The sequence below is a fragment of the Molossus molossus genome, unplaced genomic scaffold (genome assembly GCF_014108415.1).
Source record: "Molossus molossus isolate mMolMol1 unplaced genomic scaffold, mMolMol1.p scaffold_m16_p_14, whole genome shotgun sequence".
In the NCBI taxonomy this organism is placed as follows: Eukaryota; Metazoa; Chordata; class Mammalia; order Chiroptera; family Molossidae; genus Molossus; species Molossus molossus.
In genome coordinates, this window is record NW_023425349.1 from 25,459,933 (window position 1) to 25,593,028 (window position 133,096).

The 133,096-nt window shown below is 40.4% G+C and overlaps 3 protein-coding genes across 5 annotated transcripts; 1 reads left to right on the plus strand and 2 right to left on the minus strand.

The window, feature by feature from the left end:
* Nucleotides 1–13,682: 13,682 nt before the first annotated feature.
* On the minus strand, nt 13,683–81,056 carry TMEM38B (transmembrane protein 38B). Of its 2 annotated transcripts, none has more exons than XM_036262102.1 (6): nt 80,838–81,056; nt 46,271–46,427; nt 40,103–40,287; nt 39,194–39,281; nt 33,912–34,029; nt 13,683–14,127 (listed from the first exon to the last, which is right to left on the minus strand). In XM_036262102.1, the coding sequence occupies exons 1-6, from the start codon at nt 80,947–80,949 to the stop codon at nt 13,912–13,914; spliced, it is 876 nt and encodes a 291-aa protein (XP_036117995.1). In that variant the 5' UTR covers nt 80,950–81,056; the 3' UTR covers nt 13,683–13,911. The 2 variants fall into 2 exon arrangements, with proteins under 2 accessions (XP_036117995.1, XP_036117996.1); XM_036262103.1 differs by lacking the exon at nt 80,838–81,056 and adding an exon at nt 51,698–51,721.
* Nucleotides 73,909–74,271, plus strand: LOC118630276 (60S ribosomal protein L36-like). Its single transcript, XM_036262104.1, has one exon. It carries the CDS (start codon nt 73,954–73,956, stop codon nt 74,269–74,271), a length of 318 nt encoding a protein of 105 aa, XP_036117997.1. The 5' UTR covers nt 73,909–73,953.
* Nucleotides 81,057–102,307: 21,251 nt separating the features above from the next.
* TAL2 (TAL bHLH transcription factor 2) lies at nt 102,308–118,070 on the minus strand. 2 transcript variants are annotated; one of them, XM_036262095.1, is made up of 3 exons: nt 118,053–118,070; nt 114,702–114,760; nt 102,308–102,668 (listed from the first exon to the last, which is right to left on the minus strand). In XM_036262095.1, the coding sequence occupies exon 3, from the start codon at nt 102,633–102,635 to the stop codon at nt 102,318–102,320; it is 318 nt and encodes a 105-aa protein (XP_036117988.1). In that variant the 5' UTR covers nt 102,636–102,668; nt 114,702–114,760; nt 118,053–118,070; the 3' UTR covers nt 102,308–102,317. The 2 variants fall into 2 exon arrangements, with proteins under 2 accessions (XP_036117988.1, XP_036117989.1); XM_036262096.1 differs by lacking the exons at nt 114,702–114,760; nt 118,053–118,070 and adding an exon at nt 110,812–110,823 and having other exon boundaries at nt 102,318–102,645.
* Nucleotides 118,071–133,096: the final 15,026 nt, after the last annotated feature.

Here is a 133,096-nt window from a genome sequence, read left to right on the forward strand (position 1 = left end):
AAAGGTCAGAAACAGCAGCATTGTGGCCCTCGCGGTCATCCAGGAGCCTGAATGAAGGTAGTGTTACTGTAGTGGACACTTCAACGAGCTGAGGAGTGTGCACAGGGCAGCCTGAGAGCCACAGGAACCCGGACACCTCTCTCCGGGGGAGATCAGGCTCTCTGATGGGCATAGGTGAGTACCCTTCTAGAAAAGGCAGTGCTACAGAAAATTTCAGGAGGAAGACCATCCCAAAACTATCCCAGAGCCATGTCTGGCCCAAAGAATCCCAGGCCCCCCAGTGGAGGAATCTGGAATGAAGTCTTGCCGTCACAGGCAGAAAATCTCCAAGGCAAGCCCTCCCGTGTAAGCCTTCTCCCGAATCTCTGTCCATTTTACTGGCCTTCAGTCACACCACGAGAGCCTGGACCTGTGTCCCAGAGTCCTGCCCTACTTGATTCTTGGGGCCCAGGCTCTGGGCACTAGCATGTAGAACACTCTCACCACCAAAACCATCTCCACACCTGCAGCGGGCTAACGTCTTGCTCCATGTTGGGCTGGCTAACGTCTTGCTCCATGTTGGACAGTCCAAACTGAGTGCCGCCTCCTGTCCGCATTCCAGCAAAGCCTGGCTTTACCTCCTGCCGCCTGCTCCATCACCCCATCACTGCCCCTCGGCTACAGGTGCTGTCCGGCTCTGCTAGTCCTCACTACATTCATTCCCGCTTCTCCTGGGCTTTCGCCCAGTCTCTCTTGCAGTTTGATGTGGTCCTGTGATTCACTTTTACCAAAAGCAAAGAGTAGTCTTCCAGGTCCTACCCATGAAAACGCGCACGTGCCTCTCTCCCCTTCCAGTGGCTAGGTATTGGTTTCCGGGCAACGATGAAAGCCACGTATTACAGGTGGCAGAGCCTACCTGCCTGGGTCCCTGAATGCCTGTGCAGGGCACAGTTCCCATCAACTGGAAATGTCTTGGACTGTTCATGCAAGTGAAAATAAAGTTGAATGTATTTGAGCCATTATATAACCTGGAGACTTTGGTTACTGCAGTTGACCTATCCTACTAATACCGATAACCAAGTCCCAGTCTACTAATGCCTTTCAGCGAATCCTCCACACAGACCCTCCTTTTGACAAGTTCACCTCCCTGTACTCAGTCCCAGCTTGCTGGTTTTTCTACTAGGCATGGCTGAGATCCGAGCATCTTACCTGCCAATCCCATCTAAATGAGTGTGGCCCTCGCGGTCATCCTGACGCCCTGGGCAGCACGCAATGGGCTCGGGGCTGGGAAAGCTGGATTTATGGCAGGCGATGAGGAACCACACCTCACTGCCCGGAGCCTGCTCCTCCCGGTCGGCCCATCCACAGGCGGCTCAGCTGGCATCCCTCTGCGAGGGCCGTGCAAGTCTGCAACGCCAGTGTCACTCTGCGGAGAGATGACAGGGTGCAGAAAAAGAATGCGGATACTTCCTCCCCTTACTTTTCCAGAGCAGGTTTCTAAAAATGGGTTCTTGTGACAGGAGGGATGGAAAGTGCCAGTGTAGAAACGAGTATGGTGAATTTTCAAAAAAATTAAGACTAGAATTACCCTAGGATCCAGCAATTCCACTTTAGGATGTTTACCCCCAAAAACTGAAAGCAGGATTGCAAGGAGATACGTGTACACCCATGTTCACAGCACGTTGTTCACAACAGCAAAACGTGCAAGTAACCCAAGCGTCCCCTGGCAGACGAATACATTCATAAGCAAAACGTCTTATACATACACGCGGCGGAACATTATGCAGCCTTAAAAAGGAAGGAAATTCTGACATATGCTTCAACATGGATGAACATTGACATTATGCTAAGTAAAATAAGTCAGGCACAAACACATAAATACTGTATGATTCCACTTATATAAGGTTCTTAGTCAAAATCCTAGAGGCAGGATGTAGAAGGGTTGCTAAGGGCTGGGGAATGGGGGGGGAATAGGGAGTTACTGTTTAATGGATAGTTTCAGTTTTATAAGAAGAAACAATTATGCAAATGGATGGTGGTGATAGCCGCACAACATTATGAATGTATTTAATACTGTGAATTGTACCATTAAAAATGGGTATATACATTGTTTCTAACAATTAGGGGGGAAAAGAGGATTTCCATTTCCAGTTGTATATGTATAAGGAGCTTGTAAGTCGCCACATGGTCCTAAGAGATTGAAAAATCAACAACTCCCCTTGGGTTCACAAGGAAGGGGAGAACATGGCAAACCATCCCCAGGATTGCGGACAGAAGTAGGGGGCGTGGCGGTTTACAAAGCAGACTCAGCAGCAGAAGCAGCCGGCGGAAGCAGGGCCACATAGGAAGAGCTGAACTGCAACTGACACACAGCTGAAGGCTCAGTGTGGACAACTCTTGAGAGTTAAAAACTGCAGGGGGACCCGGCACCAGCGGGCCTCACAATATTGTGAGATTTACTTGCAAGAGGTAGAGTCTCAAGGTAAATTTCAGAGAAAAATCCCTTCGGCTTCCAGGAAGAGGGGTCAGGGGAAGGAACCATTTTGAACTAAGTCAGAGAGCACTGTTCTTTTTTAATTTTAAAAATTATTTCAACTACTGTTCTTAACAAGGCCTGCCCTAAGGGGAATCTAACTAACTGTAGCTTAAACTGCTGTGGTTTTAGCAGAGCCTAACTGACCTGGGGGAGGGAAATGCCCATTCCAGCCCACTCTCGCCATCCTGTCCCACCTGAGGGGTTAGAAGCACTGAGGACACTTGTGAAGTGCACGGTCCAGAGGCACTGAAAACTGAGACCTGGTCATCAGACTAGAAAACACATCCCCTCTCCCCATGTTTCCCTGTACATGCTGCCTGGGTAGCAAGAAAAAATTAGAAGGCATACCAAAAGTCAAAAAACACAACTGGAAGGGACCGATCAAGCATTGGAACCAGATATGGCAGGGATGTCGAAATTATACAACAAGAATTTAAATAACAGCCCTGGCCGGTTTGGCTCAGCGGTTAGAGCGTCGGCCTGCGGTCTGGAGAGACCCGGGTTTGGTTCCCGCTAGGGGCATGTACCTCGGTTGCAGTTTGTCCCTGGCCCTGGTTGGTCGTGCTGGTGGCAGCCACTCGATGTGTCCCTTTCACATCGATGTTTCTCTCTCTCTCTCTCTCTCTTCCTCTCTCTCCCTCCCACTCTATCTGTACAAAAAATGGAAAAATGTCCTCGGGTAAGAATTAAAAAAAAAAAAAGAATTTAAATAACAATGATTAATGTGCTAAGGGCTATAACGGAGCAGGTAGACAACATGCAAGAACATATGGGCAAGCAGTGTAAGCCGAAAAATGGAAATCCTATAAAACAACCAAAAATAAATGCTAGCAATAAAAAAAAAAAAAAAAAAAAAAAACTACCAGAAATGAAGAATGCCTCTGATGAGCTTATGTAGATGAGAATGGCTGGGGAAAGAAAACCTGAGCTGGAGAATATACAAATAGACCCTCAAAAAACAAAAAGCAAAGAGAGTAAAGACTGAAAAACAGAAACAAAATATCCAAGGACCGTGGGAAAACTACAAAAAGTATAAAATACATGTAATGGAAATACCAGAAGAAAAAAAAAAAAAATAAGAGAAAGAAAACTAAAAAATATTTGAGGTAATAATGACTGAAAATCTTCCCAAATTAATGTCAGATACCAAACACAGATCCAAGAAACTCTGAACACCAAGCAGGATAAATGCCAACGGTTTTGGAAAACTCTTTGAAACTATTTACAAAAGCTGAATATATTCATACCCCATAACCCAGCACCTACACTGTCACTGCTAAGACTATAGAAAACAAGAATAAACATAACAGCCTTGGCCAGTGTTGCTCTGTGGTTAGAGCACCAGCCTGTGCACAGAGGGTCTCAGGTTTGATTCCTGGTCAAGGACACGTACCTGGGTTGCAGGTTTGATCCCAGGCCCCGGTTTGGGCGTGTGCGGGAGGCACCCCAATCAATGTGTCTCTTACATCAATGTTTCTCTCTTCTCTCTCTCTCTCTCTCTCTCTCTCTCTCTCTCCCCCCCCCCCATTCCCTCTCTTCCACTCTCTCTAAAATTCAATGAAAAAAAGATCCTCAGGTGAGGATTAACAAAAAAATTAAATTTTTTTTTAATTTTTAAAAAAGAAGAAACAAAACAACACGTGCACCAAAAGATATGCAAAATAATGTTTATAGCAGCAATATTTGCAATAGCCCCAAATGAAAAACAATCTAAAATTTCCCTCAACACGATGGACCAGAGACACAAATTGAGGTGTAGTTGTACAATGCAATACCAGCAATGAAAATAAGTGAACTACAAGCTACACAAAGTAACTTCTATGAATTTCACAAAATAAGTCAGACACGCCAGGATTAACACATGGGTATGCTCTTTTTGTGATCAGTTAATACGACAAACACAATCAGTGCACTTTTCGGAATCTATATACATCAATCAAAAATTTTCCATGTAAATCTAAAGAATGTTCTTTTTTTTTTTGTGGTATGTGCCCCTAGCAGGAACCGAACCTGGGACTCTTTGGTCCATAGGCCAATGCTCAACCACTGAGCCAAACCGGCCAGGGTAAGAATGTTCTTTTGAGGAAGTGTTAGTGTTTCTAACGGAGGTCCCTTGCCTTATCCGCTTCCTCACACCCTTGCCTGAACTGAACGTATCTGTTTCCTTTAGGTAGGGGGTGCCTTCTGAGGGCAGGGCCTTGCCAGTTTAAATAGGTATTTTCATTTCTCTTCCACAGTGAGTTGTCAGCTGCATTTTGAATAGTCAAGGACTAAAACTTACCTTGAAGCAGGTCTTTCTTTTTCTGCAAAGAATCTCGAATTTCTGTCCCTGGATAGAGACTTATTAGCAAAACTTGTAACAGCGTTCTGAGGGGCTTTACGTAGGATCCTTTGTGGAGACGGTCACCAAGGAGGAAGGAGGATGAAGGGCTCTAGGCTTGTGTGCTGGGAGTAGTGTTCAGTGACAGAGTGGACTGTGAAGAGGCCAATTAGGACATTAAAGCATCTTCACTGGCACATGACCCAGGATGCCGTCTTTCTTCGAACAGCAGCTGCGGAAGAATTTCCCCTTGGCAGCTGCAGCCGAATTAGCCTCAGTCACCTCCCTTCAGACTTGGTATTTTGGGGTAACTGTGCCAGCACAGACAGCTCTTGTCCTCCCTGGAGACTTTCTTAGGCGTCTCATCTCTTCCTAGAAAACTCTCAGCCTTGTTCCTGCAGCCCACACCTTCTGCCTCAACATTTCTCAACGGCTTCACTCCACCACCTATTGGTTCAAATTTTTACCACCTCTCAGGAGTGACCAGAAACTCAATTTGTGCCATTTCTACCACCTGAGGGTGGCCTAGTATTCCATGGATTTGGTTCAATGAGGGAGTGGAAATTAAAGATTCTGGACAGTTTGGCTGAAAAGCCTCCTTCGCTAAGAGTTCATAAACAACACTGCTCAAGATAAGGAGGCAGGACCAAATCTGAAGCCCCTCCAACACACCACATTGGAAGGAAAGAGAAGGGTCTTTTTTCTTTTTTTAATATCATGTTCACATGGATTTAATTACCCCAAAAGTTGTCATAATACATAGTCTGCCATCATAAGGAAGAATAATAGGAGCTTCGAGGACTTGTAGCCAACTGAGAACATGAAAGACCAGACACAGATTGTGAATGATAACTGCATCGCAGCACAGTGGTAGAAATGAGAGAATTATTTAAATGCAGGAGTCCGAAGGCCACACACAGTGACTCGGCTCCTCCATAATAACACCATCACACCATCATAACAACAATAATAAAACACAGTAACAGCGTAAGGAGGAGAATAGACTTCTGAACTTCCTGTCTTACTGGCTTGTGGGATTCATGTACTGCACCTGGCGCACAGAATTTGTGCTCCAAACCGTGTAGAACTCTGATTTTACTTATAAATTAACTAGACTCTTCTCTGTGAAATAATGTTTTAGAAACACTTTAACATATATTATTTTCGAAACAGTCCTTTAAGATCACCTGTCATAGCGAAGACTGTTATTTGTCCTCTCACATGAATTACTCTCTCCTTCTGAGTCACATAAACCCCCCCCCCAAAATGTCAAACTGCTCAAAATAAAGACCATAACATGCTGATGTTTCACTGATTTTTGTTATTCAAAGTTTATTACAAAATGCATGCATATGTCCTTAGTCTTGAGCCTCATGTAATTCTTCCCAGGTGTATACTTACATTTTTTAAAGCTGAATCATTTTTTCAATCATATTATTAATCCTTTAAATTTTTCCTGTCATCACAAGCTTTCATAACACCTAACGTCCTTTGCAAATGTAATCAAGATGCTGTGTAGTTCCTCTCACAGCTTATTAAGGTGTCGAGGTAACAATGCTGCCTATCAGCTACTGTCGCAGCTTCCCTTGACTTCACATTCCCCTCAAGGGGGGCTTTGGTCTGTCTATTTTTATTGATAGTGGGCTAAATTTTTAAGTCAAACGGCATGATCACACAAAGTATTTATAAAAACACATATATCCATGATCAGCTTTATTCTCTTTTAAAAATACTACAAGTCTACGGAGGTAATGATAACCTTGTCTGGAAGTCTTTTCTCTCTCCTCCACCTAAACCTTTGTTTGCTGATAATAATCCCACCATATAAATTGCTTAATTTTTCTTGATTCTCAGTTAAATCTTAATTCTCTTTAGGAAGTGTGGAAGAAAGTAATAGTTCTCCTCCTCAGTTACGTGTGCCACATAACTTTGCACTGTCATGAATGTTCGGACATGTAAATTAGTCTAAGGTCTACTGATTTTGTTATCAGATCATCGGTCCACACTGTGTCACCAGAAATATGCACTGATGGATTATATAGTTCAATACGGACCACCACCTTTCCAACCAGTCCCATCGCTGCACTGAGCTTAGAGAATTTATTTCATTTTTAAAATATTTTCTATAACCACATTCTTATTCACCATCCCTTTAAATATCAGAGTTGTGACAAGCCAAGGTCAAGCCTGCCTAAAAAAAGTCCCTAAATAGACATATACAGAAAAGTCATAATTTCCTTTAGTGGATAATATGTAACACAAGCTCAGAAGGTTATCAATATATAAGGTGTACAATGATTTTCAAAAAGCGAAATCAAAAATTAGACATAAGTGACTTGCTGAGCAACAGGATTATTAATTTACACATAACAGTACAGTATTTCTCTTTCAAGTGTTTCTCAGAAGAAAAGCTAAAAGCCAGGTGCTCCTTTATTTCAGATTCCTCCAATGGACAAACAGCGTCATGATTTGGAGGTAGAAAAAAGTTTCTTAAGACACAGAAAATAGTAACAAAAACAGAATACTGGGAAATTAGATGTCTTCAAAATTAAAATCTGTGCTCATTAAAAGACATCATTATAAAAATGAATGGGTAAGTCACATACCTATTCCTGTTTGTGCAAAATATCTGTTTGACAAAGGATCAGTAGCCAAGATATATAAAGAACTCCGCCCAGCCAGTATGGCTCAGTGATTGAGCATCGATCGACCCATGCACCAAGAGTCGCCAGTTCAATTCCAGGTCAGGGCACATGCCCAGGTTGTGGGCCAGATCCCCAGTGGGAGGCATGCAGGAGGCAGCCAATGTTTTCTCTCATTGATGTTTCTATCTCTCTCTCCTTCTCCCTCTAAAATCAATAAAGAAAAAATAAAATAAAATATTTTTAAAAAGAACTTCTACAACTTAGTAATAAAAAGACAAATCCAATACAATATGGGCAAAAGATCTGAAGACACACTTCACAGAGGGAGGAAAACAAATGGCCAATAAGTACACACAAAAAAGTGCTCTACATCATTAATCATCAGGAAAATTAAAGCCATTAAAATCACAACCACCCGTTGAAAATGGACAAAGTTAAAACGTTCGACAACACTAACCCTTTGTAAGGATGTGGAGCAACTGGACCTCTCATACATTGTTGTGGAGTAGAAAATGGCACAACCATTTTGGAAAAAAGGCCAAGTAGTTTTTTTATAAAACTAAATGCAATATCCAGGTATTTGCATGAAAGAAATAAAAATGTATTTTCACCTAAAGTAAGGTTTGTACAGAAATGTTCATAGTAGCTCATTCAGAACAACCCAAACTAGAAAGAGTGCTGATATACATCAATAGGATAAGCAAACTGTGGCATATTCATAATAGTGGAATGCTACCAAGCAATAATAAAAAAAAATGAACTAGTCCTGGCAGTGTAGCTCAGTGGGGTGAGCATCCACCTGTGCAGAAAAAAGTTGCCAGATCAATCCCCGGTCAGGGGACATACCTAGATTGCAGGTTTGATACCCAGTCAGGGTGGCAATAGACCAATGTCTCTGTCTCTCTGTTTCTCTCTCTCTCAAATCAGTAATACATATCCTCAGGTAAAGATTAAAAGTATTTTTTTTAAAGTAATGTAGTACTGATAAACACAACAAAATGAATAAATGAATTTCAAAAACATTATGCTGAGTTTGAAAAGTTATGCAAAAGAGAATATATTGCATGATTCCAATTATATTTAGTTGGGGGGGTGGTAACTGGAAAGAAGCTTCCTGGGGCGCTAGTAATACTTTAATATCTTTTTTTGTTAACCTTTATTGTTGAATGTAGAATGTATTACAGATGTTCCTCATTTTTCCCCCATTGACCCCCTCCTCCCCACTCCTGTCCCCCTCCTGCCTTTTCCCACACTATTGTCTGTGTCCATTGGTTATGCATATAAGTTCTTTGGTTTATTTCTTTCCACCCCCCCAACCCCTTTCCCTTTGAGGTTTGTCAGTCTAGCAATGAATTTGTACTCCTTAAACCCTTCACCTTTTTCACCCATTCCTCCAATCCCCCTCCCATCTGGCAACCAACAAAATGTTCTCTGTATCTATGAGAATGTTTGTTATGCCTGTTATTTTTGTTTGTAGATTTCATTGTCGATAGATATGTATTCATTGCCATTTTGTTTGTTCCTATATTTTATCTTTTTCTTCAAAAAAACCCTTCATCATTTCATATAATAACGGTTTGGTGGTGATGAACTCCTTTAACTTTTTCTTGTCTGGTAAAGTCTTTATATGGCCATCGATTCTAAATGACAGCTTTGCAGGATAGAGTAATCTTGGTTGTAGGTTCTTGCTTTTCATCACTCTGAATATTTCTTGCCACTCCCTTCTGGCCTGCAGTTTCTTTTGAGAAATCAGCTGACAGCCTTATGGGAACTCCCTTGTAGGTAACTAACTGCTTTTCTCTTGCTGCTTTTAAGATTTTCTCTTTGTCTTGAACCTTTTGCATTTTGATGATGATGTGTCTTGGTGTGGGCCTCTTGGGGTTCATCTTGTTTGGGACTCTCTGTGCTTCCTGGACTTGTATGTCTGTTTCCTTCACCAAGTTAGGAAAATTTTCTGCCATTATTGTTTCAAACAGGTTTTCGATTTCTTGTTCTCGCTCTTCTCCTTCTGGCACCCCCAAGATGCGAATGTTGGCACGCTTTAGGTTGTCCCAGAGGCTCCTTACTCTCCCTCATTTTTTTGGATTTTTTCTTTTTGCAGTTCTGATTGGGCGTTTTTTGCTTCCTTATATCCCAAATCGATGGTTTTCTTCTTGGCTTTACCTACTCTGCTATTGAATCTGTGTAAATTATTCTTTATTTCAGTTAATGCCTCCTTCATTTCTGATTGTGCATCCATCATTTCTGACTGGTCCATTTTTACGCTCTTGAGGCCCTCACTAAGTTTGCTGAGGTTCTAAGTTCATTGAGCATCCTTATAAGCAGTATTTTGAACTCAGCATCTGTTAGGTTGCTTATCTCCATTTCACTTAGTTCTTTTCTTGGGGTTTTGTTCTGTTCTTTCATTTGGGACCTGTTTCTTTGTCTCCTCATTTTGGCTGCCTCCCTGTGTTTGTTTCTGTGTATTACTTAACGAGAGGTATGGGGCTAGCTCAGACCAGATGCTGCTTGTTTGAAAGAATTTAGGAACACCTGAAGCAGGATCCAAGACAGGCCAATCCTATGGTTAAGCAACTGGCAACAACTTGGGTGGGCCTGAAAGTTGGGTGGGGCGGGGCCTCAGGGAGTCACCAGGGCGGGGCTACCAGTGTGAACCAGGTTGCTGGAGTCCCAGATATGGCTTCTGTCTGCTGCCCCAGGGAAGGGCTCACCAAAGGAACAAAGGCCTCTGACAGCATGTTTGTCCCCGAGAAAGCCCCCTCTCCAGCCCTCGCTCCAGTGCCAAACAGCTCAGTTCTTCCCTGTATGTCTCTGGCTCCCCTCGAGCTGCCTCCCCTCCAAGCTTAGAGGGAGAGAGTCCGATAAGTCCGTGCGCGGGCCCTTTAAGGAGCTGCCTGGGGCTCCAGCCGCCTCAGCCTCCCTGAGCCTCAGTTCCCGCTGGATTTTCCAGCCAGAAGTTATGGGGATTCTCTTCCTGGCACTGAACCCTGAGCGGGGCACCTGGTGTGGGAGGGGACCCCTCAGTCCTCAGGAAGGACCTTCCCAGCCAAGGTGTCCTCCTGATTTTTATCCGCCACACGTGGGTGTGGGACCAGCCCGTCCCCTCCGCCCCGTCCCCTCCGCCCTCCTACCAGTCTGGATGTGGCTGCTGCTTTAATTCCGTAGTTGTAGGACTTCCATTCAGCTGGATTTCAGGCGGTTTTGAATGGTGGTTGTTCTGTAGTTTAGTTGTAACTTTGATGTGGTTGTGGGAGGACGCGATACCGTGTTTACCTACCCGCCATCTTGACCGGATGTCATACTTTAATATCTTGATAGTTTAGAATATATAGTTGTATACATGTCAAAACTCTTTAAATGTACACTTACAATTCATGCATTTCATTGTATGCACATTTTACCTGAAGAGAAAAAAATGTAAAAACAATAAATTCTAGTGAAGAAATGTCTGTTAAAAACTGTAAGGGTGGCCTAAAAAGAAAAATCAAAAAGAAAACTTAAGAAGAAAAATAAATTTAGTAATTTTGGGGAAAAAATTATAAGCTAACTCAAGTTTATGAAGAAACAGAATGACTCTTGCACGTAGCCACGTCTCTGGCTTGCTCCTTTCTAGTCTCATGAAATGCACTTTTGAGAGAAAGACCTTCTCCGGCAATCCTATTTTAACAAATGCCCCCAACTCCCTCACTTTCTATCCTTGTGTCCTGCTTAATGTTTCTGCATGACCTTTAGTATCACCACATGAACACATGTATTTATTATGTCTCTACACCAGTGTAATAAAAACTCCAAGAGTGGTGGGGGAAGGAGGGTATTCTTGAACACATTATTTCATTTCCAATGTATCACTCAATTGTAATCAATGTGTGATTTGAAGTAGATTTTAATGAAATGGTGTTAGGCCTTAAAGGAGTAAACAAAAATTATACTAAAAAAGATGTTTTCATTCTCTCACTCTCTACCTTTTGGTCTCTGCCTATAGGGAAGCTGGAATTTCCACTGAAACATACCCATTGCACAGATTTGGCCCCTCTCCAGCCTTCACCCTCAGCAAGGAAGAGTGACTCATCTAGTAAGTCAGAATTTGATATTAATTTGGCCACTTTTTTTTAGAGCGTGAGATCACTGAGTTAAGCCAGCCCATGTGCTTGTCAGCTTGTCTCCTTTTATGTAAGGAGACCTATCAGGTCTTGACTTTCTCGGGGCTACTAATAATTGGCTGTGTTAAGCTCGTCAACAGGCCTCATTTGTGCTACATGCTGGGTAAGGAGTCTACAATCCGCTTAGAAAATCTAGTGTAGTCTCTAGGTAGCACGGGCAGACTCTGGGTGGTAGGTTTCAGCTGAGCCATGTTCTCCAGCACAGTTTTCTCCTAAGAATCTTGAATTTAAGGTTTTAGGAAGCTTGCATAGATTTTAAAAGCTTGTATCAATGTCCCATTTGGACAATAATCATTCAGTATATACTCTATCAGTCAAAATACCAAATGCATTCTGAATGCCTAACTCAAGAAAAAAAATAGACAAATAGATTTTAAATATGTTTTTATTGACTTTTTTAGAGAGAGAAATATCGATGTAAGAGAGAAACATTCATCAGCTGTCCCCCGCATGCCACCTACCAGGAATTGAGCCCGAAACCTGGGCATGTGCCCTGACTGGGATCGAACTGGGACGTGTCTCAGTCCATGGGACGACGCTCAATTGACTGAGCCACACCGTCAGGGAAAGGAAAATATATTTTTTAAATTATAAAAATAACGTAATACTCCATTGGTGCAAAAATAACTTATTTTAATAAATTTGTCTTTAACACAAGTGTAAAACAATATTCCTGCCATTTCAACTACAGTCAAACCCAAACTTCAAAACTAAGTCAACAATTAGTAACATGTTAACTGTAAAAAGTTCTTAACTACAAGAGTATTAAATATAACAAAGAATTCTTTAATATTTAATGCATTCTGTCACAATATTAAAAATAAACTTCTTAGTATCCAAAAGCTATTAAAGGTCCAAACCCACCCCCAAAAAAAATTTTTAGCAAGTAAAAGTATAGTCCCTACTGATGTTTGTTTTGTTAAAAATGTTTAAAACAAAAACTTATAATTTGAGTACTTCTTAGCTATCCAAAAGTACTGGATACATACTAATTCTTTGCAGGTAGACAGGTTCACAGTCTGGATACAAGAAATGTCAGTCACAGAGTTTTAAAGTTACAAATGCACTCTTAAGCTAGAAAATAAAGCAAGAAAATCTAAAAGAAATCAGATCTAATGTCATCACTCTTCACTCAGATGGACTACTATATAAGATTTTAGTTTGTTTCTTCTTGGTTAGCTGGTTACTGACAAAGGCCCAAGGACAATTCTCATTAGAGTGGAGCATTTTCACATAAGGGTAATTATTTTTAATTTAAAATAAAATTAATAATATATGTACATATAAATGAAATATAACATAAATATATGCAAACTAGTCAAAGATAGTTCATCCAGAAAACTGAAGTTTCCATTAAAAAAGAGACATAAAAGGAAACTTTTTAAATTGAAATACTTTTTGTTGAATATTAAGATGATACTACCATCAATGTATTCAAACCAACTACGATCAGAAAGAAGATGATGTGAAATGCTGAGAATAATTTCTCCTACTGTTAAGAACAAATGTGTTTTAAAGAGAGAGAAAAACATATAAGCCCCTCATATAAAACTTACAAAACAAAACATAGGATTAGTAATTTATTAAAAATTACACTCCTGATTTTCTTTTGAGAAGAAACAACATAAACAAGGGCATGAAACAGACTTCAAGACTCATACTAATACTCTGTTCTCACTGAAAAAAACCTACTAGAAAAATACTAATAAAATTTCAGATATTTCCATTTAACGTGGACAAAATATACAATGTTTATATCTGAAATATAAACTAGTAATTTATTTTCATTTGTAATATAAAGTGATTTAGGTAAAGTTTACTCTTCCAAGTGTTCAAAATTAAACAGAAATTGTTTTCTATATCTGGAAATTATAATGTTAATGTGAAAAAGTTTAATTTTGCTGAAGTGAAGCTCAAATAGATTTTAAAATATATAAATAAAAAGGATTTAATTTTTGTAATTTTACAATGATAGGTTTACTTTCTCTAACATTAAAAAAAACTAGCCTGCTTTTATCAATATAAAACTATAAAATCACAATAGAATATTTTTATATAACTTATAAAAACAATTTCACATGATACACTCATAACACTCAAGAATTACAATCCAAAAAGGAATAGTATCTCTGAGATAGAAAGAAGCTCTTTCTTTTTGTCACCTCCATTCCTTATATATAATCTTTATTTCACATCATTTACAATAGAAATATTTATCACAATCTGACAGGTAGATAAGAAATTTTTTGGCCTTCTAAAACTCAAGTAAATTTACTCAGTCTTCTTAGTGTCTTTCTTTTTAACTTTATCTGAATTACCAGCTATAGATTTTGAGGTTGATGAATCAGTACTTCTGAAAGGCGATTTTATTTCATTTTTCTTTTCATGTGGAGAGATCTGCTGTTGCCAGCCAAACAATATCCGACTCACTGCATCCTCAAAAGGAGCAGAAGACACGGTGGCAGTCTCTGTAATCATCATGACTATCTGGAAAAAAAAAGTTCAATTTTGAATTTAAATACAAATGTTTGCTTTCTGAAAATTGAGAGGGGAAAAGTAATAAATGAAGAAAAAAATTCAAACTGTGTTCTTTTTTTTTATTTAGGTATAATTGACATATAACATGATGTTAGTTTCAGGTGTACAACATAATTCCATATATGTACATACTGCAAAATGATCGCAATTAGTCTAGTTAACATCCATCATCATAATTACAAATTTTTTCTTGTGATGAAAATTTTTAAGATCTACTTACTCTCTTAGCAACTTGCAAATATGCAATACAGTATTATTAACTACAGTCACCATGCCCAATGAGTTAATTAATTTATAATTGGAAGTTTGTACCTTTTGACCCCCCTTCACCTATTTGGCCCACCACTACATCCTGTCTCTGGCAACCCCAATCTCTCTTCTCTGTATCTATGAATTTGGGTGTGTGTGTTTTTTTAATTTTTAGATTCTATATAAGTGAGATCATACTATATTTGTCTTTCATTGCTGACTTATTTCACTTAGCATAATGCCCTGAAGGTCCATGCATGTTGTCACAAATGGCAAGATTTCATTCCTTTTTATGGCTGAATAATATTTCATTTATACATATACACTATATAGTTTTTATTCATTCATCCACTGATGGACACTTAGATTGTTTCTGGCTATTGTGAATAATGCTGCAATGAACATGGGTTGGCATGTATCTTTTTTACTTCAGCGCTTTTGTTTTCTTCAGATAAATACCCAGAAGTAGAATGTTAAATCATATGGTAGTTCTATATGGTAGTTTTAATTTTCTAAGGAACTCCCACACTGTTTTCCATAGTAGCTATAACATTCCCACCTACAATAAACAGGGTTCCTTTTTCTCCATATCCTCACCAAGACTTATTATTTTGTCTTTTTTTATAATAGACATTCTAACAGATGTGAGGTGATACCTCATTATGATTTTGATTTGTATTTCCCTGATAACTAGTGATGTTGAGCGCCTTTTCATGTACCTGTTGGCCATTTGTATGTCTTTTTGATAAAGAAAATATCTATTCAGGTCCTTTGCCCATTTTTTAATTGGGCTATTTGGTATTTTTTTTCCTGAGTTGCATAAATTCTTTATTTTATTTTACTTTTTTTTTTTTTTAATTTTAAGCCTTTATCAAATATATGATATGCAAATATTTTCTCCCATTCAATAGATTGTCTTTTCATTGTGTTGATGGCTTCCTTTGCTGTGCAGACGCTTTTCAGCTAGATATAGTCCCACTTGTTTATTTTTGCTTTTGCTGCCTTTGTTGTTGGTGTCAGATTTTAAAAAATCATAACCAAGACCAATGTCAAGAAGCTTATTGCCTATGTTTTCTTCTAGAAGCTGTGTTTTCTGTTCCTTCACTCAAGTTTTTAATCAATTTTGAGTTGATTTTTGTGTATAGTGTGATATAAGGATCCAGTTTCATTTTTTCATATGTGACTGTCCAGTTTTCCCAATACCATTTATTAGAGACTATCCTTTTTCCATTGTATATTCTAGGCTCCTTTGGTTTAAATTAATTGATCATTATGTGTGGGGGTTTATTTCTGGGCTCTCAATCTGTTCCACTGTTCTGTGTGTTTATCTTTATGCCAATACCAAACTGTTTTGATTATTATTGTTTTGTAATATAGTTTGATATCAGGGAGTGTCATGACTCCAGTTATGTTTTTCTTTCTCAAGAATGCTTGGCCATTTGGGGTCTTTTGGGGTCCACACACATTTTATGGTTGTTTATTCTATTTCTGTGAAAATGCCATTGGAATTTTGTTAGGGATTGGATCAAATCTGTAGATTGTTTTCAGTAGTATGACAGTACACCAATGTTAATTCTTCCAATCCATGAATATAAAATATTTTTCCATTTATGAGTCTTCTTCAATATTTTTTATTAATGTTTTCAGTATAAAGGTCTTTCACCTCCTTAGTTAAATTCCTAGGCATTTTATTCCTTTTTATATAAATGGCATTATTTTCTTAATTTCTCATTTTGATAGTTATCCATGTGTAGAAATCAAATTTTTATATATTGATTTTGTATCCTGCAACTTTACTGAATGTTTTTGGTGAAGTCTTTAGGGTTTTCTGTATATAATATCATGTCATCTGAAAATACAGCCAGTTTTACTTCTTCCTTTCCAATATGGGCACCTTTTATTTCTTTTTCTTGCCTAATTGCTCTTTCCAGGACTTCCAATACTATGTTGAATAAAAGTGGGCATTCTTGTCTTGTTCCTGATCTTCACACTTTCAGCTTTTCAACTCTGATTATGATGTTAGCTGTGGGCTTGTCATATATGGCCTTTATTATGTTGAGGCACATTTCCCTACACTAACTTTGTTGAGAGTTTTTATCATAAATGGATGTTGAATTTTGTCAAATGTTTTTTCTCCATCTACTGAGATAATCATATTATCTTTTTCTTTTTCACTTTGTTAATGTGGTACATCACAGTGATTGATTTGCTGATCTTGAACCATTCTTACATCCCTTGCCATAAATCCCACTTTATCATGTTCTATCATCCTATTTTTTAATCCTCACTCAAGAACATTTTTGCATTTATCTTCAGATAGAGAGGGAAGAGGGACAGAGAAACATCAATGTAAGAGAGACAACATAGAGTGGTTGCCACCCACACGACCCCAAACAGGCTGGGGACAAACTACAACTGAGGTACATGCCCTTAGCAGGAACAGAACCCAGGACTCTCTGGTCCGCGGGCTGACGCTCTAACCATTGAACAAACCGGCCAGGGCCTATAATCCTTTTAATGTATTATTGAATTCAGTTTGCTAATATTTTATTGAGGTTTTCTGCAATTATATTCACCAGGGATATTGGCCTGTAATTATTTTCTTGAGGCAACCTTGTCTGGTTTGGTATCAGGGTAACAATGGCCTCATAAAATAAGTTTGGAAATATTCCCTTTTCATATTTTTTTGGAAGATTTTCAAAAGAATTGGCATTAATTCTCCTTTGAATATTTGGTAGAATTCACCAGTAAAACCACCTAGTCATAGACTTTTGTTTGTCGGGAGGTTTTTGATTACTGATTTTAAAATCTCCTTACTAGTAATTGGTCTGTTTGGATTTTCTATTTCTGCATGATTCAGTCTTGGTAAGTTGTATGTTTATAGAAATTTACCCATTTCTTCTAGGTTGTCAAATTTTTGGTGTATAAGCATTCACAGCAGTCTCTTATAATCCTTTGTATTTCTGTTGTATCAACTGTAACATCTCTCCTCTTTCATTTCTGATATTTATTTGAGTCCTCTCTTTTTTTCTTGGTGAGTTTACTACAGGTTTATTAATTTTGTTTATCTTTTCAAAAAATCAGATCTTAGTTTCACTTATCCTTTCTACTTCTTTTAGTCTATTTTAATGGTTTTCAACCACTGTGCCACAAGAATTTTTGAAACATGCAATACCTGACAATTTAGTCGGGGGCATTGACCTCTTTTCCCTTAGATTGTCAAATTAAAAAATGACAATAGCCAACACAACAATAGCCATCTGGTATGAATGAGTCAAAATTATACCTATTTTATGTCATATCAACAAAAAATATATTTCTTGGCATGCCACAGAATTTTATAAATTAATGTGTGCCATGAGATGAAAAAGGTTGAAAACTGCTGGCCTATTTCATCTATTTCTGCTCTGATCTTACTTTCTTGTTTCCTTCCTTCTACTAACTGAGCTTTATATGCTCTTCTTCTAGCTCCTTGAGTGGTAAAGCTGTTTGAGATTTTTTGCTTCCTGAAATATGCATTTATCGCTATGAACTTTCCTCTTAAAACTGCTTTTGCTGCATCCCATAAAGTTTGTTATATTGTATTTCCATGTTCAATTGTCTCAAAATATTTTTTATTTCTATTTTTATTCATTCTTTGACCCACTGCTTGTTTGGTAGCATGTTGTTTAATTTCCATATATTTTTTAATTTTCCAGCTTTCTTCTTGTAATTGATTTCTAGTTTCATACCAGTGTAGTTAGAAAAGACACTTGACACTATTTCAGTCTTCTTAAATTTATTAAGAGTTGTTTTGTGACCTAACATATCATCTACTCTGAAGAATGTCATATGCATTCTTGAGAAGAATGTGTATGCTGTTGCTTTTAAATGGAATGGTCTGTATATCTCTGTTAAGGTCATATAGACTAATGTGTCATTTAAGGGCAATGTTTCCTTTTGATTTTCTGTCTGAATGATCTATCCATTGATGTAAGAGAGGCATTAAAATTTCCTACCATTACTGTATTGCTATACATTTCTCCCTTTAGGTCTGTTAATATTTGCTTTATATATTTAAGTGCTCCTATGTTGTGTGCATAAATATTTGCTAATGTTATATCCTCTTTGATTGACCCCTTTATCATTATGTAATGCCTTTCTTTGTCTCTTATTACAGTCTTTGTTTTAAAGTCTATTTTTCTACCCCCGCGCTTTCTTTTGGCTTCCATTTCCATGGAATATCTTTTCCCATTCCTTAACTTTCACTATGTGTCCTTATATCTGAAGTAAGCCTCTTGTAAGTAATATATGAGTGGGTCTTTTTTTTTTTTTTAATCCATTCAACCACTCTATGTCTTTTGATTGGAGAATTTATTCCATTTACATTTCAAGTAATTAATAATAGGCATGTCATTTTGTTAACTGTTTTCTGGCTGTTCTGTAGTTCCTTTCTATTCCCTTCTTCCTCTCTTGCTCTCGTCCTTTCTGGTTTGGTGACTTTCTTTAGTGGTATGCTAATATTCCTTTCACATTATCTTTTGTATATCTATTATTAGTTTTTGCTTTGTGGTTACCATGATGCTTACATCTAGCAGCTTACATTTATACCAGTTTATTTTAAATGGAAAGAAAACTTAAGTTTGAACACATTCTAAAGCTCTACATTTTTACTCTGCCCTCCCCCCAAGTTTTTATCTTATGTATCCCTTAATCATTGTAATTATAGTTACTTTCCTGCTTTTGTCTTTTAGCCTTTATACTAGCTTCATACATTAATCCAGTACCTTTACCATATATTCTCCTTTATCAGTGAGATATAATCTCTCATGTTTTCTTGATACTAATTAGCACCCTTTCTTTTCTGCTTAAAGAAGCCCTTTTAACATTTACTATAAGGTTGATCTAGTAATGATATAAGCACGCAAGACACTGAGAGGTAGAATGCTACCAATCCTTATCTGGCAGAATACACAGTGTTCAGAGATGTTTAGATTTGCCACAGAAATTAGATTCATGTCAAAGTGGATCTGAGGGGAGAAGTTTAAAAACTAGAATGGTTCCAAAAAGCCCATGAATTTCCAAGGGTCAGTTCCTCCAGCAGATCTCAGATAATGAATCAAACTAAAAAATTTTAAATCAAATTTCAGTAAGAGGCCACACATAAACTAATTGCTTGAGGACGATGGAATCAAGAACAAATTCTTATTAACTGCAATATAGTATAGGTCATGGAGAGTTGGAGAAAAGGTAGATGTCCATCATAAGAGGAAATGGATAAGTTCAATGAATACTATGCAATTATAAAAAGTAATAAAAATATGGAAAAATTCTTAAAACATACTTTTAAGTGAAAATGAGACCAAGAACAAGAGCTATAATGTACTACTATCATTATATAAATTAAAAATGTATGCACACACAACATTGTGAATGTACTAAATGCCACTGAATTGTATGCTTTGAAACAGCTTATTTTATTATATGAATTTGACCTCAATAAAAATAAACAAACAAAATAGCATTTTTGAATGCATGCACACGAACATCAGGGTAGCCATTACTAAAAAGCTTATGTCAGACTCAGTCTTTCACCAAAATCAATACAAAAGACAGAAATACATAAAACAACCGTTAAAAGGCACTGGAGAACAAACAACACAGGAAAAACCTGATGGGGTATGATCCCTAAGAGAAAGGAAGCTAAATAAGGTGAACTTCATATTCACCTTGGCTTTTTCTTTAAGGGTATGAGTCCATTCACAGCATAGAGGAATAAAAGGCAGAAGTCCCAAATGGGCTAAGGAGACAGAGGCTAGAGTCTGAGAAGGTCAAAGCATCCAGTACTTGAGGGCAGCACAGCTCAAAGACGAGGTAAGCCCAAAAATCCATGTGTAATCTATGCTAGAGGAATTTACCTAAACTGCATAAGCATAAAAAGTGATTTCAAAACCTAGCAGATAGTAACAGCTGGGATGCCAAAGAGCTGAGCAGACACTTCAGCGGTCAGCTGCTTGGTGCTGGGAAAACAGGCTGAAGTTCAAGTCTGGGCAAAGTGGAACTGCCCAGGGATATACCTCAGGCTTAAACTGAGACCCAAAAGAGTCACATTTTAGAAGGCAAATCTGAAATAGAACAAAACCAATCATCAACAGGATTTAAACAATCTGCTTGTGCATTACACCTGACTGCCAGAAAAATATTAAATGTAGCAGCCCCTGCCCTAAATGACCTTACAGACTAATCAGACACAATCAAGTAAATCAGTAATTACAGAACAGTAGCAGCCCCTGCCCTCAATGACCTTACAGACTAGTCAGAGACAATCAAGTAAATCAGTAATTACAGAACAGTAAAGAGAAGTGCAGTAATGGAGGTTTGCCCAGAAACATTTAAGTACAGGATAAAGGCTTGGAAGTCTCTGACACGTAAGTAGAAGGTAAAGGCCCGAATATGAATGTGGTCACCGGGGGAGAATATAGTGAAAAAATCTAAATATAATGTTAACCTCTAAGTTTATGCCATTATTGGGAAAGATCTAAGAACTTCCTTATATTAACTATTCTTTGGAATAAATAGTTACAGTAAGATGCACTAGCAAAATGATTGACTTCATAGACTGCCAATAAAAGATTTAAAAAATTCAGATAAAAACAATGACTCAGGATTCCAAAATGGCAGCAGAGTAACTGGAAGCTACACAGACCATTTCCCATGACCAAATTGGAATTACAACTAAAATAAAGACAAATCATCGGGGAAAAGTGACAGAAAAGCAGCTGGAGAGGACCCATATAACCAGGGACAGGAAAAAAGACACTGAATTGAGCCTCGTAGCATCTGTGAAGGCATGAGAGGGCAGGCTCGGAGCCCACAGAGAGCAGTTGTTTTACCTGTGAGCAGCTCCCTCAGGGTTAAAATCCCAAACCGTCTTCACAGCACAGAGGGCGGAGACAGAGCACTAAATTAGCTACAGCCACTCACCTTAGGCTCTGGCAGAGGGAGGGCAGACTGGAACTTTGTGGAGAGACCCAAGATTTGGAGGGAACTAGGAGTTTTTTGCTGAATCACTCCCTCACAGGACAGTAGACATCTTATTCAAAGAGCCCATTCTCAGAGCCCTGGGGAGAACTGACAGCCCCTCCCTCAGAAATTTAACACCAAACAACTGGGCCAGAGAAATGCAAACTAAGGCTCATTAACAGCCAGCATCAGCCCCACCCTCTGGAAATATTCTTACCCTGAACACCTGAAGGGGTTTTTCAGTCAGTTGAGGGCTACTACCCAAGGCTCATCAAGTAATTGAGACTAATAACCTCCAGGCAAAAAGCTAGAGGATAACTGAACCTTTCCTGGGCTTTCAAATCTACCCAGGGAAGTAAGACTTGACAGTGGTGTTTAACATGGGTCCTCCCATACTCATCCAAACCCAGTAGAAAGAGCCATAATCAGTGGAACACCAACACCCACAGAGAACATTTGGCAGGCTCCACAACCCACTAAGATAGCCAAAATGGTGAAACAAACAAACAAACAAAAAACACATCCCAAATGAAACAAGAGAACTCTACTGAAGATGAGATAAATGAAATAAATACAGTTAAGCACATTATTAGAGGTAGAGTACAGAACGATGATAATGAGGAAGCTCAACACAATGAGTAAAGATAGAAACACTGAAAACCAACCAACTGGAAATGAAGAATGGCATAGCAGAAATAAAGAACACACTGGAAGAAATAACCAGCAGAGTAGAGGAAGCTGAGGATCAGATCAGAGAATCAGAAGACAGGGTAGGAAAAAATCACCCAATTACAAAAACGAAAAGAAAAAACAATTAAAAAATAGGAAGACAGCTTAAGAGATCTGTGGGACAACTGAAAACATAACAACATTTGCATCATACGAGTTCCAGAAAAAGAAAATAAACAAGGGTTAGGAAATATATTTGAAGAAGTAGTGACAGAAAACTTTCCTAACTTATGAAGAAAAAGGGCATTCAAGTTCAAGAAGCACAGAGAGCCCCAAGTAAGAAGAACCCAAACAGGCCCACACCAAGACACCTAGTAATTAAAATGCCAAAAATTAAACACAAAGAGAGAATCCTAAAGTCAGCAAGAGATAGGCAACAGGTTACCTACAAAGGAACCCTCATTAAGCTATCAGCTGACTTTGCAACAGAAACACTACAGGCAAGAAGAGAATGGCATAAAGTAATCAAGGTCATGAAAAACGAGGATCCAAATCCAAGACTTCTCTATCCAGCAAGGCTATCATTCAAAATAGAAGGTCAAATAAAGAGCTTCCCAGACAAAAAATAAAAATAAAAAAGGCTAAGGGAATATATTAGCACCAAACCAGCACTGTAAGAAATGTTAAAAGGACTGCTCTAATTAGTAAAAGAAATAGAAAAAAAAATAGAACCACAGTAAACAAAAATAGCATTAAATAAGTACATATCAATAATAACCTTAAATGTAAATGGATTGAATGCTCTGATCAAAAGATACAGGTTAGCTGATTGGATAAGAAAGCATGACTCATCTATATGTTGTTTACAAGAGATCCTCCTCACAAAACCAGACTCACATAGGTTGAAAGTAAAGGGATGGGAAAAATTCATCCAAGCAAACAGAAAGGAAAAAAAGCTGGGGTAGCAATTCTCATATCTGATAAAATAAACTTCAAAATGAAGGCCATAACTAGAGACAAAGAAAGCCACTACATAATATTGAAAGGATCTATCCAACAGGAAGATATAACCTTGGTAAACATATATGCACCCAATATAGGAGCACCAAAATTTATTAAAAATCTTCTGGAGGTCTTCAAAGGAAAAATCAAGAGCAATACAATCATAGCAGGGGACTTCAACACCCCACTGACATCACTGGATAGATCCTCTAGACAAAAAATTAACAAGGAAACGCAGACTCTAAATGATGTACTAAATCAAATGGATTTAATAGATATTTACAGAGAATTACACCCTAAAACTGCAGAATTCACATTCGTCCGAAGTACACATAGAACATTCTCAAAGAGAGACCACATGTTAGGACACACACTAAGTCTCTACAAGTTCAAGACTGAAATCATATCAACCATCTTCTCAGATCACAATGGCATAAAACTAGAAATCAATTACAACAAAAACACACAAAGACGTTTGAACACCTGGAGGCTAAATAGCATGTTATTAAACAATGAATGGGTTACCAAGGAGATCAAGGAAGAAATTTAAAAATTCCTGGAAACCAATGAAAATGAACAAACAACACAAAATTTATGGGATGCAGCAAAAGCAGTCCTGAGAGGAAAGTTCATAGCACTACAGGCCTACCTCAGGAAACAAGAAAAATTCCTAGTTGACTTTCTAACCCTACAACTTAAAGAACTAGAAAGCAAACAAAAAGTAAACCCCAGAGCAAATAAAAGAAAAGAAATAGTAAAGATCAGAGCAGAAATAAATGATATAGAGATGAAGAAAAAAAAACAACAACAATTCAAAAGATCAATGAAACAAAGAGCTGGTTCTTTGAAAAGCTAAACAAGATTGATTGTCTTTTAGCTAGACTCACCAAGAAACAAAGAGAGAGAACCCAAATAAACAAAATCAGAAATGAAAAAGGAGAAATAACAACTGACACCACAGAAATACAAAGGATCATTAACAAATACTATGGACAATGATACAGCAACAAATTGGGCAATCTGAGCGAAATGGACAAATTTCTAGAAACACATAGTATCCCTCAAAACCAAACCAAGAAGTGATAGAAAATTTGAACAGACCAATAACAACTAAGGAAATTGAAGATGTAATCAAGAATCTCCCAGCAAACAAAAGCCCAGGCCCTGAGAGCTTCATGGAGGAGTTTTACCAAATATTAAAAAAACACCAATTCTCATCAAACTATTCCAAAAAATTCAAGAACAAGAAAGACTTCAAAACTTGTTTTATGAGACCAGTATAATTCTAATTCCAAAACCAGAAAAAGACACTACAAAAAAAGAAAACTACAGGCCAATATCGCTGATGAACATAGATGCCAAAATCCTTAACAAAATATTAGCAAATTGGATCCAGCATTAACAAAAATTATTCACCATGACCAAGTGGGATTTACCCCAGGGATGGAAGGTTGGCACAATATTCGCAAATCAATAAATGTGATATACCACATAAACAAAATAAATGATAAAAACCATATGATCATATCAACAGATGATGAAAAACCATTCAACAAAATCCAGCACTCGTTTCTGATAAAAATGTTCAGCAATGTGAGAATAGAGGGATCATATCTCAACATAATAAAGGCCATATGTGAAAAACCTATAGCCAACATCATACTCAATGGGCAAAAACTAAAAGCATTTCCCTTAAGAACAGGAACAAAACAGGGATGCCCACTTTCACCACTCTTATTTAGCATAGTTCTGGAAGTCTTAGCCATAGCAATTAGACATGAAGAAAAAATAAAAGGAATCCAAACTGGAAAAAAGGAAGTGAAACTGTCATTATTTGCAGATGATATGATATTGGACATAGAAAAACCCTAAAGACTCCATCAAAAATCTACTAGATTTAGCCCTGGCAGGTTTGGGTCAGCGGTTGGAGCATTGGCCTACAGACCAGAGAGTCCCAGGTTCGGTTCCCGCTAAGGGCACATACCAAAAACAAACAAAAACAAAAGAAAAATCTACTAGATTTAATAAACGAATTAGGCAAGGTAGCAAGATACAATATTAACATCAAGAAATCAACAGCATTCTTATACACCAATAATGAACTCACAGAAAGAGAAACTAGAAGAACAATCCCATTTACCATTGCGGCAAAAAAATTAAGATACCTAGCAATAAACTTAGCCAGAGAAGTAAAGGACCTATTTGCAGAAAACTACAGTACTTTGAAAAAAGAAATAGAGGAAGATATAAAAAAGTGGAAGCACATACCTTGTTCATGGATTGGAAGAATTAACATCATTAAAATGTCCATACTACCCAAAGCAAGCTATAGATTCAATACAATCCCTATCAAAATGACATATTTCACAGAACTAGAAAAAATACTTCAAAAGTTCATATGGAACCAAAAAGACCCCAAAGAGCCACAGCCATCTTGAAAAAGAAGGACAAAGTAGGGGGGAAATCATAATACCAGGTATCAGGTTATACTACAAAGCCAATGTAATCAAAACAGCCTGGTACTAGCACAAGAACCAGCATATAGATCAATGGAAGAGAACAGAGAACTCAGAAATGGACCCAAAACATTATGCTCAATTCATATTTGACAAAGGTGGCAAGAATATACAATGGAGTAAAGGCAGCCTCTTCAATAAATGGTGTTGGGAAAATTGGACAACTACATGCAAAAAGATGAAACTAGACCACCAACTTACACCATACACGAGAATAAACTCAAAATGGATAAAAGTTAAATGTGACTTGTGAATCCATAAAAATCCTAGAAGAAAATGCAAGCAACAAAATTTCAGACATCATATGTAACAGATTTTTCACTGAGACAATGCCTAAGGCAAGAGAAACAAAGGAAAAAATCAACACATGGGATTACATTAAAAACCTTCTGCACAGCAAAACATACAACCATCAAAATGGAAAGAGAACCCACAATATGGGAGAGCATAATTGCCAAAGATACATAAGGCATTAATTTCCAAAATATATAAAGTGCTCATTCAATTCAACAAAAGGAACACAAAGAACCCAATTAAAAAATGGGCAGAGAACCAAAATAGATCTCTCTCCAAAAAGAACATACAAATGTCCAAGAGACATGAAAAAATGGTCAACGTCACTAATCATCAAAGATGCAAACAACTAAACAACTGTGAGGTATCACCTCACACCTGACAGAATGGCTGTCATCAACAAATCATCAAATAATAAGTGTTGGCGAGGGTGTGGAGAAAAGGGGACTCTAGTGCTCTGCTGGTGGGAATGCAGACTGGTGCAGCCACTATGAAAAACAATATGGTGTTTCCTCAAAAAATTAAAAATTGATCTTCCATTTGACTCAGTGATCCCACTTCTAGGAATATATCCTAAGAAGCCTAAAACACCAATCAGAAAGACTATGTGTACTCCTATGTTCATAGCAGTACTATTTACAATCACTAAGATCTGAAAACAGCCCAAGTGTCCATCAATAGATGAGTAGATAAAAATGCTGTAGTAAATATACACAATGGAATATTATGCAGCTGTAAGAAAGGAAGATCTCTTACCCTTTGAGACGACATGGAGGGACCTGGAGAGCATATGCTAAGCGAAATAAGCCAATCAGAGAAAGACAAATACCAAATGATCTCACTTATTTCTGGGATATAATGAACAAAATAAGCTGATGAACAAAATAGACCCATAGAAAGGAGACATAGAAAGGAGTACGGTTCAGACTGACAAACCTCGGAGGAGAGGGGCAGGGGGAATGGATGAGGTACACCAAAGAACTTATATGCATATATGCGTAACCAACAGACAGAGACAACAATGCTGGGGGCGATGGGGAAGAGGGTGTCTAGGGGGGGGAAAGAAGAAACATCTGTAACAAAAACAAATTAATAAAAATTGGAAGAAAAAAAAATCAATGGCCCACTGGTCAAGAAAACAGCATGTTTTAAAACAAAATCCAAAAGAGAAGGGTGTCAGGATCGAAAGTATTTCCTGGGAACATGAACCATATAGTATTTTTCAAGTTGGTGTTTTAATAGAAGCTCTACTCCCAGTACAGTCATCACTCAGCTGAAGAGTGTTGCCACCATCAGGAGTTATTGCTGAAATAGACTTAGAGGAGGTTCAAGGACGGACTTCTGTGAACTCAACCTCTTATTAGGCCTTGATTCAGCAAGGTGACGCACATATAATGGTGACAAATGGAATGAACCCTTATTTTTTTTACAAATAAAATATAAAACTATCTCCTTATTTACCAAATTATTAAAAGAAAAAACATATTACCTAAATTAAAGATAGCATTTGACTCCATGGCCTCTTGCTTAAGTAGGGAAGGAAACAAAAGAAAACATTTTATAACATATCCTAAAATATAAATTAATTCAAGTAAAGAAACTGTTTAAAGCTCTGCCACATTCTTTATATAATATTTCATGTTATATCATTTCAAAGCCCAGCTGATGTGGCTCAGGGGTCTAACACTGAACTATGACCAGGAGGTCCCCAGTTTGATCCCAGTCGGGGCACATGCCTGGGTTGTGGGCTAGATCCCTAATATGGGGTGTGTAGGAGGCAGCCAATCAATGTTTCCCTCATCACTGATATTTTTATCTCTCTCTCCCTCTCCCCTTTCTCTCTCTGAAGTCAATAAGAACAGCCCTGGCTGCTTTGGCTCAGCTGTTAGAGTGTCAGCCCGTGGACGAGATAGTCCTGGGTTCGGTTCCCACTAAGGGCACGTACCTCGGTTGCAGACTGTCCATGGCCCCAGTTGGGGTCAAGTAGGCGGCAACCACTAACCACTCAATGTGTCTCTCTCAAACAGATGTTTCCCTCTCTCTCTCTTCCTCCCTTTCTCCCTCCCGATCTGTCCGAAGATAAATGCAAAAAATGTCCTCAGATGAGGATAAAAAACTAAATAAATAAAAATAATAAATAATAAAAACATATATATATTTTTTAAATGCCCAGAAAGCCCTGGCCAGTTTGTCTCAGCAGTTAGAGCGTCAGCCCGCAGAACAAAGAGTCACAGGTTCGATTCCAGTCAAGGGCACGTACCTCGGTTGCAGTTCAGTCTCCAGCCCTGGTCATGGTCATGTGTGAGGCAATCAATCTATGTCTCTCTCTCCCTCTCTCCCTCCCTTCCTTCCTCCTCCCATTCGATCTTTTTAGATAAACATAAAAACATCCTCGGGTGAGAATTAAAAAAAAAAAAAAGCCCAGAAAAATGTGACATATAAAGTAAGTTCTTTAAGGACATAAATAGTATTTAAATACTTTTATATCTTCTGTAGTGCCTAGCATTGAAAGAGTATGAATAAACTTAACTTCTACTTCACACAAAGACTACAGCATATCTATATAAGCAAAACTTACATAATTAAAGTCTCTCTCCATCCATAACATACGTCTTCCTGTCTCCACCTGTTCAAATCCAAACAATCCTTTGCAGTGCAACTCAAGTATCTATAAAGCCTTCCTCAATGTACTCTAATGATAAAGTCACCTGCTCTATAATAAATTCCTGACAGCACATGATGTATTCAACCATGTTTTCTGGTCACTCTTTGCTTTCTTCATTGGTGACATTATTCATTCAGACATCAATAATTAACCTAAATAACTGTCAAATAAAATAAAATCCTAAGATTTCCATTTTTATAAATGTTCTTTTCAATAAGTTGGGTAAATGAATTGTTCATCTGGTAGTAGTATAGCCTTAGATAAATAACTATGGGAGAATTAAATACAGACAGACTTATGAAAAAGCATTTTGGTCATTTATCAGTCAACAAATATATATTAAAAATCTACTATGTGTACTGGATACATTGCTAGGGATGCAGTGATGAATAAAACAAGACTAGTCCCTATCTTCGGAAAGTTTAAAATATAGTATACATGTCTCATGTGTCCTTTCAGACAGTAAATCTGGAGGACAGAGTTCTGATCTATTCAAAGATAATATACCCATTTGTATCCCCCAAAGGCTTAATAACATTGTCCCTTATTCATGTATTCCACAATTTACTACCTGAACAGCATTCAACAGAATTCAACACAATGGACTGCTCTATCCTATTTTTTTTAATCCTTACCTGAGGATATGTTTTCATTGACTTTTATTTTTTAGAGAACGAGAAAGAGAGAGGGACATTGATGTGAGAAAGAAACACCTAATGGTTGCCTCCCATGTGTATCCCAACTGGGGATCAAACCACAACCTAGGTATGGGCCATGACCTGGAATTGAACCCACAACCTTTTGGTGTATGGGATGATGCTCCAACTAACTGAGCCACCTATTCAGGGCACTAGTCCATCCTTCCTCAAACCACCTCCTGGTTTTCCTCATATTAATTAGCCCCTTCTACCCAGTTTCCCATTCTGGAGCATGCTTCTCTAAATATTAGAGAACCTGATAGCTCTGTCCTCACTTCTGGTTTACTCTATGCTTTTCTCCCTATGTAATATGACTGCCACTGTAAGTTAATTTATAAATTTAATAAATCTCAATAAAAATACCAACAAGTCTTTCATGGAATAAAGCAAACTGCTTAGGTAACTTTCTTTAAATTTTTATATCTTTTATATCAGGTTTTAGGTCCTAAAAAAACAAAAAAATTCCTTACTTTTTAAGTAACAAATACAAGCTCTCTGTGATATGTTACAGGCATATTATCACAGTTTGAAAGCTGTAGTTTGAATTTGCCCATGGTATTTTTTTTGTCATGCAACTTTGAAAAAAAATGTTATGGATCAAACTTATCCATTTTTTCTTTATAGAAAAAGAACAAAGTAAGCCCAAAGTACAAAAAAGGACATATATAGAGCTGAAATGAGTAAACTATAAAACAGAGACCAATGAAACCACAGCGTGGGTCTTTCAAATAAATCGATGATAAGCCTATAGCTAGACTGATTTAGAGAGAGAGACAATACAATGACCAAATACCAGGATGAAATCTACAGACATTAAACAAAGAGCAGCAAAGAACTACTGTTAACAATTTCATGTCGACAAAATTGAAAACTTAAACGAAATGGAAAATTCCTTTAAAAAAATACAACTAATTAAAATGAACACAAACAAAATAGAAAATCTGAGAAGTCCTATGTCAAACATGTAAATAAAAATAACAATGAGATGCCACATCACACCCACTAAGATGGCTCTAACAAAAAAGAGAAGCATTGGCAAAGACGTGATAAAATTAGAACTCTCACACAGTGCTGGTAGAAATGTAAAATCATAAAGCCACTTTGGTAAATTCCTAAAAGTTTCTCAAAAGATTAAATGTAGAATTTACTATATATAACCAAGAGAAATGTAACACACATCCACAAAAAAACTTGAACACAAATATTCATAGCTGATTTTCATTTTAGCTAAACAGTAAAAGAACTCAAATATCCACCAACTGACTGATAAATAAAATGCAGTATATCCATACAATGGAATATCATTTGGCAATAAACAGGAATAACATACTGATACATACTACAAAATAAATGACCTCAAAAACATGCTAAGTGAAAGAAACCAGACACAAGACCACATATTATAGAACTCAATTTACATAATATGTCAGAATAAGCAAATTTATAAACAGAAAGTAGATTAGTGGTTGTCTACATCTGGGGGGATTAAAGGAAAATGTGAAGTGACTGCTAATGGGTACGAGGTTTCTTCTGGGGGTGATGAAAATGTTTTAATATTGATTGTGGTGATGGTTGTACAACTCCGACTATACTAAAAACCACTAAATTGCATCAAAAATTTACTAGACTTAATAAATGAATTTGGCAAAGTAGCACAATACAAAATTAAAGTCAAGAAATCGATGGGATTCTTATACACCAATGATGAACTCACAGAAAGAGAAACTAAGAAAACAATCCCATTTACCATTGTGACAAAAAAGATACCTAGGAATAAACTTAACCAAATAAATAAAGGACCTATTCACAGAAAACCACAGGTCATTGAAAAAAAAAAAATAGAGGAAGATATAAAAAAGTGGAAGCACATACCTTGTTCATGGATTGGAAGAATTAACATAATTAAAATGTCCATACTACCCAAAGCAATCTATAGATTCAATGCAATCCCCATCAAAATACCAACAACATATTTCACAGAACTAGAACAAATACTTCAAAAGTTCATATGGAACCAAAAAAGACCTTGAATAGCCACAGCAATCTTGAAAAAGAAGAACAAAGTAGGAGGGATCACATTACCAGATTTCAGGTTATACTATAAAGCCACCGTAATCAAAACAGCCTGGTACTGGCACAAGAACAGGCATATAGACCAGTGGAACAGAACAGAGAACCCAGAAATGGACCCAAGGCAATATACTCAATTAATATTTGACAAGGGTGGCAAGAGCATACAGTGGAGTAAAGACAGTCTATTTAATAAATGGTGTTGGGAAAATTGGACAGCTACATGCAAAAAAAAAATGAAACTAGACCATCAACTTACACCCTACACAAGAATAAACTCAAAATGGATAAAAGACTTAAATGTGACTCATGAATCCATAAAAATCCTAGAAGAAACTGTAGGCAACAAAATTTCAGACATCATACGCAGCAGAATTTTCACTGATACATCACTTAAAGCAACAGAACAAAGGAGAAAATGAACACATGGGACGACAACAAACTAAAAAGCTTCTGCAAAAGATACAGTCATCAAAATGGAAAGGCAACCCACTCTATGGGAGAGCATAATTGCCAATAATATGTCAGAGAAGGGGTTAATTTCCAATATATATAGAGTACTCATGCAACTCAACAAAAGGAAGACAAAGAATCCAATTAAAAAATGGGCAGAGGAACTAAATAGACACCTCTCCAGACAGGACATACAAATGGCTAAGAGACATATGAAGAAATGCTCAACATCACTAATCATCAGAGAGATGTAAATTAAAACAATAATGAGGTATCACCTCACACCTGTCAGAATGGCCGTTATCAACAAATCATCAAACAACAAGTGTTGGTGAGGGTGTGGAGAAAAGGGGACTCTAGTACACTGCTGGTGGGAATGCAGACTGGTGCAGCCACTATGGAAAACACTATGGTGTTACCTCAAAAAATTAAAGACAGTCTATTTAATAAATGGGAAATTGAACTTCCATTTGACCCAGTGGTCCCACTTCTAGAAATATACCCTAAGAAAACTGAAATACCAATCAGAAAGAATATATGTACCCCCATGTTCGTAGCAGCACTATTTACAATAGCTAAGATCTGGAAACAGCCCAAATGTCCATCAGTAGATGAATGGATAAAAAAGCTGTGGTACATATACAGCTGTAAGAAAGAAAGATCTCTTATCCTTTGAGACGACATAGAGGGACCTGGAAAGTATTATCCTAAGCAAAACAAGCCAAACAGAGAAAGACAAGTATCATATGATCTCACTTATTTGTGGAATATAATGAACATAACAGTCTGAAGAATGGGGTAGTCCCAGAGACATGGAAGTGGAGTATAGACTGACAATCCCCAGAAGAGGGGGTGGGGGGGGTGGATAAACCACAGAATTTATATGCATGTATGCATGAACAATGGACATGGACAACAAAGCTGGGGACAAGGTGGGGAGGTGGGGAGGGGGAATCAGTGCGGGGAAAAGGAGAAACATCTGTAACAAAAATAAATTAATGTAAAAAATTTTAAAAAATAAAAACCACTGAATTGTATACTGTAAATGGATGAATTGTATGGGATGCGAAATATATCTCAGTAGAACTGTTACAAAGAAATACACACAGCCCAAAATGTGAGGACTGGAAGAGGAAGGCACATGTGAAGAGATTTTGCCTCAGATATTTGCATTACTTAAATTACCTCCATTGCAAAGACTACAGAAACAGAACTAAATGATCCTCATGGTGACTTGGTTCTTTCTAAGACATAAATTTATATAATATACACTGTTTCCTTTTAAGAATTCTGTAGATAAATTTTTGGCCAAAAATACCTAGGCTGAGATCCAGTTAGCTATAAAATTTCTCTAGGCATAAATAATAATCTTATTTTAAAAACAGTTGTCTAGCTGTGAATAGGGAATAATATCTAATAATGGTAAGAAGAACTGTAATCAGAATTAGTCTCATGATACAGCTGCAAATAGAATTCATAAGATGTGTCAGGCACAGTAACAGAATGACATACATCATCTCCAACGCTCTCAATATCAGCACAATGAACATGAGGAAAATCAAGATTTGGAGACATTAAGTGAATTGTCTATTCAGGGATTAGAGAGCAAAGCTAGGTTTGAACTTAAGACAACCTGTCTCTAAAACCTATGATCTTATATCACACTACTTCCTATCTTCAAGAAGGAATAAAGCTTCAAACCAGATAATAACAATACAAGAGACTGACCACAAATGTCCTAATATGAAATTTAAAAATGTTAAAGCTTAAAGGAACCTCAGAGAACATCTACCCAAGTACCTCATTTTACAAGTAAATGTCATGACATTGTGTTTTGCGGTCTCTGATCAGCCTTGGTTATTTCTACTACTCTCTGGCCTCCAATATACTATTAGTTTATCTGCAAGTCATTCCTGGTAGTCTCACCATAAATCAAATGAGGAATCATAGGAGAGCTAAGTTTCAAAAAGTCATGAATTTGCTGAATAAACTCCCCAAAATTCATCTTTTTAGTCTGTAATAACAATAAAAAATAAATGTTCCTGTTACTTGCCTCGTATGCAGAATTTGGTTACACAGACTTTGTAATACTGTACTGCTACTTTGAACTCTTACCTTTGTGACCACAAGAAACACGGTATAGAAGAACACAAGATGATGCCTTGATATTGCCAAATGCTCAGTGTGCTGGAATGTGAAGATAACTGACCCCAGCAGGGTTACCTTGGCAGGGCTGAAAATAAAACATACTTTAAGTCAGTAAGTAATTCACATGATCTATGTCTATATTTCTCAAAGAGTCTCTACAAAATACTAATTTAATGAGTTATTAATAGATATAACACAAAAAATGAGTTCTGTGAATCTACTTACAAAGTTTTGGAAATGCTAGTTATAGAAAATTAAATACCTTTCTTCACAGCATAAAATATCAGAGATTTTAGCCCAGCTGGTGTGGCTCAGTGGTTGAACGTCGACCCCACGCACCAGGAAGTCACCAATTGGATTTCCAGTCAGGGCACATGCCTAGATTGTGGGCCAAATCCCCAGTTAGGGGCATACAGGAGGCGGCCAATTGATGTTCTCTCTCATCAATGTTTCTCTCTCTCTCCCTCTCCCTTTCTCTCTCTCTAAAATCAATAAAGAAAAAAAAATTTAAATATATCAGATATTTTAGAATGTCCATACATGTTGTGACTCTGACAGAGTACATTTCTACATGCAATATTTATAAAATATATTTTACCATATAACATTTTCTCACAAAGGATCTGAAAGTCCTATGTTCCACAGCATAATTTGGGAAGTGTAGATTAGTCCTGAAAAAACCTTACAATGCTAAACAGGTTCCTTGGGTGGGATTGGGGAAGGAAAAGAAGGCCCTGATTTGTAGGATTTTCTCATTTCCATTGTATAAATATTCCCATCACAACCACTTCAGGTTGCTGTGTAAAATAGAGACGAGATATACACAACTGGCCCTATAAACCAGTATGAGCTACCTCCAGCACACAATATCCACATTAGCTAATATCTTAATAAATTAATGCTGAATGTTTAAAGTCTATAAGATGGTAATCTACAAATAAGAAGCACTATTTTCATGTCATACATTTGCCACATATTTAAAGCATATCACAGTAACAGATCACTATCTAGCTCTTTATGATTATAACTAAAAAAAGATAAATAGTAAATTCTCAGAATGTAAAAGCCTCTATGAGCCATTTTATGAAAAACAGAATTGATTATTTCAAGCTAAGGACTAAGTTCAAAATGAATTAGGTTTGGGCAACAGGATTTTGGACTTTGCTTAACAATGATCAGGCCGCATTCCTGTTTTGGAAAAGTGGTTTCTAAACTTTTAACTGTGTATCCCAATTGGTAAAAATGTATTTAAGATACTTCCTAAAGTAAGTTTATCAATTCATTTGTGAATTATATACATGTATAACTGTATTATAAAATGTACACCAATTGAGATTTTAACAAGATGAGATAAGAAAAAACAAATAAAATTAGGTCTGTCTTAATGTTATTTTGGTACTCTTTGTTTCTAATAGTTTGGTTTCAATACTGCCTCATCACAGGCATCCTCTTAGCATACACACATTCCATTCTGGATTGTGTTCTTACAGCATAAAACCAGAAGCAATGAATGTGAGGAACAAGGAATGTAGACAATAAATTGGGGCAGGGAATTGGAAAAGGGCTGGGATTTAGGAAAAAGGCAGTGAGATTGGTCAGGAAGATCAGGAAGCATTTAGGAAATTCTTATAGTAGATTCCTGTGAAACTAGTAAATAAGCCATCTGCTTCCAAAATACAGCGGTACAATAGGTACAGAGTAACAGTTATAGGCATTTCCATTCCAAAAGGGAAAAAAAAAAAAACAGAAGAAAGAAGTCACTGGTCCTACATAATTCCAAAATCCAGCAGGGCAAATTCCAGTAGGTTCTGAGGTCTGGGAATAATCTTCTATGGCTTGAGGCTGTGTCCTCTGAATGTGCAGTTCCAACCCCTGCACTCAGGGCTCTGGCCTTTGCACCTGCAACTCCAGCCTGTGTGTCTGGCCTCAGGCCTCGAGGCCCACAGCTCTCACCTTAAGGCCATTCTTACTTTTCCTTAAAGGGTAGCATATGTTTGCAGCTGAGCAGTTTTATTAGCCTGTTTCCTGTCTGTAAAATTTTGGGAGTCTGATAGCCCTCTTTTAATTACATCTTATCTCTGTCCCTCTCAGTCCAAACTGGCAATGTTTCTGCTGATATAACATTTTCAAGGACCTTGTGGATCTCCTGTGTATGACACAGGGATCCATGCCATTAGTCAAAATGGTCCTTCATAAATTTTTCGTGAATAATCCCATCTCTAGTCCTGGTTTCTGCTCTGCTAGCTGAATGGATCCATGTATCACATGCCTGATCCCTTTTTACACTAGCAAAAATTGTCCAGCAACACCCTTGACTTTCTCTCCACAGCAAGCTTTCCTAAGAATAAGTCTCCTAATTTTATCATCTTTTGCAATCTAGATTGGCTGAGAATTTCCTGAATCAAGTCTTGGTTTCTTTTTGTAGTAGTTATTCCCTCAATTCAACTCTTTCCTCTCACACTTTATTATAAGCAGCAAGAAGAAACCAGTCCAGACCTTCAACACTTTGCTTCTAAATCTCCTCAGCTAACTATCCAAGTTCACTGCTTATCAGTTATGCTTATAAGTTATGCAATTTAGCTAAGTTTTCTGCCACTATGTAACTGTATCATCTCTCAAGTTTCTAATATAATGTTCCTCATTTCCTTCTGAGCACTCACCAGCACCTCTAACATTCATATTTCTACCAATATTCTGTTTATGACAACACATGTATTCTCTAAGACTAAATAGGTTTTCTCTGATATGCAAAAGAATTTGGAAACAGAGATAGAAAAACTTAAATATATACACACATACACAAAATATCATGATGGACAAAGTATAATAAGTGCCTGACAGATTGTCAATCATTCACTCATCTAATATTTATTGTCTACTGTGTGGTAGGTGCCTGGGATACAAAAGCAATAAAAAAAGACAAAAATCCCTGTCCTTGTCATCTTGTATTCTTGGAAGCGTTGGAGGGAGGCCAAGGGAAGAGGAGAATAAATAAATGATAGAATATGACAAATGCTGTGTGAAAAAAGAATACTAGAAGAAAATGTTCCCATTTTAACCAGGGTAGTCCTCTCTGAGAAGGTGAGCTTTGAGAAAATACTCTGAATAACGTAGATAAGGAGGTAGCCACCTGGGAAAAAAGATTCTGGACAGAGAGATAAGCAAGCATTAAACTAGACCACACCTGGCTTTTTTAAGAACAGAGTGTAGTGAACATGGGAATGAATAGTAAGAGATGAAATCAAAGCAAATTGGGTGTGGGGGAGAGGCAGATCTTGGAGGGTCTTATAGGCCATTTGGGGGAGTCACTGAAAGTTTCTGAACAGAAAAGAAACATAATTTGATTTCAGTTTTAAAGCCCCAAGAAATGGCTTATAAAAGATTTATTTTTTATTTTATTTTTTTATCCTCACCCAAGGATACTTTTCCATTTTTTGTACAGATAGAGTGGGAGGGAGAGAGAGGAAGGAGAGAGAGAGAGAAACATCGATGTGAAGGGACACATCGAGTGGCTGCCACCCGCACGACCAACCAGGGCCGGGGACAAACTGCAACCGAAGTACGTGCCCTTAGCGGGAACCGAACCCGGGTCTCTCCGGACCGCAGGCCGACGCTCTAACCGCCGAGCCAAACTGGCCAGGGCTATAAAAGATATTTTTAAAGCATGCACTAAAAATTAGAAAAATTTTCCCTTAATTACACTAATGCCTTATTTATATGTTATTATCAACCAAAGCCTCTTTGTTCTATTTTAAACTGCCTCATTCCAGCTTTAAGGAGTACTTTCCAAGTTAAATATCCTGGAATTTTTTGGTTCTCAAACATATACTTCATTATCCATAGCGTTTCTCAACTTTCTTTTTTTTTATTTTTTGGTTAATCTTCACCCATAGAATTTTTTTCCCATTGATTTTTTTTTTTTTAGAGAAACTGGAAGGGAGGGAGGGAGAAAAGGAGAGAGAGAGAGAGAGAGAGGGAGAGGGGGAGAGAGAGAGAGAGAGAGAGAGAGAGAGAGAGAGAGAGAGAGAGAAACATCGATATAAGAGAGATACATCAATTGGTTGCCTCCCACACATGCCACCGGGCCAAGGATAGAACCTGCAACCCAGCCAGGCATGTGCCCTTGAGCAGATTTGAACAAAGACTCTTCAGTGCACAGGCTGACATTCTAACCACTGAGCAACACCGGCCACGGCTCAACCTTCATTTTTAATCCATTCTAATGAGCTTATTTTCACATAAAGTCCTTCCTTGCCTTGATTATTAGGCCCACTATTCCCTAAATCTTTTCCTCCTGGAATTGTGGGAACAGAAACTTTACTTCTCTGTTTCATTTTTCAGATACACAGGGATATATTTGTGATTTATTTAATATTGGGTCAGTGTCATTAGAAAATATCTAACAATTAGTTTTTTTAAGTGGACACAAAAGGTAGTATGCATTGAACAAGTAGGCTATTTACTCTAATCTTTTTCTTATTGTTATATACAATTAAGCTCAACTTTCATTTTTAAAGCAGCTAACAGGGCTTTATGACAATGTACTGATTTGTTCTCATAAGCTTGACATTTTACTAACAGAACTATATAAATTTGAAATCTGGGTGATTTCATTAATGAAAATGCCAAGAGCCTGCAACTGATTAATTTCCACAGAGAAGTCTGTGCCTATGTAATTCTCTGTCCATAAATTCATAGTCTTCCCACAATTCTATAATAATCTGGAAATTTTTGATTGATTTTATTTCCTAAGGAAAGGAACCCACAGATAAATGAATATATATATATATATATATATTACACACACACACATAGTTGCTGTTAATCCTCACTCAATGATTTTTTTTTAGAGTGGAAGGATGGAAGAAAGGGGTAGAGAGAAAAACATCAATGTGAGAGAGACACATCAACTGTTGCCCCTCGCACAACCCTGACAGGGTGAGGAATTAAACCTGCAACCCAGGTACATGCCCTTGAATCAAACCCAAGACCCTTTGGCCCACGGGCCAATGCTCTAACAGCTGAGCTAAACCAGCCAGGTCTCAATATATATTTTAAAAACTACATTTGAAAATGAGCAGACTTTTTAAAAGAATAAAGTGTCCTGGTTTTCTTTCCATTATTACTACTATTTATTTTTTTCACCTATATTTCATCCACATTTAGAATCCATAAAATGTTTTTAAAAACAAATTTGATGGGATCTGGGGTTAAAAAGTCAGGTCTCAGTATAGTTTATGCCAACTCACTAGGACATCTTCAGCCATTCATCAGCTTGTGGTTTCCAACCTCCTTTTACCAACTGCTCAAAATTTGTGATAACGCTACCACCTGCACCTAAAATTAAGAAAATTAAACAAGAATATTTAGCCAAATTTTCTAGAGAAATTATTTTAAACAAAGCCATAATGTTATCTCCTGACTTAAAATCCCAGTTTGGGGAAGAAGAAAAAAAGTTGCCTTATACATTTATGGAACTGACACTATTGTAATTTTTCCCCTTCACCATCATGGCAACTGTATACTGTACCATAATTAAGGTTAAAATTGGGTCCTCGGGCACAGAGATATGGCTAGAGGTTTGTTTCAGACCTGAGAATAAAATCCTCTGCTTTGTCATTTCCTTCTCTGGTATTAGTTTTAGGTAAAATACACTATATTTGAGATTGGAGAAATTTGTTCAATTCCTACATACAAAAACACTGAACAAGAAAGGTAAGTAATGTAAAGCAAACATGAACCCATAATCAATCATATCAATCATATTTACCATTTCCAATTATTCAGGATTAAAAAAACAAAACAAAATTTTTTACATGCATAATTTCTTATGGAAACTTTATTTATGATGATACTTACTATACCTTAATTAATTGTGAATCCCTCTAGTTCTGGGGATGCCAATGAAACCAATCATAAAAGTTTTATATGGGCTCAAAAAAGTTTGAGTTGGGCTCAAAATAATGACTGATGGCTAATACTAGTGAAAAGTGCTAGTTTTGAATTAACTTTAGTAGCCAACAGATACAAGTCTTTCATCCTTCAAAAAAGTCATTGCTATTAAAGTATGTGGTCCCCATTAATGTAACTAGAGAATTGTTCAGTAGTTGTAGTACACCAATAACAGAATATTTATGAACACATGCTGTTAATATTACCTCGGGCCCATCCAATAGCTATCATGACTATCCAGCCATTTTTGTAATAGCTATTAGCATGCGTGACTCCACCTACTATTTTCCAAGTTCTGGTCACTTCCTTCATTCCTGCAGCCAGAAGTTGTACAGGTAGGAAAGAATAGCCCTGGGAAACTAGGTCATGTGGGCAAAAAAAAATAATATACCTGAAATTAAAATGTAAATATTTTAATATATAAATAGAATCAGAACAGAAATAAAAAACAGCATATCAGCAATAACAAAATTTTACAAAACACAACAAACATAAACATAAACTCCATATAAACATGGAATTTGACTTCAAGAAGACCACGGATTGGGTAGAGTTGATTTTTTTAAAAATCACATGAAATACATATAATAATTTCACAAAAAGTCATAATCAGAGGGAAATTTCAACTTGCTTGGACTTCTAAATACTCTATATCTGTCAAAAAGTATTTACTGAGTTCCTAATTTGTACCTACACTCTTCTAGAATGCTAAATGCTAAATCCACTAAAAATAAACAAAGAAACATATAATCACTTCTAGGGTAGAGAGTGTTTTTTCTCTGGGGAAAAAAAAAAAGAAATGGAAAAGGGCCCTTGGTAGCTGAACAATGGCTGCATCTCAACCCCACTAAATCTTTACCTGTGCGGTACATAAACTGCAAACTATACAAAGAAAGGTCATAGCTCTCAAGGAGATAGATTTGTATTAAGGAAAAATATAGTTTCATATAGCTAAAAGAATATGAAGCTTGTTCTTCAATTCAGTTGAGTAAGATTAAGTTTTAACCAATGAAATTGTGATACTAGTTTAAGATAATTCACTCCTCCTCGGGTGAATTATTTTTTGAAGCTTCATTTGTTCTAAGCATCTGTTCAAACAGTTTAGCAGTAGTGTTAAATTGGAAAACACTCTACTTTTTCCCCCTTTTCCTAAAAATACTCTCTAGCTGACAATTTTGTGCTTAAAGCAGAACATGTCTTCCTTCTAATGGAGTGATATGGAATACACTATATGAAAAAAGTATTATATTTCTTCAAAAAAAGTTGTTAATCTTATTGCAATTCATGATTCATAAAGTAAGAATTTTGAAAAGTACGCATGGAATATGAAATCTATTTGCCAAAATACTGCTTTGGAGACCCAATACAAGATGCATTGGTTTGTTCAGCCTGAGGCACACTTTCTCCTTTATCTCCACCTACCAATTCCTTCTTATTCTTCAAGGTCCCACTCAAATAGTATCAAATACACTGACTCGAGGAGTTTTGTTTTATTTAACATTCTCAGTTCAAACTAAATTCTAATGACTCTGTACAACTAAAACAATTGGTTCCTATGCCTAAACATAGATAGCTCTTAATACATTTTTCTTTATACTATACACAGTGGAGCAAAAGTATGTTTACTGTTGTTCATATGGAAAACAATACAATAATTAATAAATAATAACACAAAAATAAACCTGTTTTTGTTTACTCACAACTACTTTTGCCACCCCCTTTACAAAGGTTGCAATTCTCATAATAAATTATAATAGACTTCAAATGGCAGGAATAATTAATCCTGTTATCCCCTCACCTAAAACTCAGCATGATGAAAAGTAGTCCTGAATTAAATCATTTATTAACAGTTAATCTTGAGGCAAAATACAAAATATATCAAATCAAAGACCAGTTGATAATTAAAGAGATTGAGATAAAGCAATAAATTACCTGAAAGCAGTAAAAAGCTTTTTGAAAATTACTAGTATGATTTTTAAATTTTACATGTTCATATATTTTGAAAGCCTCTGTAAATTTCTCTCTTTAAATATAAAACAAATTTTCAAGAAGTCAGTTAGATATTGGGGTAGGGGGATGAGTTACACTTAAGCAATTTTTAAATGGATTTTAAATAAAATTAAAATATTTTGGTATCCATTGCAGATCAGATTAAGAAAGAGAGATTTGGTTTCAAAAGTAACACACTCAAACAAACAACAAACAAAAATATAAATGACCCCATTTCCATTCTCTACACTGAGACTATCTTCAATGAGTTAAAAACCTATATTATAAGAGCAATCTTGGACTTTTTTAAAATTTTTTATATATTTTTTTCTTTATTGTTTGTTAGAGGAAGAAAGGAGAGGGAGAGAGAGATAGAAACATCGATGGAAAAGAACATCCATTGGTTGCTTCCTGCATGCCCCCCACTGGGGATTTGTCCCACAATCTGGGCATGTGCCCTGACCCGGAATTGAACCAGTAACCTCTTGGTGCATGGTTTGATGCTCAACCACTGAGCCACACTGGCCAGGCACAATCTTGGACTTTTTATGTTCAACTATGTAACATCATGACATACAATCCAAAATTTGTAATTATTGCTATTTTTAATAAATGAGTGTTTATTTTATTTAATCGTATATCTCTAAAGTATACCTATAATAAGCTAACATTTAAAACAGGTCTCGTTTTAATGTTAAACAGTCATGGGCAAAAGAATAATTATTTATTGTGCTCAGTAAGTAGACTTACAAGTAATGTATTGTGCTCAAGCAGACTAATGGCTTTTAAACAACCATTCCTGCTCTATAACACAAGTTAATTTTTTTTTTTATCCTCACCCGAGGACACTTCTCCATTTTTTTTTCAATCCTCCCCCGAGGACATTTTTTGTTCAGATAGAGGAAGAGAGAGAAATATCGACGTGAAAGGGACACATCAAGTGGCTGCCTCCCACATGACCCCAACCAGGGCCGGGGACAAATTACAAATGAGGTACATGCCCTTAGCAGGAACCAAACCCGGGTCTCTCTGGACCGCAGGCCAATGCTCTACCCGCTGAGCCGGCCAGGGCACTTTTCCATGTTTTGTTCAGATAGAGTGGGAGGGAGAGAGAGGAAGAGAGAGAGAGAAACATCAACATGAAAGGGACACATGGAGCAGCTGCCTTACGCACAACCCCAACCAGGGCTGGGGACAAACTGCAACCAAGGTAACTGCCCTTAGCGGGAATCGAACCAGGGTCTCTCTGGACCACAGGCCGACACTCTAACCACTGAGCCAAACCTACCAGGGCACAAGTTAGCTCTTTAAAATTTCTTTAATGAAACACTCAACCAGTACTCATTAAGCAATCATTATGTCCCTCCTTCTGTAAAAATTATCATTTCACTTTTAACTAAAATTGTAACATCTAAGGTACTTTTAACTTGTAAAATGCCTATAGAAAACATATCAGAAAAGAAGAAATGAAACATATTGAACAAGAAATGGAACAAGAAGACAACTGATTTCTCATCCATTTCTTTCTCATCCATTTTTAAGTCACTTAGATTAATGAAGAGGAAAAAATGACAAAGAACTGTGCTAAATAATAGAAGTTAGTCTAAAACAAGATACAAACAGGATGCTAAGCCACTGACAAATGAAAGCTAAACCAGTTTAAGTAGGAAAAATATAAGTAGAAATTAGGTTAATACCAAGAGTTGAGCAGAGAGAAGCTTCCCATGGTTAGTCACAGAATTCTTTGTTTTCACTCTACTATTAATTCCACTCTTCTACCAAACACAGAATTACTGGACTAAGCCAAAACATAACTATAAACTAAATACAGTTCAGATTAGCCCAATATGACACCTTTGTTCTTGCTCTTACTACTCTAACAAATTGATAACTTTATATGATTTGAAAGACTACTGCAGGACAGACCTGTAAAACTATATCTTTTCTTATATTTTTCCTCATACAAATGCAGTCTCAGTTATGCAAATGTACAATACATAATAGATACTTGAAGTTTAAGGAAAACCAACACAGATACAAAAATCAATACACAGCAAAATCACAACATATTTATTTCCCCCAGAAACAGTTTCAAAAAGAAAAATCCTATGAAAGTGGGTAGTCTTCACAACAGTTGTTTCCCTTTGCCAGTAGATGGTGCTAATCTCCAGATGTGAGCACTATGAGCTATTGTACTGAATAAAGATGACTTTTCCAATAAGGGTATTCATGGAATCCCTTAATTTATCTTGCTAGAGTTTAAAGTACATTCCAAACATCATTTTATCTCTCAAATTAAAATCAAATGAAGCAAAAATTATAAATATATTCTTAACAGTAAACCTTAAATAGTAAAATATACTGTGTGTGTCAGCAAGTATCATTTTTTTAAATAATTAAGGGTCTGTGAGGATACAGACAATATTAGTACTTCCAGAATCCAAAACAATCTACTACATAAGCACAGACTAAAGAACTAGATACCCTAGGTTTCAATCCTGGCTCCAACTAGGTATCTGAGATACATTGGGCAAGTTATTTAATCCTTCTTGCCTCGATACCTCATCTGTTAAATGAGAATAAAACAGTACCTACCTTACAGGGTTTTTGTGAGATTTATGAAAGATAATATATGTAAAGCACTTAGAAAATTGTCTGGGACATTTGGTCATTGTTTTATAATGACCAACAAAACTAGAACCATTAAAATGCTCATCAACAGAAGAATAAATAATATATAGATATTAATATAATGAATTATATAGCAGTGAGAGGGAATATACTATAGCTACATGCAAGAATACAGATGAATCTTAGTAACATAATGTTCAATGAAGAAAACAAATCCCAGAGAACTATATACAGTCATGTGTCATTTAACAGTGGGAACATGTTCTGAGAAATGTGTCACTAGGCGATTTTGTTGTGTGAACATGATAGAGTGCACTTATAGGAGACATCAAAACTAATGGCAAGAGCTCTGGGAAGACGTTGGCAGCAATGGCTACATAGATTTTGATCTCTTTAAATCTCCACATAAACAGAGACAAAGCATCTAGACAGCAAAACCAAAATCCCATCCACAATACCTACAACAAAACTATGTAACAAGGTACCCTTCAAATCCCAAGACACAGAGACAATTCACCAACACCCACAAGACCTACATTGCTTGGCAGGGAAAAGAAAGCAACAAGGCAGCAACTAATGAACCTAAGAGCAACTCAAAAATAGCTAATGGGTACAGTATTTGCTAGAAAGCATATCAGGCCAATTTGGAAACCAACAACAATAGCTGAAACTGGAAGGGATTCTGGCACCTACAATACTGTGTGAGACAAAAGGTCTATAAGAAGGTCTGAAAAGAGGTTGAATCGATTTAGTCACCATGAACTTTCAAAACTGATCCACCCAGTCTGTGTTCTAGAACAAGCCCCACAGTGAGAAGAAACTGCTGGTGTTAAGATCAAAACTGAGTAGGGCAGAACAACCGAAGAAACAGAATCAGACCAAACTAGGAAATCGCAGAATGCAGGTCATCATCTTTAGAACACAGGGGCAGAGCTCTACAAAGTCAGAAAAACTTTCCTGAATTCCACCTTATGCTAAAAGTTTTAAAAAAACAAAACAAAACTAATTCTCCATAAATATGACCAACAGAAAAGGATCAATGTCCAAGCCCATAAAAATGTATTCTAAAAAAACAAAAACAGAATAAATCCCTACAAACAATGAAAGCACTCAGGAAAACATGTCCATAAAACATAGCAAAATTGCAACCTACTAGTTTAAAACAAGCTAAAGACATTATGAAAGTGATAACAAGACAAAAGAACAACATACATCAGAATTAATAACACTGAGAACTGAAGATAAAATACTCAGGAAAAAAATATCATTTCACAAATGAAGGCCAAATTGGAAGAAAAACAAAGAGAAATAAATATAACAGTGCCTTAAAAAGATAGAATGCATAAAGGGAAAACATTTAAAATTTTAAGAAAGGATAAAAAGATTCACTGAAGAAAATGCTTCCACTAAAGATACATTAACACAATGCCCAATCGATGTTCTCTCTCATCTCTCATCAACGTTTCTATCCCTCTCTCCCTCTCTCTAACATCAATAAAGAAAAAAATGTTTATAAAAAAAAAGATACATTAGACAATGGTAACAATAACTGCCTCTGAGAGAGAATAAGGGAGAAGGGTAAGAAAGAAACATGCTTTGCACATAAAACCTTTGGGATTTTTTGAGTTCCTTCCTTTGCACATGCATTAACTTTTCAATAACATAAACTAGTTTTTAAAGAAAAACATTGTATTTACTAAATATTTACAAAACAATTTTTAAATGTCTAATAGTTCATTAAAATGGTAGCTTACCAGATTGAAGATGCCAGTAATATATTAGTGTGGTCTGCAAGAAACTTCAATGGAGGCTCCGCAAGCAATATACAGGATAAAATTCCTCCACCAAAACAGTGGAGCATAGCAGTAAACCAACTTGAAACAGGATTCTTCCACGCCACCGCCACAGCTCCTGAAATGGTAAAGTAAAAATGTAATCTGAGATAGCTGTATATTAAACAAGTCCTGAGGTGCCAGTGGCACTAAAGAAATAGTAACTTCTTAATTTCACAATTTTCAAGAATTTTTTATTACTCATAGGAGTGACAATCACAATCATCATAAAGCATATCTTTTGTTCTTTAAATCAAGACTAAAAACATTTTGTTAAGAAATGGGTGACTTGGGGCAACTTTCAAATACTCTGTTCAGATTCTTATTGCCAGTGTCTTAGCAGCAGATTATTATAAACAATATCCCCACCTACTTGTTCCTTTCATTCCCAGCCCTACTGTAAGTACTTCCAATTGATATGTTTAAACAATGTATTAAGAAAAATTTATGGACAACAATGAGGTATCACCTCACACCTGTCAGAATGGCTGCCATCAACAAATCATCAAACAAGTGCTGGCGAGGGTGTGGAGAAAAGGGGACACTGGTACACTGCAGGTAGGAATGCAGACTGGTGCAGCCACTATGGAAGACAATATGGTGTTTCCTCAAAAAGTTAAAAATTGAACTGCCATTTGACCCAGTGATCCCACTTCTAGGAATATATCCTAAGAAGCCTAAAACACCAATCAGAGAGAATATATATACCCCATGTTCATAGCAGCACTATTTACAATCGCTAAGATCTGGAAACAGCCCAAGTGCCCATCAGTAGATGAATGGATAAAAAAGCTGTGGTACATCTACACAATGGAGTACTATGCAGCTGTAAGAAAGAAAGATCTCTTATCCTGTGAGACAACATGGAGGGACCTGGTGAGTATTATCCTAAGCAAAACAAGCCAATCAGAGAAAGACAAATATCACATTTTATTTGTGGTATATAATGAACAAAACAAACTGATGAACAAAACAGACTCAGAGACACAGTAGTAGGGTACAGACTGACAAACCTCAGAAGGGGGGTTGGGTTGGGGGATAGGGGAAGGAAGAGATAAATCACAGAACTTATGTGGAGGTATGCATAACCATGGACACAGAACAATGCTGGGGACGAGTGCAGGGGCGGGATCGGGAGGAGGGGGTCAATGGAGGAAAAAGGAGAAACATTTGTAACAAAAATAAATTAATAAAAAGGAAAAATAAATAAATTTATAATCTTAAGTACTTTAAAAAATGAAAAATGAAATAAATAAACTAAGCTTTCAACACGATGGGCTAGAAATAGAATAAAATAAATCCAAAGGCAAAAAGTTTATGAGGAATAGATATTTACATCATCACACAATGTCTCCTAACAAATTACTTATTAATAGAGGGAAATAATAACTTTAGAGTGAAGAAGCCTTACAGATATCACTGTAAACAAACAACATCAAGTGACTCCTGATATAATACACTAAGAATATGTTATTACTTCTGTGGTACTTCTACCAAAAACGTGTAACTTGAACTAATCTAAACAGATACACTTAAAGTGAGAGTTATTCTAAAAAAGAAAGAAAGAAAAAAATAGCACCTGGCCTATACTTTAATGATGTCAAAGTCAAGAAATAAAAAAATAGGCTAATGAAATATTCCAGATTAAATGACATTACAGAGACAACAACTAAATGCAATACATGTCTTAAATCATATCATAGATTGGAATAGTTTACACAGGGCCTTTTTGGACAACTGATGAAATCTAAATATGAATTGTGGCTTACATAATAGTACTGCATCACTATTAAACTTCCTGGTTTTGATAACTGTACTGTGGTTCTTAAAAATATCATACTTAAGTAATTAGAAGTAACTGGGCAAAATGCCTCCATTTTACACTCAAGTGGTTCTGAATAATTAATATGCATAAATAAAACCATTCAGGGAGAGAATGCTAAAGTACACACTTCCAATTATAAGACTATAATTAATAACACTGTAGTGTATACTTGAAATTTTCTGAGAGAGTAGATCTTAAGAGTTGTCATCCAAACTCACAAAAAAGGAACTATACGAAGTGATGGATGGGCTAATTAACTTGATTGTGGCAATCACTTCACAATGTATATGTCTATCAAATCATCACATTGTACCCTTTAAGTACATATACAATTTTGTCAATTATACCTCTATAGAGCTGGGAAAAAAAAGTAAATAAATGGGGCTAAATGTAAGTATGTTGACCCTTGAACAATAGAAGTTTGAACTGTTTGGGTCCACTTATACATGGATTTTTTTCTATAAATAAATAGATCATTTTTTTGTATTTGCAACAATTTGAAAACACTTGTAGACAAACCACATAGCCTAGAAATATCAAAAAAAATTAAGGTTAGGTATGTCATGAATGCATATAATATACATAATATATAAAATATGTTAATCCATTGTTTATAAGGCTTCCAATCAACAGTAGGCTATTAGTAGTTAATTTGAGGAGAGTTAAAATATACACAGATTTTCAATTGGGAGGAGTGTCAGGTCCCTAATCACCCCACCAAGTTGTTCAAGGGTCAACTATAGTTGATGAATGTGGGTAGAGTATAGAGATGGAGTTCCTTGTCCTATTCTGGCAACTTTTCTGTAAGTTTGAAATTATCAAAGGAAAAAATACAAAAAAATAAAAAAATAAACTCAGCAAGAAAAACAAGTAATTTATAAAAATAAAAGTAGCAATTAATTAAATAGATGCCAAAATTAAAAGACAATAAATAGCCCTGGCCAGTTTGGCTCAGCAGTTAGAGCGTCGGCCTGCGGTCCGGAGAGACCCGGGTTCGGTTCCCGCTAAGGGCGCATACTTCGGTTGCAAGTTTGTCCCCAGCCCTGGTTGGTCGTGCGGGTGGCGGCCACTCGATGTGTCTCTTCACGTCGATGTTTCTCTCTCTCTCTCCCTTTCTCTCTCTCCCTCCCACTCTATCTGTACAAAAAAATGGAAAAATATCCTCGGGTGAGGATTAAAAAAAAAAGACAATAAATAAATAAAGCCAACCAAAACTGTTATTGAAAAAGATCAATAAAACAGACCATTGGACAGCAATGCATAATAACATTAGAAGAAACAAAGGAAGTAAATTTAGAGTTTTGTTTGTTTGTTTGTTTGTTTGTTTGTTTGTTTGTTTTGGTATGTGCCCCTAGCCACTAGGGCCTAGCGGGAACTGAACCTGGGACGCTCTGGTCCGCATGCCGACGCTCCAACTGCTGAGCCAAACCAGCCAGAGCTAGTTAGAGTTTTTAAATTGTTAGGAAAACATGTACTTGATCTAACAAAGGTGAAAATATATTTGAAATGGACAATTTTCTAAGAAACTATAAATTAGCAAAAACCTGACCATACAAATAACTATGGGAAAAAAACTACAGGGCAGTCAAAGATCATCTAAAGAAAACTGCTAGACTCAAATAAATTAATTGGAAAACATTTACCAAATAGTTTACTCATTCTTATACTATATAACCACTATAGAGTTCAGAAAAGGAGAAAACTTAAATCATTCTACAAAACAACATAACCACAACATCAAAAATTATAAAGAAAAATACACAGAGAATGAGAGGAAGGAAGGAATGAAAAGAGACAGGGAGAAAGGAAGAAAAGGAAAAGAGGGAGAAGAGAGAGGAAGAAAAAAATAAACACTATAATTCTAACTTATGAGTATAATGCACAAATACATTAGTAACACATTGAAATCAGCAGTTTTTTGAAAGGGTAAATCACCACTAAGTAGATTTTATCCAAAGAATTTAATGAAGGTTCAATACTCAGAAATTCATTAAAATCATCCACTATAATAACAAATTATTATGATCACTCCTTTAGTCAGTGAAAGGTTACCTGATAAGAATTCCTAATTTTTTTAATCTATCAATTTAACAACAACAACAAAAAAGTATTTAACCTGAATAAAACCATGAAGGAAAAGATTTACAAATTTGACTTCATCAAAATTTTAAATTTCTATATAACAAAAGAGTGGGATAAAATGTTTTTCAATCTACATAAGGCAAATTGCAACAAATCAACAAAAAAAGACAACAAATAGAATAGAAAAATGGGCAAGTCACAAACCAGGAACTATAAATGACTAATAAATATATATTAAAAATGTCCTCAACTCATGGGTAATCAAGAGAAAACAAAATAAGACAAAATGTTACTTCACACACACTCACTGGGCAAAAAATAAAATTACAACTTAATATTAATAAATTGGCAAAATTGTTAGGAAATTCATATACCCTTGTCAGAGTATAAATAAGAAAAGGCATTTGGAAGTATCAGTTTAGTTTTTTTTTTCAATTACACTTTACTTTCAATATTATTTTGTATTGGTTTCAGGTGAACAGCATATTGGTTAGACAATCATATACTTGACAAAGTGTTCTCCCCAATATTTCTAATACCCATCTGGCACCACACAGTTATTGCAATATCATGACAATATTCCCTATGTTGTACTTTACATCTCTATGACTATTTTATACCTACCAATTTTTACTTCTTAATCCCTTCACCTCTTTTATACAGTCCCCTAAAACCCCTGCCCTCTAGTAACCATCAGTTTTCTCTATGTGACTGAGTCTGTTTGAATTTAGTTTATTTTGTTCTTTAGATTCCACATATAAGTGAAATCATATAATATTTCTCTTTATCAGAATGGTGTATTTCACTTAGCATAATACCCTCTAGGTCCACCCATGCTATTGCAAATAGTAAGATTTCATTCTTTTTATATCTAAGTAATATTCCATTTTACATATGTACCACAGCTTTTTAATCCACTCATCTACTGATGGGCACTTAGGTTGCTTCTAGATCTTGGCTATTGTAAATAATGCTGCAGTGAACATAGGGGTACATATATTCTTTCAAATTAGTGTTTTGGGTTTCTTCAGATACATACCCAAAAGTGGAATCACTGAGTCATAAGACTGTTCTATTTTCAATTTTTTAACAAACCTAAACACTGTTTTCCAAGTGGTTGCAACATCTGCATTCCCACCAACAGTGCAGAAGGGCTCCCTTTTCTCCACACCCTCACCAACACTTGCCATTTGTGGATTTATTGATAATAGCCATTCTGACAGGTGTGAAGAGATATCTCATCAGGGTTTTAATATGCATTTCTTTGATGATTAGTGAGGCATATTTTCATGTCTATTGGCCATCTGTATGTCCTATTCAGGTCCTCTGCCCATTTTTATTTGTTTGGGGCGGGGTGTTGAGGAGTATGAATGCTTTATAAATTTTGGATAGTAACCCCTTATCAGATATATCACTGGCAAATATCTTCTCTCATTCAGTACCTTATATTTTCCTTTTGTTGATGGTTTCCTTTGAGGTGGAAAACTTCTTAGTTTGATGAAGTCCCATTTGTTTATTTTTTTCTTTTCTATCCCTTGCCTGTGGAGATTTATCAGAAAAATACTGCTAAGAAAAAAGTCAGAGGTTTTTACTGCCTATGTTTTCCTCTACAAGTTTCATGGTTTTGAGACTTATATTTAAGTTTTTAATTCATTTTGAGTTTATTCTTGCATATAGTTTAAGAAGGTTGATCTAGTTACATTTGCATGTATCTGTTCAATTTTCCCAGCAACATTTATTGAATAAACTGTCCTTACCCTATTGTATGGTCTTCCCTCCTTTGTCAAATATTAATTGGGCTGTCGGTTTATTTCTGGCCTCTCCACTCTGTTCCATTGCTCTGAAAATGATTTTATGCCACTACCATGCTATTTTATTACTATGGCCTTGTAGAATAGTTTGCTATCAGGTAGCGTGATAACTCCAAATATCTTCTTTATCAAGACTGCTAAGGCTACTTGGGGTCTTTTGTCGTTCCATATAAATTTTTGGATTATCTGTTCCAGTCCTGTGAAATATGCCATTGGTATTTTGATAGAAATTGGGTTGCTCTATAGATTGCTTTGGGTTGTATGGGTATTTTAATGATGTTAATTCTTCCTTTCCATGGGCACAATATATACTTCCATTTATCTGTATCATCTTCAATTTCTTTCTTCAGTATCATAATTTTCCAACTATACGTCTTTTACATCCTTGTTATATTCGTAGGTATTTTTTCTTATGCTACTGTAAATGGGGTTATTTTCTTCGTTTCTGACTTCATTATTGGTGTATAAAAATGAAACTGACTTCTGAATGGCTATTATCAATAATTAATTTTGTATCCTGATACTGTGCTGAATTCATTTATCAATTCCAGTAGTTTATGGTGGAATCTTTCCGGTTCTCTATATACAGTATCATGGCCGCTGCAAATGAGAGCTTTACTTCTTTCCAATTTCATTGCCATTTATCTCTTTTTTGTCTGACTGCTTGGCTAGGACTTCCAGTACTATGTTGAATAAGAGTAGTGAAAATGAACAATTCTGTCTTGCTCCTGATCTTAAGGAAAATGCTTTTAGTTTTGCCCAATGAGTATGTTGACTGTGGGTTTGTCATATATGGCCTTTATTATGTTGAGGTATGTTCCCTCTATTTCCATTTTTCTGAGAGTTTTTATCATAAATGGTGCTTGATTTTGTCAAATGCTTTTCAACTTCTATTGATATGATCATATGATTTTTACCCTTAATTTTGTGTATGCGATGTATCACATTAATTGATTTGAGGAAATTACACCAACCTTGCATCCCTGGAATAAATCCCACTTGATCATATGTATGATCTGTTTAAGTTTTGCTGGATTCAGTTTGCTAATATTTTATTGAGGATTTTTGCATCCGTTTATCATGAATATCAGCCTATATTTTCTTTCTTTGTTGTGTCCTTATCTTGTTTTGCAATTAGAATAATGCTGGCCTCGTAAAATAAGCTTGGAAGTCTTCCTTCCTCTTGAAAATGTTGAAATAGCCCTGGCCGGTTTGGCTCAGCGGTTAGAGCGTCGGCCTGCGGTCCGGAGAGACCCAGGTTCGGTTCCCGCTAAGGGCATGTACCTCGGTTGCAGTTTGTCCCCGGCTCTGGTTGGTCGTGCGGGTGGCAGCCACTCGATGTGTCCCTTTCATGTCGATGTTTCTCTCTCTCTCTCTCTCTTCCTCTCTTTCCCTCCCACTCTATCTATACAAAAAATGGAAAAATGTCCTCGGGTGAGGATAAAAAAAAAAAAAGAAAATGTTGAAATAGAGTAAGAGAGATGTTAGTTTACTTTTAATATTTGGTAAAATTCACCTGCGAGACCATCTGGTCTAGGACTTCTGTTTGCTGGGAGTTTTTTGATCACTGCATTAGTTATAGTTTGTTCAGATTTTCTGTTTCTTCTTGAGTCAGTTTTGAAAGACTGTATGTAACTAGGAATTTATCCATTTCTTTCAGGTTGTCCAATTCGCTGGCCTATAGTTGTTCATAATATTTTCTTATAATGCTTTGTATTTCTCTGGTGTCAGTTGTTACTTCTCTAATTCTTAATTTTATTTATTTGGGTCTGCTCTCCTTTACTCATAATGAGTCTGGTTAAGGGTTTATCAATCTTGGTTATAATTTCAAAGAATCAGCTCTTGGTTTCATTGATATTTCACTTTTTTTTTTTTTTTTACTCTATTTATTTCCTCTCTAATCTTTATTATTTCTTTCCTTCTACTCACTTTGGGCTTTTTCTAGTTCCTTTAGGTGAAGGTTAAAAATTTTGAGATTTTTATTATTTCTTGAGGTAGTCTAATATTCCTATAAACTTGCCTCTTAGGACTGCTTTCACTGTGTCCCATAGATTTGGGGTTGTTGTGTTTTCATTTTCATGTCTCAAGATTATCTTCTGATGTTCTTCCTTGATCTCATTGGCAACCAATTCATTGTTTAGTATCATGTTTCATTTTCTAGTAACATGTTATTTAGCCTCCATGTGAATGTTATTCAGGTTTTTTTTTCGTGTAATTTATTTCTAGTTTCATACTATTGTCAAAGTCAGAGAAGATGCTTGATATGATTTTGATATTCTTGAATTTACTGAGACTTGTTTTATGTCCTTACATGTGGTCTATCCCTGAAAATGTTCCATGTGCACTTCAAAAGAATGTAGAATTCTGCTGCTTTGGGGTGAAATGCTCTGAAAATAGCAAGTAGAACCATTTGGTCCAGTGTGTCATTTCAGGCCAATATATCCTTGTTGCCTTTCTGACTGGAAGAACTATCCATTGATGTCAATGTGGTGTTAAATTCCCCTACTCTGACTGTATAACTGTTGATCTCTCCCTTTATGTCCATCAAGATTTGCTTTATATATTTAGGGGTTCCTATGTTGGGTGCATAAATATTTAAATGGGTGATAGCCTTTTGTTGCATTGATTTCTTTACCGTTTGTAATGTCCTTCTTTTTCTTTTGCAAGAGCCTTTTTTTTTCTTTATCTTTATTGTTGAATGTATCACAGATGCCCCTCCTTTTTTCCCCCATGACCCCTTCCTACCACCCCCACTCCTGCCTTCCCCACACTATTGTTTGTGTCTACTGGTTACGCATATATGCATATAAGTTCTTTGGTTTCTCTCTTCCCGCCTCACCTCCTCCCTTCCCTTTGAAGTTTGTAAGTCTAACAAACAATTTATACTTCTTAATCCCTTCATCTTTTCACCCAACCCCCTCCCATCTGGCAACCAACAAAAAGTTCTCTGTATCTGCGACTCTGTTTCTGTTCTGCTTGCTCATCTTGTTTGTAGATTCAATTGTTGATGGATATGTATTTATTGCCATTTTATTGTTCATATTTTTATTCTTCTTCAAGAAGACCCATCAAAATTTCATATAATACTGGTTTGGTGATGATAAACTCCTTTAGCGTTTTCTTGTCTGGGAAGCTCTTTATATGGCCATCGATTATAAATGATAGTTTTGCAGGATAGAGTAATCTTGGTTGTAGGTCCTTGCTTTCCATCACTTAAAATATTTCTTGCCACTCCCCCCGGCCTGCAAAGTTTCTTTGGAGAAATCAGCTGACAGTGTTATGGGAGTTCCGTTGTAGGTAACTAACTGCTTTTCTCTTGCTGCTTTTAAGATTCTCTCTTTGTCTTTAACCTTTGGCATTTTGATCTTGGTGTGGACCTCTTTAGGTTCATCTTGTTTGGAACTCTCTGTGCTTCCTGGACTTGTATGCCTGTTTCCTTCACCAAGTTAGGAAACTTTTCTGTCATTATTTTTTCAAATAGGTTTTCAACTTCTTGCTCTCTCTTCTCCTTCTGGCACTCCCATGAAGCAAATGTTGGTACACTTGAAGTTGTCCCAGAGGCTCCTTTCACTATCCTCATTTTTTAATTTTTTTTATTCGTTTTTCTTTTTGCTGTTCTGATTGGGTGTTTTTTGCTTCCTTATATTCCAAATTGATTGCTTGCTTCTTGGCTTCACTTACTCTACCATTGGTTCTCTGTAAATTTTTCTTTATTTCAGTTAATGAATCCTTCATTTCTGACTAGTCCTTTATTATGCTGTTAAGGTCCTCACTAAGTTCCTTGACATCCTCATAAAGTTCCTTGAAATTCTCACTAAGTTCATTGAGCGTACTTATAAGCAGTATTTTGAACTCTGCATCTGTTAGGTTGCTTATGTCCGTTTTGTTTAGTTCTTTTCCTGGAGTTTTGTTCTGTTCTTTCTTTTGGGACATGTTTCTTGGTCTCCTCATTTTGGCTGCCTCCTTGTCTTTGTTTCTATGTATTAGGTAGAGTTGCTATGTCTTCTAGGCTTCCTAGGGTGGCCTGTTGTAGCAGGTGTCCTGTAGGGTACATTGGCACAGCCTCCCTGGTCACCCAGCTGGGTCCTCAATGTGCACCCCTTATGTGGACTTTACACCCTTCTGTTGTAATTGAGTCTTGATTGCTGTTGGCACAACAATGAGAGGGTTTTACTCAGGCTGATCAGCTACAAGGACTGGCTGTGCCTACTAACCACCAACCTCTGACTGCCTTGGATAATCAACTGTACAGGGGCCCACCACCCAAAGCAAGGCTTACCTCAGCAGGGCTCTGGTACCCACTGAGCCCATTGCTTGAGTGTGTCACTTGTGGAGGTGGTTGGGTGGTGGTGCTTCAATGTGGTCTGAAGCTCTCCACTGGGTGTGTTGGTTCTGGGGCAAAGTCAGCCACTCCCTGTGTTCTACCCCAGGGCCACCAGGCATAAGCTACAAAGTGATCTGCCAATGGCTGCTTCTTGTCTGGGCTTGAAGGTGCCCAGGCAAAGCCAAGCTGTGAACCAAGGCTGGCTTCTTCTAGCGCCAGGCCTGGGACCACTTAGCGAGAGGTGTGGGGCTTGCTATGGCCAGATAACGCTTGTTTGAGAAAATTTAGAAAAATCTGAAGCAGGAACCAAAACAGGCCAATCCTATGGTAAAGCCACTGGAAACAGCATGGGTGGGCCCAAAAGTTGGGTGGGGCAGGGCCTCAGGGAATCACCAGGATGGGGCAAACAGTGTGAGCCAGGTTGCTGGAGTCCCAGATATGGCACCCATCTGCCTAGGTCGACGGTGCTCACCAAAGGAACAAGGGCCTCTGTCAGCACATCTGTCCAGGAAAGAGCTGCCTCTCCAGCCCTTGCCCAATCCAAACAACTCAGTTCTTCCCCGTATGTCTCTGGTACCTTTCAAGCTGCCTCCCCTCCATGCTGGAGCTCAGGGGGAGAGGATCCGAGTAAGTCCATGCACAGGCCCTTTAAGAGGAACGGCCTGGGACTCCAGCAGCCTCAGCTTCTATCAGCCTCAGTTCCTGCTGGTTTTTACAGCCAGGCGTCATGGGGACTTCTCTTCCTTGCACTGGAACCCTGAGCTGGGTGCCTGGTGTGAGACGAGGATCCCTTGCTCCTCGAGGTATCCCTCCTGATTTTTATCCACCACACGTGGGTGAGGGACCAGCCCCTCCATACCAGTCTCAATGTGGCAGCTTCTTTAATTTCATAGTTGTAGGACTTTCATTCAGCTCAACTTCAGGCAGTTCTGAAGGATGTTTGTTCTGTAGTTTAGTTGTAATTTTGATGTGGTTATGGCATGAGGCGAGTACCATGTTTCCCTATGCCGCTATCTTGACCAAAAGTCACAACAGCCTTTGTTTTAAAGTCTATTTTGCCTGATATTAAGTACTGCTACTCTAGCTTTTTTGTTTCCACTTGCAAGTATTTTACTTTAAGTCTGTGTATTTCACTCTAAGGTGGGTCTCTTGTAGACAGGATATATAGGGGTCTTGTTTTCTTATACATTCAGTTACCCTATGTCTTTTTATTGCAGCATTAAATCCATTTTCACTTAAAGTAATTATTGATAGTTATTACTATTTTATTCTTTATCATTATGGTCCTTTTCCCACCTTTTCTTCTTAAGAAATGCCTTAAATATTTCCTGTAATACTGATTTTTTGGTAATGAATTCCTTTAGCTTTTTCTTGTCTGGGAAGCTCTTTATTTCTCCTCTCATTTTAAATATCTTTGCTGGGTAGAGTAGTCTTGGTAGTCTGGCGTTGCTTTACATCACTTTAAATTTTTTGTGTGAATATTTTCTGGCCTGAAATGCTTATTGGAAAATCAGCTCACAGCCTTATATGGAGCTCCCTTTTAGGTAATTATCTTTCTCTTGCTGCTTTTAAGTTTGTCTCTTTTTCTTAACCTTTGTTATTTTACTTACGATGTGCCTTGATGTAGACCTCTTTGGGTTCATCTTGTTTAGAACGCTTGTGCTTTTTGGAATAGTATGTCTATTTTCTTTGCCATTTTAGGGAAGTTTTCGGTCATTATTTCTACAAACAGGTTCTCAATCCCTTGCTCTCTCTCCTCTCCTTCTGATTGGTACCCCTATGATGTGGATGTTATTACACTTGATGTTGTTCTAGGGGTCCCTTAATCTGTCCTCATCTTTTTGTTTTTGCTGCTCTGGTTGGGTATTTCTGCCATCAGTATTTCTTCCAAATTACTGATTTGATTGTTTGCTTCATCTAATCTGCTACTGATTCCTTCTAATGTATTCTTCATTTCAGATATTGTATTCTTCATTTCTCACTGGTTCTTTTTAATGGTTTATATGGCCTTTTTTATGCTTACTATCTCTTTAAGTTCTCAATGAATTCATAATTCCCCTATGTTCTTTCAGCATCCTTACAATCATTGTTTTGAACTCTGTAGTTGGTAGATTGTTGGCTTCCATTTTATTTATTTTTCTGGGGATTTCTCCTATTCTTTCATTTAGGGTATTTATTCTTTTGTCTCCCCATTTGGGCTGCCTTTCTGTATTTGTTTCTGTGTATTAGGTAGATCTGCTATGTCTCCCAGGCTTGGTATGGAGCCCTTATGTAGTAGGTGTCCTGTGGGGCTCAGTGGTGCAATCTCTCTGATCACCTGAGCCAGGCGCTCCAGGAATGTCCTTTGAGTGGATTATATGAACCTTCATATTGTGGCTGAGTCTTGATTGCTGTTGGCCCATCCATGGGTGGGATCGACCCTCAGGCTGGCTGGTTATGACAATCAACCCTGACAACAGTGCATGAGCTGCTGTGTGGGGACTGACCTTACGAAGCAGAATTCATCCCATGAGGTTCTGGTGGCAGCCAACATGTCCCTTTGGGAATGCTCTTATAAAGCTGATTGGGTTGTACTCTGATATAGTCTGAAACCTGCCACCAGGTGTTGGTTCAGGAGCACCTTGGCATAGATTCTGGTGCAGGTCAGATGCAATGCCTGGACCTAGGGTACCTATTTGGAGCTACAAAGCAATCCACAGTTGTGGCTCTGTCTGCTAAGCCTGGGTGCATGTGGGTGGGGCCAGGCGGTATGCCAAGGCTGGCTTTCACCCGTACCAAGCCTAGGAGGTCAGCATAGGGCTCAAGTCACCCTGAGATATGCTTCTGTTTTCTGGCTGCTTCTTAGGCTCAGTCACTGAAAGAGCCTCTGGCGGTACGTAAGTTGTATGAGTAGTCCCATTCACAAGGTAGGAATGAATGCTATTCACCAGTAGTGATGAGATTCAAACTCAGTACCAGTGCTGAACCTGAAGCCACTTAGCAAAAGTCTAAGGGTACACCAAGGGTAGCTGCACATGCCTGGGGCCTGCAAATCTCTGTGGTGGACCAGGAACTCAAGGAGTCATCAGGGTGAGGCCTGCAGAGTTCATAAGGCTGAAACAGATTACGATTTGGCCATATAGAAGGAAAGCTCTGCACAAATATGATGGTGGCAGTCAGGCGTGTGAGGGAAAAATGGCCCTCATCCCAGAGCCACAAAATTCAGTCTCTCTCTGTTTGTTTCTACTACCTCAAGTCTTCTAAGACCTCCTCAAGAGCCTTCCAAGGAAGTCTAGACCATGGACCCAGGTTGGCCACAGCCAGCCGATTCCTCCGCAGAGCATGAGCTTGATAGGGCAAAGCCACAGGGATTTGGAAGGGTGAGGCTAGTGCATTCTCCAGGCTGATGCCATATGGAGGGGAGCACTTGACCGAGTAAAAATGGCATTTGTAGGTGGTATGAGAGATGGACTCAGCACAGGGACCTTAGCAGCTTGTCCCTCCAGCCCTCTCTCTGTATGATTCCAGTCTGCTCTAAGCCAGCATCTCTGTCAGAACTTGAGATGTATGCCCACAAACAAGATTTCGTATGCTAACCCTTTAAGAGGGCACCTGGTTTTCTACCAGACCCCCATCTCTCCCTGGCAGACAGACGCCCCAGTGATTTTCACAGCCAGATGTTATGTAGGCTCCTCTTCCCAGCTCTGGTGCTCCTGACTGGAGAGCCCAGCAGGAGGTTGAAACCCCTCACTCCTCAGGGACGAAAATCTTTGTAGTTGAGATATCCACGTGGATTCTCTACCACTACGTGTGGGTGTAGGGCCAGGCCTTTGCCCATCTCTGTCCTTCCTAGAGCTTAAGCCCATTTGCTAATTGTGTTGTTTGTTTTCTTATTGTTGAGAATTAAGGGGTATATGCATATAATAGATACCAGTTCTTTATTGGATATGTGCTTTGAAAACACTTTCTTCAAGCATCCCCTCAGATAAGAGTGATGCCTTTACTTCTTGATGATACAGCCCAACAGAACTTGGAATATAGGTAACCAGGCAGCCACATTCTAGAAAAGCCCCTACCCAGCTTACTTGACTACAGACAATGTAAACAACAGGATATTTTCTTATTGAATATAGCCCATGTCCCAAGGCCGTGGCCTCAAAAAAGCCAGCAGTGATATGTTCTGACGCTGCCAAAAAGGGCCCTGATGCCTGTGGCCCTTTTCATGACGGACCCAGAGGTACCCGGAGCAGTTTTGTTCGGGCCAAACCACCACACTGATCCACCTGAGCAAGCCTATGTGTGTAGGCTGGTGTGTTTAGTAGAAGGGGGCATCACATGGAGAGGGCCTGTCTTGATCAGAAACATGCTGAGGAGGAGTCAGAAGCCTGGTGTGCCAATCATGTTCACACCTCAGGTCAAGGCTATCTGGATGGCACCCTATACCTGAGGTTTATCCCGAGCCCTGGAGGTGAATTTCATTTTCCCTTGGTAAAGGTCTGTGAAGACACAGGGCTGGGCCTGATAGAGGAACAGAAGGTCCAGTGGGTAGACGCAGCAGCAACTAGGGCCAGAGATGGCTTGAGGCCTTCAGACCAGGTGTCAGTCACTGTCATTGCAAAACTCAACACAGGACATTGGGGAGCAGCTGACATAGACCCCAACCCCATCTCCATCAGTGAGGGGCAGGTATGCCACACCACTGAAGGCCAGAGCAGTCTCAAAGTGTGTGTGACCACCAAGAAGTCTGGACCACCAAGAAGCCTAGGGATGGCTAAAGGAGGACTCTATCCCTAAAACAACCCAGACTCCACAGGCAGCTCATAATTTACAACTCCAACCTGGAGCACCATGTCCACATTCAACCAATTGGTCCAGAGGACCTGGAGGCCAGAGAGGCAGAACCTAAAGGTGAGAAGGTGGAGGAGGAGGGGATGGAATGAAGGGTGGAGATGCATGTGAGCGTATCAGGAGGGGTCAGTGCCAGACAAACCAAGAGCAAATGCTGGCCAGAAGCAAAGACCAGCCTCAGACTACATATCTGCTGGCCAGATGGCGGGGAGAAGTCCTCTGGTGGGTCCTGGGCTGCAGCTTGTCTGGAAAGCTCTGGCTATGTTCTGTCTTTGGGGAGCACATGGGTGATCTTTGCAACTCTAGCACCAGCTCAGGATGCAGAGCTGGCTCCTTCTTCAACACCTGTCAAACAACCTGAGGAGCCAGATGCAAGGACAGACCTGGAGGCTGCTCCAGACCTGAAGTGATATCAAACCCCAGTGGTTGTGCTACCTCTAGCTGTTGTGCCACCTCCAGCAGCTGCCCCAGCAGCAGCTCTCGAGCCAGGGCAGGCCTGTGCAGCATCTCCTCCAGGGGACCCTGACATACCTCAGGCTCACTACCCCTGCTGGTGGAATAGTCAGCTGAACCTGCACTGGCTCCTTCCAGAGACAAGGAGCTGACTCTGAAAAATGTCTCAGGGCCAGCTCTAGAGCTGCTTGATCAACCTGCTTTCCCACTCCCACTAGAATTTGTTTTACCTTTTTGAACTCTTTCATTTTTTTTTTAATGTTTATGTTTTACTTTCATGTACTCTATGGTGTGATATATTTTAAGTTAGAAGTAAAATTTATTGTTTATATTTTAAATTGCGCCATTCCTAGGCATGAAGTACATTCACGATGCTATGCAACCAATATCACTATGTAGTTGCAGAATGTTCCATCACACCAAAAGAAAACCCTGCACCAAAAGTACTTACTCCCTTGTCCACCTATCCCTAGAAACCCTAACTTGCATTCTGTTTCTGTTCCTTTACCTATTCTGGACATTTCCTATAAATGGATTATTATAATAAGTATTTTTTTGTATCTGCTCATGTATTTGTTGTTGTTTTGTTAATCTGAAGTAGCATTTTTGTTATTTGAAAGGGAAATCCCAGATGAATTAGAGATAAGACATAAAAATAATGATAATACTAAGCCCTTTTAGTAAGTGTGCGCATACTCAGGGTAGAGAGTGCTGTGCTAAGTGTGACTCTAGGGCCAGAAGGTAGTCAGGCAATGCCTGGTTCTTCGTGTGCCCAAAACAAATACAAAAAAAAATGTAGAAATCTGGAAAGACACACCACAAGCTGGAAAGCAACCCAAGGCCAAAGAAAGGATTAACATCCCCATGGTACAGAAAACTCTCAAAAGTCAGTATTTTATAAAGGGACATAGGGCAAAAACATGCACTTCCAACAAGAGGCAATACGCACACCAATAATGTCAGAGATGCCCGATCTCCTCAATGGAGACGCACACACTGCAAACACTGGGGAGAAAACACTGTTACCATCAGACTGGCAAGCTTCTGGTCTGGCGGCGACCAGCCCTGGAGACAAAGTGAGGAAGCAAAGACCCCAGCAGATTCCCTGAAGAGAGAGAGGAAAGGCCCTATGCTGGGAGAAGAATTTGCAGAACCTGTCCAAGTTACACAGTTTTACACCTTCACCTGGCAGTGTTCGTTCTAGGAGGATACACACCAAAATTCTTGCACAATTTTGTAAAGATATATTTTCAAGACGACCTATCAGAGCACTGATAAAATAGTCAGGAATTGGAAAAAACACTAATATACATGGAGAAGGGATGGAATCCACCAATCCTGGTCTACATGGACAAGGGAAGCTGAGCAGCTGCTAACGTGGGTGCAAGGGTATCTACATGCTGACAGATAAAGACCTGAGGGGCCCTCTTATGTAAGGCACATGGATCAACCATCTGCATCCAAGACCCACCTATTTACAGCTCAACCAGTCATAAGGACCACCATGAATGTTCTCTATCCAGATGAAGTTCTCCTGTACAATAGCAGGACCCACTTGAGCTTGTGAGAGCACAAAGGACCTTACAAGGGGCCTCACAGAAGGTGCCAGATGGTCAGAGCATCAGGCTCAGGGCTATGTGGCAGAACCACACCTCAAGGTTCTATAGCAGTGATACGTGTCCCAGCCCTGTGCCAGCCCCCAGCCCATATATCCAGCACATTCAGCTTCTGTGAGTGGGGCTCTGCTCAATGGGCATCAGGGAGACAGCCCTCATCTCCTTCCAAGTCAGGTCAGGTGGAGTCCAGTTGGTCTGAGGCTGCCAGGTGAGGACCCAGTCAGCAACACACAATCACATGAAGGCTAAACAATATGTTATTAAACAATGAATGGGTTAACGAGATCAAAGACGACATCAAAAATACCTTGAGACAAATGAAAATGAAAACACAATGCCAAATCTATGGGACACAGCAAAAGCAGTACTAAGAGGGAAATTCATAGTATTACAGGCCTATCTAAAAAAAAAAAAAACAAGAAAAATCTCAAATAAATAATCTAATCTTACACTTAAAGGAACCTGCAAAAGAACAACAAAGCCCAAAGTGAGTAGAAGAAAAAACATAATAAAGATTACAGCAGAAACAAATGAAATAGAATATTTAAAAAATACAAATTATCAATGAAACCAAGAGATGGTTCTTTGAAAACATAAACGAGACAGACAAACCTTTAACCAGACTCATCAAGAAAAAGAGTGGACCCCAATAGAGAGAAGTAACAACTAATACCAGAGAAATACAAAGCATTATAAGAAAATATTATGAACAACTATAGGCCAACAAATTGGACAATCTGAAAGAAATTAATGTATTCTTTATTATATACAATTTTCCAAAACAGAAAATCTGAACAGACTATAACTAATGAAACTAAAGCAGTGATAAAAAAAAAAAACTCCCAGCAAATAAAAGTCCTGAACCAGATGGCTTCACTGGTGAATTTTACCAAAAGAAAACTAACATCTATCCTTCTCTAATTATTCCAAAAAATTCAAAAGGAGGAATGACTTCAAGCTCATTTTCCAAGGCCAGCATTATTCTAATTGCAAAACCAGACAGATACTACAGAAAAAGAAAAAACAGTCGTCCCTTGTTTATCACAGTTAATTCGTTCCAGACTCTAGCAGCTGCACCTGGCATTGAAGGGTTCCTGGGGTGCTCAAATACATAGGCCTACAGTCCATACATACCATAATTTTAATTTTAATACAGGGGTGTATAATTGACTCAGACAACCAAGCACACGTTGTATCATTTTCACTGTCTTGATCAACTTTTTAATGAATGTTTGAAAAAAACATGATAGAGTGAAGCTGCGAAAGTCAAAGCACGAAGTGGCGCCCTGGCCGGTTTGGCTCAGCGGTTAGAGCGTCGGCCTGCGGTCCGGAGAGACCCGGGTTCAGTTCCCGCTAAGGGCATGTACCTCGGCTGCAGTTTGTCCCCGGCCCTGGTTGGTTGTGCGGGTGGCAGCCACTCGATGTGTCCCTTTCACATCGATGTTTCTCTCTCTCTCTGTTCCTCTCTCTCCCTCCCACTCTACCTGAACAAAAAAAAAATGGAAAAATGTCCTCGGGTGAGGATAAAAAAAAAAAAAAAAACAAAGCGCGAAGTGGCAAGGACAACTGTATAGGCCAATATCCATGACAAACATAGATGGAAAAATCCTCAGCAAAATATTAGCAAACTGAGTCCAGCAACAGTTAAAAAGAGGATACACCATGATCAAGTAGGATTTATGTGATATATCACATATACAAAATTAAGGATAAAAAATCATATGATCATATCAATAGATGAAGAAAAGCATTTGACAAAACCTAACACCATTTACAACAAAAACTCTCAGCAAAGTGGGAATAGAGGAAACATAACTCAACATAATAAAAGCCATATATGACAACCCCACAGTCAACATCATACTCAATGGGCAAAAACTAAAACAGTTTCCCTTAAGATTGAGACCAAGACAGGGATATCTACTTTCACCACTCTTATTCAACATAGTACTGGAAGCCCTAGCCACAGCAATCAGACAAACAGAAAGAAATAAAAGGCATCTAAATCAGAAAGGAAGAGATAAAAAAAAAAACTGTTATTATTTGAAGATGTCATGACACTGTATATAGAGAACCGTAAAGGTTCCACCAAAAAACTACTAGAACTGATAAATGAAGTCAGTAAAGTAGCAGAATACAAAATTAATATTCAGAAATCCATTTCAACTTTATACACCAATAATGAACTATCAGAAAGGGAAACTAAGAAAACAATTCCATTTATGATTAAAATTTTAAATTGACTTAAGTGTACAAGGAGTTTTATGCAAGAATATTAAAGCCGTGTTTATAATGCTATGAAAAAAATAAAAATAATCTAATGACTATCATCAGAGACACAGTTAAACTATGATCACTTGTACTATGGAATACTTTAATAGGAGCAATTCAAGTGTGTAGATCAATATCAACATGGAAAGATCCCTAAGACATGCTGTTGATAAAAACAAAGAACCATTGTACAGTCATGTTGAACAAAATATCAAAGTATAGACTAATTTATGGGCAAAAATGCAAACACTACATGTTTCTCTAGGTACATACAGATATACAGAAAGCCCGGAACAAGTGTGCAGTACACCAACTGTTAACTCTTATTATTTCTTGAGAAAATCCTGGGATTTAGGGAAGATGATCAAAGAAGCTTTAAATGTATTTAATTGTATTTGGATTCTTTAAAGTAAAATATTCATTTATTAACTGTATATTTAAACATAATTTAACAAAGTATGCCATATTCAATCTGAGAAATAATACATCTATTCAAAAGAATCTAGCAGCTTTACCTATACTGACATAACAAAAAGAAAACCGTATGTATATAAACAATATGTATAGGAAAAAATCATTTACAAGGGAAAAACAAACATTTCTATAGATACATACACATGTAGATAACATAAAATTAGGCCTGCAATAATACACAACCAAATTTAACTGTAGTTACCTCTTAGGGAGAGGCCCATTTATGCACAAACAATAAAAAAACATTTAAAATGTATGTGTAAGTTCAGCAGAGTAACATCATCATACTTATATTGACATGGGAATTCATCCATATGTGCTCAGGAGAAAAAAAAGATACACATTTTTATTTTTTTGATTAATCCTCTCCTGAGGATATTTTTCTACTGATTTTTTTCTTTTTCTTTATTGATTTTAGGGAGAGAGGAAGGGAGAAGGAGAGAGAGACAGAAACACCGATGAGAGAGAACACTGATGCCCCCCCACCAGGGATTGGACCCACAACCTGGGCATGTGCCCTGACCAGGAATCAAAGTGGCAACCTCTTGGTGCATAGGACAATGCTCAACCACTGAGCCACACCAGCCGGGCTCCACTGATTTTTAGATAGAGTTGGGAGGTAGAGGGAGAAAGAGAGAGAAACATCGATGTTAGAGAGACACATCAATGACTACCTCCTGCGGGACTCCAAGTAGGGCAGGGGATCAAACCTGCAACCTAGGTACACACCCTTGACAACGAATCAAATCCACAACCCTTCAGTCTGCGGGCCGAGGCTACACTGAGCCAAACTGGCCAGGGCAAGATATAAATATTTAAATAGTGCAATCCACCATTGCACACAACAAAATGTGCCCAGGAACGAACATGAGTTGGCAGATGTAAATTTTCTGTGGTATACACATCCTGACAAGAGAAGTTATGCCAAGGTTTAATGATACCCATCATTAAACTCAAGAAATGGTGACCTGTTCCAATGGGAAAGAAATATTAGTTATGAGAGACTTACTAAAAGACAGGATATCAATCTCCAGTGTAGCAATTTCCCTTAAACCTAAAACGCTTCTAGAGTTATTTTGATGATACATGGTCATGCTGTCTTTAAAGTCAATACCACCATGTCTCTAATACATATACAGTCATTCCCCCGCCACTTCGCACTTCGACTTTCGCAGCTTCACTCTATCATGGTTTTTTCGACTGTATTAGAACAAAGAAAAGAACAGAGTTGAAGGGAGGGTCTCCCTCACACCAGTCCTAATTTTCAAAATTATGTCACCCTGAAAATTTTCCCTACTTCAAATTGACCTTTCTATAACACTCTTTTCAGTACACACACTATGGTAACACATTTTACAGTATGAGAAAAATCTTATGACAAAGTTCTTTGGGTGCTATATTCCTTTGTATGTATCATACTGGTGCCAGAATTAGTTTAATGTGAAATTTAACTATGAAGATACAGAAAGTTAAACAGAAACAACTTGCATAGAGCATACAAAAAAGATTTAGTAGGAAAAAATAGTTTATATGATATTTTAAATTTCTTCTCATTTTTATTTTTTATTTATTTATTTCATCCTCACCCGAGGACACTTTTTGCATTTATCTTCAGATAGAGCGGGAAGGAGAGAGGGAGGAAGAGAGAGAGAAACACTGATGTGAGAGAGACACATGGAGTGGCTGCTACCTACCAGGACCAGGGACAAACTGCAACCGAGGTACATGCCCTTAGCGGGAACCGAACCCAGGACTCTCTGGTCTGCGGGCTGATGCTCCAACCACTGAGCCAAACCCTCCAGGGCTAATTTCTTCTCATTTTTAAAACAAATGTATATTCCTTAGCTAAGGAACAAGTGTGTTAATCAGAATACATTATTTTATTTTTAACATACTAACATTTAAAAGAGAAAATTCTCACCCAGGCCAGGTGGCTAAGTTAGTTGGAGTATCGTCCCATATAACAAAAGATTGTAGGTTCAATTCCCAGTCAGGGCATATACCTAAGTTGCGGGTTCAATTCCTGGTCAGATGGCAACCAATCAATGTCTCTCTCTCTCTCTCTACCTTCCAATCTCTCTACACAGTCAATAAAAACATATCCTCAGGTGAGGATTTTTTTAAATAAATAAATACATTTTAAAAATAAAAGAAAATTATCTCTCCTATCTGGAATTAATGTTTGTAATATGCTATCAATAGAATTATTTCCCCCAAAACTCTCAGAAACATTTGTCCCATTGAGATATGAATCTAATTCAAAGTATAAGATTTTTAATGTACATACAATCACTTATGAACTTTAACATAAAAATATTTTCATTATGAGAGGCTTCCAGGCAAGATAGAAGCATAGGTAAATGTGGTAATCACATCCTTCCACAACTATAACAAAAAAAACAACTATATTTTTATAGTTGTATTTTATAGTTGTAAATACAAAATAAAGAACCACCGTCATTCAAAACCGCCTGAAATCTAGCTGAATGGAAGTCCTACAACTAAGGATATAATGAAGACGACACATCAAGACTGGTAGGAGGGCTCGAGACAGAAATGGGCTGGTCCCACACCCACTTGTAGTAGATAAAAATTGCGAGGGATATCTTGGCTGCAGAGGTCCCTGCTGAGGAGTGAGGTGTCCCAGCCCCATACCAGGAACCCACAGCTCTGGGTTCCAATGCCAGATACATAAGTCCCCATAACTTCTAGCTGCAAAACAGCAAGCAGGGATTGTGGCTGAGGGAGGGCTACTAGAATCCCAGGTATTTCCTCTTAAAGGGCTCCTGCACAGACTAACTCGGATTTACTCCCTCTGACCTCCAGCTCTGGGGCAGCAGCTCAAAAGACACCAGGGACACAGAGGGAGGAAATAAAGTATCTACCATCAGGGCGAGAGCTAGAGGGACAGCTCTCTCCCAGACAGAAGTGCTAGCAGAGGCCATTATTTTATGAGCCCTTCCCTCATAGAGCCAGCAGGTGGGCACAATATCTGAGTCTCCATCAACCTGGCTAACACTGTTCACCCTGGCCTGGTGATTCCCTGAGACTCACCCTACCCAATTTGAGGGCCTACCCAGGCTGTTTCCAGTGGCTTTTCCATATGAATGGCGTGTCTTGGCTCATGCTTCACTTTCCTAAAACCTCTCAAACAAGCAGCATCTGGCCTCACTGTGCCCCGTAACTCTCGCTAAGTGGCCCCAGGCCCGGCACTAGTAACAGCCGACCTTAGTTTGCAGTTTCGCCTCACATGGACACCTCCAAGCCTAGCACAAATAGCAGCCATCAGCAATCGCTTTGTAGTTCATGCTGGTTGGCCCCGGGCAGAACACAGGTAGTGGCTGGCCCTGGCCTGAACCTCCTGGGAGGCCCAAGAGCCAGTGTATCTTGTGGACAGCTTTTCATCAAGCACCACCCAACCATCTCCATAAGCAACACACTCAAGGGGTGGACTTGGCAGGCACCAGAGCGCTGCTGAAGGACCGTCCACTCTGTGGGATCAGCCCCTGCACAGCTGATGATCCACAGTAGTCGCAGCCAGTCCTTGCAGCCAATCCACCTAGGAGTAAATCCATCCCACTGATGTGCCAACAGCAATGAAGGCTCAACTACAACAGGAGAGTGTACACAGCCCACACAGGAGTGCACCTAGAATGCCCAGCCTGGGTGAAAGGGGAGGCTATCCCATTGGGCCCTACAGAACACCTACTACATTAGGCCATTCTACCAAATCCAGGAGACACAGCAGCTCTACTTGATACACAGAAACAAACACAAGCTGCCAAAATGAGGAGACAAGACTGTAAGATGATTTCTCAAATGTCCCAAATGAAAGAAAGGAACAAAACTCCGGGGGGTAAAAAACTTTTTAAAGATGAAGACAAGCAATCTACTAGATGCAGAGTTCAAAACACTGGTTATAAGGATGCTCAGTGAACTTAGGAGAAGAGTAGATGGACTTAGGGAGAACTTCAACAGCATAAAAAGGACATGGAAACCATTAAAAAAAATAGTCAGAAATGAAGGATACACTAACTGAAATGAAGAGTAATTTACATGGAATCAACAGTACAGTAGATGAAGCCAAGCATCCAATCAGCAATTTGGAATACAAGGAAACAAAAGAACACCCAATCAGAACAGCAAAAAGAAAAAATAATCCAAGAACATGAGGATAGTGTAAGGAGCATCTGGGACAACTTCAAATGTACCAACATTCATATCGTGGGGTGCTGGAAGAAAAAGAAAGAGAGCAAGAAATTAAAAACCCCTTTGAAAAAAATGACAAAACTTCGATAACTTGGTGAAGGAAACAGACATACAATCCAGGAAGCACAGAGTCCCAAACAAGATGAACTCAAAGAGGCCCACACCAAAACACATCATAATTAAAATGCCAAAGGTTAAAGACAAAGAGAGAATCTTAAAAGCAGCAAGAGCTGTGGCCGGTTTGACTCAGCGTTTAGGGCGTTGGCCCGTGATCCAGAGAGACCCGGGTTCGGTTCCCACAAAGGGCACGTACCTCAGTTGCAGTTTGTCGCTAGCCCTGGTTGGGGTCATGTGGGTGGCAGCCAGTCGATGTGTCTCTCTCACATCGATGTTTCTCTCTCTCTCTTCCTCTCCCTCTCACTCTATCTGAAGATGAATGCAAAAGTGTCCTTCGGTGAGGATGGATAAAAAAAATTAAAAATAAAAAAATAAAAAAACGAGAAAAGCAGTTTGTTACCCAGAAGGACTGGCAAGAAATATTCAGTGATGAAAAGCAAGGACCTGCAATCAAGATTACTCTACCCAGCAAAACTATCATTTAGAATTGAAGAACATAAAAAGAGCTTCCCAGACAAGTAAAAGCTAAAGGAGTTCATCACCACCAAACTAGTGCTACATGAAATGTTAAAGGGTCTCCTTTAAAAAGAACTATAAGAAAAGAAAAAAGATTTAAAATATGAACAATAAAATGGTAATAAATAGGTATCTATCAATTGAATCTAAAACAACAAAATAAACAAGCAGAACAGAAATAAGACTCATAGTTTCAGAGAACATTCTGACAGCTGCCAGATAGGATGGGGCTAGGGAGATTTGGTGAAAAAAAGTGAAGCGATAAAGAAATACAAATTGGTAGTAACAGAATAGTCATGGGTATGTAAATGTAAAAGTACAGTGTAGAGAATATAGTCAATAATATCCTAACTATGAATGGTGTCAGATAGGTATGAGATTGATTGAGATAATCACTTAGTAAGTTATATGATGTATAATCACTGAGATGTACACCTGAAGCTAATATATTATATGTCACTATAATTGAAAATTAAAAAATGGTTTTTAGCCCAGCCAGTGTGGCTCAGTGGTTGAGCGTCAACCCATGTACCAAGAGGTTGCCAGTTTGATTCATGGTCAGGGCACATGCCCAGGTTGTGGGCCAAACCCCCAGTGGGGGGCGTGCAGGAGGCAGCCAATCGATGTTCTCTCTCATCAAAGTTTCTATCTCTCTCTCTAATCAATAAAGAAGAAATGATAATAATAAAATGATTTTTTAAAATACTTTCACTAAAAAATAAAATCACATTCTATTCCCATAAATTCACTTAAAATCACATCTACAAAATAATCCCACGCTCTGTCCAAAATAAATCATAAGACTATGTTTGAAAATGTTTCACTGACTTAGTTGTAAAAAAGCATGGAAAGATATTTTTTAACATACTAAATACATGACTTCTTTATTTTATGTACTCAGTCTATTTTAGTCCTACAGTGTGTACCTATTTTTAAGAACTAGTTGTACTGAACTATTTTCCTAACAGTTAACATTCAGCATGCAGGTCGTTGATGACTTCCAGAAAGAAGCAGTTCTAGCCTTCTTAAAGCCTGAACTCCAGATGTTAAGTATTTTTAAATTGCATATTAGTAAACTTTTGCCCTTGTCTCACTCTATAAATTTCTCTCCTAAAAAAGAGAAAAATTAACAACATAATCTTTCTCCTATGCTTCAAGTATGCTTTTCATCAAAATTACTAAAAACAGTTATGTAGGCAACAGAGGCTTAGAGATTATCTATGAATTATAGATTCCAAGAGTTTTGGATAGGGTTTGAATTATAGTGGGCCACATAAATCCACAGCCCACCTTTGGTTATTTCCCTAGTTCCTTAATGTATAACTAGAATAGATATATTTGGCAACTGGTCAATCCCCAAACTGATCCTCGGATCCAAGGATCATTATAGTAGGAATGGTCAACAGAAGCCCCTAGAGATATTTTTAAAAAACAATACCACAGATATGGATGCCATAACCAAAAACATAAAAAATGAAAAGGTGTTGATAGCTATCACATGCTATTGAACTTACCTATTTAGTCTACACATAAGATAGATGAATTTGGAGAAGGATTGTGATTATCATAAATGTAGACAGATAGTGACTCCAGTTGCAGCTGCTATTCCAGATGCAGTATTTTTACTGGAACAAAGCAAAATAACCCCTGCAACCTAGTAAACAAATGCTTTTTTCCTCCATATTAATTTGCAAAGAACCCCAGAAACACTTTGCTTTTACGTGGCAAGATTAAAATTACATTATCACTCTTGCCTCAGGTCTACATCAACTCTCCTGCTCGTTCATTCGTTCGTTCATTCATGTTTTTATTGCCCAGCCAGTGTGGCTCAGTGGTTGAGCATCAACTCATGCACCAAGAGGTTGCTGGTTCCAATTCCCGGTCAGGGCACATGCCCAAGTTGTGAGCCAAATCCCCAGTGGGGGTCATGCAGGAGGCAGACAATGGATGTTCTCTCTCATCAATGTTTCTCTCCCTCTCCCTTCCTCTCTCTAAAATCAATAGTTTTTAAAAATACATATGTTTTTATTGATTTATTTTTCTTAAAGAAAAAGGAAGGGAGAAAGAGATAGAAACATCAAAGCAAGAGAGAAACATCGATCAGCTGCCTCCTGCACGTCCCCTACTGGAAATAGAGCCCATAACCCAGGCATGTGCCCTGACGGGGAATTGAACTGGGACCTCTCGGTCATGGTACAACGCTCAACCCACTGAGCCACACTGGCCGGGCAGTACTTTAGATATGTTAGTATAACCTATGCATGCAAACCACAAAGTATAAAATTAAACCCCCTCCTAGGTTTCTGTGCCTGTCAGAGTCCAGTCAGGAAACAGGAAATAGTTATTTTCACAGAGAGAATTTAATATAAAGAAGTAGGTTAAAAAATAAATTTAAGCCCTGGCCGGTTTGGCTCAGCGGTTGGAGCGTCCACCTGCGGTACAGAGAGACCCGGGTTCGGTTCCCGCTAAGGGCGCATACCTCGGTTGCAGTGTGTCCCCGGCCCTGGTCGGTTGTGCGGGTGGCAGCCACTCGATGTGTCCCTTCACATCGATGTTTCTCTCTCTGTCTCTTCCTCTCTCTCCCTCCTGCTCTAGCTGAACAAAAAAAAAATAAATAAATAAATTTAAGCCCTGGCCAGTTTGGCTCAGCGGTTAGAGCGTCGGCCTGCGGTCTGGAGAGACCCGGGTTCGGTTCCCGCTAAGGGCACGTACTTCGGTTGCAGTTTGTCCCCGGCCCTGGTTGGTCGTGCGGGTGGCAGCCACTCGATGTGTCCCTTCACGTCGATGTTTCTCACTCTCTCTCCCTTCCTCTCTCTCCCTCTCACTCTGTGCAAAAAATGGAAAAATATCCTCAGGTGAGGATAAAAAAAAAAATAAATAAATAAATAAATAAATAAATTTAAAAAAATAAGTGGATATAAATTTGTTAACTGTTTTTTTTTTTTTTAAGGTAAATAGTAAATACTATGGTATCACCTGCAGAAAGCAATTACCACTGCTCGGGGAACAAAGAATAAGTTGAAATTATTAAAAGTTAGAAGCTTGGCTTCCACAGCCACAGCCATTGAGGAACAACAGCCATGGCTCTGCGCTACCCGATGGCCGTGGGCCTCAACAAGGGCCACAAGGTGACGAAGAACATGAGCAAGCCAAGGCACAGCCGCCGCCGCGGGCGCCTCACCAAGCACACCAAGTTCGTGCGGGACGTGATCCGAGAGGTGTGTGGCTTTGCCCTCTATGAGTGGCGTGCCATGGAGCTGCTCAAGGTCTCTAAGGACAAGCGGGCCCTGAAATTCATCAAGAAAAGGGTGGGGACACACATTAGTGCCAAGAGGAAGAGAGAGGAGCTGAGCAATGTCCTTGCAGCCATGAGGAAGGCAGCAGCCAAGAAGGACTGAGCCCTATCACATGTAATAAAATCTGTTCAGAAAAAAAAAAAAAGTTAGAAGCTTGGAGGAAGAGCTCAAAACTGAGGCTCCTGAGGAGATACTGCTCAGCTGGTGTTCTAGGTCTGCTCACTCACTGTACAAATAAATATCCCAAGCTACCCAGTCAGTAGAGCTTGAATTAAACACTGGTCTCCTGATTTTATGAGCTCTTTCTACCACACCACACTCACTGACCAATGTTTTACATCAGGTCAATCAAATATTCTAACTTTCCTTTCAATTAAAACATGAAAGACAACTTAAGTAAGATTCTCTAAACACACAGAAGTAAATTATGGATTGTCATTTCTGAGGCATCCTTTCCCACCCCACAATGGGCAGAATCTTTTCAAAGTATCATGCAACAAAGGGGGATTTGGGGGAATCATGAATGTTCTATTTTTATCTGGATATTAATTACATAGATATTCACTATGAAAATTCATTGAGCTATACATTAATAATTTTTGAACTTTTCTGTATGTTTTTATATGGGGATTCATAAAGATAGCAAAACTATGCTGCTGCCTTTCCAGAATCTCCAGATATGATAAATTCTTAATGTATTCATCCTTTTATCTCCCACAAATTAGAGGTAGGACCAATGACAAACTTTATTCCTGGATTTAATTCCTGAAAGCAAAGCAGAAACTGATTGGTGATGTGGAAATTACAAAAATCATGGGGAAAAATAACCATATCAAATGACAACTTATTAAGAAATTGTTAAATATGAGAAATCAAGAACATTAAATGAACCTGCAGAGAGAGAGCACAGAATAGTTGAAAACTTTGGAGTTAGCCCAAGAACTACTAGCTCCATAATTTACTGAACTCTAAGCTATGTGCCTTTAAGTTTATTTTATTCCTCTAAGAATATACTTCATCTGTAAAATAACTTCAATAATACCTACATTAAAGGGATATGTGAGAATTATTATTAATATAGTGAAATGTTTTCCATGTATCAGAAATGAATGATTATTATTGTATAGGAAAGGAAGTACAGCCTTATATGACACTATAAAATTTTTTTTTACAAAAGATGACAACAGCCCTGGCCAGTTTGGCTCAGCAGTTAGAACGTCGGCCTGCGGACCAGAGTACCGAGTTCGGTTCCCGCTAAGGGCATGTACCTTGGTTGCATTGCCTTGGGGCATGTCCCCAGACCCAACTGGGGTTGTGTGGGTGGCAATAAGTCCATGTGTCTCTCTCATATCAATGTTTCTCTCTCTCTCTTCCCCTCTCTCTCCCTCCCGCTCTATCTGAAGATCAATGCAAAAAATGTCCCCGGGTAAGGATAAAACAAAAAGATGACAACAGCAGCCTAGTTGAGTTTCTTTAGGGCCACAATAGTATCTTTCATCTTGGTATCCTCAACATCTAATGTAGTGCCTGATATGCAGAAGTTTCAACAAACATCTGCTTAATTGAACTATATCTGATTTGAGAGGTTAGCAAAATGGTGGTGAGAGAGTTAAGAGTAAAATAATACATGTTGCAAGCAAAAATCAAGTAGAAATAATTGTAGATTAAACTTTCAACCAGGTCAATGTGGCTCAGTGGTTGCGTGTCGACCCATGCACCAAGAGGTCGCAGGTTCAATTCCTGGTCAGATCACATGCTCAGGTTGTGGGCCCATCGATCCCCACTGGGGGGTGTTGCAGGAAGCAGTCAATCCAAGTTCTCTCTCATTTATGTTTCTATCTCTCCCTCTCCCTCCCTCTCTTTCTCTCTAACATCAATAAAGAAAAATAAATTTTTTTTTCAGGAAGTGTTACAGAAAATAATAATTGGATATAAATGTAGGATTGAAGAAATGTGTTTATTTAATTAACACATTTTATTTAATGAAGATTTATATAAGACAGAAAAGACATGAAAAACATAAGATGGGAGATTAAAATTGATAATGTAAACTTTCTGTTAAAATGGTTTCTAGCCCTGGCCGGTTTGGCTCAGCGGTTAGAGCGTCCGCCTGCAGTCCAGAGAGACCTGGGTTCGGTTCCCGCTAAGGGCATGTACCTTGGTTGCAGTTTGTCCCCGGCCCTGGTTGGGTCGTGCGGGTGGCAGCCACTCGATGTGTCGCTTTCACGTCGATGTTTCTCTCTCTCTCTCCCTCCCACTCTATCTGAACAAAATATCGAAAAATGTCCTCGGGTGAGGATAAAAAAAAAGAAAAATGGTTTCTAATAGACCTGGCCAGTTTGGCTCAACGGTTAGAGCGTCGGCCCACAGACCAATGAGTCGTGGGTTCGATTCTGATCAAGGGCATGTACACCTCGGCTGCAGTTTGTCCCCAGCCCTGGTCGGGTTGTGCAGGAGGCAACCAGTCAATGTAGCACTATCACATCGATGTTTCTCTCTGTTTGTCTCTCTCTCTCTCCCCCTCCCTCCCACTCTGTCTGATGATAAATGAAAAAATATCCTCAGGTGAGGAATTAAAAAAAAAAAAAAGGTTTCTAACAGCTCCTAAAGCAGTGTTTTCCAACTTCCTAATAAAAACCCAGGAAAACAGAAACAAACAAACAAACAAAAAAACAAAAAGCTATACTACTAGCCAAAACGGAAAACCACAGACAATCAGATGTCAGGGTTTTTAGGAAGAACCAAAGTTAATTATGAGATAAACAGAGGTAAACTAAAAATAAAAAAAAAATAAAATAAACTGAATTTATTAAATACCTTGATATCTTTGCTTAAAAAGCACAAGTCACATGGAAAAAAAGAAAAGGGGGAAAACCATCATCTTTCCTTGGATGTGAAGGCCTACAACCCAAACCAAATAAAAAAGGGATGTTATCCTCATCTACACTACAGATAGAAATAGTTAGTACCCTTTTACCCTATTGCTTCCACTAATATTTTTGAAGACCTAGGCAAAGACTTCAAATCATAAGATGTAAATAGTTGGAAAGTGGGGATTGAGGTATTGGCAGTGGTAAAGTATATTCCAAAAGTCAGAGTCTCAAGGAATAACATGCTTGAGAAGATAAAGATAAGAAAAACCCTGGTAAACCGTACATAGATGAATCATAGTTTTATTTTACTGTAGGTCTGAATTCTAGAGAATCAGTCATAGGACATAGGAAAAAGTTGCCAATTTTAACTAAAAATTGATACAAAGTATTGGCAAATCGAAATCCCTAAAAAAATTAAAATAATACATCAAACAAGTAGAGTTTATTCCAAGAATTTAAGGATGGGTTATTTTTTTTAAATGTATTACATTATTTTTTAAATAGGAAAAACAATACAATCAACTCAACAGATTTACAGAAGTGGAAATACAAATGAGCAATAAACTTAAGAAACACAAATGCATTATTAACCATGACAGACACAAATAAAAATGTTTTCTGATCATTAGAATGACAAGATATTTAAGACTAATAAAAGCCAATAATGTGTCTAACATACTCCTGGTAAAAAGTTAAATAGGTACAGTATCCTCTTTTGTGTGAATTCTATCATTTTTACCTGTACACAAATATTGGTCCTGGAATATAAAATATTTTTCACACCATGTGCAATTATGGAACAGCATTCGATTGGTCCTGTGGTTCTCAAATTTTTTTGTTTTAGGATTCCTCTGCACACCTAAAAATTAGTGAGCAGACAAATGTTTGCCTGGGGTAGAGAAGGGCTGACTATAAAAGGGCAGGAGGGAATCTGGGATGGGTGATGAAACTGTTTGTGGTGTTGGTTACATGACTGTATGCAGTTATCCAAAATCAGGGAACTTTACATTTAAAAGGGTGAATATCATGTATGCAAATTAAACCTTTAAAAAGCCTGACTTAAAATAATTTCTTGCAGCAGCAGTGAAGCATTTGACCCCCCTGCCACTGATGGGCAGTTCTCTGGGGCCCAAAGTCACCTGCACTGCTCCCAGTATTGCTCTCAGTACAGGCAGTGGTTCCCGCCTTACCACAAGGGATAGACCTTTGACCTTCTAAGGGGTCTTTCCCCATCCCAACAGAATGCAGACCAATGAGATTGGAGAGATGAAGGATGGAGCGCCAGAGGGGGCACCAACTTCAGGGATCAGTTCATCGAAATCCAACTTACCATCCAAGGTACCGTAGGGGACCTTCTTGCCTGCAACCTGCCCCCACTTTGGGAGAGGCTGAAGATCAAGAGAATCAACAATTGGCCAATGGTCCAAACTAGCCATCTGCTCGCTGCAGCTACCTGCGCCCATACAACTATCACGTTGTTCCTGTCCTCCTAATGCTCCTTCACAAGATGGCAGAGACCAAGGCAGGTGAAGTGCCATCTAAGAACCCTGCTCCAGCCACCAAGCACAGCAGTGCTGAGTAACAATAGGCTCCCTCGGCACCTTCACCATCAGCAGGTGGCCTAAAGAATTAATGGCCATACAAAAAAATAAACAAAAAGGAGACCACGACCTTACCAACACTAAAGAAATATCCAAGTAATAAGTGGAAGACGAATAACCAAGATGTGGACATTGGAATGTTTATGATTATTGTTTACAAAACAAACACAAAAGGAGAATGTCAGCCAGTGTTCCAGCAATTTTCAGAGAATGCCTACACAGAAGACAAGAGAGCAACCTCCCCTGTTTCAGCAACCACTAGGTTTATATTTTTTTCCTGGTTTTTACACTTTTGGTAACATGAATTGAAAAGATATTAATACCACATGGGGAGAACTCCAACAAAAGAAATCTGAAATATATAGTAAATGCTTTTTTTCCGCTCATCTGTTCATTTTGGATGCTGGTGCTAAACTACCAAGTGTCATGATTTAAAAAGAAATTGTATGCCCTTCTTATTTCTAGGATGAGGGGAGAATAACATTTTTGCTTATGTGACTCTCTTTGAAAATGTGCAACATGAAGTTCCTCAAAATTAAAACTTTTACCCTTGAAAGTGGAAAAAAAAATTCTTGAAGACCTCAAAGATCTTTTGCTTATGTGGATTTCATGAATCAACATTTAGAATATTAGAAATTTAATAGAAGATTTTAAAATAGTTCTTTATATGTTCATTTTAAAAATAATATGTGCACTAAATGTTAACATAAATAATGTATTCTTTATGAAAAATAGCTATTTTCCAAAGTAAAAACCATTCAGAGAAAACAACAGTTTTATATTTTAGCAATTTCTTCAAGGTGTGGCTTCAAATAGAAAACAGGTGGAGCCCTGGACGGTTTGGCTCAGTGGTTAGAGGGTTGGCCTGCAGGTCTGAAGAGACCCAGGTTCAGTTTCCGCTAAGGGCACGTACCTAGGATGCAGTTTTTCCTGGCCCTGGTTGGTTGTGCAGGTAGGTGGCAGCCACTCGATATGTCCCTTTCATGTTGAAGTTTCTCTCTCTCTCTCCCTCCCACTCTATCTGACCAAAAAAATGGAAAATGTCCTCGGGTGAAGATTAAAAAAAAAAAAAGACAGGTAGAGTCTCATATCTGCTTCTGCATTCAATCTGTTATAGTATCACAGGTCATGTAGCCTCTGCAAAACTCCACTGTACACTTGTGAGAAGATGAGTGCGAAAAAAGATGAAGAACATCTGCATATTACTATGAAAATAATTTTGACCTGCAAGTGTCAGGAACCCCTCGGGTTCCCGGACTACACTTTGAGAACCTCTGACTTAGCCTACACAAGAAAATATAAACTACTACTAAATATGGCATAAGAAAATGTACTTCTTTTCAAATCAAGGAAGCAAAATCTTATGCAGATTACCTCTCCTTATTTAACACAATAATATTCCCTTTATCCAGGTCAAAACTTTCGACCAAACAATGACGTAGACTGGGCTACAAACTTCGGTGTAAATGAGAACTACCTCCTCGGAGGTAAAGGGGTTTAACAGAACCAACAGCCCATAGGAGGTGCAGCATGACCCCCAGGCCCCAAGCCCTGGGCTCCAGACCACCACCGCACCAAAGCAATAAAGCTAGCGGCGATCCCTTGGCTGGTGTCCTGCCTTGGATTTGAGCGGGGGGTAAAAAAGGCAAAACAAAAAACCACGCCCGCCTGTGAAGCCCAGTAAAGCAAAGCGCAATAAAACGAGGTGTGCTGGCCGGTGTGCCCACGTGAGGCTCTGGTCTACACAACTTGCATAACCGGAGAGCGGTCCTGAACTGGTCATTCCTCCGGGCAACTACGCCAGCCTCGCCGTCTCTGGGAGCTCTGTGCCCAGGTGACTTTCAGACTGTCCGGGGGGGTGGTGGCACCACCAGGAGTCCGCGCAAATCCCGGGCGGGCACTGGCGGTGCCAGGACCCCGCAAGCCGCCGCCTCCCGGTCACCTGTCCGGGGCGTCGTTCCCGTGTCGGAGGGTCAGCCCCAGGCGTCGCGGACCCCGGGTCGCTCCTCCTCTGACGAGTACCGGTGCCACCTCCCTTCCCAGCCTGTCTCCCCATCCGTACCGGAGGGGCCGGTGGAGCCGGCCATGGCGCCCCTCCAGCTCGACGAGGGGACTCGAGAGAGGCAGCTCGGCCGCTCCCCCGGCTGGGGCCGTCCTCACCCGAGGGGGCCGGTCCGCGGCGCCCCGCACTCACCCGGCTGACGCTTCAGCGCCATCACGGATACCAGGTAGTGGGCGATGTCAAAAAAGGGGAACATTGATATGCGAGAAAAGGCAAGGGTCAGCTCATCCCACGGAGAGGCCATGACGACGACCTACCACGGCGACCAAAGCAGCCGGGGCGACGGGTTCCGGGCTCACGCGGTGAGAGCTGGGGGAGGGCCAGCCGCAGGCGCGCTCTTCTGCGCGGCCTGGAGGAGCCTGCGCGTGCGCCCTGGCACCCGCTTCGGAGGGGCGGGGCCGTGTGTCTGGGAGCCGCGGGGGCGTGCGCGGGCGGGGGGCGTGCGCGGGCGGGGGGAGGCGGGGTCAGAGGGTGCCTGCTGTTTCCGCTGGGCCCGCGCTCCTGCACCTACTGAAGGTCCAGTGCCTTCTCGGTGTTGGGAGCTGTGCCCGACCAGGGAGAATGGGCCGGTGACTAAGACAGGCACAAGGAGTAAAACTACACTGTTAATGTTAACATTTCGTGAATTTATTGTTTTTTAAATGAATAAAGAACTATTTTAAATTTTTCTAAAAAACTATTTTAAAAGCTTTGTAGGATCCTCAAATTTTTTTTTAAGTCCGATTTTTTAAAGACTGGGTTTACTTACATTATAATCACCCACTTTTATATATAGTTCTACGGTTTTCGACAAACACATGCAGTCTCCAGCAAAGAGAACCCCGTATAAAGTGTTTCCTATCTTCACTATAGTCAGCTGGACAATCAGTTTATTTATAAATGTGGATCGCATCTTTCAGATAGGGTTCATCACATCATAATAGCAAAGTCTTTCCCTCCGCTTCTTCAGCTGCTTCTTTGTACACTCAGCCAGCGAGTATAGTACCACATCAAATTGTATTCTTGACTCTATACCAAGGAGTTCACTTGGGAAACTTTCTCATCTTGGGGGACAGTGCAGCATAGTGGTAACACAGAATATACACTCTCTAGAGTCAGACATTTTACTTATTGTTTAACCTTATAGAAAGTAGTGGATAAATCTCTATATATAGCCTGCGTCATCTTTAACCCAGAATTAACAGTTCCTACTTCAGTGTTGTTTTAGAAATTAAGAGAGCATGCATATAAATTGTTTACCCCAGTACCTGATACATGGTACAGGCTTGATAAGTCTTAGCTATGACTCCTCTCCTGTGATATTCAGATCTCTTAGAAGGAATTTAGACATCTCTTTCTTATTGCTTTTTTAACTACTAAAGTTAGATTGCTGATACTAATTTTAGAGACTTAGTGGGTAAGAGTGCAGATGCTGAAGCCAGACGGCCTGGGTCAAATCCTGGCTCTGCTCCTTGCTAGCTGAAGTACCTTGGACACATTTCTCTGGGCCTCAGTTTTCTCATTTCTAAAATGCTGAAAATAATACTCTGGAGCTCCTGGAGTTTTGTGAGGATTAAATATGTTAATATGTGTAAAGAACAGTGCCTAGAACAGAAAAAGCTCTGAATAAATATCATTTATTATTATTATTCAGAACATCCAACATTATGAGGACTTTAATAATTTCTCTTGATGAATAGAATTCAATTTAAACCTAATTTCAGAGAAAATACTTGCCACAGCCTGGCCAGTGTGGCTCAGCGGTTGAGCGGCGACCCATGCACCAAGAGGTCAATGGTTCAACTCTCAGTCAGGGCACATGCCCAGGTTGAAGGCCAAATCCCCAGTGGGGGCATGCAGGAGGCAGCCAATTAGTGTTCTCTCTTATCGATTTTTCTATCTTTCTCTCCCTCTCCCTTCTTCTCTCTAAAAATCAATAAAGAAATAAAATTAAAAGAAAATACATACCACATAAATTTTGTGGTAACACTCAAATTTGTTCTCTAGTATATTTAACTAAATGATGAACAGACTGATTAGTGTGTGATAAAGAAGGATACTTGTGTCACAGTCTTTAGTAAGTTCAGCAAAATTGTCTTCAGCATTCTAAGAAAAGGTATTGGTATTTCTCTCTTATTTCTCTCCCGTTGGGTTTGGTTTTATTTTTTTATTCTTATTTCCTTCTCTTTGTCATTATACCTAGTAATAATCATGTGTGCCCAAATAGAAATAACAGTAATGCTTCCCTTAATACATGAAGATGATGCTATTGCTTTGACTAAGGTTTTTTAGAAGTTTTCTTATTATATTCTCTCAGCTAGAAGTCATCTACATTGAAATCTATTAGTTTAGTTAGGAAAAGTCTTTGGCAGGGCCTCTGATCCTCTAAATTCACCTAACTTTGAGGTATCAAAGTAAAAAAAAAAAAAAAAAGTTAGCCAGGGCATATTCTATATAAGGGCTGGAAGCATTCCCCGCCAGAGAAAGAGTCGGGCAACTAAGCCAGCAGCTGTTGCAAATCCATAACCAGGAGAGAGACTGAGGATAAAATTAGAAATAGGAATGTTAAAACTAGCTAATTAGAGTGGGTAATTGGCAAGTCTGGCCAGCCAGATTGTAGCTGATACTAAGAAATCCAACCCAAGGACTAGACGAGATTTAGTCATCTGGCGGAAGCAGAACACAGTCAAACAGTACCGGACAAAATGTCAGGTGAACAAAGTCGAGCCAATGAAGCAAGAAACACCTCTTTGACAAGGTATGGATGACTAGCCACAGTAAAACCACTGAGACTGACACCTGGCAGGAGCCAAACAAGGATTTCTCCCAGACAGGTGAAGAGTTGCACCAAAAAGGATTTGCTATACAAAAGACACCTTCTCACAAAAAGCTCTAAAGATAAAAGAAAAGATGAATAGAGTTAAATTAAAATTAAACACCTTCTCCCTGGCCAGTTTGGCTCAGCGGTTAGAGAGTTGGCCTGTGGACTGGAGAGTCCCAGGTTCAGTTCCCACTAAGGGCACGTACTTCGGTTGCAGTTTGTACCTGGCCCTGGTTGGGGTCGTGTGGGTGGCAGCCACCCGATGTGTCCCTTTTATGTCAATCTCTCTCTCTCTCTCTCTCTTCCTTCCTCTCTCCCTCCTGCTCTATCTGAAGATAGAGCAAAATGTCCTCAGGTGAGGATTAAAAAAAAAATTAAGCACCTTCGATTATAAAAGACACTATTAAGAAAATAAAAAGGCAAACATAAAGTTCTAGATGTAGGTATCTCCAACAAAGGAGTCTTACCCAGAATATATAAAGAACTCACGTAAATTAGTAAGTAAAAGACAACTAGTTGTGTGTTTTTTTTTTAAGTTCAATACAAAACTAAGCTAAAATTTCAACAGGTAATTCACAAACAAGGATATCCAAATAACCAATAAACTCAACTTCAATAGTCATCATGGGAATGCAAATTAAAACTACAATAAGATACTATTACATGCTCATTAAAGTGGCTAAAAAGAAACAGAGACAATACCAAGTGCTAATGAGGATGTTAAGCAACTTGCACTCTCTTACATTGCTGCTGAGAGTATAAATTGATACAATCACTTTGGAAAACTGTTGGTATCTACTAAAAGTGAACATAGATATCCAGACCCAGCAATTTCATTCCTAAGAGAACATATAGTCAAATGTTCATAGCAGCTGCATTTATAATAGCCCCAAACTGAAAACAACCCAAATGTTCATCAAAAGTAATATGACTGGATAGACTGTGGTATACAGTTGCAATATATGTGCAATATTCTATACAGCAGTGAAAATGAAATATTGCTGCCTGCATAAACATCAGTGAATCTCAAACATAATGTTGGGAGAAAGAAGCCAGAGATTCTTTTTTTTTTTAGTATATTCTGCATGATTCCATTTATACGGAGTTCAAAAACAGGCAAAACTAATCTATGGAGTTAGAAGTCAGGATAGTGGTTGCTCTTGGAGGCAGGGGGAGGGGGCTTCTAGAGCTTTGGTTCTGTTTTATGATGGTGTTTTCACTTGGTGAAAATTCATCAAGTTGTACTTATAAAATTTGTGCACTTTTGATATGTATTTTACACTTCAAGAATATTTTAAAGAGTTTAACCAATATTTATTTAACTGCTAATACATAGTAAGTGCTAGGGAGATCAACATGAACAAAACAGATGTGTACCACTCTCTCATGTAACTTACAGGTCAGAGTTGATACTTATATGATAAAAACATTTAACAAGAATAATAATAATAAATGGTATATGGTCAACTCGCTACATCCCCAATATTAAGAAATAATTTCAATGTCTTTGTTTAAAACTCATCCTTCTATAATCATTTCCAGAGTTTTTGGAAATATAATTATCACACTGTAGAGTCCAAAATGGGGTTATGGTTATTTTTTAAGGACTAGTTTCTGTTTCCTAATCAATCATCTTTTTAATAAATTTATTGAGCTCACAAAAAAAAAGAAGAATATTTTAAAGAGGAGGAATGACATTTCCTAACAAGCTTACTAGGCAGCTTGGGGCTTGGTCTGACCCCAGCTAGGTTTTCTGTCTCTCAAACAAGCCCAATCTCCACAGAAGCAGCACGGTAAGCCACAGTATAAAAGCGTACCTGAATTCATGCATTAGTTTTTGTAGTTCAGTCAAAGGCATTGTTGTGTCATCAGCTCAGTCAGAGGTTTCTTCTGGAACCCTGAGAAACAATAGCTAAAATGCATATAATTTCCTTAGTTCCATACACTCCTGGAGTGTTTCCTAAAGAATTCCCTCCAGAGCAGATGAAGTTCATAATAATTGTTAGGGTTTTGTTTAGCCGGTGACTTGGGCTTGTGTGAGAATTCACAACTGAGAGAAGACAGAAAAGGGAGGAAATTTTACTAACTTTCCCCATAGACAGAGAAAGGACCCATTACACTGACTGGCAATACAAGGGTAGAGCAGAAAGAGTGAGTTGCTCTTTCACAGGGCATTTGGGGGTAAAGGGCAGATGTGCGGGGGTGGGGGGGGCTTATCATATCTTGTTTAGTCTGTAAAATATGGTTGGGAAGAAGGAGAGAAGGAATGTGGGCCTGGGGCTACAGGGGCTGGTCTCCAGTGAGTCACAGTCACTGGTCCAGTGTCCAGTGTTCTGATAACCAGGTTGTTAATCTCTCTATGAGGTCAGGTAGTCCCTCTTGTCCTCAGATTAGGAGGGTGGACAGCATTCCCGAGGTAAGCTCCCGAGGCGCACGCCTCCCAGCCAGGTCAGAGTAGGCTTTTCTTTAGTCAGAACAAAGCAGTCATGACCAACATTGTAAAGGATGACTAACATTTTTCTAACTATGGCTAGTGCCCCACTATGATTAGTTTTCATACTCTTCTAATATTTTCTATTAATTCTAATATTCTTCCTGCCCCTTTCAGTTGGTTAGAAAGGCGGTTTCAAGTTGCAGACACCAGCAATATGTGTTTAATTGCCAGGTGCTTCTCATAAATTGTGGGGGGGAAATCATTAAAAAAGAAGAAAAATCCTGTCTTACAATAATCACCCTGGAGTTAATGTTTAGGTGCCAGTAATCTCAGGCCGTAAGAGTGATTGGCTGTTTACATCATTTACTTTTTTGTTATATATTCAGGAGCAGAGTTGCTTAAAAAGTGGGGGGTGGGGGTCAGATGACAAGTATACTGTGAGGCCCCTCAATTATATGCCTCTGCAAGGGCTCTCTTCTTCCTGAAAGGGAAGTAATTTCAGGAAAAGTAGGAGTAAGATTCATGACTCATGTTGTTGCTTGAAAAACATATAATTTGGGCTACAGACATGCCAATTCTAGTGGGCACTTGGATGGCACCAGCTCCTGAAGTCAGGCTTAAAATTCATTAAGCATCTGTTCTCCACCAGGCTTCTAGATCACGAGAGCCAGTGAGGGTGGGGACGAGGACACATCAGTTCCCTAAAGATTGCCATCAGAAGTGGTATGGTGACGGTAGTGCACACATCTAATCAGTTTCATGTGTAGATGAAGAACACCTCCAGGCTCCTGGGAGCTTCCGTCTGGTGGCACACAGACAAATGAACAGGCTGTGTAACATGATAAGTGTTACGACAGCAGGAAGCACGAGGTACCATGAGAGCTCTTAGAGCATGAGCCCCTCACCTGAACTCACTAGGTTAAGAAAGTCTGGGATGTAGCTGTTTAGCAAATGCTCGTGAGTCATAACCCCATTTTGTACAGCACAGCGTTTTGCCTGTCATCCCTGGAAGCAGAGGATCTCTTTCAGGAGGCTACTAGCCAATCACATGGCCGCAGATTAGGCCACTGAATAGTAGGCGTTCTCCCAGATCTTAATTCACGATGTGTCCAGCTTCCAACTAGAAGAAGACTTGGAACTTGACAAGGTCTCTGGTCTACAAGTCTAGAATTAGTAACAGCTGTCTCCTAGAAGCCAAAGTTCATGTTCACGAACAATTTCTATGTAAAGTAGGTGGAAAGACAGCTGTGCTTTAGGCAAGTCAGTTACTAGTTAATGAACTATTTTGTAGAGCAATCTACTTCTGTTTACATATCCACCACAGAAGCATGGGCCAAGTATTCCATACATGACTTGCCCCCAGCATATTAAGAGCTCTCCAAGGTTCACTGCTATGTCTATTGGTACCTCATGTGGCCCCTGTTCCATGACATATTCATCTTCCGAAGACTAAGCTCAGAAAACAGGTCATGTTCTATACCCTTCAGGATGGCAAAGAGCCCGAAGACTGGTGCCAGGACAACTGTAGCATTTAGCTGATGGAGATAGGGAGTTAGGAAAGTGGACAGAGTGAGACTGAAAACTTGCTGCGAAGTTCTGCAATACCTCAAACATATGGCACCCTTCCACTACCCCCTTCCCAGAAAGTCCAAAGACTAGCCACCACCTGGACTGGAGAACTAGCATAGTGTTGAATGAAAGAACACCACAGTGGGAAGTTGGGGTCACATACCAGTCCAGAGAGTTAAACCTTTATGATTAATGAAAGACTGACAATAAATAACTCTATATCTTTATAAGAAGCCCCAATACACCAAACCACTAAATCTAATAACTATTTTATCTTTTCTTTTTTTTTAATCCTCACCCAAGGACATTTTTCCTTTTGTTCAAATAGAGTGGGAGGGAGAGAGAGAGAAAGAAGCACCGACGTGAAGGGACACATCGAGTGGTTGCCACCCGCACAACCCAACCAGGGCCAGGGACAAACTGCAACCGAGGTACATGCCCTTAGCGGGAACCGAACCCAGGTCTCTCCGGACCGCAAGCCAACGCTCTAACTGCTGAGCCAAACCGGCCAGGGCTTATCTTTTTTATTTTTTAATAACCACTTTATTGAGGTATGATCTAAATATAAGAAGCTGTACATATTTACTGTATATCATTTGATGAGTTTAGGAATAAGTATACACTCATGAAACTATCACCACTAATTATGCCACAAACATACTCATCACCTCTAAAAATTCTCCCATCCTCTTTATTATTATTTATGTGTGTGATAAGAACCCTTAATGTAAGATCTACCCTCATAGAAAAATGTTAAGTATGTAATAAAATATTGTAAACAATGGGCTCTACATTATAAAGTAGATCTCTGGGACTACTTATCTTTCATAAGTAAAACTATGTATTTTGACTCATACCTCCCTGTTTCCCCCTCCATCCAGCCCCTGGTAACCACCATTCTACTCTCTGTTTCTGTGAGTGGCTAATTTAGATTCCTTATGTTAGCAATATCATGTGGTAATTGTCCTTTGTTTATTTTACTTAGCATAGTGCTCTCAAGGCTCATCCATGGTGTTGCAAACAGCAGGACTTCTTTATCTTTTTTTCTTTTTTTTACAGCTAAATAATACTCCATTGTACATATCTACCACGTTCTTTATCCAACAATCTCTTGGTGAATGGGAAGTTTTCAGCCATTATTTTTTAAATAAGCTTTCTGCCCCTTCCTCTTTCTTTTCTTACTGAGACTTCCAACATGTGTATATTGGTTCTCTTAAAGATATGCCATGCATCCTGTAGGATTTCTTCACTCTTTTCCATTCTTATTCTTTTTGTTTCTCCAACATACAGTAATTTCAAATGACATGTCTTTGAGTTTGCTGATTCTTTCTTCTGCTTGATTGAGTCTGATATTGAAGCTCTTTATTGAAATTTCCAGTTCAATCACTGTATTCTTCATCTCTAACATTTGTTTAGTTGTTTTTATATGAAGTTCTATCTCTTTGTTGAATTTCTCATTTTGTTCATATATTGTTTTCCAGAATTCATTTAGTTGTCTATCTGTGTTCTCTTGTGCTCATTGAGCTTCTTTAAGATGATTATATTGATTTTTTTTTTTTTTCAGCAATTCATAGATCTCCATTTCTTTATGTTCAGTTACTGGAGGGAGATTTATTTTGTTCCTTTGGTGGTATTTGTTTCCTTGATATTCACAGACCTTGTAGCTTCACATGGGTGTCTGCACATTTGAAGAAAGCAGTCATCTTTTTCTGTCTTTACAGATTGGTTTTGTCAGGCAAAGCCCTCCACCAGTCAGTTCAGCCAGAGACTCTGTGTGGGCAAGCTGGCAGGGTCCACACGTATGCCTGCTGCTAAAGCCCACAGGCAGATGGATCTGGTCCCAGGACTGAGGACAATCTGTTACTGGGGTTTGCAGGCCTGCAGTTGAGATCTGTGGACACAGGTTGGTGAGAGTCTCTATCTCTTTCCTTTGTTCGTAGCTACTCCCTAGTTATCCAGCCTTGTCGATTCTTTTCATTTTCTGGGTGCAGTACAATAGAAGGGGCCTCATGAGTAACACCCTGAAAGGCTGGAGAAGTCAGGCACTGGCTTTGTTCTCTCTTCCCCCATGGAGGACTCATGAGCCAACGGGATCTCTTTCAGCATTTTGCTGTGTGGCTCTGGGGAAATGTGACAAAGTGACACTGTTCTTCTTACCCTTTCGTTGCATCTTTTCTCATTTCTGTGCTCCACTGGGGTGCTGTAACCTCTCACCTGGATTCCAGAGCTCTAATGAAGGTGCTTTTATCCACAGATGGTTGTTAAATGGGTTTTGGGGTGGGGTAAGGTGAAGGCTAGAACCTCCTCCTCTGCCATCTAGCTGATATTACTCCTCTGATCTTTTCTATTACCTTTCTCTGGCTTTAAACCAAAGTATGGCAATGGATTTTCTTACATTGCATTTTCAGTTGCTTTTTTTTCATTCCATATGTTGCATTTATAATTTTCATTGTGCTACCCTAGAAACTGATCCTGGAAAAAACACTATTTGGACTTCATTTTGGTATCCTCTCTATTCTAACCTGATATATAACTCCTTTCCCATCCTCTGATTTGTTTTTAGAATGCTTGGCTCAACAGTAGCATCTCTTAGAGACTGTACTCTAGCATATAATTGCAGTTTTGGGGGGTGATGATCATTCACATAGTATTCTACACTCAAAGATTTGCTGGGTTCTGGCTTTAGGAAATTGTGGGGTCTACACAGTACACAGGGAAACATTTCCTATTCATCAGCACTTTTGTTAACCAAATTTTTTGATCATCTAGGTTTTTAAAAAATCTGTGTTACTACACTTTTCATAAAGAACTCATCTTTTTTATAGACCTATGTCTGTGATACTTAATTTGAAGGAGGTCAGGTAGGTAGTTAGCTTGGCATAGTCTCAAGACTTCAGCCCAAATTTACCCCAACCCATAGCCCTTAGTTCATTATGAGAATTTGACAAAAGAATGTGAATGGAGCACTAAAAACCCAATAGGGCATTATTACAGTGACAAAAGAAGACCATTTGCAGCAAAGTGAACACCAAGGTTAAGATGTTTAAATAGTCATTATTGTTTAGATTGCTCAATATTAAACTATTAGCAAAAGGAAGTGTGAACTTGCTTGGCCTATAAAATTAAACCATTTGAGGAATCTAATTTAAAACTACTGCTGGAAGCTGTTCAGACAAAAACCAATCTTGAATCAATTGTAATATTTTTCTGTCAAGAAATTAGTTATTTAAACACATCTGAAATTGTCCACCTCTAACTTTCTCTGCCCTTCCAGTTTCCACCCTAAACAGGCTCTGAGGCCATGAGGCCAGAAGAATAATTTTTTTAGTATTTTTTTAAGTATGTGTGAGGGGGGACAGACAGGACAGAGATACGCTTTTCTGTTCTTCTCCTGAGGGAAACTGATTATTGCTGCATATTTAGGCTATTTGAGGGGCGCTGAGGAGGGAAATGTGATTAAATGAGTGTGTGAACTGAGAAGCCTTCAGTCATTCTTCAATTTCAGGACAGTCGATCCTTTCAGCCCTGTAAATGAACTGTGAATTACTAGATCTCTCAGATCAGATACAAGAACTCAGCGTTAGACCCCAGAGGGAATGAGGATTTGGGAATAAGAGAAAGACGCATTCCTCTGCAAACTGTGACAGGGTATGTGGCAATCTCCAGGGACAAATTTGCTACTGCTAGTGCTTTATCACCCAAGGGTATCACCAGCTTAGAAACTAATTAGCTAAAGTGCTGAGTGCTAACCATCCAGGGCAGCAAGAACCTGATGCGTGAAAGGGTCTGACTCCAGAATGGGTGGGAGGGATCCGTTCAAGGAGCGTTTGTAGAGATCTAGAGCAAGAAAGGAAGAAGCAGAATGGTGTAAATACACAAGAATAGTGACAGGAAACTTAAGGGCCAATAATGAGCTGCAGTTTATAAAAAGCACTTGTCTGGATTATTCCATTTGAACAATTTCACCTACCCATTTGAAAATTCAAATTAGTTTTTCCAATTTCACAATGGATGAGGTGTTTTTTTTTTAAGCTATTAGTGCAAAATGTTAACATTTGTGTACAGTCCTGCACATACACAACAGAATGGAGGAGTGGGCCTCCTCAGGACCCCTCTAACCTTGTGTGAGGCAGCCTGCTGGGGGCATGGGCAGGAAACACTCAGTTTGGAATCAGAAGCCCAATAAGTAACTGGATGGTTCTTGGATGAGCCACTTAAGGTCTCTAAGTCTCAATTTCAACACTTGAAAATAAGGTTGAAAATATCAGTTTGTTATGAGGACTAAGTTACATACTTATGTTATATGTTTTGAATAAACATAAAGCTGCATATGAACCTAAGTTATCTGTAAAGTCATCTGTGGAAGACTGTGGACGATGACTAGCAGGCTCAGCAAACACGAGGCAAAGAGAACAAATAGAGACACTGCAATCGCCTCCCCCAGGTGTTTTCTAATTGTTGTACCTGAAATATCTTTCCCTACCAGAGAATGAACTCTGAAGGGCAAGTACGAAGTCTTAGACACGTCTGTGCAGCCCGTAGCACCAAGCATCATCCCTCATGGGTAGGTGGAATTGTACCGACTGGTTCAGCTTCCAGATTTATATATTGATCAGCAAAGAGAGGAAATGGAGTACATTGGGAAGAAGGAGAAGAGGAACCTTACTTTCTAAGAGGGAAAACAGCCTTGTCATTGTGATCCTCACTGTCTTCACTGTGTTGCCTTTTTTCTATTCCGCACGCAGACGGCTGCTGGGCACTCTCAACTGTCAAGAGCACTGTGGGCTTCCCAGAGGAGCAGCTTTGTGTGGCTAAACACAGGACGGACTTTCCCTTTGCGCTTTTTCGGGGTTGGTTTACCGACAAGGTCGTCGGGCCTCTCCCCCTGGCCTTAGCCCTCTGCAGATCTAGTTCTGCTGTTTGGGTTCATGAAGTAAGTACACATTAGCATAATCCGATTAGATTGGCCGCTGAGGGGCGTCTTCGGTCTGAAAAGCAGAGAAAAGAAAAGTGTCTCACAAAGAGGGGAGCCCGGCGCTGGGAAGGAGGGGGCACAATTGTTCCTGTGCTGCTGGCCTGAAAGCGTGCACCTGCACATGCCTCTTGTAAATAAGGACTCTTGGATGGTATTAAACCGGGACTAAGGATTCCAGGGGGAAGCGCAGGGTGGTAAGCGTGGGGAAGAGAAAGGCAAGGCAGCAGCTCTGCATCCCATTAATTGATTTATCTGGATTGGCGGAGCGGGGGTTGCTGACAGAAGAGAATGGCTGTTTGATTCCTACTCAGCACTGAGAGTGGGTCAGCCCCATAATCTGGTCTATCGAGATAAGCGTTTTAGAATCTCTGCAAGAGACTGATAAGGGGTTTACTTATAGGGAACAAAGTTCATTGGATGTTTGATTTCAGGACTTTCTGAATGGGACTTCTGTATCTTTATTTCTGGAAAAAGAGAAGAAAAGTAGGTTGTTTTAGGCCTTTGGGTAATGTGTGCTTCCTTAGAGGCCATGAAAGGAAAAATCAACATGTTGTAATCGGTGAAGCAGGGAGGTTTCTGACTGAGTGCACCTTTCTCTGCTATACACAGTTTATGGGTATGACTGAAACTTCCATTATTTTGAAAACTAAGAAAGGAATGCTATTCTATATGTGCAGTAAGTGTTGAGTTTCAAGCAACTGGTTTCTTTTACCCTTCTTACATGGAAGAAAGGTCCAAGGACAGGAAGGGAAAAAACAAAACCAAGAAATAAAAATTCAGAACAACGTTCTCAAAAACTGGGGCCCCAGAAAGAGACAGCTGGGTATAGGTGGGTTCAGAGTCCCCTGCTAGCCTCTGGTATCCCCAGTGTTACTGGAACCCAGCCAACCTGTGGCCATGAAGAGGGGCTACCTGGTAAGAGCTTTGGTTGCAGAGGGAGGGGAGTGGAGGATCAATCCCCGGCCTCTTTTCTTTCTCCACCCCGTTCTGTCTGCTTTTCATTGGTGAACCCGACCCGAAGCCTGAGAGAGAGGCCATGGTGATGGAGGCTGGAGTGTATACAGGGCTGGGTTTTTACTGCTCCCTTCCCCAAACAAGGACCAGGTAATAAGTTTTAATGAAATTTATTTGATATCAAAATGGATATGGCATATATAACTTTAAAATATTTGGATAAATCTTTACTTGGTCATGGTGTAATTGTCTTTTTCTAGACTGTTAAATTATGTTCTCCATCCATATTTTGACCATGATATAAAATATCTATGAAGAAGTCAGATTTTTCCTTTTTTTTGGGGGGGTGGGGGGACTTTATTTTTATTTATTTATTTATTCATTCATTCATTCATTCATTCATTCATTCATTTTTATCCTCACCCGAGGACATTTTTCCATTTTTTTGTTCAGACAGAGTGGGAGGGAGAGAGAGGAAGAGAGAGAGAGAGAGAAACATCGATGTGAAGGGACACATCGAGTGGCTGCCACCCACACAACCCAACCAGGGCCGGGGACAAACTGCAACCAAGGTACGTGCCCTTAGTGGGAACCGAACCCAAGTCGCTCTGGACTGCAGGCCGATGGTCTAACTGCTGAGCCAAACCAGCCACGGCTTAAATTTATTTTTAATTATAGTTGCCATACAACATACATTATTATATTAGTTTCATGTGTACAACAGTGATTCAACATTTACATACCTTACAAAGTGATCACCACAGGAAGAATAGTAACATCTGTCACCATTACCATTTACCATATTATTGACTTCGTTCCCTAGGCTGTACTTTACATCCCTGTGAGAAGTCAGACTTTTTCCAAAGGTACGTTTACTAAAATCTACATGGGAAAGCAGAGCATCTTGTCTAAAGACACCTTCAGTCACTTCCTTTTACACCATTTAACCACTCTGTCTACGTAAGATGATTATCTAAAATACAACTGTTTCAACCCATAGCCCTTCAAGGGCTGGCAGAGCTAACGAGCTTCTCAGGCCTTCCCCTGATATGCTTCTTACCGTTTTCTCTGGGTATCAGGCCTCCAGATCCCCTTCTCACACTTAACGTGTTCTATGTGCTCACTTTGGCTTCTGCAGGTAGAAATTATTTCCTACCTGCCTCCCCAGACTCAATTGCTTCCCTAGGCTCCCGAGATCTGCAGACAACCTCACAGTGTCTCCTTCGTCCCTCTCGGAGAGGCTGAATGGTCCTAGGCTTCAGGAGGAGAGATGCCCCATCACGGAAACTGGGAAGGATAGATATGCTGGCGAAACAAAGAAGAGAGCGAGCTCTGGGGACTAGTACACTCTTTGCCCTCTGGATGGGTATCATGATACACCTCCCTGGACGCGGGACATTACAGATCTGACTGTGGCAAGTGGGGATGGAGACGGGAAGCACAAAAGGAAGGGTTATTCATATTCATTGAGAACCTATTATGTGCTAGACATTATATAAATACCATCTTTAATACTTATAACAACCCTTTAATAGAGATATTGGCTCCAGTGACCAGTTGGGGAAACTGCGATTTAAACGACCCTAAGAGTCAAACTTGAGATCATGTAGTGAGTGAGCAATAAGGCTGGGCTCTAAACCCTTGTCTGCCTTTCGCAGAGGCCAAATTTTTTTTACTATGTTCTTGTCTCGCAGAATAGAAACCTCTGGCGGAAGGAATGCTGCTGCAGGTAGGTGATGATTGCAATAGAGGGGAAAGAAAGCACAGAATAATTTGGTGGGTGATCTGGGTTTCTATCCTGAAGAATTCTCTGATAAAGGAAAAATCATCCAGAGGGAGTACTGGGGGTTCCACTCCTCTCAGACATAAGTGATGTTGCACGGTACTGTGGCAGATGCATCAACAGAAACGAGCCTTCTCTACCCGGCCTTAGATTCAGTCACGTCCTAAGTCAGGCGTGCACAGGCTTCCTCTTAGTCCCATAGAGTCGGACACTTTTGGATGTTCTCTGAGAACCGCACAAACTGGTCCAGATGGCAAGTACGGGGACTTCATGTATGGACTCCTTCCTCTTTGAGTGAAACTGGGGAGAGTTAGAGCATTCATGACTCTAGTCTAACGTACTGCTTAAAAGCTGAGCATGTATCCAATTTTTGCCCAGAAAGTCAGTAATGATCCTCAGTCTGGCAGGGACTGAGAAGGGGCATCTGGAGGACCTCTCCTACCTGGAATATTACCATACCATGTGATAAGATTGGGGGACGTCCCCAGGACACATGGGTACAGCCCTCACCCAGGCTCTTCCCTGGGAATTGATCTAGTGATCTATGATCTCCATCTCCTTGGCTAGAATCTTAAAGGGAAACCAAGAAACTGGACCTCAGACCGCTGATCCTCAGCTCTAAATGTCTAGTTATTCATTGGTCCAGACTGAAAGAAGTTAGGGAAATGTGATCAATTTCACTGGTATGAGAACCCTCACCCCAACTTCTCTTAGAGACCCAACAACCTCATGTTAACAGATCATCCAATCCCCTTCCAGTCACCGTTGTCTCATTTTCTACATCCGTTCTTGGTGCAGTGCTTATCTGAGGTGTATGGGGTGTGAGGGGGTCTCTGCCTCCTCATTTCTGACACACTTGTACACTGTCAAGTGTATTATAAGTTGGTGGGAAGAGAACATGTGCACACACATACACTTATCTGCACACACTCACATACACACACCAGATGGTAAAATTGAATCTTGAGTTATTTAGTGAAAGAGACAAAAAATGCGCTGAAGTGATGCAACTAAGGGAGCAGATGCAAAGCATCGGCACAGCACTCCACTTCCCGCAGGGGGAGGAGGCGCACCGTGGCCGTGAGGCTGGGGGCCGGGGAATCCTGCTGAATCCAGGGGGCTTAATCTTCTTGCTGTTCCAGTGTTTTTAAACCTAGGACTTGAATCACTAGTTAAAAAGAATTGATTCTAATAGTCTAAACTGCATAGAGGAAGAACATGCAATCCCATACCCCGTGAAGAAAACACTTTGTCCATTTCCCTAGACCCTCCTTCCTCCCGGACTCGAGAAGCTAAAGCAGGAGGACAGGTGGGAGGTGTTGAGGAGCAGATTTCTCACCCTGTGTGTAAATACACACACACACACACACACACACTCACACACAGTGCCAGTGCCCTGAGCCACGGGCTGTTCTTGAGCCAGGGTGGGGTTGGAGGTAAGAAGGAGATGAGAGGGGCGTTTGAATTGGCCTGCTCTGATCTTTTTATTCCTAAAAGACTAGAAAGGCATGGGTTCTGCCTGACATGCCATTATGGGATGGGAAAGGAAGATTAGGCGGCGGGGGATAAAAATAAAGCTATCTCACATTGGCACCCCGCCAAATCCAGATAGCAGAACAAGCCAGTCACCCACAGGTGCACCTTGGCGCACCTTCAAGCCTGCGCCCGCAGGACAGCCCGCTCAGTGTCTGGTCATGGTATTACCCCGCCTTGGGGCTTCTGAACGGGAGGCTTTGTTTTTTCTGGTGTGCTTGTTTACCCAATAGAGTCCAAAGGAACTAAGAACTCTGATGTAAAAAAACAAAAAAACAAATCTGTCCATGAAAAACAGTGATTTTGAATAAAAATGACAGGGATAAATTCTGGCTCTGCAGTGGAAACTTGGGCAAGTTAAATAATCTCCTACCTCAGTTTCCTCATCTGTGAAGTGAGAACAATGCATATACGATATACCCTCAACACTAGAACACTGTCGTGAAGATGGCATGAGCTGATACACAGGAAGCCCTTGGCACAGTGCCTGGCACAGAGGAAGGACTGAGCAAACCTTGGCTCTTACTCTTACTATTATCATTTTGTTCTACTTGTATTTACAATGTAAATAATTCTGAAATAGATATCCATATGCATAATTCTTCAACCTTAATTCTGATTATTTCTTTTTTTTTTTTTAATCCTCACTGGAGGATTTTTTTTCCCCATGTATCTTCAAATGGAGTGGGAGGGAGGGGGAGAGAGAGAGAGACATCGATGTGAGAGAGACACATCGACTGCTTGTTTTCTGCATGAGACCCCAACTAGGGCCAGGGACCGAACTGCAACTGAGATACCTGCCCTTGACCAGAATTGAACCTATGACTCTTTGGTCGGCGGGCAGACACTCTAACCACTGAGCAAAACCGGCCAGGGCCTGATTATTCCTTTATGATAGGTTCCTAGAAGGTTAATTATATAGACACAAGTATGTGCTCATACTGAATACTTTTTAAAGTTATCCAGAAAAGGCATTTCAACAGCTTGCTTCATTCAACTACCAGGGAATTCTTGAGCTCTGGAAATTAAATTCTTAGAGTATAAGTTATTTGGCAGATTACAAGCCTACATAAGGCATATGTAAAAATCTAGTGCTCATTAAAATCTCTTTGTGATAGGTTGGTAGCAATAAGGAGAAAATAAAATGGAAAGAGTTTACAGCAAACTCCAAGAGTCACAGAAGTGCATGTTGAGTCAGGAAACCCTGGCCCCGGCCTATTGTGATCCTTTAACAGCATCCATTCCTTGGCATTTCGTACCACCTGCCACTTTAAATCCCTCACTGTGCCCTGCCATTGAGAGTTTAGATTCCCCCTTATCTTTGACCTTTTAATTTAAGGATGTGACTTTTAACTAACCTTTGACCTGTGGGTCAGCAGTTAAGCTGTCCATTCTCCCAGACCCCTTTCATCTTTTGCCTTTTTAAGGACAAAGCCTGTTGTGCATAACTTAGACATATTTTGGTCACCTCAAGCCATTATTAGGTGACGAAACCTCATGAGGCCGGTGCTGCAAGGGCCACGTTGAATGGATGTTGTGAGAAACAAACCTTTAAGAAGAGCTTTCCATTTTGAGTTTCTCAGTGAAATTCAGCCTGTTCAAGTTTCATGTCAATGTCATCCTTGAGGGGAGGCTAGAGGAGTATTCTTAACAGAGCCAGTCCTGATAGTTTTCTCATTTTGTTTTGTTTTGTTTTTTATCCTCACTTGGGGACATTTTTCCATTTTTTGTTCAGATAGAGTGGGAGGGAGAGCGAGGAAGAGAGAGAGAGAGAAACATCAACATGAAAGGGACACACATCGAGTGGTTGCTACCCACATGACTCAACCAGGGCCGGGGACAAACTGCAACCGAGGTACGTGCCCTTAGCAAGAACCGAACCCGGGTCTCTCTGGACCGCAGGCCGACGCTCTAACCGCTGAGCCAAACCGGCCAGGGCCGTTTTCTCATTTTGAAAGTGAGGTCACTTGCAGGATGTCTTATGGATGAGATGTTGGACAGAAGCTGTCACCGTGTCAAGGAGACCTCAGCTGGGGAGCAGGGGGACAGGATATACACAGATATCTGAAACACCGGGTGGAGGAAGTAAGTGCTATGAAGTACATAGGGATTCTAAGGGACAGATCAGACTGAGTGGGGGAACCTAGGAGGACTTTCTGTAACAGATGTGTTTCAGATGAGTCAGGCTTCCTGGAGGAGTGGCATTTCCGATCGGCCATGAAGGATTTGAGCAAATGGAATTTGGTGCAGGTTGGGGGGGTGAGTGAGAATGGGGACACTCTTGCAAACAGGGGAATCACAAGAGTAAAGTCAGAGACAGTCGAGAGTGGGGCATGCTTGGGGCACAGTGGGGCACAGTGGGTGGGGCACAGTGAAGTGGTTACATTAGCATGTACAATCCATGTAGGAGACTGTGGAAGGTAAAGGGCAGGGTCCATGGGGGTCAGGCTGCAGAGGCCTGGTTTGCTGGGGTACAGCATTTTTTTGTAGACTAAAGACAATTGGGGTTGGGGGAGGTTCAAAACCAGAAGACAGGCTATGAGAATGGAGCGAATGGGTGGATGTGCTTAGTTAATTTATGAAATTCTTTTTTTTTTTAAAAAAGAATAATTTCTTTTCTTAATTTATTTTCAATAAATTAACAGTTAAATAGTCCATTAGAACCAATGGTAAAAATATCACAAAACAACAGATAAAATCTTTGGTTGATACTGCTGATCCCATTCTACAAAGCACAATAATTCAATTCCAATAGAAAGGCGGAGAAGAAGATTATGGAGCACTGTTGGAAAGAGATGAGCATAATCATACGGTGCTGGTCTGTTTTCAATCCTAAAATACACAGTGATGGAACAAGGCTGTAGAAAGGCTGGGCACAGGGTCAGGAGACCGGCATTGGGTTTCCGCTCACTGTCCATGTGACCTCTGTAAAGTCACTTCAAAATCCTCTGGACCTGTTTCCTCCTTGGTCACATGAGGAGTAGAATTAGTCAATCTAATGACCTATATAAAATAATGGACTTGTTTATACTTGGATTCCAGAAGCTTCCAGTGGTGTCCATAGCAGATAAAACACTTGTTTTCAAGTAACAGAGTAGCATAAATGATATAATCTATACTCTAAATTCTTCTGTTGGGTTCAAATGATCCATAAAGAGATGTACCATCAGTGAACTACAATACATTCTTACTACTGCAATTGCCAAGCGTTGAGTTTAGGACACCAAGGAAGACTATAGAGTGATTTTTGGACTAGCTTCCAGTCTCAGGGAGACCTTGCCAAGGTTTCGGTCCACATATACCTACAATTCCTTCTGACAGTCATTTTTACCAAACACAGCTTGATATGCCAAAATCCAAGCTGGCAAAGGAAATTTTCTAAGAGGCGATTACATCAAGTAATATTTTAAATGTTTATTCATTCTATCAAACGGATTTCCTGCAGCGTTTCTTGAAATAATTCTCCCCCTCATATGGTTTAACGATAACTCAGGCTCTGTCTGGGAGCGCTCGGTTGCATTTCTGTGGACAGGCGCTCTGCACACACAGCCGTGGCCCCAACAACAGAACAACACGCTCATTCTGAGCAGAGCAACACAACCCCATCCTCAGGCCTCTGTGCCTTCCTCAGCAACTCGGTAAAATGAAGCTAGTATACAAATACTGTTAAAAGTGTGATTCTGATTTGATGCCAGATGACAGAGTAAGTAATGCTGCTCAGTGAGTACTATCATCAAAGCTTTGGTAGTTTGGAGACAAACTTAAGTCCACTGAGGCCCGGGAGAAAGAAATGCTTATGTGTGTCCCTGGACTATTCTGGGTTCACAGGGAAGTTTACGGCATGCAGTTTAAAGGAAAGACCCATTGTTTCTGACAACCACAATGTGCTATACAAGTGTGAATACTGCACAGAATTTAATGACATAATGGCCTTGCTAATTTGGGGAATAAGATTTTGAGGGGGCCTCTTCCAACTTCCTTCTGATTACCAAACCAAAGAGCCTCATTTCAACCTTTCATAAATCAAATATCTTCTTTCTAGAGTGGCAAGAAATTTAACTTCCTCTATTGTGTATACACTGGAAATCCATAATCGCAAATCCTTCATTTTTCTACTGGAGGTTCAGAAGGTTTTAAAACCAATGTACCATCATTAACTTTGGAGAAATAAAATGTCCCAGAGACAATCAAATGTTATTATTTGTGTTCTGGGCTTGGATATTGGATTCATCTCTGAGTCCAAGTATCATCAGGGTGGCATGTGGTGGTAAGTTATGTTCCACTGACCTGTGGGTACCACCCTCCCAGCATAAGACTGAGCTAATGCTCCATAGCAGGGAAGACAAATTCCAAATTCATTAATTCATTAGTGTCTGCTATTACAACCCTATTGTCTACTCTAAATCTTTTGTTTAAATTGGGCTCTCTGTTAAATGAGTCATTAAATGGTAATGTTTGTATTTTCATAATTATATTTGAGTATTACTGGTCTTAAATCAGCAGGAACTCAGGCTGAATTAGAAGTATTAATACCTGACATGTGAAACGGAGGGGCTAGATAACCTATTTCAGCTCACTGTTTTTTCATAAGAAAACTAGGGCCCTGGCCGGTTTGGCTCAGCGGTTAGAACGTCGGCCTGCGGTCCTGAGAGACCTGGGTTCGGTTCCCGCTAAGGGCATGTACCTCGGTTGCAGTTTGTCCCCGGCCCTGGTCGGTTGTGCGGGTGGCAGCCACTCGATGTGTCCCTTCACATAGATGTTTCTCTCTCTCTCTCTGTTCCCCTCTCTCCCTCCCACTCTACCTGAACAAAAAATGGAAAAATGTCCTCGGGTGAGGATAAAAATAATAATAAAGAAAAGAAAACTAGGAACTCTAATTAATAAATTCTCGAGTCCTTGCCTCTCACAGATATAATGCACCATTTGGCACTGGAGCTAACATATACAGGATTGGCTCATTGCAGGTAACACCTCACGTTTCTACCGAGATAAAGGATGCAAAGCTCTTCCACATGTACCTGTTGCGTTCTTGTAATCCTCCTGCGTCAGAAGGGCCTTTTCTCCACAGATTTCCCCACAAGGCTCCAGGATTTTTTCTGCAAGGGCTATCTTTACATTCGTCAACCTGGAGACTTGTTTTGTTCACTCTTGAGCACATATGCTACATTTCTCAAAACAAGCTTTAAAATATGCTCTGAGGGAAGCATTTTCTACTCATCTGAAATGCTACTTCCTTATAACTGAAAACATATTGAGTGGAACAGTGATCTTCAAACCTGTTTTTAATGATAATTGTTTTTTCTTCAAACATCTTATGTGGATCTTGGACATATAAAATAGACAGAAACAGGTGGCTTTGCCTGAAGCCCCAGGGGTGGGGGAATCCAAAGCCACATTCCTCATGGCCTCCTCTCGGCTCCCTGCAGCTGTCCCTGAGTCACCTCCTAGGAAGCTTAAATTCAGGCCTCACAAATTATTCACGTTGACGCTGCAACATGCAAAGGCTGTCGGCGGCCGGTGACTTCTGAACACGTGCTCCCCTGGGCCAGAGAGTCGGAGCCACGCTAAGGAATGTGGTGGCTTGGGCTGGGTGAAGGAACCTGGCAGTCACCGAGCAGAGTCCTGTCCGGCAGGTGGGGTCCTTGGGGGAAGAGTCCCAGAATGTTTCCCGGAGCCGCCACTCCAGTTTGCTGCAGGCTTTGCTCCCCCAGGACCTTGACCAAGAAGTTGATATACCTCATTGCCAAGCGAAGCGTCTCATTTTTGCTCAGCTTCTTGTCTGGAGGGTGAGTGGGGATGAGCTTCCGCAGCTTGGCAAAGGCGCTGTTCACGTTCTGCTGCCTCCAGCGCTCCCTGGAATTGGTGAAGATCTTCCTGGTCATGTTTGAGTTCCTAGGCGGGAAAGAGACAGGGCCCTGAGGCCGGTGCCTTGTAAGAGGCCTGATGGGTATCACGTGTCCTGCCAAAAACTTGAGATGTTTGATCTTTTTTTAAAATCCTTACCTGACGACACGTTTTTTACTGATTTTAGAGAGAGGGGAAGGAGGTGGGAGAGACAGAGAGAGAGATGAGAGAGAGAGAGAGAGAGAGAGAGAGAGAGAGAGAGAGAGGAGAGAGATGAGAGAAACATCCCTCCGTTGCCTCCTGTCCTTGCTCCCTTCAGGAATCAAACCTGAAACCCAGGCATGTGCCCTGGTGGGAATCGAACTGGCTACCTTTTGGTGCACAGGACAATGCTCCAACCTACTGAGCCACACTGGCCAGAGCAGGAGATGTTTGATCTGACCCCGATTTTTGGAAATGCATTTCCTCATTTTCAGATTTTTTAAAAATCTCCTTTTGATAAAGGAAGAAACTGTGGCTGAAGAAAGAGCAGGACACAAACAATACCCTTTGGCCTTTTTCTCCTTGGCTGTTTAAAAGTCTCCAGTTACAAGGTTGTTTTATTCTAATACCCGCATTACTTATTTTATGATCAACTCTCCCTAAGTTTTTGGAGTCAGGCATAGCATACATTTGAGTATACGTATAGGAGTAAAAAATATATATTTAGCCAATAGGGAGTTGAATACGGATTCTTAAAAAAAAAAAGGCTGTGATCCTAGGTTTCATTAATAAGACAGTATTTGGAATGATGAACATGTTAACACATCTCCCTAGCTGGCAGACCTCACCTGGAGAATCAAACCCCACAGCATAAGAGCTAAAATACCCAGACTGGACCACATTTAGAGGAGGATGAGCAGGGCGGTGAAGAGTTTTGAAGGCCTGTTGTATGAAGAACAGAAGTGGGGATATTTAGGGTGACAAAAGAAGACAGACCAAGGGCAAGCGGGGTGGTGATTTGGCATGGGCGCTGTAAAGGGGCGGGCCTCCCCAAGGCTCCATTTATGTGACCTCTCCAACCCTAGGGGAGTGATTATCCTCACAGATGGCCAAAAATTACTGTGCCATTTTTAACTCTTATAAGCATGACTTCCTTTCTTCACATGGTTTGGCTTGACATGCATCATTGGTGCCCTTGGCTCACTGCCATCAGCAGGCCATTCCTGTTCCCACAAAGAGTAATAAATACTCCTAATTCCACTCCTCTACACATGCCATTCTCTGTACCTTGAATTCCCCCCTCACTCTCCCTGCCTATTTCTACACATTCTTTAAACAGTAGCTCAAATTCTCCTTTTCTGTGAAGCTGTCCAACCCACCCAAGAACCCCCACGCCCTCTCATCCCTGAAGTCCCACAGCCTTGGTGGTAGACAAAGGCTCTTAGGAGAATGAAGTTAGTATTTGTTAATCACTATAACAGTGCCTGACACACAGTAATTCCTATAAAAGTGTTGGTGAATACATATAACAAAATAATAAATATAGTTATCAATCAAAATGACTTGGGTATTGAACGTTCCTTGGGGTGATATCCTGTTCTTCAAATAACTAAGCCTGCTGTAATCTCTTGGTTCTTGGTGCCTTTGTCCTTTTGTATTAACGTTTGATGTAGACCTACTCTGTGCCAGGCCTTGTGCTATGGGCTGGGTTTGTAAACATGGTTGGACAGGGTATTTGTCCTCAAGGAGCTTATTGGATGGTCTGATGAAGAAGGTGGCATGTACATAAGCACTTAAAAATCACAGCACATGCCTGGCCAGCGTGGCTCAGTGGTTAAGTGTCGACCCATGCACCAGGAAGTCAACGGTTTGATTCCAGGTCAGGGCATGTGCCTGGGTTGTGGGCCCAATCCCCAGTGGGGGACATGCAGGAGGTGGCCAATCGATGTTCTCTCTCGTCGATGTTTTATCTCTCTCTCCCTCTCCCTAAAATCAGTAAAGAAAAAAAATTAAATAAAAAAATCACAGCACAAAGTCCCACATGCTAAAGGTCTACTCCAGAACACCAACCCTGACTAGAGAAAGGTATGAAAGAATTGTATCAAGGTCAAAATAATCAGACCAGTGCCATTGAACGTCTCCCTAAATTCCACCCTTCTTTTATTGTCATGAGGATATGAGTTTGTGGGTAAATGCCCCACACATCTGAGTTATATAAAACATCAGGCAGAGTGTCCGGAATTCAGTAGGTGCCTCTCACAATGCCAGCTTTCTTCCACAACTGCTGTGTATGTTAACAGCTCACAGTGCAGGAAGGACCTGGAGGGTTAAGAAGTGACCTGAATTGGCCTGTAGGGAAGCAAAGTGTGGTCCCATTGTATTTGAAAAGAACCTAAAGAAGTGATTGGTTGTGGCCCCAGTCAATTGCAAGAAAGCAGGTCCTTTTCTAGGGTAAAACAATTGGAACTTCTGCCTCTCAACGTTTCTTCTGTCCCAGTGGCTCTCCGTTTGGGCTGCTCATGGGAATCACCCAGGCTGCACCTCAGACCAATTAAATAAGAATCTCTGAGGGCATTGGTAGTTTTTAAAACTCCCCAAGTAGATGGGCTGGGTCCTCCAGGAAGCAGATGCTAAATTGTAGTTGGGTGTACAAGCAGTTTACTGGGGGTAAATGTCTGTGGAAGATAAAAAGGGAAGAAAGCAGAACTGGGCAGAGAAAGCCTTCAGACTGCAATGCACACTGACACCGTGAATGGAAAGCAGGGAGGAAGCAGGACTGGGCAGAAGAGCCTCTGCCTGGAACACGAATTTGAAAAAGTCAACCAACACGGAGCTCTGGGCGAAGACTATTACAGAGCCCATTGGGCAGAAACAGCCAGAGCCTGGTAGCCCTGCATGCTCAGTCACTAGCTGGGGGCTGCCCAGGGAGAACGAGAACCATCCCGAAGATACTGCAGCTGAAGGCTGTCAGCTAACTGCAATCCTTGCAAATGAACCTCAAGTCCTCTCTCTCTCTCTCTCTCTCTCTCTCTCTCTCTCTCTCTCTCTTTTGGTACATACCCCTAGCAGGAGCCGAACCCAGGACTCTCTGGTCCACAGGCTGACACTCCAACCGCTGAGCCAAACCGGCCATGGCTCAAGTTCTCTTAATGTGAGATCCAAGCCAGATATTTCCATGTGACCTCAGTGTGGGGTCACCATTGAGCACCAATGCTCTACTCTCCTAATACAAACACTCTGATGCAAAACTATGTGTGATAAGGAAGCAGTGTATTCACATACAAGACACCTGTCATCCCAGAGGAGGGACAACAGTACAAAAGAGAAGGGAGGAGCCTCCCTTTCCCTCAGAAGATGTGTGTTCTAGTCTCAGCTCCAAGCACAGGCTAGCCATGAGGTGCTCCATGTCAACTTACTTGAGCCTTAGTTCTTCAGCTATCGAATGGGTTAATGATACCATTCTCTCCGTACAGGGTTGTTGTAAGAATCAATGAAATACTGCATATGAAGGCAACACAGTAAGAAAAAATAAGAGCAAACAGAGTACTTGTGTTGTTCCAGGCACTGTTCCATGTAGTAACTCGTGCTACATTCACTTGTGAGCAGCATTGGTTGTGGTGAGAGTACTGCAGACATTGCTGGGATTGGTATAAGGATGGAGACATGTTCCAGAAGTTATTTCACTAGACAGTACTCTTCCACAGGGACCAAATGAGGATGATCCAGTTCACTGGAACAAGCCACTCTGTTACCTCCAAGCCCTGACTCTACAGGAGTCAGACATCAGTGGAGGCATCCAAGCGATGGTTAAAAGCATAGGCTCCAGAGCCAGAACCTGGTTTGGCCTCTACCTCTACTCCTCCTAGCTGTGTGACCTTGAGGGATCTCTTAACCTCTCTGTGCTCCAAATGCCTCATAAGTGAAGGATGACGCAGGGTACTACCTGTGAGGACACATGAAATGGTACACATAAAGTACCTTAGATCAGTATCTGGCACACAGTAAGTGCTCAATAAATGTTAAACAATTACAATTATTCCTACAAATAAAACAGAAAAAAGTAAGTATTCATTGCAATTTATTTTTTTCCTAATGAAGCTACAGTGTAGTAGCTTTATTTATGTATTTGTTTGTTTTGCTCTATAGGAGTATATGGATGTATTTGTATGTGTGTACATACGTGTGTGTGTGTATGTGTGCATGCATCTGTGTGTGTGCATTATGTGTGTGAGTGTGCACATGTGTGTGTAGATGAAGAGCAAAATATCTGGAAGGTTCCAAGCCAAACTGCTAACAGGGCTTCCTTGGGGAAGGACAGTGGGTTGGGGGAAGATAGAAAAGAGAGATTTGTGTGTTTTATTGTGTATACGTTGGTATTATTTTACATTTTTATAATAAAGTATTCATATGTTATTTGCTTCATAATAGAAAAAAAATTAAGAAAGTTAGTAGGCTTTAATGTAGAAAGACCTGGCTTTGAATCTCAGCTCCCGATTTTTTAGTTATATGATTCTGAGTAAATCAGTACTTTCTTTCAGCCTCTGGGTTTTTTTTTCTGGAAAATGGAAATAAAACCATCCCTGGGGTTCTCGTGAGAATTAACGGAGCTATTCTAAAGGTATATAAATACATCAATGAGACACTATGTACCTGCCACATAGATGCTTAATAAATACAAGGGTTCTCTTCCCTATACAGATGAGAAGAGTCATTACTCCAGAGAATGGCATTCTCCAGTCATCTGTATCCCCCAGGACGTGTCCCCACCCAGGTCTGGTTGCCTCTCCTGTCCTGTCCGGGCTGGGAACCCAGCGGTGAGCGGACCATGGCAGCACATGCAGGCTTCAGGCTCCCTCCACCAGCCACTTGGTCCATTTCCTCTCTACAGAGAGACACACCCATTTGTACCCAAGGTGCAGTTACAATCACATGCCCTCCAGTGTTGGCATCAACCCTCACTGACAGTACAAGCCAGATCCTGTGCTGGCTGCCGGCTGCCGAGGAGCCAGCCCGCTGCCGGTGCAGCCGGACAGGGAAGCACAGGGCCCGCTGGAGCAGAGAAACAGCACCTGACTAACCCAGGCATGGAGGGGGGGCTTCCAGGCAGACCATGCATCCTCCTAAACTGAAGGGTGGACCAGCTGACCCCCAAGGCCTCTGCTCTGAAATGCCACGACACCCACCCATTGCCAATGATCTACCCTAAACCATTTCTAAATTAACCTGGCCTTTAGTTCTACGATGAAAATATGAATGTTGTCAGAACTGTGCCCAAATGTCCCTAAAACTAAAATTATGAACCTGAATCAGGAGGATTTTAAGACAGAAAGAAGCCCTGGCCGGTTTGGCTCAGCGGTTAGAGCGTCGGCCTGCGGTCCAGAGAGACCCGGGTTCAGTTCCCGCTAAGGGCGCGTACCTCGGTTGCAGTTTGTCCCCGGCCCTGGTTGGTCGTGCGGGTGGCAGCCACTCGATGTGTCCCTTCACATAGATGTTTCTCTCTCTCTCTTCCTCTCTCTCCCTCCCGCTCTATCTGAACAAAAAATGGAAAAATGTCCTCGGGTGAGGATAAAATAAATAAATAAATAAATAAAAAAGACAGAAAGAAAACTGTCAGGTTTTCTCCCTGCAAGGCTGGCTGCTTTGCAGCCAGAACTGTGGGAACAAAGTTACTTTCCGCTTCTCTTGTCAAAAGAGGGTTTAGCTCATTCACTAAGTCAACTCTAAGCCCACGGGGGGGCCTTTTCAAACTGGGAAGAAAAAGATTAGGCAGGATAAACTAACTGGTGTTTTCTTCTAAGAGGTCTGGATTTTATTGTGCTAGAAGCAGGGAGAAGACAAGATTCTGAAATGAGGCCTGCCAACCTAGGAGGTGCCTAATAATTACTTGTTGATTTATCCTCAGGGGTGTTACTCTCCTTCACCACAGGGGGAAATACAAATCAATGATTCAACAAGCTGGAAAAACTCAAAGTCCAGAGGTCACTGGAAAATCACTAAAGTTCTTATTTTGGTGGTGAACACACACTACAATACACAGATGATGTATCATAGAATGGTACGCTTGAAACCTATATAATTGTAATAATCAATGTCACCCCAATAAATTTAATTAAACATTTTAAAAATTGTATTTAGTCTTTTTTTAGTTGCAAGGACTGACTGCCATTAATCTTGACTTCAGAGTAAGTTAATAGCTTAAAAAAACATGCCAAATATGCCACAGAATCAAAAAACATCTGATAGATGGCAAAACAGGGTAAAGCATTTGAACCAGGTCACACAGGGAATCAGTGGGACAGCCGTTGTCCTAAGCCTGGGTGTTGATACATTTGTGTCACCTCTGACTCCTGCTGGGTCAGGGTCCATAACGTTTGTGTGTGCCTTGGACCCTTCTGGCAGTCTGAAGAAGTCTAGGGATGGATTCCACCTCAGAACAATGATTTTTTTTTATCCTCATCCGAGGACATTTTTCCATTTTTCATTCAGATAGAGCGGGAGGGAGAGAGAGGAAGAGAGAGAGAGAGAAACATCAACGTGGAAGGGACCCATTGAGTGGCTGCCACCCGCTCGACCCATCCAGGGCCGGGGACAAACTACAACCAAGATACACGCCCTTAACAGGAACCGAACCTGGGTCTCTCTGGACCGCAGGTGGACACTCCAACCGCTGAGCCAGACCAGCCAGGGCAGAACAAATGATTTTTAATGCATAAAGTAAAAAGTTTTTGGTTCTCTTCTCAGAATAATGATTGTAAGTGCATCAATTAAAATACATAGACACATCAAATAATCAATTATACTTAGTTATTAAAAATAATTTTAAAAATTATATACAGTACTACATGTGCTTTGTTTTATAACACATTAGATTTATTACCATAATTTCTAACTAGTGATATGCAAATGAGTTTTTTCAAAAGATCTGTAACATCTGTATGAAAGTATGTATGATTTCTACTAGTGACAAAGTCACTAGTACTGCAAGTACCACTGTAGTTTAATACCAACATTCAAAAATAAAGGAAAGACTAAATTTAGATTAAAGGTTAGAGGAAATAAAGATGGAACTTTCCCCCAACTAAATACATGGAACCCCTGAATTCTATCTACCACACCCCTGAATGGGCTGGTGTCATGGCCCGGGGAAAGGAATGCTGGGCAGGAGGAAGGTCACAGCAAACAAACCTTTGTCATCACTGAAGGTAGCAGGTTACCAGAGAAAAGAATGACAATTATGCCCCCAGAGAAGGTGACTCATGTCCCCAGTAGGAGCTGTGGCTTTTTCCATGCTGGTGGTTCCTGGATACACAGGCCAGGTCAACTGGAAAACACGAGCCACGGACACACGGCTGACACACCTGTGGCGGCCGTCCCCGCATCCACTCGCAGCTTTCCCCCCAAGACTTTACCTTTCTCTTCCTGGCACTCGGTCCTGGGTATTTGTCTCTTCTTTCATCTTGCTCTTGAAAGTAAGTAAAAACACTCTCCAGAAAGCTGGAGATGAAGGGTGGTTTATATAGTTGCATTCATGGAAGATGCCTAACCTCCAACATCAGGCACAGCTTTGCCTTTGGAAATGTTTGTAGAAGTAATACACGCTTACTTAAGAAAAAATAATCAAACAGTACAGAAGTTCATAAAGTAAACGATAAAGGCTCCTTATCCACCTACCTACCTATGTAATCTCATTACCCAGAAGTAGCCAGTTTCGTGTGTACTTATATACTTTATATATCCCGTATATATATTATAAAAATCAGAATATAGACGATTATGCAGGTTGCTGTTCTCCTTAGACAACTCTGCATGTTGATGTTCCAAATAAATTCATTTGCCGTGACTCCAGCCTTTGGATGGGCACTGGGGGAACCACCTGTTCCAAGGTGCACGCCAGCACCCACCCCAACCTGCTGCCTTTGCCAGCTTCGCTTCCGGCTTTCCCCCTTTTCTTTTTATAACCTTTCCTGCCCCTGCCTGCAGTGCCCTGTCTTGGGAATGGTAGTTCAGGGGTCCAGGAAAGCATCTCCTGGCTCAAGTTTCGGGCCGCCGGGTGTCCGGGAGGGGCTCGCCTATACGCAAGAGCCACTTGACCGGCCCTCAGGGTGCTCTGGGGTGTCCCTGGCATCGCGTATCAGAGTGAAGCAGCCCCGACAACACGCTTTAGGGGTCCGGCCAGGCTCCCCGAGCTGCGCCACCGTCCCTGCCCTGCCCAAAGCCCTCAGGTCTTCTCACCGAGTTGACTTGGTGGCTGCTACCAAGTGGCCTCCACACTCCTGCCCTCCTGGGCCGTGCGGCTCGGACTCCGGGGCTGCGCAGGAGACCTGCTGGCCCGCCAGCCCCGCCCGGCGGCGCCCACTTTCCTCCCAGACTCAGCGCACCTCCTCGCCTGGAGCAGCCCGCGCCGTCGTCCTGGTCGCTGTCGCCGGCCGTGTGCGCCCTCGCCTGGACGCCCGCGGCTGCCACCGCCTTTATAGGACACCTCCCTTTGTTAGCGGGGCCCACCCGGCCTCTTTCCTCCCGGGACTCCCGCCAGCCCCTCTCCACTCCCCGCGTCCCCGCTTCCCTGACGAGCCCTCCCTGTGCCCTAGAAGGAGGGCACCGGCGGAATGAGGACCGGCTTTGTGTAAGGCTTGGGGGCAGGAAGGGTTCTGCCACCCGCCTGGGCTGCAGCCAGAGGCCCCGCGTGCAGTTTATCGACGTCGACAAACCTGGGAAAGGCCAAGCCCGATGGTTAATTCATCAGAAACCAATTAAGTCCCAGTGAGTCTACAACTGTACCCCGAGAACCACTTATTCAGAATCAAGGGAGAGGGGAGGCAGAGCTCAATACCCACAATCCAGACCCTCAGATCAAGTTATCTGGGGATGGGATCTGAAATTCGCGTTTTTACTGAGTATCAAGAGAGATTAAGATGCACAGCGAAATTAATCGCTGCACTAGACCCGGATATATTCGTCAGTTTCCAGTGCCCAGCACAGGAGCTGGTTATTAGAGCGGCCTTTCTGTTTCTGCGCTTGCCTCTCCCATCTATTCTCCAACATCGCCCAGAATGATCCTATGAAAACCCAAGTCAGATTCCATCACTTCTCTGCTCAAAACCCTCGGTGTCTCTCCACTTCATTCAGAGCTAAACTTCTGCACAGTGGCTCTGGAGATACCCTTTACCTGACCTCTCTGTTCCTTCTCTCCTGTGTTGACTCAGCTCTGGCCACTCTGACCTCCATTATTTCAGCAACATACCAGACACCCCCCTGCCTCAGGGCCTTTGCACTGTTCTCTCTGCTTGCAACCCTCTTAGCACGAGTTATCCACATAATTCTCTCCATCACTTCCTTTCATTTTTTCCAACCAATGGGGGCAGTGGGAAGGGAAGAGATAAAGCAAAGAACTTATGCATATAAGCATAACCAATGGACATAGACAACAATGTTGGGGTGGGGGCGGGAACGAGAGGAGGGTGTCAATGGGGGGAAATGGAGAAACTTCTGTAACAAAAATAAATTAATTAAAAAAATAAAAAACCAACAAAAAAAAACCAAATTATTACTGAGTGCCAACTATAGGCCAGTTCCTGTCCTAGGCACTGGGAACTCAACTTCACACAAAACAGACACAAATTCCTGCCCTCAAGAAGCTGTCATTCTTCAGGTCTTTGCTCCAATGCCACCTTCTCAGTGGAGGTCCGTTCTCTGACCACAATATCTGAAATTGTACCTTCATACCCACAAGTACTCTTCATTCTCCTGCCCTGCTTTATTCTTCTCCTTGTCCCTCATCTTCATTTAGCAATATTGTACTTATTTATCTTGCTGTCTCTTCCCCAGCCCTAGTGAAGAGGCATTCATCAAATATTGGTTGATTAATGAATGGATTCGTGATGAATTTCTAGCCATTGCCCTCTCTGAATGATCCAGCATAGGATTTGACACAATAAATGCACAAATACATCACAGCTTAGTAGACAAGAACAAAGGACTCTGAAGTTGCATACCCAGGTTGAAATCCCTGGTCTACCCACTTGTGCAATCCCAGGTGAATTATGTAACTTCTCCCTGCCTCAGTTTCCTCATCTCTAAAATGGGGACAATGATAGGATTGTACGCAGCAAGTGAGGAAAACAAAACAGGTAAAATATTTAGCACTGTACCTAGCACTCAGTCAGAATATTGTACATTTTATTGTGGTAGATTGCATTATTATTGTGACAACTACTAACTCCCTTCCCTGTGACAGAATTATATTTGTCAAATGACTGGCAGTGCCTCCCCCTTAGGTGGAGGGAGAGCCCTTCCCCACCCGCTTCTGGGATTGGCCATGTGACTTGCATCCACCAATGAAGTGTGAGCAGACCTTCACATATAAGAGTGATTGCTGCTTGGCTTAGGCATGAGCAAGTCAGATTTGGGATTGCTCCTTCAGCCTGGAAGCCATGGAGCAAACCCACAGCCAACCACAATCCTCACGGAACATGAGTGAAGAATAAATCTGGGCTGTTATAAGCCACTGAGACTTTGGGGTTGTTTGTCTCTCTTCTCACAAAAAGGATGAATACAATTCTTGTTATAAATAAAAAAGCTGATGCAAGAATTACTAGGTTGTCAGGGGGCAGGAAGGCAAGAAAACACTGCATTTGCTTTCAAGGAGTTCACAACCTTTGGGAAGGAGAGGACATGACAAAACTGACTAACAACAAGACAGATGTCCCGAGTGCAGAGAGTATGACACTGCAGTTGCGGAGGCAAAGGGTAATAGCTGGAGGATCAGAGATTGCTTGTGGGAGGGATGGCATTTAAATGAGGCCTTGAGGCAGGGCTGCCTCTGTCTGACATTTGTGGGACTAGGGACAAGGGTACAAATGCAGATTCCTGACCCATCTGCATCCCCATTTGTTCCTACCTCCAGTTCTGTCCTGTTCTGTACGGGTCTGTGTGTGTGTGTGATGTGGACTCCCAGCTCACAGGGACCTGAGGAGGAGCCCCGTGTAGGCTCTGAACCTGGAATCAGGGCCATCTGAGCAGAAGTTCAGAGGTCCCGAATACCCAGAGGGTGGTCTAGATTCAGGGGTCCCAGATACCCAGAGTGTGGTCCAGATTCAGGGGTCCCAGATACCCAGAGGGTGGTCTAGTTTCAGGGGTCCCAGATACCCAGAGTGTGGTCTAGATTCAGGGGTTCCAGATACCCAGAGTGTGGTCCAGATTCAGGGGTCCCAGATACCCAGAGTGTGGTCCAGATTCAGGGGTCCCAGATACCCAGAGTGTGGTCTAGTTTCAGGGGTCCCAGATACCCAGAGTGTGGTCTAGATTCAGGGGTCCCAGATACCCAGAGTGTGGTCCAGATTCAGGGGTCCCAGATACTCAGAGTGTGGTCTAGTTTCAGGGGTCCCAGATACCCAGAGTGTGGTCCAGATTCAGGGGTCCCAGATACCCAGAGTGTGGTCCAGATTCAGGGGTCCCAGATACCCAGAGTGTGGTCTAGTTTCAGGGGTCCCAGATACCCAGAGTGTGGTCCAGATTCAGGGGTCCCAGATACCCAGAGTGTGGTCTAGTTTCAGGGGTCCCAGATACTCAGAGTGTGGTCCAGATTCAGGGGTCGCAGATACCCAGAGTGTGGTCCAGTTTCAGGGGTCCCAGATACTCAGAGTGTGGTCTAGATTCAGGGGTCCCAGATACCCAGAGTGTGGTCTAGTTTCAGGGGTCCCAGATACCCAGAGTGTGGTCTATAATGTGGGAAAAGGCACAGAACCCAAGGCTGGGTGGGAAAGGCTGAATAGGAATTACACGTGTAGGAGTAGGGGAGGGCAGTCCACACGAAGGCAACTGTGTGCCTTGAACACGGGAGTAATATGTTTAAATTTACAGGTTAGAGTTCATTCCGGTGGCAGAGCAAAGAGCGGGTAGGTTGAGAGAATGAATTGATCTATGTGTACACAGGCACAGGAGGGGCCTTTGTCACCTACTGTGTGCCATGAACATCGCCGATTCGTCCTCTTTCTGCCCCCTGTCTCCTCGGTGGGCTGTGGAGGGGCACTCTGCCCCATGGTGCTAGTGCTTCCCACCCTGCCCTGCAGTATACCAGTTCTGATAGAGCTCTAGCTAGAATTTAAACCAAGAACCTATCTTACCTTTCATCTTAGCCAAAAACCTGTGAGGTAACATATTCTCTTAACGGCATAGACTACAGCTGTAAAAAAAAAAAAAATGTGGCAACTGGGTGAAACAATAAGCTATGCAATAGGACCTGTGTACAGTTGGACAAGGACAGAGATGGGGTGAGAACTACAGAGAGAGGAGTGCAATTAGGTTGGCATACTGGAGCCAGAGTTGACAATAGTTTTCTTCTCAACACTGTCTTACATATGACTACTGGTTCTGCGATTTTTAACGTGGGGAAACAGTTTGGATGCACCACTACACTAGTAGTGACTTCGGACTGGTGGGCCCTCTCCCGTCCTGTCTCCCAGGGTGGAGAGTTCAGGGGCTAGTCCTGCAGGGGAAGGGGTTGAAGTAGGAATTTACATAATCCGATTATTGGGGATTAGGTTTGGGCAGCTAAATGCCTCAGTGTGCTTGAGCTAAAACCCTTACTATTCATGGCTCTCACCGCCCCCTGGAGAGACTGCACCTGCGGGCTCCTGGGGAGGGCAGAGCGGGCTGGGGAGGGCAGATCGCTAGCAGGCCTTGGGCATTGCCAGGATCTGGTTTTACTGGCTTAATTGATCTGACTGGATTAGGCTGTGGACACTGGACCCCTGGTCCTGTGTGCAGGGGTTGTCAGCCTCAGGAAAGACCAAACTTGAGGTTCTCAGAGGGGATTTCTGTCAGCCCAGAAGGTTGTGGGCCAGGCTCATTTGGCTAGAGGTCATGCAGTCTGAAAACTCTTCCCGTCCTCCACCTCATCCTTAGCCCAATTCTGCATGTGCAGGCCCCAGGGCTTCTCTCCACTTACCCATCCACCCATCCCTTCTATCCACCAACTGTCTGCATCCACCGGTGTTCATCACATGAATTAGCTTGTTCTTGACAATTAATAGAATCTAGTAGTAAATCCTGGGTAGGTTCTATCCCTACAAGTGCTCTTTCTCTTAACTCAATTTTGCTACTTTGACATATAAACTCCGACATTTTCAGAATCATTAATAAAGTGTTACATAGTTATTCAATGATTTAAATAAAGTTTCTGTGTTTGTGTTACTGCCTTTCTCATTCTTCATGTTCTGCGTTCATGACTTCTCTCTCTCTTCTTCATTGGCTTTGCAAACGCTTGTATATTTTATTGTTGTGTTTTTTTTAAGAAGAACTACCTTTGTGATTCATCATTTTTATGATTTTTGAATGCATTAATTTCTACTATATCTTTGTTAAATCTGCTCTTTTCCATTTGCTTACGCTTGTTTTGTTCTCTCTCCACCTTCCATTCTTAGATTCAGTGTTTATTTTACTAATTTTCATTCTTTCTTGTTTAGTAAGAAAAGCATCTCAGACTACAAATTTTCTTCTGATATACCTTTGGTGTCATTCTATGTTTCCATTTGCAGAATCTTTGTCATTCGCTTCTAACATCTGTCATTTATTTAAAATTTTCTTTTAGCAAGTGTTTTCTAAAAAATTTCTTATTGTTGTACTATTTGGTAACCATTTGCTAATAACTTCTAATTGTACTGCACTGTAGTCAAAGATATACCTCGTACATTTTTTCTTTAGGAAATTTATTGAGATTTTCTCTTTGGTAAGACATATGATCAACTTTCATAAGTATTCCATAGGTAATAGCAAAGGAGGTATATCCTCTGTTTCAAAAATAAAATGCTTTCTATATATATCCATTAAACCTATCCTCTGTATTCTTGGGAGTTTGGGTCTATTTGATCTGTTAACATGGTATAAAAATATCTCTGTACTACTTCATGTCTGTTCTTTCCTTTTGGTTTTTCCAGGAGGGTTTGTTTTAGATGGTTATATCTTTTGATGTAAAGATTCATGAAGTCTTACTAATTTAGAGAATTGTACCCCATATCAACATAAAATGACCACTCTTGCTTTTTGTCATGAATTCCATTTCGTTTTATATTCTTTCAAATTTGCATTTTCCAAATGAAACTGTGCCCATTCTTTTATAGTTAATCACAGGTGTGTGGGTGCAACTCTGGGTCAAAGGTTTCACTTTCTGTGAAACTTTATTTGGTAAATTTAAATTGCTTTGACTCTCTGGTTTTTTAAAGGAGCCCATCTCCATGTTGAATTCTTCAAAACAAATCCATTGTAGTTTACTTGCTTGGCTTGCCTACTGCACTGTAAATGTCAGGAGGGCCAGGACTTAGCTTCATTAATCACTAGATCCCACGAACCGTGTTCACTACACATAAAAGCTGCTTGATAAGACATTTGTTGAATGAATGAATGCAAGACAGCGTGGCATCATTTCTCCAAAGAGCTGCCTCTAGTCTGCCCTGCTTTCTGTCAGAGAAGTGAATGCTTCCAAGGCCATGGAAACGGATTTTTGGTGATTGTTTTTTTAAGGAGAAGAGCATTCTGGCTGCTATATAATGGGGGCCAAGAAAGGATGTGGGGACACCAGTGAAGAAGTTAAGACAGGGATGCAGACGAGGGGGGATGACAGCCTGACCTGGGTGGGGGTGGCATCGAGCACCAGCTCTGAGCCAGGCACCCCCATGATTTAGCAATAACTACTAGGTATCATGCTGGGCATTTCACCTAGTTTTCTTGTTTAATATGAGGAATTACATATTTTGATTGTAAAGTTATACAACAAGTGATCATCCTTGACACAGCAAGATACCACTCGCAAACAAGTTAAATACTAAAATATACGCCCAAAGAAACAAGCCTTCACAGGAGCTGACACTGTTTCACCAGCAATTCGAGTCAAACACCTTTCCAGAGCCGGCAGAGCCTGTACCTTTTCACGGATGTTAATGTCACTCCACTCACAGGGCCCATGGAGCAACTAGTGATCAGCTTACCTGAGACTCTTCCTGCCTCCCCTACCCTAACTTCCCCCAAATAAAAATAATAATACAGCAATAGCTGCGATGAAAGCAGGTGATGTGGGAAACCAGGCATCGGGAAGGGAAAATACGCTGCCATGGTCCACACCTCCACCTGCGCACTAAGAGGAGTGCGGGAGGGGTGAGGGCTTTCATCTTCCCTCAAAGAAAAGAGAGATTTGGCTGTTTCAGCATCATTTTTTCCCCCCCCCCGCACCTCCCCGAGGTCATTCCCTAGCCATGGGAGAAAAGATGCTAGAATCCGTAGGCCACAGTCTCTGATGTACTCTGGTTTTGTGGCCTTGGACACACATAGAGAAGAACAATAAAGAAAAAATAATACTGATTCAGAAGGAAACAGACCTGCCTTCCACTGCATCTCCCCACCCACAGCCCCCCAGCGGCATACAATGACTTCCATTGACAAAGGAGGAGAAACAATATCACTCTGTAAATGGTTATCCTCACCTGGGAGAGTGCCACAGCTGCCCGGTTGTTACCAGACATCCTCCATTGAAGAAGCAGTGAACACTATGTCTAGGGTTGGTCCTCAGCTGGGTGCAAATGTGAGGAGCCCTGTCTGAAGAGAGAAGCAGGTGAGGGAGAGAGCTCCATCCACAGGCTGAAAGCAGAATTGCAAAGGTTTCCTGTGCAGTCCTTTAGCACTGCGCTGTGGGTGCCCTTTCTTCCATTTCCTGTTTTCCCTGCGGTCTAACCCTGGGCCTTGCCTGGCGGAAGCACAGTGATGAGGATACCGGTTTGGATTGTAAGTAAATGAATTTATGAAGGGATTAGAAGTTCTCTGCTGCTTGGCCACTTTCTCAATCGAATTGGCCACCTATTTAATAAGCTGATCAGATTTTTATTTATTTAAAACATTTTTTTTCTTTATTGATTTTAGAGAGAGAGGAAGGGAGAAGAAGAGAGAGATGGAAACATAGATGAGAGAGAACATCGATTGGCCGCCTCCTGCATGCCCCCCACTGGAGATCGGGCCCACAACCTGGGCATGTGCCCTGACCGGGAATCGAACCAGTGACCTCTTGGTGCCTGGGTCGATGCTCAACCACTGAGCCACACCAGCTGGGCCAAATTTTTATCTTTAAAAAATTTTGATTGCTTGATTTGAGAGAGACAGAGAAAGAGAGAGCATCATCCATTTGTTGTCCCACTTACTTATGCATTCACTGGTTGATTCTTGTATGTGCCCTGACCAGGGATTGAACCTGCAACCTTGGCATATCAGGACAACACTCTAACCAACCGAACTACACAGTCAGGTCTAAGCTGATAGAAATTTTTTAAAAATAGCCTGTTTCTTATGAAATGGGAATAACACATACTTAGTGATTTGCTGTGCATTAAGTGCAAGAAGGTTGAGAAATACCAAGTGGGAGGTGGTTTAGTGTGGTAGCTAAGAGGAGCCGAGAAGGCCTCTGACTTGGCTGAGGGGGCAGACTGACTTTGGTTCAAACTGCTGCTCTAACAACACTAGCTGGCATCCTGGGCAAGTTACTTCTCCCAGCCTCAGTTTTCTCAGCTGTAAAGTGGAAATAATACCAATTTCATGAGTTAATGTGAAGAGTCAGTGAGTCAATGTACATGTTAATGGTTTGGAGCAAATGCTTACAAATGGTGCTAACAGGTATCTAATAAGATCAAAGTTGCTCAATAAATAGTTTTACTTTTATCACCAGAAACTCTATCCAATACCTACCTAGATGGGGAATCTGAATAGCTCCAAAGGGTACTTCCATTTTTTTTTTTTCCTTTCATTTGCCCAACCCAGCATCTTGGCTCCTCTCTCCCCCTCCGGTTGCTTTGGGCCCCGGGCTGCTAAGAGGCATCTATTTCCTCCCACTATTGGAAGCAAACAGAGCGCAGGGCTGGATGAGGGAGCTGTCAGAGCGGGAAAGAAAAGCTTCTCTTGAGCATCTTGTAAGGCTCTCTCTTACAATTAATTTCCACCCCCAGCCCCAGACCCAGGACCCCTTGGTAACACCCACACACTCACAGGCACATATTTTCCCACCAAGACACCTGGTGTTGAGGCCAGGGGAGTATTTCTGTCCAGAGCAAATGTTGACTATTGCAGCAGAAAGCAGGGCACATAACTGCTTCGACTGAGTGAGTTTTTCTTCCCATAGTTACCGATGAGAGGGACACACAGCCCTGGGTGTGCCCGGCTGCTGAGCCTCTCTACACCAGGCCGGCTTGGCCTTCGCTCTGTAGGCTTGGAGCTGTGAGTGCTTCTATTTCCAGCCAATGGACCCAAGGGCAGTTGGAAAGCAAGGGGTGGGGAGTGCAGAACCAGGTACTAGAGAAAAGAAAGGGGTGGGGTGCAACTCCCCTTTTCCTCTTTATTCTCTGGTCTTTTATGGGGACATGATTCATCACTGCGTCTCCTAGATGAGGATTTAGATGCTCTGTGGGCGGCAGATAAGAGTGCAGCCTTCTTGCAGAAAGTAAATTCATTGAATACTCCCCATAAAGTCAATACTGTCAGGCTTATCAGCTGCCCTCATTCCCTACTCAGCCCCCTGGGACCCGGCTTGAAATGAAGGCCACAGCCCTGGGGTCTGCAGCCTGGGGGTGCAGGACTGGGCTGGGGGTGGGGCTGCATGCTGGGCAGGTGGGGGAAATCTGCCTGGCCTGGGCTGCCCAGAGCCCTCAGCTTTCCAGACCGACAAATCCCAAATCAAACACACACCACCCGCCCAGGGCATGAGGGAGGGTCTCCATTACCCTTCGAAACCAGCAGATGTTTTCAGGAGGCTTCACTGGGGCTTCTTAGAAAAATTAGAGGATCTAACCAATCAAAAACCTACAGAGGAAATCTTGATTCCCCACCATTTCCCACCTCGCTTTTCATAGCAAGTACACTTCTGCACTGCCCAAGGGCACAACCACGTTTTCTAGCGGGTGGGGATTTGGTTTCTTTGAAAATTGTCTAAAATACATAGGTTACCAGCTGGGGTTTCACACCCGATTCTGAGCTTCCCACCGTAGCTGAAGCAGACTGTATCAACAAGATACAACCTCCCACCCACCACCCCAGTGATCCCGGCAGGTGTTACAGGCTGGCCCAGACCCCACCAGCCAGGCAGCAGAATCTAGCTGGATGGGAATGGGAGGAGGGGAAACAAGAGGGACTTGGCCTGGCCTGATCAGCAGCCCAGGATGGCCCTTCTCAAGGTAGGAGTAGGCTGGGGGCAGTGAGGCTGTTGTTAGCCTGAGTTTGCTCCAAGTACAACAGCTCCTCTCTGCCCTCTGGAGCCCAGAGTCTGCAGAGGTGAACAGTCAGCAGGGAAATGAGAACCAATTAAGACCCGGAATGAACGTGTCTCCTGAGCCCCTTTTCTTTCCGGCCCCTGGTTCCCAGCTCCCACAGCTAAGCCTGCCCCGCTTTCGGACTGAGCAGCAGGTGTGGCACTGTGCCAGCCGCCTCCCCACAGCTCTCAGACTGCCTGCACTGGGGTCCCCACTCCCCACCCCTTTTCCGAAACTGCCTTCATGCCTTTCCCGGAGCCTAGGATCTCACTACCAGCTCTCCTGCCCCAGCTCACCAAACTACACTTTCTCAGCCTCCAGAGGCCTGCTCTGATTCCCGCACCCTGGAGAAGATCCCACCGTGTCCCAGCATACTCCCTCTGCTGCCGGCAGCTCTGCTCCTGAGCTTCCTCTCCACCCAACACCAAGTGCCCCTGGGCCAGGAGAAGATCCCACCGTGTCCCAGCATACTCCCTCTGCTGCCGGCAGCTCTGCTCCTGAGCTTCCTCTCCACCCAACACCAAGTGCCCCTCGGCCCTGAACACTTCTTGCCACTGGACTCCCTGTGTCTCTGCCTGGCACTGACTGGGAACTCCTAGAAGTGACCTTACCCGAGCCACCTAGGGTCTAAGGCCCTCCTGGCTAATCCCCTGTCCTCTGTCCCTGCAATTTTAGGGATCTGAGGTGTCAGTGAATCTAAATTCTCCCACATTCCAACTCTGGCCTTGAAGGGGTTTCATGTTTGTGGAATCAACGACTGAACCTTGGCCCTCAGCACACTGCCTGAGAGTGGTCATCCAGCCAGAAGTGCTTATTCATGCTCTTCTTCAAATCACCTTTCTCCATCTCCTCTTACCCAAACTTCATAGCGGGATATAAAGTGCCCCCACAATCTGCTCCTTGCCCACTTTTATAGTTGGCCTTTTAAAATACCATTTATCCATATATAGCCAGATGGTCTTATTCACTGTCCAATAAAGTCCATTCTGTGACTTTATGGACTCTTTTTATTCATGAATATTTTCTTCCCTTTCCTCATTTATTCAAATTTCATGTTGGTTAAGTCTTAAGATCAAGTTGTCCCTCTCCCTACTCCCCTTCCTGGAGGATTTTCTAGGCTCAGGTGCTCAGGCCACCTTCTACAAAGTCTAGGACCTTTGTCCCCTTATCTAAACCTAGTCTTCAAGACTCAATTCGGTTAAGTGTTATGTTTTAATCCTATGTTTGACCTCCCTAGAGGACAGAACTCGCACCTGTGCCCTTGAGGTTGGGGTCACTTCTTATCATCAGTCTTCAAGACAGGGCCCTCAGTAGGAGGGCTCTGAAATACTTAATCACACAGAAAAATTATTGGGATTATCAGGAAAATACAAATTCATAACATTTATACCAAAGGCAGAGATAAAAACAAGATAATACTAACATTAGCATCATTTATTGAGCATCTACTATATACTAAGTAGTGTATCATATATACTGCAAATTTTCCACAATTTAAAAATAAGCCTTAAAAGTAAGTATTAGCTCTGGCAGGTATGATTTAGTCAGTTGAGCATCATCCTGTGCATGGAAGGGTTGTAGGTTCCATTCCAGGTCAGGGCACATGCCCAGGTTGCGGGTATGGTCCCTGGTCAAGGTGCCGGCTGGAAGCAGCTGACTGATGTTTCTCTCTCACATCAATGTTTTTCTCTCTCTCTCTCCCTCAAATCAGTAAAAAAATATTTAAAAAAATAAGAATAGCAAGGGCCTGTCTGACAAAGTTCATTAAAAAAAAAAAAAAGTAGCCCTGGCCAGTTTGGCTCAGCGGTTAGAGCGTCGGCCTGCGGTCCGGAGAGACCCGGGTTCGGTTCCCGCTAAGGGCACGTACTTCGGTTGCAGTTTGTCCCCGGCCCTGGTTGGTCGTGCGGGTGGCAGCCACTCGATGTGTCCCTTCACGTCGATGTTTCTCTCTCTCTCTCCCTCCCACGCTATCTGTACAAAAAATGGAAAAATATCCTCGGGTGAGGATAAAAAAAAAAAAAAAGTAGGTATTAATTTAAACCCCATTAGTTGAAAAAGTTGGAACTCACAAGTGAAATAAGTAGCCCAAGATCACAAAAGTAGGAAGTGGCAGCCCCTGGTTCTGAGTCTACATCTTTACAACTCCAAAGCCCTTGCTGTTCCCACCAAACCCTCTGCATCATCCAGTAGACTACCTGCTGCATGATGCCATTTAATTTTAATTAATTAAAATCATAGTAAACATTCAGTATCTCAGTTACACCAGCCATGTTTCAAGGGCTCAGTAGTCACATGTGGCTAGTGGCTACTGAACTGCACAGGGCAGACAGAGGTCACTTCCAGCATCATGGAATTACTGTTGCACCGCACTTCTATAGAGATTCTGCTCTCCCACTAAGATATGGAGGAAAATAGCTCCTAGCAAATTATGACTGGCTTGATATGAGGAGAGGACAGTGTCCTAAAAGCAAATCTTTTTCCTTGATCATCTCTTGGTTCTTCTGCTGGGCAAGATCAGGCTGGATTAGAGGGCCACACAGCTTCGGCTCCAAAACAAACTCCAGCTGGGAGACTATCATTCCTCCAAGACACCCAAAAGAGATTTGGTGGCAACACATTTTCAGAATAGTAGTCACCCAACTATGTTTCCTGCAACAGTCACTAGAGAAGTTTCTCCAAATTATTGAGACTAGAAAAAAAAAGTTTAAATTTTAAAGTTTTAGATGAAAATAAAAAACGGTGATGAAGATGAAATTAAAAGTTTCAGAGACCTAAGAACAATATCATCAGCTGCTAAAGAGCTTTTGCTGATAAATCTAATTGGAGAAAAGTTAACTACAAAGGATACAAAACAATAATAAGTGAGTAAATAAAATTTAGAGGATTATTAAATTTATAGAGCAAATCAGTGAAGAAGTGAAGGAAAGAAAGGAGACAAAACAAAAAAACTAAAAAATCCGTCTTCTAAAAATTAAGATGAGATTATTCCTTCTGAATTTTATGAAGAGCATTATATATTATAAATGTTTGGAAAATGTATAAGGGCACTTTCTAGTAAAAACACAGGACAAACAATGCTGATGGTGCATAGCACACTTTCATAAAGAAACAATGACAGCATTTGGTGTAGTGATTGTTTTAAATTTTAGCCTTTCTAATAGGTGTGCAGTGGTATCTCATTGTGATTGCAACATGCCAAAACCACAGGTGTGCTGGGGCAAAGCTGAGGCACGGGCTGAACTACCGGGAAGCTCTGACTAGTCACTTCTCGTACCAATGGCAACACAGAATATGGTAACATTTTTTCCCATTTTTATTTAGATTAATTGACATAGAACACTGAATAAATTTAAGTGTACAACACATTATTTGATATCTGTATATATTACACAATGATTAATAAAATAAGTTAACAACCACAGTTAAATCATTTTTCTTGTAATGGCAACTTTTAAGATCTACTCTCTTAGCAACTTTCAAATATACAATACAGTATTAGTAACGATAGTCTATACATTGCAATCCCAGAACGTATCTTACAACCGGAAGTTTCTATCTTTTGACCTTCACCCAATCCTTCCAGCCCCTACCACCTACCTCTGGCAATCGCCAATCTCTTCTCTGTTTCTGCATTTGGTTTTCTTAGATTCCACATGTAAATGAGATCATACACTATTCGTCGTTCTCTGACTTATTTCCCGTCACATAATGCCCTCAAGGTCCATCCATGTTGTTGCAAATGGCAGAATTTCCTTCTTTCTCGGGGCTGAATAATATTCCATTCTATACAAAGAACATATTTTATCTGTTCATCGGTTGATAGACACTTGGGTGGTTTCCATGCCTTGGCTATTGAAAATCAAGGTGCAATGAGCACAGGGTGCACATGTATCTTTGGGACAGTGATTTCATTTCCGTCAGCCACACGCCCAGAAGTGGGATTGCTGAATCATATGGGACCTTTATTTTAATTTCTTGAGGAATCTCCACACTGTTTTCTACAGTGCTGTACCAATTCACATTCCCACTAACAGTGTATAAAAGGGTTCCTTTTTTCCCACATTTTTACCAGCAGTTGTTATCTTGTCTTTTTATAATAGCCATTTTAACAGGTGTGAGATGACATCTCATTGAGGTTTTGATTTGTATTTCCCAAATGTTGACCACCTTTTCATGTACTTCTTGGTCACCTGAATATCTGCTTTGGAATAATGTCTTTTCAGTTCATTTGCTAACATTTTATTGGATGATGATGATGATTGCTATTGAGTTGTATGAGTTCCTTACATTAGCCCCATATCAGATATAAGGCTTGTAAACACTTATTCCCAATCTATAGGTTGCCTTTCTTTTTTTGTTGATGGTTTCCTTTGCTGTGCAGACTTTTAGTTTGATATAGTCCCACTTGTTTATTTCTGCTTTTGTCGTCGGTGCTTTTGTTGTCATAGCCAAAAAATCCTTCATAAGGCCAATGTCAAGGGGCTTTTCCCATATGTTTTCTTCTAGGAGTGTTATGGTTTTAAGGTCTCACATTTAAGCTTTTATTCCATTTTTAGTTAATTTTGGTGAGTGGTATAAGATAGGAATTTAGTTTCATTCTTTTGTGGGCAAATATTAGTTTCCCAGCTCCACATATTGAAGAGACTGTCATTTCTCTACTGAGTTTTCTTGGCTCCCTTGTCAAATATTAGTTGGCCATATATGGATCGGTTTATTTTCAGGCTCTTAGTTCTGTTCCATTGGTCCATGTGTCTGTTTTTATGCCAGTATCACACTGGTTTATTGTAGCATTATAATATGCAGGAAGTGTGACACCTCCTGCTTTGTTCTTCTTTTTCAGGATTGCTTTGGCCTCTTTGGTTGATGACTCTGAACATTTTTTTTAATGTGTTCATTTGTCATCTGTATATCCTCTCCAGTGAAATGTCCTTTCTTTTCTTTTGCTCATTTTCTTATTTGATTTTTAAGATCTGTGTTACCTCTAAATAGCAGCTTCTTCATAAGCAAAAGAAAGGATAAAACACCTACCTTCTAAGGTCAGATGATATATCTACTAAAATATAAGGACAAATTTAAGCCTTCTAATTCCAAATCTTTCCGCTACGTGACTCATTTGTCAAGATTGCTTGAGCTATTCTAGATTCTGTGCCTTTCCACATACATTTTGCAATAAGCTTGCCTATGCCAACTAAAAATCTTGCTGAGATTTTGATAGGAATTGCATTAAACCAATAGAAGTGACATCTTTACTATGTTGAGTTTTCCAGTCCATGAGCATAGTATGTATCTCTATTTATTTAGGTCTTCTTTGATTTCTTTCATCAGTATTTCCATACACAGATATTGTATATGCTTTAAGTTTATACCTAAGTCCTTCATTTTCTTTGGAAAGACCCTAAATGCACTGTGCTCTTAATTTCAGTTTTCACAATTTCACTGTTACCATGTAGGAATGCAATAGATTTTTTGGTGTTGATCTTGATCTTCTATGCTGTGACCATGCTAAACTCACTTATAAGCTCCAGGAGGTCTTTGTTTTTGTTTTTATTTATAATGGATTTCTTGGTATTAACATCTATCATCAATATAGACAATCATATCATCTGAAAACAGAGTTTTCTCTCTTTCTTTCCAATCTCTATGTCTTTTATTTTTCTTGCCTTACTACAGTGGTGAAAACTTCCCAGGATTACATTGAATAAAAGTAGTGAGAACAGACATCCTTGCCTTGTTCCTAACTTTAGGGGGAAAACATTCAGTCTCTCATGTTTCTTAATATGGTGATTATGTTTATTTTTTAATGCTGATCCAGGTCATATTTATCTGCAATAAATCCCACTCGGTGATGGTGTGCGGTTATTTTTTTAGACATTGTTGGATTCAAACAGACAAGGACTTTTTACTTCATACTCTGTGTTATTTACACTCTACCACAGTTATTCTTCACAATTCTGATTTTAGTTCAAATCCCATAAAAGCCCTTTCTAGTTTTTTCTTCCTGAAATGTTATGGTTACCAATAGTGGGTGTTCTCTCTGCTGCAACAAGCTAATAAACCGAACTTCTTTGATTACAGGTGTCTTCCTGGTGGTCTTGGCTGGAATGCACTATCACTGAGAATGCTTGGATTCCCAGACTTGAATTTTAGAAATATTGTACTGGTGACAAGATTCCTATTTTACCAGATTGCTCAAAATATCAGTGGCTGTTAATTCTACTGTAAACTTCAAAAATAAACACAGAATATCTCAAGACATTAGAAAATTTTATTCATCATCACAAACTGGATTATATATTATAAATTTTGATCAATGTAATAATATTAAAGGTATTTTCAGTAGTACCACAAATTATCTGTACCTGAAGATAAAACCAAAGCGTAAACTGGTAAGCATACACTACAATTTACTCGCGTTTAAAATATCACTTTGTTTAGAAAATTCACATACGTTTTTCTGGTTATGAAGTGGAAGGGACACACAAAGAGCAACGCATGATTTTCATTTAACAGACACATGAAATATTCCCCATGTTCTGAATAAGACATCAGAAGGCTACAAAATATTGCAATTTTTTAAAAATACGTTTTTATTGATTTTTAGAGAGAGAAGAAGGGAGGAGAGAGAGAGAAACATCGACGAGAAACATCAATTGGCTGCCTCCTGCATGCCCCCTACAGGGGATTAAGCTGGAAATCCAGGCATGTGTCCAGACCAGAATTGAACCATCAGCTTCTTGGTCCATGGGATAATGCTCCACCATTGAGCCATACCAGCTAGGTTGTAATTTTTTTTTTTAAATCCTCACTCGAGGATATTTTTACATTATCTTCAGACAGAGTAGAAGAGAGAGAGAGAGAGAGAGAGAGAGAGAGAGAGAGAGAGAGAGAGAAAGATCAATGTGAGAGAGACACATCGATTGGTTGCCATCCACACAACCCCAACCGGGGCCTGGAACGAACGGCAATGGAGGTATGTGCCCTTGGCTGGAATTGAACCCAGGACTTTTTGGGTCCATGGGATTGACGCTCTAACCACTGAGCCAAACCAGCCAGGGCTAATTTTTTTATATGGTGCATGAAACAGCATAATTGTTTTACAGAATAAAATACAGTACTTCTAATTCTCCTAACGCTCTCCTTCAACTTCACTATGAGGGCTGCTCACAAGCATACAGCTGCCTGGCTGGCTAATGTGTTCCTACATAGCTCTGCCTTGGGTTGGGTTGGGAGATGGCAAGGAAGGCATTCTAGACTAGAGGTTCTGAGAACAGAGAAGCAGAGATTTCTCATTAGAAAAGTTTATAAATTTATACTTGCCTACTTTAGCACTGATCGTGTTCAAAAGCTAACACCATTGAATTGGTCTGTTTGACTTATGCACTATAATTAAAATTTCTCCCTGATGCAGAGCAGCTTAACATTGCATCACATACCCTGTTGATTCTTGCCTAGCTAAGACAGAAACACAAATTTGAAGGAAGAAGGTAGAAATGAATACTTTCAATTATCCTTTATTAATATTAATATAGTCATTCATTCATCAGGCTAGACAATTAAGTGAAACTAAATATTCTAAATTCTTTGCCTCTCCAAATCATGACTACTATCTCTGATTTTGGCTGGCAGTTTACCAGCAAGGAGGTAAAGATTTACCTCCAGGGAAAAGTAGACTACTGAAAAAAGAAGAAAAGAGAATCCAGGGCAGAGCAGGCACCAAATTTAGGGAGGTATAGAGAGTGAATTGCTTGGAACCAAAGAACTAGTAGCATATGGGATAGTATAAGAAGACCCTAGGAGACAACAGCTTGACCAATAAAATAAAAATACAAGTTCTATTTAGAGAAGGAGGCAACTTGGTAAAAATCTCTACATTCACAAACAATAAAATTTATCCTTTAATACCTTGATACAATGAAAAATTATTTTCCTAAGCAAACTGAGTCATGCAACCTTCTGAGTAAGAATTGTGTCCTCGCCCTGGCTGGTTTGGCTCTGCGGTTAGAGCGTCGGCCTACGGTCCAGAGAGACCCGGGTTCGGTTCCCGCTAAGGGCACGTACCTCGTTGCAGTTTGTTGGGTCGTGTGGGTGGCAACCACTCGATGTGTCTGTCCCTTTCACGTCAATGTCTCCCCCCCCCACTCTAACTGAACAAAAAATGGAAAAAAATGTCCTCAAGTGAGGATATTAAAAAAAAAAAATTGTGTCCTGACCGACAGTTTCTTTTACACCCTTTGAATTAGAAAAGGAGTTAGAAAAAGAAAATTGAACATTTCTTGAGAACTTACTCAATCCTAGACCTGATGCTAAGCACTTCGTATTTCATTTAATCCTTACTAAAAACCCTTAGAAGTACATATTGTTTCCCCAATTCACTCATGTGAAAATGAAGGCCGAGAGGTCCCCGACTCTAAATCCCACAGGATGAAGCTGGGATTCAAACTCAGGCCCAATTTAAAAGTTTGTTGTCTTTATATGCCAACGTACTGCCTTCCCTTAGTGAACTGTCAGAGGTGACCTAGCCCAGGTCTTAAAGACGGAGGAAAAGAAGGAGGAAAAAGAAATAACTGCGGGGAATTTCTTCAGAGAAAGGCATTTGACGGGTCAGAAACCAGAGTCTCCCATGCTTTAAAGCCGTTTCAGACGATGATTATGTGTCAGAAGGTGGGAAAGTGGCACTTTCTGAGTAGGTTTTGAGAGGAAATTTCCCCTGGGGTTTATAACATCAAGGATAAAAGAACTGTTCATTTTTCAGAAGGTGAAAATAGGGGGAGGCTTAGAAACATTTTTAGCTTTAAGCCTGTGATGTTGGGTGAGGTTTTAGGCTGGAGTGTGGGAATTCATTCCAAGTGTGCTTCCCAGATGCTGCCCTGGTCTCCAGCCTACACGCCTCTGCTTCCCTGTGTCACACCTCACTGTCCACACCTCCTGTCGGTGCCGTTGGTAGCCCTGTAAGACTGGAAACAATGGCTTGGGGTAGCAAAGCATAAGAGGAATGAGCGCAGTCTGTTTTCAACTACTTGTATCCATGAGAGAGTAGCAATAAAGAGGAAGAGGAGAGACTTCAGAAATGGGCACTGGCAGCGGGTGCTGATGGCAGCGGGTGCTGATGGAAGGAGAGGGTGGCAGTGGGACACGCCTTGAGCCTCAGAGAATAGGTTCTCCTGGATGTGAAGAGCACCACGACCAGAGGCTGATGTACCCGAACATGCATGATTTCACCTTTTGAAGCTAAGGCATTTTTCTATAAAAGTATAAAGATAACCTAAGAATTTTGGACAAGAAACACACTCGTCCTTGACCTCTTTGTCACCTTGGGCCCTCTACGTACACAGAAAGCTACTGAGCGGGGCATGGCGGAAACACGCCGACTGTGACCCAGCCGAGGCGCTGGCTGACATCTCCGTCAGGCACCTCGAGCTGGGTTAGACGCTGCGCCGGGCCGGAGGTCATGGCATTCTGGGGTTTGAGCTTTAGTTGTTTCTTGCTCAAATCACTCATTTCTGGCTTTACTAGTTAGCTATGAAATAGTGGGGTTAGAATGAATGTGGGCCCCTCTGCTTTTAAGATTCAAGAGCAAAGTGATTTTCACTTGAATGTTAACTTGTCTGTGAGAATGGTGGCAGGCACTCCACCAATGTGGCGGTCACATTTCAGGGTGTGTAGTCAGGGAATCAAGGAAACCCGCTAGGGGTCAGATGTCAGCAACTGCAGCAGGGGAGAGAAGGACAAGTGTCCCCTGCTTAGAGAAGGGTGAGTGGCCACCTGGCTGTTAAGTGAGAGGTCGTCAATCTTGCCAATCTCAGTGTAAGAGGCTTTCTCCTAGCAAGCCAAGTAAATTGAACCCGAAAATGGTCAGGTGAGGAGAATTATTGTTAGAATACTCAGGTGAGGAAAGAGACATGATCGGATGAGGTGCTGACTGTAGATCCACCTGACCCAAGGTCTCTGGACACTCAGCAGAGTTCCACGTTAAGAAGCACAGGATAGCCCTGGCCAGTTTGGCTCAGCGGTTAGAGCGTCGGCCTGCGGTCCGGAGAGACCCGGGTTCGGTTCCCGCTGAGGGCATGTGCTTTGGTTGCGGTTTGTCCCCGGCCCTGGTTGGTCGTGCGGGTGGCAGCCACTCGGTGTGTCCCTTTCGCATCGATGTTTCTCTCTCTCTCTCCCTTCCTCTCTCTCCCTCCCACTCTATCTGAACAAAAAATGGAAAAATATCCTCGGGTGAGGATTAAAAAAAAAAAAAAAAAGAAGCACAGGATAGATCCCACTTCTAGGAATATACCCTAAGAAACCTGAAACACCAAGCAGAAAGAATATATGCACCCCCATGTTCCTAGCAGCACTATTTACAATAGCTAAGATCTGGAAACAGCTCAAGTATCCATCAGTAGACGAGTGGATAAAAAGGCTGTGGTACATATACACAATGGAATACTATGCAGCTGTAAGAAAGAAAGATCTCTTATCCTTTGAGACGACATGGAGGGACCTGGAAAGTATTATCCTAAGTGAAACAAGCCAAACAGAAAAAGACAAATACCACATGATCTCACTTATATACTGAATATAATGAACATAACACTCTGAGGAATACGGTAGACCCAGAAATATGGAAGTAGGGTACAGACTGACAACCCTCAGAAGAGGGGGTGTTGAGGGTGGAAAGAGACAAACCACAGAACTTATATGCATGTACGCATGAACAATGGACATGGACAACAAAGCTGGGGACAGGCGGGTTGGGAAGGGGGAGGGGGGAATCAGTGGCAGGGAAAGGAGAAACATCTGTAACAAAAATAAATTAATTAATTTTTAAAAAGAAGCACAGGATGAAGTATGGCTGAGTCTGTATCAGAGGCAAGCCTGGCCTTCAGGGTCTAAGAAAAGGCTTTCACTCCCCAAAGGCAGAGTAGGACCCAAGAGCTAAAGCCTGTGAGACCAGAAGGCAGTCAAGAAAGGTATTCCACAGCCAGTGGTCTGTTCAGGGAAGGGTGTGGATCCCTGTCAATGGCGTAAGATATCTTAGATTTTGACTATTTGAAGACCTTGGGTCCAGGGACAGATACATGAGAAACAACCTAAATAGGGATGGGCAAGATTCCCTAGCAAACAGTGGGAGTCCCAAGCTGAAATAGGCAGAAATGCAGAGTATACACTTGCACACGCGGAGTGCAGGCAAATGGTCCTCACCAAGCAGGGTAGATTTTGCCCAGGAATACTGTTATTACCTGTTACAGATTTTTAAACCATAAAAAATAAAACTAGGTTCTTAAGTTTAGAATTTGGGCATGATTTCTATGAGCTGATTTTCTAACAAAGAGAAAGCTGACTGCAATGGCTGGTTATTTGGGGACAAATTTACTGGTAATCTATAAAGGTCCCTGAAAACCTAATTATGTTACTGATGAAAAGACCGAATGATTATGGCACTGGAAGCTCATACTAAGAGAGGAGGGTCACTGGTTATCTATTATTCATCAGAAGAGTTTTCATTGCTTTAGTTTGGAGTGGGGTGATTGTAGGTTACTTTCCCCAGCTGTGTTTTAAGAAAACTGCCAGCCCATTCCCTTAGACCCTCTGGTTTCCATTTCTGACACTCCTACTATCCTCCACTTTTAGAGGAAACTCTGCCAATCTGGTCCAGAATGTAGTCCTAAAGAGCACTGATAAAATGTAACATTTACCTTACTTTCCTGGACTAAAATAAAAAATAAAGAGTAAAGGTGCTTATTGTGCCTACACATCCCTTTACTTCTCACTTAGAATATATAATTAGAAGGACTCAAGAAGAGATGGGCAGACAGTCACCCCAGCCCACTCAGGGATGTATTTTGTGGGGAAAAAGGAAACAAGGATTTCCAAGTGGGGGGTACTTGATAGAGTAGGGAAGTCTGAGTTCTCACCCCACTGAGACTCAACAGATAGAACCACTAAAACCAATCAGACTTTACAGACACCGTGATTTGGGGTGTGGAACAGTTACAACATTTTCCATTTATCTTCATTTTGGAGACCTGATGTAGTTTTGGAAGAGAGAAGAAACAGGTAGGCTTATATACCATTTAGTTGAGGCCATACATGAAAACTATGGAGCTATAATGAACAAATACACTGAAGAGTACGTTTAGAAAAATTATAGGTATTTCTACTAATATTTTAGTGTTAAAATTGGGAATGCAAGGATTACTAATCAGGAGATATCAAATGCCCATAAACAGCTCATATTTTTACCTAACAGATGGTCG

Excerpts from the sequence above, each read along its gene's own strand:
- TMEM38B (XM_036262102.1), bottom strand. The coding sequence starts at position 80,949 with ATGGCCTCTCCGTGGGATGAGCTGACCCTTGCCTTTTCTCGCATATCA. Across the intron at positions 40,288-46,270 it reads TTACTGGCATCTTCAATCTG|GTATATTATTTTTTTTTGCC; the intron begins GTAAGCTACCAT and ends TTTTAATTTCAG. Across the intron at positions 39,282-40,102 it reads AGCTATTGGATGGGCCCGAG|GTGCAGGTGGTAGCGTTATC; the intron begins GTAATATTAACA and ends TCTTAATTTTAG.
- TAL2 (XM_036262095.1), bottom strand. The coding sequence starts at position 102,635 with ATGACCAGGAAGATCTTCACCAATTCCAGGGAGCGCTGGAGGCAGCAG.
- LOC118630276 (XM_036262104.1), top strand. The coding sequence starts at position 73,954 with ATGGCTCTGCGCTACCCGATGGCCGTGGGCCTCAACAAGGGCCACAAG.